Genomic DNA, 134,208 nt, shown 5'->3' on the forward strand with positions numbered 1-134,208 from the left:
TTCAGAAAAGACAGTAAACCATGGTAAAGTAAAACCGGGAACCAGAATGTAGGTCACATATTTTTAAGCTACGCCACGAGACAGTGATAAATTAAGAAGGGGTGTTACAGGCCTACCTAAAAATAGAGACACTGTCTTATAGAATATGTCGGGCACGTGCTAAGAAAAAACAGACAAAAGATAATTCTATCAATTACAAAAAAAGGAATAGTGGCGTAATGAGACGCAAAATTGAGGGGGGCAGACATGGCGTAGAGGGCAAGCTTTCTGAAAAGCTGCGAGTGAGCAAAGCGAGCAAGATTTCTACATATCATTCATGAAATAATATTTGAATATAATATTAATATACCATATTTCAAACCTCTTTTCCTGTATTTCTTTTTCTCCTTTTGTCTTCTTGGTAATGAAAATTTGTGATGTCCATTACCCCGCACCCCCCCCCCCCATCTGTACGCCGGTGAAATGGAGTATGACAGAAAATCGTTTGTTTGTTTGTTAGGTCATCCTTATTGTCATTATGACTGGATATTTACCCGAAGTATAATGATTTTGATTGATTATAGATTTAGAATGAAATAACTATTTCCACGGCATCATCCGCGATATGAAATATAATCATTTCAGTGTTTTGACTGATGTATTATACACATGCATGAGAACAAAGACTCACACCTTTGATGTAGAGTGCATATACAAACGTATTATGAATCCATGCACTGTCCAGCTATACTATTAACATAACTAAATTGACCTTCGAAAATTGAAAATTATATACAATCATAACAATGATAACAATAGTAGCTAAAACGTGAATTGATATACATTTTCATAAAAGCCATTTTAACAAAGTAGTAAATTGGACATGCAGTAGTATTAACAGTATTATACATTTCATAGGCATACATAATCTGCTTAGAAAATGGGCATAAAGGTGTCTGAGTCTTGGCGAGTTCAGTTAATGCTTTATTATCGTGATATTCATTCATGTTGATATTTTACAGTGCTAAGAGTGACTGATGATAAAACAGTCTACCATAATATACGTATTATTTTTAAACCATGTTCATAGTCGCCTTTTGAGATTTCCTGGCATAGCAACATGTCATGTTAGGTCCTAGATTTAGAACAAAAGGGATCATAATTACATTCATTTTTATAAGTGTTTCTTCATAAAAATGTCTATAAATTTGAACTTTTAAGTAAATCTACCTTAAAAACTGAAGGACAATAGCAACTATTTTTGAAAAGAAAATACAAAATGAAAACGAAAGACACTGATAGTATATTTGTACGCTGAGAATGATTTTGTACATCACGAAATGGGGAACATATTCATTTGCTTCGGAAGTGACCTAGATATTTGACAGAAATGGTAGCACCTCCATAATTGCGTTAAGACACGACTGTCAAGACGCTGTCATTATATAATTATATTGAACGAAACTGAAAATGACTAACGATGAATTATATACGAGTTGTATTTTACAAAGCCAATATAATATATACATTACTTGCAACGTAATCATTATAAAACATGTACGCTTTCTATGTACACTTAAGTCGTGACAATGTAAATCTTTACCGTATTTTTTAAAAAATGTATAATTGTCGAAGTCTTGGCATGGGGGGGGGGCTGAGGCAAATCGTCGGGCAATAATACGCAAAGTGTTTGTTATGACTGGAATTGTGAATACATTGCTGCCATTATTATTTTATCATTAAATGAGAAACTAGCAATCACATACGAAATTTTGAAATCGACACAAAAATTGTGTTTTACAAAACTACATAAATATAATTATAATAAAAAAATCAGTCCTTCTTCGGCAATTCTTATAGAAGTTGCCTTAGAATCTTGCAATTTGGGAAGCAGGTATCCAGAAATCATTGTATGAGGGCCTCTTTCGATAGACAAGAAGCTTTTCGTGTGTGCTTACAACAACGGTTCCCGGTGAGGGCGCTGCAAGTCGTAACCAAGTGCTAACCAGGTTGACCTTCTGGTTCTGGACAATGTTCTCGACGAATTTACCTTCTGGAGTCATCAGGTTGACCGAGAGGACGTCATCACCGCCTTTGTTGATGACCGCTATGTAGAGGTTATCGTCGCTATCGGTCGCGCAGTAGGAGTGTTCGTTAGCGTTACCTCGGATGGAAGCTGTCACTTCTCCTTCCTGGTCGAAGATCTTGACCACCGGGCCATTCTGAGCGCATGGGTCGGATACAACGATGTGACCTGATTTCAGCGTGTGCAACTGCCAAGGGGCGCAACCGGCAGTAGCGACGGCCCGTAACATCTTACCAGTGGAAGAGCTGAAGATCATGACTTTCTGCATAAAAGGATACCCAGCATAGACGTTGTCGTCTTTATCAACGGCAATGGAAGCGAATCCGGAAGCTCCCTGGGTGTCAAAGCGTCTCTTGACCTTGCCATCTTCACCAAGAAGTTGAAGCAAACCGTCAACACCGGAGATGGCGAAACTTCCATCACTCATCGCGGCGACGTCATGGACTTTCACATCTTCAATGACGCGGCGACCGCTGCCGTTGATGCTGACGACATCGATGCCACCGGAGTAGTACCCGATGACCAGTTGTCCATCATTGTAAGCAGTCATGCCATTCATCACACATCGCCTGACAGGGAATTCCACCTGCCGAGCCAGCCGCCAAACCATCTGATTATGGGTAACCTTTCCTATGAATTGCTTCGGGACCTCTCTATCAAAGCGGATTTTGCGTGCGATCTCAAGAACGCGATCCAGTCCAGCACGGTCAAACTTTTTTGACATTGGCTTCTTAACCGTGGTGCCGAATCCTTCATGAAGCAAGAGCATCTCGTGGTCTTTACTCTTCTCTAAGATGATCTCACCGATGTTGTTGACTCTAGAGATCCTAGATTCTGCTTCTTTCACGTTGTATCTGACACCGTCAATCCTCTCGACCAGGGCAGAGCGGACTTGTCTGAGGTCATTCAGCAAGAGTCGACGTCGTTCTTCGATCTGCCGGATGTCTTCGTCGGCAGCCTGGTTGACCTTATCCATGGCTCGTCTAACCTCTGCCAATACTTCCTTCTCCCGCTGATCAATGACATAGATATGGTCGGCAATCTCTATCGATTTACTCTTAATCTCAGACAGCATCTTTCGGAGGTTCTCCCTGAGTTGGATGGCGGCGTTTGTCATATCCATGCAATCGTGAGACGGCTTGGAGTGAGTGGTCAAGATACAGTCACGGCACACCGACTTCTTGCAGGTGTTGCAGTAGAACTTGAGCTGCTCGTCTTCATGGTGTTTGCAGGTTGGTAGGTCATCGGTACCGCTGTCCATACGCTGGATCTTCGTCTTCCCGTTGCGGATCTCTGCGATTGGGGTCACCATGTGTCCTCGCATGGCTATCTTCATCTTGGAGTGCATGTTGACGCATTCCTCACATAGGATATTGGTGCAGTCGTGACAGAAGGACGTCGCAACGGCTTCCTCGTCACCGCACCAGTCGCATATGGCATCTAAGCTCTTCAACCTCTCTTCGTACGCCTCGAACTCCTCGAAGGCATCCACCATGCGGTTCATGATATAGTTGAGGGGTAGCCCTCGGACACCTGCCTCTGGTAGGGTGGTGCAGTGCCTGCAGATTGGACACACCACCGTGTTCTCCTTGCCGTTGGTACCGGCGCATCGTTCGATGCAGAGTTCGCAGAAGGAGTGGAAGCAGGCCAGGAACCTGGCGCTTTCGAACTTCTGCCAGCAGATGCTGCATTCGTGTTCCTTCCGGAGGCGGTCGATAGTTTCTCGACCGGCCATCTTTTGCATGACCTTTGGTATGTCTCTAGAAGTGTCCACAGTCTGTTTTCACGATGCGGAGAATCACTCAGATAGAAAGGACCTGGAGCAAGAATAAAAACAAAATACTTTATTATAATGTTATATTTGTTTATGACTGTATTGGCTACATTCATAGCATGAATCACGATGATATACTGAATTATAGTTATAAATGAAATCTTAAAAAAAAAATGAGTGTTTTTTGCAAGAATTCCATTGCTGCAAATATTATTCCTTCTTCTTTTTAAAGATGGTATTGCCGTAAGCCATTTTAGGGGGAATAGATGAGGAGTTGGCAATGGAAGGAAGGGGAAAATAAGCGCTTTTCATTATGCGGTAGTTTCTAGAGCCATTCTATACATCGCACTTTCAGTCTGTGTTTGAAAACATAATTTTTTATTCATTACTTTTTAAGAAAAATTAATAATGATAGTGATCCGGTTTTAAAGCGTTTCATACAACGAAACGACTTCGGAAGTCCTATACATCGTAACTGTTTTTTTTTTATTATTATACTGGATTAAATCACGCCAAATTTTGAACAAATTTACCGCACTTTAGATTCATGTTAGTAGAGGGACATGCCATGGCGTAATGAGACAAAAAATTAAGGGGTCAGATATGGCGTATCGGACAAAAATTTGGTTCATGACATTTGCTCCAGTAACAATCGCTCTGCTCTAAATTCCACACATTAATCGAATTACCGACTTCAACCCTTGGTGTAACACTACCCCACCCTAAACCTAATCCCAAACCTATATGATAAAACCCTGTTGCAACCATAATCCTACATCGTATAGACTAAATTCATCCCGGAGCCATTTTATTGTAGCATGAGCAAATGACGTGTTACCAAAAATGTCGACATTCTTATTACAAAGATTATGTCTCCTCCTTTTCCCCTATATTCTTGAGTTAACATTATGTTAAGCGCATTGAAGGTCGATTCTAATAATTACTGAAGTTATCTCCCACCCCCGCCCCCTCTTTCTCACACACAAACACACTTTAAGGACAATTTCTTGTCGATGTCATGAAGGGGTGACCGGGGGCGACAGGTCTCCCTACGCCAATTTTTCCTGTTATCTATAATTATCATCTAAAACGTACAAACAATAAAAATGTTTCATGTAGTTTAAGAGAGCAAGAGCCATCAACCACAAAACCCCTCCGCGATAAAAATTAATGAAAATAAATGAAGCCTTCCACAAAATGTTATGTTTTTTAATAGTGACCTTCATTTAAAAACTGTTATAAGATAGTGAAATCCCACAAGCTGATTGAATACGGATGAATTTATGAGTGAAAAAATCCCACCAATAATACCATGAATATGGTTCATGAAACGAACTCTGGGGCCCGTTGCAGAAAGAGTTGCAATCAAACGCAACTCTAAAAATCATGCGCAACTTGATTTTCAACCAATCAACAGCGCGCATTTTTGACTTGCGATTGATTTTTTGACTTGCGTTTAAACGCAACTCTTTCTGCAACGGGCCCCTGGAGAGTGTTGCAAGGTAAAGTGTAATCTTAAAGCACGCTGGAAACTATTAATTATTATCATCCTCCAAAATGTGATAAGTCACCCAAGCATGTGGTGAGGCCCCTACGGTAGTTAATGTGGCAACCACTGATTTCAATATTATGATGCCACATTGCCACTATGCACTTTGGTGACGGTCACGTTCAATGTGAAGCAAATTACCTGTTTCTTGACATTCCCTTGATACGGGTTAAGGAACCCATGCTTGGGTCCGATATTATAGGTCATTTAAAAACGTTTAAAGTTAAAATAGCCATTTATGAGGATAGTTTGCCAGATGATCTCCTTATCTTTCTTTAGATATCGCCACAATTTGTTGTGTTTTGTTTCTTTTGAAAAACAAAGGAAATCTTTTGAACATTCATATCTTAGGTGAAATACCTAATGAATACTATTGCTGTAGCTAACCATGTAATTCCACATATTGACTGTTTTTAATTTATTTAATTAATAATTCATTCATATATTATTTTGAATGAATTATCGAATCACGATAAGGCACCAAATCTTGATCACGATGCCAGCTGTGACATTGTGAATATATTTAATCAGTGCATTGATGAAAAATGTCTTGAGCTCGTATCTGTTGTAATAAATAAATTTTTGAAAATGAATAAAATAATGAAAAATAGATAAACAAATAAATTGATACAAATAAACACTTGAATGAATTAATGAATGTAGGATTGAATGTATTGATGAATTGATTAATTAATTGTAAACAAAATATAGATAGATAGATCGACAGATGCATAGATTAATATAAATAAACATGTAAATAAATAATTTAGTTAATGAAAATAATGAAGTGATAAAATAATAGATAAACATATTAATTAAACATGAATGAATGAATAAATAACAAAAAATGAACATGTCTCTTGCAACTATAGGAAACTATGTTCAAGAACAAATATTTCAAGATTTTTTATCCGACTTTCTGCTGTGTAATTTCAATATTTTTCTGACTTCACTCTCGGTTCAGGTCCCAAAGCATCACCTTAACGAGACCCAAGAGTCTTTCCAAGTTTATATTTAGTTGTTTTCACACATTTATACTTCTTGGAAGGAAGCATCTAAATATAAAGCAATGCAGGTGGGTCCGTTCAAGGGCGAGTTTCGCCCCGTGCGGCAACTGAAACAAATGACTACTTCCTTTAGCATTAAACAATAGCATTAAACTTCCTTTCAGATTCTCGAATACACTACAGTGCGTCCCAGAAAAAAAAACGAAACCGAGATTCAAGCCTTATTTCAAATAACCAGAACTTTGTTATTTCTTGACCATTTTCTGCATTTGAGGTATCAAATTAAAGAGCAGATAATGAACTTTTCAAAAGTGTGGTTTTCTTTTTCAAACCCAGGTACAGCCCGCCAAATGACTTTTTGGTATCCCCTCTTCAAATTGTTTTGCTCACTCATGCGTAAATGGGAAATAAACTAAGTAATTCAAGATGAAAGAGGAAATTCTTGGCTTTACAATGGTAGGTCATTTGTCTATCATGTATATGTATTAAGTTATGATAAATCTCGGTTTCGTTTTTTTGTGGGACGCACTGTATAACTCGTCACAACACATTGTGTAATTATTTGAGGCGTAACAGGGTCTGACTGATAGCTGGGAGGTGATGGGGGTTGACGTGGATCCAGACAACCAAACCCTGAATGATGAGCTTCACACTTCTTCAAAAGTACCTTTAAAAAAAGCAGCATTTACCTTCCAGAATGGGGGGGCTTGTCAGATTTTATTCAAAACTTTTTCTGTTCGTTATTTTCTTTGTGCGACATCATCATTATCATCATCTTCATCGCCAGCATCATTATCATCATCCTCATTTGTCAACATCTTCATCCTCCTCCTCCTCCCCCTCTTCCTCCTCCTCATCATCATCATTATCTTCTTCTTCTTCTGCTTCTTCTTCTCCTTCTTCTTCTTCTTCTTCTTTTTCTTTTTCTTCTTTTTCCTCCTCTATTTCCTCATCTTCTTCTTAACCTTTCGTTTTCCTCCTCTTCCTCTTCTACCAAATTTCTGTACATTTCAATAAATTCGTTTACTATTTCGGTCTGTGATTATTGGAAGGCAACGTTAAAGACCCCCCCTCGTTTTCAGAGCCATGTGCCTTCTATCATTTAACATATATTTTTTAATGTGTATTATTTATAGGTCTATAGCGGACCCCTTTCAAATCATGTAAGACACAATGGTCATTTCGAATTATGTTCTGAGATTTGCCAAATCTCACATTTCCCTAGGACATTAAGATAAGATCAAGTTTGGCTGAACCCTTGGCGGTTATTTTCTCGACAACATTTCTTTAATTTCACCGTACATACCCAGAAAAGTACATTACGTTGATCAGCAATATGAAGAGAGCTTAATCATTTCGCGTCTTCATGCAGATGTCTTGCCAAGAATGTATAATTAGATCAGGAATGATATTTAGGACTTTGGGCATCTTGAACATTGACGAATGACAAAAATAGCTTCTCCGGTAGTCATGTAAGTCATGATAATTGTAATTGGTTGGTATTGGATTATTATTATTAAGTAATAAGGATTTACGTTCAGATGCCAACATATTCAGGATGGTCACCCCTTTGAAATAATATCATAATCTTAATTATGCTTAAAATGTGGTCAATCGAAAATTAAATGAAAACAGAACAAGAACAGAATGAATAATGGAATGAAATAAATGAATTAAAAGATTATAACAATATAAGTACGAATATGAATTGATTTAGATGAACGAATAACGCAGTAAATGAGCATTAAGTAAATAAAGATATAGATGAGATATACAGACAGATATGTCATAAAGATAGATACATACATGAGATAAGCACAGAGACAGGTATTTTCATGGGGGCGATCAATTTTTCTCACTTAAGTCAAGGATAAATGAACACGACATGTACTTCTCTTTATGTGCTATTCTTTTTTTCACCCCTTGAATACATCATGAATTTAAAATCTCGAGATTACCGTTTTTCTCAAAGTTGGTGACTAATCGTCTCCGTTTTGTTTTGTTATTCTTTAGAATATTATATCCGCCTTAAGAATAATGTCTATGGATAAAATAATAACTAGAGTGAATGACTAAACAAAAATATTTGGGACTTTTCAATTGATATCATTATTTAATTGGCCCTAACATCAACCATTTCTCTCTCCATCCCCCCCCCCCTCCTCTCAGTTTCACCTGTTGTTGTTGATTGTTTGTTCTTAACTTGATTTTTTTTATGGTGAGGGGAGCCGTTTCCCATTTTAATGTGTAAATAAAGGAAATTCACCTTGAAAGTTATGTCACGCAATCACGTCTTCGAGAACGATAATAAAACTTGTTGCCAGACACTTATCACTAAACCATCTTAACAAAGGCCTCCAAAACTACTGCATCAAACAAGAATCAGATGGCAGGAGAGTCGTATAAAATCCAAGTCCTTATCAATGTGAAGGTCATCCTTGGCATGCCCTGGAGACCCCCAAAATCTGACCTTGGTCAAGAAAAATGACCCTGACGGATGAAGATGGGCAGTGGTCTGGCAATCGGACAATATTTATTTTAACGAGAGATGTAGGTTTGATTTGGGCGGCTCGAGGGAGTAACAATCTATTGTCAAGACTTCCAGATGATGACACATACTTTAGTAATTTTGAAATGAAGTACCCAATCCCCCGCCCCCTTAAATTCCTTCTCATAAATACTTCTTACATTAGAAAATGAAAAATAAAAATCCGTAATTTATTGTTCGAAATAGACATGAAATGAAATACTCCGAAAATTTTGCTTTGCCCAATTGATCGTGGGCCCGGCAGCCGCTGTGCAGCGCCAGATCGACGAGGCTCTATCCCTTTAATCGTTGAACGCCAAACGGCATATAGCAGCAACTCCCATCTTTTAACGTCTTTAGGTCTGACGCGGCCGGGGTTTGAATCCCCGACCTCCCGGTTGTGAGATGGACGCTCTACCAACCGAGCCAACACACCGATGTTCTCAATTTTAATACTCAATTTCATTTCGCTTATTTCCATTTCCGTCAAATTCGATTGTGTTAGGTATAAACAGTTTTGCATAGGACAAAATAAGTAAACGGGTTGGTATACAATGGAAAGGATTTCAAAATTCATTCATTCATTTTTTCAATTTTTCCAACAAAATTAAGAAGCAATAATTACAATAAATAAAATATAACATCAGAAAATACAAATGATAAATATTCAAGTAAACCAAATATATAGAATATGCACCTGATACAGAGGATAATATATCAAAAATGTTGGAAAAACGGAGTGGTCCACTGAAAAGCAAGGCTTGTAAAGTGTGGACCACTCAAGACGAAAAAAAGTATAACACAAATAACTATATATCTATAATAAAAAGAAAACGGAGCTTGTAAGAGTGCAACTTCCTAAATTCTTTTGTGGACACTCGCTCGCAAGAGCAATAACTATGACTACTTACACTGTTAGAAAATGTATCCTTAAAATAAAAGAAGTTCTTTCAGCAAAGTCTAACACCTATAATTTTACCAGGTTGTGTAATCTTACAGGAAAATTGTATTTGGTGTATGGAATCTTACAAATTTCCTTGAATAAAACACCCTTTTCCCCCTTTTAACAGACCTGTTCTGTTAAATTGCAGAAAAATTCATGTTTGATGAATTGACAAAATGATTCTGTTATTGCTTTCTGCAAAATCTTCTTTTTCTGTAAGCTCATGTTTTTTTTAACAGTGCATGATAAACGATATATAGAATTAAAGAATTGTGATAAAAGATACAAAAATTAATTCTAAATTCATTGTCATGTATATATGATAATTTACAGTCGATATTGATTGCATATCACCCTAATGCGGTGTAAGGTCAAGGTTACAGACAATGTCCGTTGAGATTGAAATAGGCCACTTTCGAACTGATCCGCCCTCCATGCACTCGAACAATTTACAACGATCAATGGTGCTATAACTACAAAACCTATCAAGATCTATACCAGTCACGATGTACTGATCCTAAAATAGTTTCGGGAAATTCATGAGGTAATAGATTACTACCAATTAAAAAAGGTACCCGGTTGAGTTCCGTGACAACTTTCGAGAAGATATGCGAGGGGCGTAGAGAGCAAACGAGAAAATTGATTATTGTATACACTGTAACCAGGCGCGTAGCCAGGGGGCGGTGGGGCGCCCCCCCCCAAAAAAAAGGGGGGAAAAGAAAAGCAAAGGGAGGTGAAGGGAAGATATATAGCTTTGTGGGCTTTTCGTTTTTATCATTTTTTTTCTCAAAAGAGAAACTCTTTCACTCTTGCTCTAAATTTATATATGAATTTTGCTTATGCGCTGCGCGCGGTTAAATGACAATATTGCAGTTCTCCTCTGTATCCCCTCACCCTTTCTCTAATCTAACCCTGTTTTTCCACCTCAGCTATATATACTTGCCAGTTAAAGTTCAAATGTATACATTAGGGCATGGAATTAGACATGTTTTATAGCTCCATGGAATTAGAGTAAGGTAGTCCGAAGTATATGAAGTTATCTTTTTTCAAATTGATCGCGCAACTTCTGGTCGGGTTGACTCCGGGCGGGTAAAATCTTTCTATGAATTTTTGCCGTCACCTCTATATTCATAGGCAACTTCTCCCGCTTTTCAGCTCATTACTAAACAACCATGATTTGGGGGCAAACAGGTACCTAATTAAAACAAAGAGGAAGGTATACAATTCGTGTTGTATTAAATAAAAAAAAGTTAGAATATTTTTTTATCAAATTCTATTTAACTTCATTGCACATTCATCTACTGTGCTGTTTTGCCCCCTCAGTTTGATATTTTGAATGACACTTAAGTTTCGTCATCATTTCAAAATGAAGCACTTCAGGATAATAGTCAAAGAAATCATCCTTTTTTTTATATATATAATTCAAATAAATCACAGAAGTTTCAACTTTTTGCGCTCTATTTTCCTTGTAATGAAGTTCAATAATCTTAGAAAATCAATTGAATTAGAGACGATTGGGTATTAGAGATATCTTCATTTGATGAAACGTCCGCCCTTTGAAATTTCAGAGTTTCATTGCTCAGGGCGGGGAGGAATATCTTCCTAGAGAAGGGCTGTTACAATGAATTAGGTATATAGTAATGCCACTTCTTTATCAGATTCTCAACCTACTTGGCTTTTGAAAAAACTTGTCAATTGCAATATTCCTACTCTGACCTCTATTGTAAACAGCTCATTATCATCGGGTACATTTCCAGATGGTGTTCATCAGGCTATAGTTACACCAATAATCAAGAGAAACAATCTGAATAAAGACGCATTATGTAATTACAGGCCTGTTAGTAATATTTCACATATTGCTAAAGTGATAGAAAAGGTAGTATCAATTCAACTAACAGAACACGTAAATGATAATGGCTTATACGATCCAATGCAGTCAGCATATAGATCCTATTTCAGCACTGAGACAGCCCTTTTGAAATTGCAGAATGACGTTCTGTCATTTTTCGATCAGCATAAGTGTGTTTTCTTAGTCTCATTGGACCTAAGTGCAGCTTTTGACACTGTGGATCATACCATACTACTGAATCGCTTAAAATCTCGATTTCACATATCTGGTCTAGCTCTTAAATGGTTTAAGTCTTACCTGACTGGTTGGTCATCTAGGGTAAGCATAGCCGGGGAGTTGTCTGACCCGTGGGTCACTGAGTTTGGGGTACCCCAAGGGTCAGTTCTCGGGCCGATTCTGTTTAGTTTGTATATCACTCCCATCTCTGACATTATTAATAAACATAACTACTGTTCTTGGAGTATGCATTGATAACATGTTCACACTGTCTGCTCAAGTAAATCAGGTTGTCCGTAATTGTAATTATCATCTCAGCAATTTGTGGAGGATTCGTAGATTTATTGATCTTAAGACATGTCACCATGCTGTGCGAGCACTTATCCTTTCTCGGTTAGATTACTGTAATAGTTTATATACTGTTTTGTCAGCTAGAGATAGAAGAAAACTTGAGGTTATACAGAATCGTGCCGCTCGATTAATTTTTGGCTTTGGATCCCGAACTCATACTACACCCCTACTTAAGGAACTCCACTGGTTACCTCTATTCCAACGCATTCAGTTTAAAGTCTGTTTATATGTATACAAAACTCTAAATCAATTAGCACCTGAATATCTTAATAATACCATCAAATTATACACACCCTCTCGTAATCTTCGTTCAATCACTGACACATGCAGACTTTGCATTCCCTTGTCAAAACTCTCCTCTGCCGAAAAACGGTTTGCTGTAGCAGCTGCCAAGACTTGGAATGCTATCCCTCTTTCAATAAGAAATGTTTCCAGTGTTCTTGGCTTCAAATCATCCCTTAAGACATACCTTTTTCCTCAATAATTAATATTTTCCTTTTTATCTTGAATATTGTATAGTAATCATTGCAAATATTAAATGTTTCCTACTTTTGTACGCGCTATGGTACTTTTTGTTTTTAGCGCCTCTAAATACCCATTATTATTATTATTATTATTATAGTAGGTGTCGAGGGTGGGATACAATCGCAAAAAATGGCGGGAAAATTAGGTGAAGGACAAATAAAACACCTACTAACGGAGACAATCACAACAATCGATGACGTCGAAGACCACCAATATGATGACGATGATAATGTTAGCAGAGTATTGATGATGATGATGATGATAATAATAATAATATAACAATAATAATGATAATAATCACAACAATAATGATAATGATAATAACAATAATAATGAAAATAATAATGATGATAATGATAATGATAATTGAAAAAACAATAATAATAATAGTGATATGATAGTAATCATAATCATAACATTGATTATAATTTTAGAAAAATAACTACACCCATAATATTGACATTGAAAAAATAGTTCTATACGCAGTATATTGCTTGCTATAAAGAACGAGGTTGTGTAATTTTACGAGAATATAAGCACATTGACATCTTAACGATATTCCCCAGAATAAGTCCTCATGCAAAACATGTAATTTTCAAATGTCACAAAGAATAAATTACGCATAGTTCTTTTAATATGAAAATTTGGGCTTCCATTCGTTAGAAAGTCGTAATAAGCCAAGGTTTTTTGCTCAAGGTAGAAAGTCGGAATCTTTGTCTTTTGTTGTGGGTAAGGCGGGAAGTTGGCATTTATTCATTGCCACAAAGATTGACGCCAAGCTCATATTCGTATGTTGTATCACTTTCCGAAAGATATATATGCTGTTATTGCACAAAAAAATGCCTCATCGTTGATCATAGTGCGACGAACGATATCATGAAGGAACTGAAAACTCACCTTTCTGCTTCGTAAATCCGGCGCTATCCAGTAAGTCCAGGAATAATCTCTCCGTGGATGAATTATATCGCACAGGTGCTTAACACAATTAAGTTCCAATTATCGCAATCATAAATACTGCCAGTCAATTCGCAAAAAAAAAGATTGACTCTGATTACTCAATAATATTTTCACGCCCGCTGCTCCCTCACTTGAGCAGACGACATTGCTAATCACGGAGCTCACAGAGTGAGACCGATAGCGTTAATCGATATCAGGCAGCTGTCCGTGTCGCCTGTGCGTCTGCTATAAATGTCTTTGGGGCTTATATTGTGGCTTACGGAAGAGCTGGTACGTCAGGCAAGGGGCCCTGCCTTAGCAATTATATAATCTTTATTTGATAGTTCATCCGACTCTCTGTATTCCTCGAAAGTCCCGCAACGTGTTGCAATGTGGTTCAGTAAAATTGTTAATTCCTCCAGATTACTCCCGGGTCGATCTCATTAATTGGGATATTAATGTCCGGAATTAATGTCAATTGCATCAATTCATATATGCCATAAATTTGGGGAAGCCTAAATAACTAGCTCACAAAGTCTATAGCGTCATGATAAACCATCGGCGGCATGGATAGGGGCTTTGCTAATGTTAAGGAAGTCTTTAAGTGGACCGAGTCCCTTTTTTTTTGGTGGAGTGCCAATTGACCTACCATGTTTACGTCTTTCGGCACATTATTCATAGAAATTTCACAGGCTAAACAAAAATGTTCGATGTAACCATTCATTTCTTTTCTTTAACTTTAATCTCCGAGGCAGTCTTTATTCTCTATTACATAGTTAGAAGAAGATCTGCGGTTTACGTCGTCAGGCTTGTTTCCGTCGCCATGGTAACCTGTTTCATCGCGTGAGATGATGTGCCTGCCCCAACTATCCGCTTTCCTTTCTTACTAATATCCGGCTTGATAATTTTTCTTCATTTTGCTGTCATCTTTGATACCATACCTTCACATTTAGCATGCATTCATGTCTTCGTAATTCCCATATAACTTGATATTGATTTTATTTTACCCGATTGCTATGAAAGCCACGAATGTAAGCTTTAAACGAGGAGACCGACGGCTTAATTTCCTCCCCGAGGGACGACCTGGGCCCCGTTTGATATAGACTTGTTCTAATGACAAAAAATGCATGATTTCTACAACAAGTTTACCAGGAGCGGATCCAGGATTTTCCAAATGGGGGGCACATTCTACTGAGGAAATTTTGACAAGCAAAAAAAAAAAAGCTTTTCACCAAAATTTTAGGTCATTTCGACCCATATTCCCATTAAAAATACATGCTGTGACTTTCAAAGGGGAGGGGCGCTCACTGTCTTGTGTGATATCAGAATTGCATATTTATATTAATTAAAAAATTATTATGGCTCTCAATTGTGGCTCTTCCTGGATCTGCCACTGAAGTCTACTACCAACCAATCATGATTTCAGCAAGCTTAATTTTCGATGGCAAATTTGTTATTATTTTTAGCAATCGTGAAACGTACGTGTCCTTCCGATTTCACTATTCTCATGTCTCTTTGGTTTATCTTCTTTGCATATATTTGTTTTTTACTTGTTACTTTATATCTTGCTTTTATATGTTCATTCATTTGTTCAGTTTTGTTTATTATTGTGAATTTCGGAGAATGAATAAATACAAAATACAATATGAATGAAACAGGCCCCTGGTAATCTGGATGAATGCCTTTAATAAGGGCTGCGCATCGACCCGTCACAATGGATTACGATATGATACGGCACAGTTATACCAACTAAGTTTTAGCCCCTCCCCTTTTCTTCTTTTGCTTTACCCCCACAGTGACTCCCACCTCCCCCCTTCCTCTCTCTCTCGCTCTATCCCTCTCACTCAGTGTTTGTATGTCGCAATATTGCCTGCTCTCTCTCCTGTTCATTTTTGCAATATTCTTTAAAATTGATGACTGATACTATCATGAGCAGAAGCACAGGAAGAAAGAATAATTTGGCCTATTTTAATACGGAAGTGCAACCCCTATAGAGCCGATGTTAATGTTCATGCAATATTTGAATATCATTGAAAATAATGAAAAAATACATTTTTAGGATTATGTTTGATTCAGAAACTTTTAAGCAACCTTCGTTATGTCTAATCCATCACCTAATGTAACCGTCAAGTAGAACTTGATAAAGCTTAAAAGTTTGGACAAAAAAATCTTCTAGAAGAGATTAAATGGATTACTGATTGATTTAACAAATCGCGAATTCACCCTAATATCTTTTCAGCAATAATGATTAAAAATGAACTTTCTTAACTTAATCCGACGTATAGCCCCTACAAGGAGCAATCGCTTCTGTGCCGAATCCCGGGTGCCGAATTGGGCGGGAAATTATTTGGGATGGGCGTGCATCAATGAGACACGCCACCAGCAAAGACACGCCTTTCTTGTTCTTCTTGTGCACCGTGACTCATATAAACAAAAGAGAAGGAACATTCTTGCCAATGCAATCAATGATTAACAAAATATACTCATAGCAAGTTTCACGTTGCGTGTCTAATACTGTTAATGAATACTATTGTGATGTCATAAATGAGAGGAAAACATGTCCTCGTATAACCCCGTATCATTTGGATGCAAATCTACTTGGACGTGACAATGAATGCGGGATGATTGATACCATACTCTGTTTACATGGGAAGGAAAAGGATGATTTCTTCTGCTCTCCATGACGTGCGTATTTATATCAAACTTTAAAATGAAACAATGGGAAATTGAAAAGTCTCGAGAGAAAAGTCGTTAGGCAAATAACAGGGACAGGCAAGAAGGGAAAATGGGTGACTGTACTCGACAACACTCCCATAGGTGGCAAGGCCTTTTTTAGAGCATAATAAATAATTAGAGCCGCCAAAATCGATTGCAACGACAATAATTACGTATCAAAGTTATTCCAATGAAAATGATGAATGGCCATAATCAAACCCTGATAAAGAAGGTTGTTTAACGTAAATTTAAGAGAAAAACGCAGATTTAATTCTGTCTTCTAAATCGTTCCAAAATTACCATGAGAAACATAATCATGATGATGAACGTCTATTTTTGTACCAGGGAGTCCTTACTTCTTCCCCATTCATCCGTTTACTTCTCTTTCTTTTTCTCTCCATGCAATCTCTCTGTTTTACTATTGTTTATCTCCCCCTCTCTTTATCACTGCCCCCCCCCCCCCATTTTCATGTTCTCCTTGGGCTTCTATGGCTTATACGCAAAACAAGAAATTAACACAAAGAGATAGAAAACACACTTGATTCATTTCATTTATTGGTGGTCTGATTTGTATTGGTAAAGGAGTTAATTTACACACGTACAGGATGAGCTGAAGGTAATGAACGGGGCAGGATTACACAAAATAATCATGTGGGGCCGTTTCATAAAGCTGTCCTTATAAAAGCGACTTTAAGAGCGACTGGTGATCCTTTCTTACGCGCTAAACCATCGTCGACTTACCGAAAGAAGGGATCACCAGTCGTTCTTAAAGTCGCTCTTAATTTACGAACAGCTTCATGAATACCACCCGAAATGTAAGTCATAACATGCAGTCTATTTCCATGAAGTAGGAATCGTGAGTAACAGGACACATACCTGGCATGGCCACGATCGAGCATGAGCTTTCTATTTTCGTCACTTGTCAACATTCGTGATGCCCAGACTCCTGAAAACCATTCTTGATTGAATTAGACATTCTTGGCAACGTATTTGAATGAAGCCGGAATGAAGACGCAAAATGATCCCGCTTTCATGCAAGTTGTCTAAAGCATGCACTTCTATGAATATGTCATGTCAAGTGAAAAATTATTACAGATATTTTGTCAAAAAACAACGCCACGAGTTCAGCCGAACTTGAATCTTAATCTTATAGGGAAATGTGGGATTTGGCAAATTTTAGAACATGACTTGAAGTGAGTGACCATTGCCTTTTCTATTGTATGGAGGGGCCTGATTAACAGATAAACAGATCGAGAAAGATGCACCCAGCTCTCAAAATGAGGGGAGGGGGTGTTACCCTCACCCTAATAACAGACAGATCGATGATTAATAGATGAAGACAATGTAGTAGAGCTTGCAAAACATTAAGAAAATAAATTTGGAAGAAGAAGAGGAGGAAGAGGAGAAGGAGGATCAAAAAGAAGCAGAAGGAGAAAAGGGAGAAGGAGGAGGAGGGTGGGAAGTAAAAGAATTTTAGGCCCCCTCTTTTGGTTCAGCCGAATCAGGTTTACATCTCATCACTGTAATATTTTGGACGTGAAGGGCGCTCGACCGTTCGATAATCGTCCAGAATAAGTCGGATATCGCCCACGATCTCTTCGGGTTCGACGGCGGAATCGTAACGCTTAAAGGGAACACCTGTCTTGTCGAGGAGGAACTTGTTGAAGTTCCAGGTGATATCACCGACAACCATTGGAGACCAGTAGAGACTGGATGGATCACCGAGCTCCCTTTTTACCGGTGGGCAAGAATTCTGAAAAGGAAAATGTATAATAGTTTTGAAAATTACGTTTCATGGATATGGTCCAACTCGTCGGTCTGAAAATATACTATTAACAGATGAAGAAAGACACGAAAGAGAATGTAATAAAAGGGTGGTGTTGGGTACACATGACGTTGACGTGGATTTCTTTAAAGAAATAAAGCAGAGATTTCGTTTTTAAACAAAATGTGGGGGGGATTAATGTGTCATATCAGAAGGAATATTGTCTCTTTATCATGTTTACGGCTCTATACATTTCCCTCTTGTGTAATCATAATACATATTTGAAACCGTTTTATATTGATGTGGAAAAGATTTAATCTTTTCAAATGATTTTATTTTTCTCCTTCCTTGTCTTCCTTCTCCCTTCATCTCCTCCATTGTTCGTTAATTTCTGTTTCCATATGGCACCCCCCCCCTCCTGGTAAGGCCAATCCAGGGGAGCGTTTCATGAAAGGACTTGTCGGACGTTTTATCCGACAAGTCCCATTTCATCCGACAGTTACCATATAAACAGAGCCTTTCAGCCAATCAACACGCAGGGAAAGTTGTCAGATGGTGTCAGATCTGACAACTTGTCGGAAGAAAATGTTGATGAAACACTCCCCGGGCCTCAAATTGCAGAGTCGCGAAAAGTTCCCTTTCACATTATTATGTATATATACCTTTAGCTTAGTGAAAAGTGGATGAGCATTGGGTCCGTTCACATCAATCTTCTCCTCGTTGAGATAGAAGTTCGGTTTGTAGTCTCCTCCTGGTCGCACGTACCGGAGGGTGTTGGGGATCTCCTCACCCACACCAGGCTCCTGAAGGCCGAATTGATTGCAAGGGAACCCTAAGATTGCTAGCTCATCGCCGAATCGATCCTTTGAGAAAGAATGGTTACTGTTAGAGACATATTCAGGGTTTCATAAAATGGATGGAGGCTCAGAAAGGGCGCAGTGGTTGATGTTTTTTTTTTTTTTTGGGGGGGAGGGGTGTTTCTTTCTTCTTCCTTTTTTTTTTTGCTGCACCATTTTATGTCAAGCTATACAATGAGAAGATACGATCTCAGTCCAAAACATGCTCAAAATATAAATCATAAAGAAAAAGGAAAGGAGTGCGATTCGATCCAAAATCCTTTTTTTTTCAAAATTCAATTTCTTGATTGAAAATTTTAATTTGACTTCGACGTTATTTTACATATTTCACAAGAAAACAATATAAAAAAATAGGAGCCTGTTGCATTTAAAAAAAGAACCTTTGGGATTTTTTTGCCAGAGTTTTTCAGTGTGTAATGGCATAATTTTGTTTGCCAGAATTGTTTACTTCCAAAGAGTTTTTTTTTATGACAAAAAAATATGCAACAGGTTCTAGAAAAATTTAACATGATATACATAAATCGAACATGGCATCATTCCTCGTAATTTGATAATACAACGATTTGAAATCAAAGACAATATGGTTAGATATTAAGTAAATGTTTAAATAAATTTGAGATTATGATTTATCTATACAAGTATGACGAAATATACATACAGGACAGTGTATAACTTGAATGTCAGATGAATAGAAAAGACGTATACATACAAAGAGAATAGGTAATTAATTAAAAGATGAATAAAAAAAATATTCTAGTAATTCTGATCCTCCAATAGACCAGTTTGTATATAGTTTTATCATGCAATGCGCATGATCAGAAGGTCATTTGTTTAAACTCAAATGGTATAGATTAGCACCAACTTCGCGGTGCCTTGATTATTCATGAATTCTTTTGGATTTTGGTTTTTCCAGTAGGTTCGCTGGTAAGAAACACTGCGTGAAATTGCTGGCATTGATCAGCTTTTCAAATGCCAAGTACATTGTTATATAGTAACATGATAATGCATTCAGAGTAGAAATGCAGCAAATACTGCATGGATGTGCTATTCTAGTCATATCCAATTGCTGCATCATACTAAGGAGGTTCTTACAAATTAGGCATGCTTACATAATAACTTGCTTTGAAATCTGACTATCATAACGAAAGAAAATTATAGGTAATTTCAGTGAACAAACTTTCTTGTGAGGTAACTCCAAACTGGTCCTAGACAAGAAAATAATAGAGGATATAGAAATCAAGCAACAAATCAAATACTAGTATTGAAGATTAAAGCATGGCTTAATATAGACCAGTTCGTAGTTACTTCATGGGCAATTTTGGTCAAATGAACTTTCATTTCTTTCATCATGATAGGCAGATTTCAAAGCAAGATCTTACGTAAGCTTGCCTTACATAGCAGGATGAAGAAATTGAATAGACCAGGTGACTAGAATAGCACACCAATGAACACTTAATGAATGTATTTGTTGCATTCCTACTTTGAATGCATATCTTAGCATGTTGCACAATGTACTTGACAAACTGTAAAATACCAGTCGTTCGTGGAAGCATTGTTGTTTTTTTGTGGATGTAAATGAAAGCGACAATTCAAAAGAATATATGAATAATCAAGACATTAAAGTTGGTGTTTATCTCATTAGATTTTAAAGCACCATGTCACTTTAGTACAAATGACCTTCTTCTGATCATGCGTAGAATCTTTTGATCATGCGCAGAAAGGAACTACGAACTGGCTTAAACATTATTTTAAATCTCAGAGGGAGGGGGGTAGGGGGAGGTGTCGGGTAGACTGGGCTGGGGAGAGGGGAAGGGGGTCGTTACCTGTAGTGTATTGAAGAGTGGATACTGGTGTGTGTAAGTACAGAACGAAGCCGTATTGACTACCAACACGACTTTGCCGCGGTAGTCACCCAGCGATAGACTTTCCGTTATTTCGACCTCGTGCAGGGATTCGACATCGTCGTAGCAAACCGAGTCGATCATCGTCGCTTTCGAAACGTAGGGACAAAGGGCGAGAGCCAAGACGATGAGAATAACTTCCTCATTCAAAGCCATTTTGAAGATTCAATCAACTGGATTTCTATTGCTTTTTGAAAATCCCTCTGTTTCAATCAATTTTCAATAGGAGAAAATTCACATTACCTTGTTTATTCACCAGAAAAATATGTTAGAATGTGAGCTAGCTTCTGTCTTGTTCCGGTATGATTGTAAAATGATAGGGTTTTTTTTATTAGTCAGGGATGGCGCCATAAGGGGCAGGCCCTGTCGCCCTCTTGATGTTTCAAGTGCTGGGGAAACAGAGGGGGAGAAAGGCTAAATAAATTAGAGAAATTGTATAAAACAGTAATCAAGGCCACTTCACTTAATATGACCCTTTTTATTCAATTTATGAAAGGTGACGTCACCTATTTGTTGCCCCCTCCCAACCAAAAAGCCATGGCGCCGCCTTTGCGCTCAGTTGATCATTCATTCTGAACCATATGGTATAACAAGGGGCAGACAGATTGCCCGCATTTTTTTAAAGCAATGCATTTATTGTGCCATTCTTGCATTTGAGACTATTGCTGAATAGACCTATATAAAAAGGCAAAATCACAATTTCTATGAAGGTGTATTCCATTGGCGCAATGAGTAATAAAAAATAGGGGCAAATTTAAAAAAAAAAGTCGAGAGAGCGAAAATGTTGACCTTTTTAAAATGAAAATCTACACAGAAGTTGAAATATTTTAATGATCCCCATTTGCATTTTCCTTATATTTTCTCTTTTATTCCCTTGGTCGTTGCCCCCCCCCCTCCACAGCGGCCCACCCACACATACATACACACACACACACACGCGCGCGCGCCAGTGAAATTGTCTTGTTACGAGATGATGTCAAATGAAAATATGCATGCAGGTTGCCATGTATGACCCTGCCATATACTCCACAGCTCTGAACGATGCCGTCTGAGAACAGAGAGAGGGAGATGTTAACTAACATCTCCCCACATTGCTTTAGAGATGCATCTTTTATTCTGCCCATGGCAAAAATAATCATGACAATAAGTATTCATGGCCATCTGAGGAAAATTGTTTGATAGAGGCAGACGATATCTGCAGATGTAATGTTATGACAGAGTTATGGCCTTCGTAGCAGAGATTGACAGTCGTGGTTTGTAGTTTGTTATTTAATTTTCTGTTCAAATGGTAAAAAGAGACAGAACAAAACTATTGGATATTTTGGTATAAATAGAACCACTATCCTCAACAACAGAACATTTTTGTCGCAAATTTTTATTCACAGGTGTGATGTGTGACTTGAATAGTTTTGGCATGTTGAATTCTTGGGGAAAATTATCTATTAAGCCCCCCCCCCCCTCTAAAAAAAATGGAGGATATAAATAATCCCACCCACAAACAAACACACACACACACCCATCCACTCTGGAACATTATTTTGTAAAAAATATAAATACAAGAGAAAGGGGATAGAGGTGGGGCTATGAGAAGGGAAAAGAGGGGGGGGGGGGGGGGGGGGGGGGGAGAGAACAGAGGGGAGAGACTGAAAGAGAAAATGAAAGAAGGATAAAAAATGGAGATTGAGAGTGCAATAGAGATGGAAAAAATCATACACAAGTGCAATACTCACTAAACGCAATCAAATACTTCAGAATATTTATGTTTTTTGCAAGGATAGAATCTTGAGAATTTTATTAAATGGTTTCATTGTGTTGAATAATTCATTCAATATGATGAATATACATGATGAATATAATACTTCATTTCATACTTTCTGAGATTGTCTCACATCACCATTCATGTAGTCACTTCAATTTGATATATTCAAAATAAGAATGAAAAATGAATTCATTTCACATAGCAGCAAGGTATATAGTTTCAGGGGAGTCTTTCATGAAGAGTAATGTCTCTGATTTTCACTGACTTACATGGCCTCAGCCAATCAGCTTTGAGGATTCACAGTAGCTTATAACATCTGTGGGTGAAAATCACAGACAAAACTCTTGGTGAAACACTCCCCAGGTATTTGGTCTCATGCGATATACAAGATTACATGGGGACAAATTCTACAAAGAATAATATGGATATAAAATAAAATGCTTTCATCTTTCGTTATGCTTCTGTGACAAAACTGAATGAGTAAATTTCTTCTGGTCCCAAAGAAATTTATTTATCTTTACATAACAATGTTTTTGCATCTTATCCGACAGATTACTGAAAGAATCTATATATTTGCTAGAGGATTCGAAGTTTTTAATTCCTTGTACATTTCCTTTTGAATATTTGCGGATTCCTTATTTAAAATAATTCCAAATAGACGTCTAAAGCCTCCTGTTCCATCTTTTGTTTGGAGAATACAGACGGCTCTCCTTCCTACCAAATTTTATTTCGACATATTTGTAATGCTAGCTTGGACATTTTTATCAATTCCTATGTGGATGTGACAAATACAATTGTAATACTGTCTTAATTCATTTCCATGAATAATAACTGTTCTTTGGTGAAATGTTTACATTGACTAGAGAAGAACATCGTAAATCACCATGAATGAACAGATCAGTTTTCTTTTGTACACAAACTACATACAATATCAGCAGGGTCCTTTCACATGCAGTCCGCATCTTCCCAAACCTCAACTGTAGCCATCAAGTGTATTCTCATCTGCACGGCAGGTGAAAATGCATTATACATTGAAATCAATTGTCAGTTGTGCATCTCAGACATTAATATCAATCTTGATCATTTATCTGTCAACAGATTACTCATTTCTATTTAATCTAGATATTGTTATTCACATTCCATTTCAGACGTTAATAGTGTAATCGCATTGTTATAGAAACTAATGAATTCATTTACTTTATAGCGGTGTATTTTCAAGGCAGTGATGAAATAGTTTCTTTTCATTTATTATATTGCTGATAATGGTTAATTGAAGAAATTATGTGTTCTTGCCTGTGATGTAAAATAGACAACGAACTATAAAGGTTTTGCCCCCCCCCCCTTTCAGCTCATCATTATGTGGTAAACTGAATGCAAATAATACCTCATTCTTAAGTGATGTGTACTTGATAATGAACTAAATAGCAAATTTCTTTGTTACTTTTTTGTTTATATCATTTTCACTTGGTTATAACTGAAACAAAAATGTGATGTGTCATCTGTGATGTTAACTAAAGCAATACACTGCCTGTTTTACATTGCATGAAGTAATGATCAAAGTCACTCTAGCACACTATCATTGGGTTAACACCTCTCTCAAAAACCATTTATCATAAATAAAATCTCTATATATCTTATGCAATAAATTAATGCTTTCTCATATCATTATTATTCAATATATCTCAAGATGCGATTCTTTCTCTGTATATAAATATAAAATTATCTCCAAGACAGACATGTGCTTCTTCTTCAATAAAAAAAGGCTGCAAATTCACTTTTTCTTTCTTTGGACTCCGGGAAATTTACTGTAAGGTTGTGATTCTTTTAAAATTTTGTCAGTTTGAATAATTCATTGAGGAAAATATTGCGAAAGTCAGGAAGAGATAGAAAAAAAATCTACTCTTCCATTTCCATCCCGAGAAAGTGCTATGTTTCTGTAATTACTGTTACAAGCATTATATAAATGCTGAATACTGGTCACTTTCTAAACCGCAAATGTCACAATTTTAATCTCCTGTCTTTCATTTTTGTTCACACAAATAGCTGAAGAATTTCATTCTAGCATGACCTGAGTATATCCTTTCTTATCAAGAATTTACATAATGTATTGAATTTGAAAATGGTCAGTGATGAAGATTAAGAGTAAGATAAAACAAATAATCACCAGACAAGCATTGTAGTCTAATTTCACACTTGATTGGCCTCATATTCTCTTGTCTAAAACACATCACAAGAATGGACGCCATTTAACTTTTTCTTGCAAGCTGGTACAAAAATATAAGACTTCATTCGATAAAACATTCTTCCATTATTTGCAAGTCTTGCTGTAGAATATGCTCTTGGCTCATTGGAATGATTTCTTTTTTTATTTATCTTATCAGCTGTAACAAAATTCTCTTGAAAAAATTAACAGACACGCACTGGAATTAGAAGTCAGGGAAAGCCTAATGGGAATAAAAACAAAATGATCTAAAAATATAACGGAGACAAAGACAGAGTAAAAAAAGATGAATAGGCTTAATGTTTATTAAAAAAAGAAGCTTATTGATAAGAAATTTGAACATTAGCATGACAGACTGTAGTTAATATTTTGGGTGGTTACATTATTGCTAGGTAAAAAAGTTCACACTAAAAAAAATACTAAAATCAAATTCACACTCAAATATATAAAATAAAACCCAGACAATTTAGATGGATTTATGATAAGAGCAAGTGTTTTGTGCATTACCTCTAATGACCAAACATTAGGTGGATAACAAGGTAATTGAGGTCTATAATGATGCAGGCTTTGGTATCTTCGTCAACATTTGATATTCCACGTGCACGTTTGAGATTGATGAATAATGAGTCAGAGACTTTTACCAAGGATTCTCTCTGAAATGCCCAAGATACTAAAGCAGTGACAATGATGATATATGCAGTGCAATCTAATACTGATCATAGTTACACTGTTCCCCAAATATTTCTCTTACATATACAGCTCACGACCCAGGTCATTTAAATCGCCTACGATAAAGACCAAACGGTTGAAAATTGCCAGCCTTTGTGAAGTTCATTCTTATTCCTGAGAATAATGCATGGGATACTGAGCAGTATACAAGGTATTTTGAACAGATCACACCCCTTTCCTTTATGGCATGTGCGATTGGTTGATATCTGGGGCTTGTCGTATAAAGAGTTGCGTTTGATCCGATCAATTGCAACTATGGAAAGCCAGCAACGTCAACATCTGAAATACATGTTTGTTCAAAACATTTTATAGAAAAGATGTATGTGCATACGTTCACTGTTTTGTCTTGACAATTCTGTATGCTTGTCTTTGTTTTCAAAGGACGTTGAGCAAGTATCCTGAGGAAAAAATTATGACATTGATGGATTTCCATATACTTGAGATTGATCGGATCAATCAAAACTCTTTGTCAGACGGGGCCCTGTTCTAATTAGGTGTGATTAGTTAAGTGAGAAAAACAACATTTGACATCACTATCTGAAAAAACCCGACTCAACATCAATGCCAAACCAATCCACCCCAGCCGACAAATACAGAGAGATAGATGACGGAAAGGAAATACCAAAAGAGCTACTCATTTTGCCTGTTTTCTCTAGATATCTCTGGGTGATGCCACGTTCACACCGGCAAAGCCGACCCAAGACCGACCAAAGATGTCATGTTATTACCAATGACATACCCTCGGTCGGTTTGGAGTCGGTTACGCAGGTGTGACTGTGACATTGAATCAACCTTCAAAAGGTGGGTTAAAATGAACCAAAACAAAAAAAGGACAAATTTTAAAAACTGATATCAGTCTGTCATGTAAACATTACTTTCTTGCCAATAAAGCCTCAAAGACACTTGGTTTTTCTCCTCCACTCTCTCGCGATCACATCAGGGGGCCGTTCACATCCTGCATTACTTCTTGGCCAGAGACTGGTAGTAATTGGAGAGGATCCCCCAGGCCTTGGGCGCCATGAACCCGTCGGGCGGGGTCTGCCCCTCGCGGGCCAGCCTACGCATGCGGGTGCCCGAGATGAAGTCAAAGTCCTCCTTCTTCTCTGGGTCGAAGAAGTCCATGGCTTTCTTCTTCAGATTGTATGCAGCGACACGGAATGGGATGATTTCTAGTTGGGTGAGACCTGGGGCCATAGTAAGGACCTGGAGCAGTTTGAAAAAAAGAAAAAGACAAAAGGCAAGAAACCAAACTTGTTATTCGAGATATACTGCCTTTTACTGGACATTGTATCATCAAAAATCGGAGCACTGCATCAGAGAAGATGCAATCAATTTGTATGATTTATTATAACTGTATAAAAGTGGAGGCAATCCATGTGCAAAAGGCTACGATCGATTGTAAATATTGAGTGTATTTCTTTACCTTACACCTCCTCCGTTTAATCCAGTTCAAGTCACTTGCATATCTTGCATAACTTAAGAATATCTATATGACCCCCCCCAGATAATGAAGGATTTGTTATCCTAGTATGTGTCTTACTACCTGTCAAGGCCATTTCTTTGTAGCAACACCTATGTGTCAACTCCCACTGTTAATGTCTTAACGTACCACATTAATCTGTATTTGCCTCTCCCCATCCGGGTGTTAAATGGATACAAGCAAGAAAGAAATCCTTGGATACTGTTTGAGTGACACAATGTTAACCTGGCAGAGCTAAGCTGGATTCATATTGGATTGATTGCCAGGACTGTGAGGTGAATATGGCCACCTCCATTCATTTGGGGTCAAAACCGGACTGACCGCCTGACATTATGTCTAATCTTGTGGGTATGTGTACTCTATGTAGATACATGTATCAAATATTTGTTCTTAATCATAAGGCTGATGAATATGTCATAAGGAATATAAATGCCTTGAGAGACAGATGACTGTCAGGCAGTAAAGCAGACAATCACATAAAATAAAAGACTCATAAATACACAGACAGAAATACAGATAGTAAAAGCGACTATAAAGTGAAAGATTGAATGAATGGAGACAAGCGTGACTGCTTAGAAATATCACAAAGGAAAAAGGTATTAAGGGGATCTCAGAAATGTTAGTAGGTTAAACAGAAATATTAATGGGTATGACAGCACGGCCCTTGAAGAGCAAAATAAACAATAAATGGATATCTAAGGGATGGCACATATTTGGGAGATCAACATGTGAAGAAGTAAACATGATTCTTAACAGATTAAGGGTAGATGAAAAGATGTTAGATGAACATGGAAGGATCATGGATGGACAAATGGGTGAATGGAAGGATGGATAGAAGGATGAATGGTGGGATAAACATGTGGCTGAATTAATGAATAGAAGGACAAATATCAAGTCTGGAAAGATAATGATGACCCACTCAAATGAAAAAAAACAGCTTCCAAACAACAGATCAAAGTCATATATCTTTAGTTACGAAGGTGCTACAAATGGCTAATAAGGTTAGAAATGTTAGTTTGAGAAACAACACACACACACAAAATTGTTGATTAGGTTGATTTTTATGGCAAAATATTGTTACTCAACAATTCAGCAGGAATCAAAGACTATTAATACAGGCTAGCAAAAATATCAGAAAACAAAGCGTTGCGCTACTTTCTTCTTTTTCAGGAAATTACTGTTCTGATTTTTAAAGTTATAAACTGGGAGCTCACATCTTTATTGCCCCGAAGGAAGGTGTTCCGTTGCATAAAGGCCCTGTGGACTATGTAGTCTATAAGATCACTCACGCACGTGTGCGGCCCCTGACACGTACAGCCCGACCATCGGCAGGCTGCGGGGGTACCAATTGGGGGCGATGGAGGGGTCTACTTGGTGTCAGGGGGGAGGGGAAGGGGTGGGGTGCAATGTTAGAAACATACCAAGGACAAGGGATTTTGGGTTAATGATGAGAGAGGGAGAAAATAGAGACTGGTAATAGGAAAACAGAGACTGGTAAAGCTATACCAAGGTACCAACAAATATGGAATGCCCCATTACCAAGGTGCTACATAAGTACTTGCCCCAATGCCCGGGGCAAGTAAAAGTTAGAGTCAGGCAAGTGTTTTGAAGTAAAGACCAAAACTAATTGCCCGAATTGGGCAAGGAAAATTCTCACAGTAGAATATAAACCAAATTTAGGGTCGATATGATATTGACCCTAATTTTGGTCATGGCAGGTAGATCAGTTCATGTCAAAAGAGAAAAAAGGTCAATGGTTTATAAGAAAACACAAAACTTTCTTTTTAAGAGTTAAAACTTTTTTTCAAGAATTTTTGGGGCAAGTGAAATAGATTTTGGGGCAAGTACATTCCAACTATTTGAAAATTTACTTGCCAGACCAGGCAAGTGCTTCTAAAAAGTTATGTAGCACCCTGCCCATTAGTAATGAAAAACAATAATAAATAACAATAAACCATGACACATACTCAGATATAAAAACAAGAAACCATGACACCAACGGTACATAATGATAGACTATCAACTCAAACCAAGCCATTCATTGTAATGTTCACAATACTTTTCTTGATCATCATTTCCATTATAATACCTTAACGTGAGCATGCCAAATGAGCATTGATTTTCAAACCATTCATAACTTTACAGACCTTCAACATGTCAATATTCTGTTTTAAACACGATATTGACTGATAGTGACAATTGTTTTTTTGAGGATGTTTAGTTGAAAATTTTCAAAATGACCATTCAAAATATCATCGAGAAATCCCGTCGCCTGTATCTCTCTTTTTCCAGTGTTAGAATGGTCACACATGACCTTGTGTTGGACCAACTAATACACCTTTATTTAGAAAAAGATAGTAGGAATTCAATAGAGCTATATGACAACACTAAACTCTGTCATCACTGCTTGAACCCCCCCCCCCACCAAAAAAAAGGAGAAAGTTAATGTTAGTAAACTTAAAATTTCCTCCCAAGGAATGTTGATAACAAAGTCAAACTATAGTAAAGTTCACAGACTTATCAAAAGCATCTAATTGTTAAACAAAAATGATTTTATCACAAAAACTATATTTATACTTACACGTCGGCCGTGGGAATGATCGTAGAGGTCACCCGACTTGTCTGGGTGGGGCATACCAGCTGGGTCACGACCGACGATGTAGAAATTAGCTCCAGTGGCCATACGAGCCTTGGCATGCCATTGTACCTATGATAAAATCAATGATGAATTCAATGGTTGCATTCTCATAGCAGTGTTTGAATTAATGTAGAAAGTTAACACAGAACAAATTTTATGCCTGTTATCTCACTCACCATGTACAGGTTATTTAAGTCCTGCAGTGCAAATTCAATTATGACTGCTAAAAACAATTGCTTGACAAAAAGTGTAAAGTGATATATTTGATGAATCATGTTTTATGCACGTGTACTTATGTACGAGACATTATTTTGCAATATTCACCTCATTTAGAGATGAATAACCTAGATATTACAGATTTTCTAAATCATCGTCATAATCCTCACCACCATCATCATCATTAAATCATCATCGTCATCATCACCTCTATCCCAAACATCATCATCATCATCATCACCATCATCACCATCATCACCATCATCATCACCATCATCATCACCATCATCACCATCATCATCACCATCATCATCATCATCATCATCACCATCATCACCATCATCATCACCATCATCATCATCATCACCATCATCACCATCATCATCATCATCATCATCACTATCCTACTCCTCTTCATCACTATAGATCTTACCTCTGTTGGTCCTGCGTACATCATAGGTGATGGGAAGATTGCTACCACTGTACTATCAGGGTCCAGAACCCCCTCATCCAGGATGGCGGAATGCTGGCGCATACGAACATCCAGAGGAACATCATCGGCTTTGGTCCATCCACCTAACAATATGAATGATTCAAGGAATGTAATTCACAATAAATTTCAACATCAATGATGAAAACAGAATATCGATATAATCACAGAATCCGAAATTATATTAATGACATTTATTGACAATTTGTTGACAGAAAATTGCATACTTAGAAACAACAGTATTGATTTAAAAATTTTATAATTATTATTATTGATCATTATCTGGCACTAAGGGTCATGTACATGTATGTAATACAGCTCATTTCTCCTTTCCTGAAGGTAATGCAAACTATTCATGAATAAAATCAGTGAGATTTATGGGGTGTTGCAAGAAACTTGCGATCAATTGCAAATCAATTTTTGGTCTCTAAATCAATCATATCTCTTGCAGTTAATTTCAAATTAGTGATTGATTGCTAATTTGCTCCTTGAAACAAGAAGTTTAATCTGATTTGATATAGCTAACGTTGATCTATCAGTTGTAAAATTGCAACAGAATATTTGCAATTGATCGCAGATATTTTCTTGCAACACCCTCTTAGTGACATTAAAAATTGTTAAGCACTGTTTAAGCACTGTTATTTTAAGAATCAAACTCGGTTGTTGGGAAACAATATGTCCTTAACATGGATGTCATCATATCAAAATAGTCTAGAATTGCCCTGTTATATAGACATGAAATATGTTTCCTATGGACAAAAATAAAGCTTTGTTTAGAGAAGAAAATCTTATTTTTTAAGTGAAAAGTGGCATCCATGAACAAGTCATAATTTTACTTACCCAGTGGATGAAGAAGAAGACACGGCTTCTTGTAGCCACGCTCCTTCAGCCTGCGCTTGGTGTCGTTCATCAGCAGGGCGTGGCCGTTGTGGACGGGATTACGCAGCTGGAATGCAAAGACGGCGTCGGAGCCAATCTCCTTGAAGCGGGCCCTGAGCTCATTGGGGGTGAGGCGGTAGCTGTCCAGACCATCGTTCCAACGGATACGTTCCAAGACTTCCAGGTCTCCACCGACCAACCAATCACCACTCTCCATGACCATCTATTTGTTAAAAAAGAAAAAAAAAACAATTCACTGAATGACTCTACCATTTCAAAGATAAAATCCAGTTCTGGTAACGATCTTAAAATGACTTTGTACAGAATCTAATATAATGACCACCCAAGTGTCTGTTTGTATGAATAAAAAATGTGTGCCAAAGGATTCTGGAAGAATGTAATTGCTGAGAAATAAGCAAAATAAGCGCGGATTCGGTCACTTCCGTCGGGTCTTTATTTCAACAATAATAATACACTGTCCCACGTGTGCCTATCTGTGTTGGTGATCTTCAGTGTGAACATTTTTCAGCGTAGATTTCAAGATTTCACAAAGTTCAGTTTATGTAACTTTACCAGATCTAGATCCTCGGTGATATACTGACAAATAAGCCTGGTTTTACAGACTTTCTCATGAAATCAGTGTTAACTGCAACTACTGGCATTTCTCTCTAAAATATGTTCATATCCTATATTTTTTCATACTGAGTCCAACTACTCATTAATCTTTCAACATTATTCAACTCTGAGGTAAAAGATATTGGAATCAGATAAAAGATGAACTCTTTCCTAATATATATATATATATTTTAAGAGAGAGAGAGGCCCTACCTCCAACCCATACACTGCAAAAGTTACAATCATTAAACAACACAGTGCCAAATTCTTGTTAACCACGGATAATATATGTAACTCAAACTACATGCCTTTCATATGTTAAGATTTTATTCCATTACTTAGTATATTTAACAACCCTACATTTTCAGACATATTCTTTTGGAAGAATCACATATTTTTATGAATACAGAGGTTGAAATATGTGATTTATTCACTGTTGCTAGACTATCTTGTAGAATCATCCTCTCAGCATCAAGGAGGAGGACTGGACTTGAAATCACCCATTGCAGAAAGAGTTGCAATCAAACACAACTCTAAAAATCAATCTCAACTTGATTTCCAACCAATCAAAAAATGTGTATTTGGGACTTGGGCTTGATTTTAATGGATTGCTTGAAATTCTTTCTGCATTGGGGGATTTCAAGTCCGGAGTTGGTGATGGAAACACAATTTGGATTGAGTATCCTCGCTCCAAAACCTATTCTGAGTTTACAGTTCACGATAGTAGAGAGTCAAAAGGGGCCTAAGCTTTTGATCCTAGCAGAATCTTCGTCGGAGGCAAAATGACAAACATATAAAGTGGAACAACCATGATATAGACCACAAACATCCAACAGCAACACTAGAAACAAGGAGACAAAAGGGGCATTAGTGAGAAGAGATGACCAATCAGGTTAATGAAGGGGAAAAAGAGTTCACGATTGTAACGGCTCAACACCTAGTGAGTGACTTTCAGGACCATTTATATTCTAAGCTTTGTGCTAAAATGCTCCTGTAAAAACCGACCTAACACCAACATAAAAAGGTGAACACTGAACTTGAAATCACCCAATGAGCCACTGAACTGATTAAAAGCAATACCATGGCCCTGTTTTACAAAGAGTCACGACTGATCTGATCGATCTCAACTGAATGGAAATCCATCAATGTCATAATTTTTTCTACAAGAAATTTGCACGATGTTCTTTGTATCAAAGAGGATGCAAACTGGATTTTCAAGAACACGATAGATCTTTGGATATGAATTGTATCTACAAAAAACATTTAACAACCACATATTTTAAAAGTTAGCGTTGCTGGCTTTTCATCTTTGTGGTTGATCAGAGCCCAGTCTTACAAAGAGCTATGATTGATTGGATCAATCGTATCTCTCTGGAAATCCATCAGTGTCATAATTTTTTCTTCAGGAAATTTGCAAAATGTCCATTGTAAACAAAGAGATCACACCCAAATCAATGAATCTGGATTTTATATGTTGACTTTGCTGGCGATCCATAGTTGAGATGGTCGGATCAATCGTAACTCTTTGTAAGGCGGGGCCCATATCAATCGCAGATATTTGTAAGATGGACCCAGACCTACCTTGATGTAAGGATGATCAGGGTGGGATGTTCCCCACTGACGGCAGCATCTCTCCTCCTTCCTATGCAGATAGAACTCGGGTGTACGTAGAATAGCTATACAGCGACCTTCGTACTTCAGTGTGAACGCCTCCTCCTTCTCCAAGCGCTCCTTGTCCTCGGTGTGAACGGGAAGAACAATCGGGACGGACTGGTTTATAGTGCCACCTTTAGGAGGAAAATCAAATTTAATTTCTTAAAAAGAGTCTGGATTCAATCTAAAGTGCTATGAAAGCACCACTGCATTAGGGCTGTTATCGTTAAGAAAATTCTCTGTCGATATATCGCTAAAAATATCTTACTAATATTGATAACTATCGACAAAAGAACATAATCAATACGCATTTTTCATGCATTATAGCGATCTCACATACTCGCCACTTGAGTCGAGTGCAGTCACAATGTTTGAATTGTCATGATTATAGAGAAGTGGAGGTGGGATCGTGTTTTGTGGCTAGTAAGTATTTGTATTTTGTTGAGATTTTGGAGAAATTTCTGTTGCTGTTCTGTACAGTTTGAGGAAAAATATGTTTTCCGTGTTTCAGTGAATTCCATGAAATCGTGAAAAATCACTGTGCCCCTACATAATAGCGGGTATTATCGACAACATGAGAATGGTTATCGATATAGCTAAGTGGCAGAAAACAAGCGATTATCGACAAGACTAGCGATAAAGACATTATCGATAACAGCCCAACACTGCATTTTTTAGTTCTTGCCAGTTATACTTAACTTGCAGAACTGATCAAATACAGATTGAAAATAACAGCAACTCAACAAAATCATCTTATATTTCTTTTTATATCCTACATAGATTGAATCCTGTATAGTGATTGGTTCAAATAGCATCATGTGACCAAATATATTTCAACTATGATGTTGCGTGACGTCAGACCTCGATATATTTTTCGCTATACCAATATTCTGACGTCATTATTTCAGAAAACTGGATATTTAGCTTAATATTCGGGCACGACGGCCAGCGAGCTCTCTCTCCCTGGCAAGTCCCTAGATGCACTAATCTGCATTCCACTGGCTCAGAGAAAAGTAGGTAATTCAACACAAGCAACCAGACTATGTGAGCTCAGCACATTGATTTTGGTTATAAATTATTAAAAGTAGGATATAAAATTGAATTATTAAAAAGTAGGATATAAAAAATATATCAGGCGTTTCATTCATAGTGGAAAGTATTAATCCTCAGTTAATTGCCAGATCAACCTCGGATAAATAATTCCACTATACTTTCTCAAAGCCTGATATATTTGTTTACTATCTACAAAAGGGGAAAAACAAATAACAAATACATTTCACTGTATTTAGTCCAATTTAATATATTTTTTTCTTATGCATTCTCGGTTATATTTTGAATGGTTTTCTGTGTAGTTGGATTACTTCTGAATATCCTTCAATATCCTCTTCCATAAAAATGCTATATTACAAGCTTTAATCAGGGAAACCATTAGCTACTGAAAACCCTGAGAGATACAATAAGCAACAGAAAACCTACAATTCTAATGGCCTAGCAAATATTTTTCATTGCTGATTCTATCACATGAGCTCCTGAAATCCTGTAGATCCATTGGCCAATGGCAGATTTGTCATTTATTTATAGCATATGCTAATAATGACGAACGAAGTTATATCAAACAGGGTCAAGATACTTACCATCAAGAAGGCAGTTAAAATGCTGACATTGTAAGAACTCCCTCTCTCGCATGAAACCCATCATGGGCGTGGCCCAACCTTCAGCTAACACCTGGGTCCATTGAAGATCAAGCTGTCAGAGTGGGAAGGGGGAAATATGTTGCAAAAGAGGGATCAATCAAGAGTGAACTTATTAATACTTTGGGGATTAATGAAGTCAATAAAACTATCTCTACATTCATTGCTTTAATGGGTCAAACATACTCATGTTCTCTGGTGAATCGGACCTTCTAAACAAGTGTAACCTCATAGGCCCATATTCTGAAGTCGGGTTTAATTTAAACTCTGGTTTTAAATTTTGGTTTAACTATGGAAAGCCAGTTGTAACATAAATCTAAAACAGTAGAGGTTCAATGTATCAGCTCATTTGACTCCCAAAACATTATTAACTGCACGGGAAGGATAAGTATGACAAATGTCTTTGGCATTAAATAATTAGTGATGAGCACACTAAACATGAGTTAAACCATGTTCTAAGTTAAACCCGACTTCAGAATATGGGCCTATGAACTTAGAGCTAATAATGACAATTTAATAGTCACACTAATGTCCAGATCAATTCATATTTCAACCTTTTTTTTATAATTAATTGATTTCTAACTATTACAATCATTATTTTTTTGGAGGGGGGGGGGGCAAGCAGTTAAATGAGATTTTGCAAACTCAGAAATACTCCCTCTTTTACTGCGTTTTCGTAACAATGTCCAGATACATACCCTATTATCTGATTGGACACAATCACACACTACAAAGCTATCCCATTTACATTTTCTAGTCGCACATGTGTGCACTGATATCACTGAGTGGAGCTTTCACCTGGGATCATATAAAATGTGACTGGACTCACCTTGCTGATGTTGAGAGATGGTAGGCTCTCTGCCTCCTTCATGGCTTCCGGCACGGCCTGCTCAGGGACCAGAAGCTCCTTCACGGTCTCCACAGCAGAGTCAGGAAGAATGTTCTGCAATGTGGGAGGATCAAAGAGTTATTATCTACTGATGTAATAATTAAATGACAATAAATGCTCCAATACCCCTTTCATAAACCCAATTATGCGGTTATAGCAGCATAATGTGGTCGTAAAATGGCAGGAGGACAAGAGTTATCCGCATAATTTTGATGCTGCTATTATCCGCATAATAGCAGCATCGGGACAAGATTTTGAGTTTATGAATGCATTTCCAAATAATGCGGATAATTGCCATGGTGCGGTCACAAGCCACCCTTTTCCAACACAACCGCATCTGAGGGGGCGTGTCCAGTTGTCATGACGATTATCCGCCTTTTTCAGGACGGGCGCTCGTAAAAATAATGCGGCTTGTTTTCGGAGTTTGTGAACGCAATTTTTATTGAATTATCCGCATTACTCTTAGGCGGCTAATTGGAGGATAGGTTTATGAAAAGGGTATAAAATAATGTGAGCAGATTCAATCTGATGTTCCGCGCACATTTGGTTGATCATCAAGTGGTTAGCAAGAATAATTAACAGTCATAGGTAGAGCTGCCAACCTGAACATGCAGTACTTCAAAAGCTGAAAATCAGTCTTCTGGTGAGGAAATCAGTATTTTCAAAGAATTCCATAGGATAAACTGAAAATCTAGACTTAGTATTTTGCATGGAAAGATCAGTATTGTTTCGTTTTCAGTAGTACTTACTGAAAATCAGCACTACTTGGCAGCTAGGTAGTTTTTCCATAATAAAATTTGTATCGGATTGTGTAACGTGCAAAGGGCCGTAGACAAATGGACAATTGACCATATAAAGACAGTTTGGACCCACAACCTACCTCCGACCTGAGGAAGCTAACCAGCTGCTGGACCACATCCTTGACGCTGTCCCTGCCAGACATGAGGACCAGGTCTGGGTTCTCGGGCTCCTCATAGGCCTGGTCGATACCGGTGAATCCTGGGGAGGGTGATACAAGGTAATAATAGTGGCTACAGAAGGGCTCAATGGACTAGACCTGTGCTCTGTGACACAGAGGTTTGTAAACAATTGTTGCAATATCAACAGCCAATCAGAAACATTGTTGCATACACATTATGTTTATAAAACTGACGAGGATCCAATCAGTATCGATATTTCACATCTGCCACCTATCGCAACCCTTTGTGTAACAGGGCCCTGTAATGGACCTGAAAACATTTCGAGGGAGGGGGGGGGAAGGGTTGATTACAAAAAAGTGGAAGTGTTTAATTAAGCTGTGCGAAGTACCAGGTAATGATAAGACAATTTCATAAATACCTTGAAATATGGAAAGTTTACTTGCATCACATATAAACTTTCAAATTAATAAAAGGCTCCTGAGAACTGCCAGGTTTTCAACAAAACATCAAAGGCATAACTTCTGGGCATAACTAGTCCTAAAGACATGTAATATTTGACTATTAAAAGTCATCAAGTAATCGTAGATTCTTATCAAACTGCGGAAGCTTGACAAGTGGCATATCCAATCCAACGTACGAGTCTTCATAGTATTTATTTAGAATGAGTATTGTCATTCTGATTTTGTTAAAAAAACATATATTACTGAACGTGGGAACTTTGACATTTGACCTTTGACCTACCCTTGATAAGGCCAGCCCTAGCCTTCTTGTAGAGTCCCTTCACATCACGTTCCTCACAAACCTCCAATGGAGTGTTGACAAAGATCTCATAGAACGGAAGACCGGTCTTCTGGTGGAGTTGTCTTGCAACATCACGATCCTACATGAAAAAAGTGTGTTTTTGATTAGCTCAGTAAAGAGAAATCACTGAATAATATCGACATCTGCGTCATGACCTGTCCCATGTCATGTAGGACCTTCAATTTGAAAAGGTGATTTTTATAGGGCTTATAGATAACATTAGCATCATTCTGAAAATGTGTTGCATAGTGTACACCGATAATTTCAATGCTCTGTATTCGTTTGTATGGAGAAAAGGAGACCCACCCCCTCCTTGTTAAAACTGATACAATGTCTTTACCAAAGTCTTGCTTGAAAGTTACTATTCATGCTACAACAAAGAGGCAAATTTTTTCACCATAGTTTATAAAAACACACAATCCAGATATTTCAATGCCAGAATGTGAGGAAATTCTGGTGGTAGATACAGTACCTCTTGGTCTAAGAAATTAGGGGGATGCAGGACCAGGATATATTTTGACTCCTGGAGGAAGAGGAAAGGTCACTTAAATCCCAGTTTTGACACTTGCCATGACAGCTATATATACCGGTACATGATACTACAGACAGAGATAAGGCAATAGACAATGAACAAGGCATACCTTAGCGTAGGGACTGATGAACGAAGTAAGACAGACGATACCACCATCGGCAAAAAGCCTAGCGACCTCAGCGACACGACGGATGTTCTCTTCACGGTCCTCTGGGGTGAAGCCAAGGTTCTTGTTCAGACCAGTTCTCATGTTGTCTCCGTCCAGACCGTAGGCTGGGATGCCATGGTGACAGAGGTATTCCTCAAGGGCAAAGGACACAGTGGTCTTACCGGCTCCAGACAAACCTGACAAGAGCGATGATGATGTAAACGTTTAAAAATAAATTTGTAGGGATACAGTGAAAAGATATGATGAAACTGAATATATAGTGATAGAAGAATAAGAAATGGCATGAAAAGGACATTCTTAAACAAAATATAAGCAATATGAAGGGATGCAGTAAAAAAAATGAAACAGAATATCAAGCGATGATGCAGGAATAAGGTAATGGTAAAAAAAAGGCAAGAGTATTATTCTTCAACAAATATTCACAACCATATACATGTACAATGAAGATTCTAGGAATTTATTATTTGTACATTTGACATTGACCTTAATCATCTCCAGAATATAATTGCATAAACAATGCCCAATTTGCACAAGGCAATGGAGAAACTTTCTTCCCGTTTAGATTCCACATGAACAATCTGGGACCACAAGTTTGGAAAATGACAGGAAGTAAGCGATGCAACTTCGATAACTTCAACCGCTAAATACCAATTGTGAATAGTCTCAGAACAGTTAAACAACAACTTCCTGGGTTTAGAAAGTGGATTTCCTTCAGTCACAGCATAGGAACAATTCCATGAGCTGTGCTAACTATGAGATAGTAAAGGGGTAGAGAGACATCTGAATTGCATTTTTTTTTCAATGACCTCAACACAATACCCAGTAACAGAAATTTATCCCTTTTTTCTTATTTTGTTCACAAATATAGTTTTGTGTTGATTCATGACCCAGTTGCATAAAATATAATAATATGGTAACTTTGCCATCCAATGGTTACAATGCTCTACAGGAAAATCAAGGTTAAGGTTTCCATAGGCCCGTCTTACAAAGAGTTGATCAGATTGATCAGATAAAAGTACATGTACATGTATACGGAAATCCATGAATGTCATTACTTTATTCCAGAGGAAATTTTCAAAATGTCCTTTATAAACAAATAGAACCACAATTACTTTTCAAGAAAATGATAAATGTACGAATATACATCATATCTAGAAAATATTCTGAACATGCATTTTACATGTAGATGTTGATATTGCCGGTTTTCCATAGTTGTGGTTGATTGGATCAATCGCAAATTTGTGTACAATGGGGCCGAGGATGCCATATTTGCAATGGGGTCATGGGTGGTGTTTCATAAAGCTGTTTTGAAAGTTACAAGTGACTATAGGAATGACTGGAGCATGCCCTGAGGCACTCAGTCAGATAGGGATACATCATTTACATGTAGCAAAAGAAAGGGTCGTTCATTTGTAACGAACAGCTTTACAAACCACGTGCTTGGTATTAGGACATGAATGTCTGGAGACATGTCTTGACCTCAATATTAAGTGCTGTCCTCTTTGGTCTTCGAATATACAAATATCGACATGAAAGCCCTGAACGACATTATTAATGTAAATGAACCCAAATGTAATTTGTTCTGAAATTCCCACAAAGGGAATGCCTAGATTTTGTCGAGGAGGAGCTGAAGCTGAATAGAAAGTTGGGTCACAGAAAGGGCGAAACAAAGGCCTTGACAAGACCCAACCAGACCTTGTCCTTTCAGATGAACAGGAATTGACAGGCTGCTGCTATGGCTGATACTTACCAGTGAACCAGATGGTACATCCACGGAAGCCCCCACGCAGGCCCATGACCTGCCCACGCTTGTCCCTGGACACATGATGGGTTTGTTCCGTTACATTGGTGGCAACTTGCTTCTTGGACTGTACAAAGAACAAAAGATGTTGGGGAAAAAAGCAATTAGGTCTTCAATCTTTAATGGGTAAGATCATCAAGATTTACTACAAAATTTTTTATTTGGCACTTTCCAGCAGTTTTTAGCAGCATGTCTATTTTTGTTGACGGGGGGGGGGGGGAATTATGCACTGATTTGCAAGCCATGACCAAGCACTTTACACATTGTCCCTTGACAAATAAAAGAAAATGTACATACTGCATAAAAGCAAACATGAGCAAGAAGCTTGCAGCCTCGCAAGCAAGAGTACCAAAACACGGGTAAATTTTCCTAGATGTCGACAAAAGAAGATTCTCTCTGAACTTTCGAGTCCTTGAGAGGGCATTCTCTGACAGATTATCACTTGGTTTCCCCCTGTTTAGTAACCTCAGTGACCCCGGGAGAAACAAGGTCCCCATGCAACTGCATAAGATGACAACTGACTCTGACTAATGATCATTTCTTAGTTCAGTGGTTACAATTTGACCTTGAAATCTGAACGTTTTACATAGTATATTTACCCTAGATCAACTTTGAAACTTCACTCCCACCCCCACTCTTGCTTAAATAAAAACTGAGGATCCATTTCTAATACCCCTTTCATAAACCCAATTATGCTGATAATAGCAGCATAATTTGGTTGTAAAATCGGAGGAGGACCAGAGTTATCCGCATTATTTCGATGCTGCAATTATCCGCATAATAGGAGTATCGGGACCAGATCTTGACTCTATGAACGCATTTCCAAAAAATGCGGATAATTGCGATGGTGCGGTCACACAAGGTCACCCTTTTGCAACGCAACCCCATCAGAGGGGGTGTGTGCAGTTGCCATGACAATTATCCGCCTTTTTAAGGTCGGGCGCTCGTTAAAAAATAGTGCGGATTTTTTTCGGAGTTTTTGAACGCAATTTTAACTGAATTATTCGCATTACTCTTAGGCGGATAATTGGGGGATGGGTTTATGAAAGGGGTATGAGTGAGTGTATTAGGATTGGAAAGAATTTATTTCAGGGACAGGGATACATTGATAAGATAGAAAGCTGTTCAGGTCACCTACAGTTCAATATCCTTTACTTTTTTTAAGAGGGTATACCGATATAGGTGTACTGAATACTCATACAGCCAGTTGGGACCTGTTTATATATATGATCATAGCATATCTGTTTTTTTTTTTTCAAATATCTTATAAAGACTTGTTTCTACTCTATATGCCTATATATACACTGTGCATAAACAGCAATCGACTGTGTCAACAATTGTAATGCAATATGCAAATTATGGTACGGTTCACAAATGCCAAAGTTGGAAGAACAACAAACATTGTGATTCTGCAGTTGCTGCACGACACGTACAAACCATGGGCTAATACAGAAAGCTGCTTTACACTGTAGCGGTACTGAACATGCAATAATAAAATTGTGACTGTAATACAAGTTAATATCCTTAATACCTTGCTCAAGTTTCAAGGCAACAATTAAAAAAATTGTTTTCCTCTAGATGAAAGCTCTCAAACTTTTTCTTTAAGTCTGGTGGAATAAACAAATAAATACCATACATTGGTTACTTTTATATTGTTTTATTTATAAAAAAAACTTGACACCTCACAAATCCCAAATTTAATAGAAAAAAAAACATGAACACACAATTATTATACATGGCATGAAAGGGTATGTTCTCCCAAATGATTTGATACCATAGTGGTACATGTATTATTTGCATTGAAGTAAATTTTGATTTGCACCAAAGGCATGACTACAATTAATGAATCCAGATGTAAATCCTACAATTAAATTTATTTCCAAGCCTCTTTGCAATAATTTACTTTATAATTGTTTACTGAACACTTTTAGTATCAATTCTCAAGTTAAATTCGATGAAAGGGGATTTGCAAATATGTTTGCTATTAAACTAATGTAGGATTATTATGACATACAGGATCAATGGCATCTGGATTCATTCATCGCAGTCATGTCTAACTTTGGCACATATTCAAATTTACATCACTGCAAAGAATACATGTACCTACTGATTATCCAAACATGAAGACATACCACATACATATGGTATCAAATCATTTGGGAGAAGATACTCTTTCCATCCAGCCTTACATAATGATGACATTTTCCTTAAATTGGGGATTTGTGAGGTGTTAATTTTTTTCACTCACTCTGTATTATTTGTGTGTTTCTTTTCTGACCATCAAAAGTTCGCAAATCAAATTATCTCTGTCATTGTAATTGGTTTCACACCACCCCCCCCAAAAAAAAAAAGTAAAAAGAAAAATGCTGTTTGAACATGACAATCTTCATGTACAAAGCATTTCTCTGAAAAAGCCATTTGGCATGGATTAAGGGTGTGTTTATGCTTCCATTGCGAGGAAAGAATCAGCGATTTCAAACGTTGATTCAAAACGCCGATCGTAAACGTGGTTCTGGGAGTGCTGTTTATGCTTAACTTTTCAGAGCAAATCATGATCTCCAGCTGGCTTCACATCGTAAAGCGAGGTCAAATTGGGCGCGCCTTTTTTCGAAAGTTTTTTTCCGATTGTTGTTATTACATGGAGATAACATGGAGCAATACGACTGTATTTGCCCGCGGATTTTCATCTCACCGGAAGCATGTACCAAATGACGTCATTTAAACACGTTTACGATCGTGGTTCTGTTTATACTTCCCCAGAAAGCCTGATTCTGGTCAAACGTTTACAAACGCACCTTTTTGTGAGTTTACGATCGGCGTTTAAATGAAAGTAAGCATGTTTGGAAACGCTGATTCTGGCCTGAAAAGTGGAAGCATAACACGGCCTTAGACACATGCTTAAACTTCAAGTACATGTAGAATCAGACTTGCTGGTATATGGACGCTGCAGAAATATCACATGTTACTCTTGACATTCATGAATAAGCACTTTATATAGCACTAAGCAAATACCATTTTAATTTGCTCAAACTATGGACCTATTATAAACATGTAGTACGTGTTATTTGAATTGGAAGCAACGAAGCCGTGTACATCAGCACAAAGGTTAAGCTAACAGATTATCAACATGACTTTGCAGGTTTATCATTTCTTTTATTTTTTTGGTGTTGTCAGAAAAGATAATGCTAAATGTGAAAACTACATGTAAGAAGAAGGGAGAGCACTTATAAGCAGAGAAAATATCATTTGGTATTGGTATTGATGTTATTTTATGTTGATGTCAACTGGTTTTAAAGCTATAATATGCTAGCTCAAATGAGTGCTGGTACAGTAGGAATATTTATCAGCTCTCTCCAGCAAAAAAAGGAGGAAAAAGATTAGAATTAGAGAATATCATATAATGGTACCTGCAAAGAAGAAAAAAGAAATTGAAATGCACAATACAAACATACGCATGGAAATGTGAAAGCTGGCTAGAATGTAACATGATTTGCCTGAAACAGGAATTGAAAAACACCCCTAGACCAGGTCTTGCCGAAACTACTGTAACCGAGGAAATTGATAATTGTTGTTTATCGCAAGATAAAGGAAGTTTTATAGATGTGTGGAAGAGTGATGCCAAATTTGACCTCTTCTCAAAGATAAAAAAAGATAAACTGTGAAAAGGTGTTTAAAATGAGCTCTTTTTCAAAATAACTACTCTACCTTCAGTCTTGTATCAGACACATAAATGCATCTACATTCACTGAACAATATAGAATTCACATTTTTTTTTAATTAAAAAAATCAAAACTAGGTACTCTGGAGCTTCCAAACAAAGTTGAAAAAGAAACTGATTCTGTTTGTTCAGTAGGTCTGTATGTTTACCAACCTGTATCACAATCAAAGAGTTAAAAATAAATCCTCTAACTACTGCAATCAACACTGTTCAAATTCATGAGATTACTCTTTGATAAGAAGTTTGTCTCTAATACTGAAGTCGCGATTATCTGATGTTTGGAGAAAAAATCAGAATGGTACAAGCTTTTGTAGGCCTATAACAAATCTGAGAAAAATATACCTGGAATTGTGCATGATCTGATCCCTTATGGCAACTAGAACTCTCTGAACAGAACTACACCCTACATGAAGGTCATAAAAAAAGCACTGATGTGATTTAAGATTTGGCAAACAACTTTATTAATAATTACTCCTTGAACTTCATAACCAGATATTTGCCCTTACGAGGGTACTTAACTAGATTATACCATGGTAATTGATATTGCCCATTGATGAATATCTTGTTTTAATACTCATTAGGGAGATCAATTGATAATAATTAATTTAATATTTGATCGATAGTATCAGGTCCAACCTAAAAAAGTGCTTCATTTCAAAGTGCATTGTGTGCAGTACAGGATAACAGGTCATGATTATAGCTCTCTATAATTGAATCACGTACATAAAATATTAACCTTTGAATTTGAATTGCCTGTAGATAAGAAGTCGATAATCACTTGAAATTTTGTGATCATACATGTATATATCTGTATATAAGCACAGACTAAGGCAGTAAAACAATCAAACAATTTTTGTTCTCATATTTCGTTTGTTTTGATATGAGGACTTGAATTCTTATTTATGTAAATCAAATATTTCTAAATAATTGGCAAATTTGTATAGTACCATGTACATGTATGCTCACTCCACTTGCATTATTCAATGCACAATTTTCCATTAACATTTTCTTTGTTACTGATATTAAAATATATACATGTATTTCCCCATAAAAGTGGCATACAAGAGTATTTAATCTCCTTTCAGGAACAATTTTGAAAGAAAAAGAAAATCTCTTTCATGAGAAATGATTTTAATAAAGACAAGGAGCTCCCTGTTTACAGGTAGCTCTCACAATATGTCACCAAAGTGCTGATTCAATAATTTAATTAATAACAAGCACCTGATATATATCCTGTTGTGAGTAGCTCAATAATACATTGATTGCCAGCTTGAACTGGGACAAGCTCATATATCCCCAATGTAAATAACCTTGTAAATGTGTAGCATATTTCACTTTCACCACCGGTGTTTAGTTTTACTTTACCCAGTTTTCATCAATGGGTTTGGGATATATACCTTTATTTTCCCCCAAAACAACATTGGTGAATTTAGAAGGTTTGCACCTGGACTTTAGAATTCCTGACCATTTTCTTTATTAAACAAAGTAAAGGTCTAAATATTTTTTTAAAACTTCTGAAAGATGAAATTATCTCTCATTATGAAAATCCTGCCAATAGCACACTGTAGGTCACTATAAATCTATAATTATTATTTCTTGTTTGCTTGTATATTTCCTGTATAATAATAGCCCCTTGTGTTTTTTTTCATTGTATTTCAATGTTGTTAAGCAGGATAGAAGTTTACCATTGATTAAAGAAAATAAAAAAGGGTGTTTGTACAACTGCCACAATAGGCCTACATGTACATTATGATGTACTATAGCTACTTGCAAGCTATTGAAATTAAACATTTCAATAACTTTCTTTTGCGATAATCGATAATCATCAAAAACAACCCCTGAAGGCTGTACTTAATTCACAGAATTGTAATATTGTGACTGACCTACTTTCACATTTTCTTTTTTAGTTTATCAAATCTTAAGTTCCCCACTGAAAATAATCAATTGATGGAAAAATGCCAAAAGCAGTTGAAAGCAATGCTTTATATTGCAACAGAATTTAACCAACTGAAATAATACTGAATGATGAAAGTTGAAATATCACAATTCATTGAGATTTGCACCCCCTCCCCCCATCAAAAAAAGTGGTAAAATATGCACAGGAATATGTGTCTTACGGGTTAGAAGTTTAAGCTAAGGAAATGACTGCTCTTAAAGATATCAACTACTTTGTAGCACATGCTTCCAACATGCATGTAACATAATTTCTAACTTAATGTTCAAATCACACTGTTCTGGTCCCATTTTCATTACACTTTTACCCAATGCCATGGCAAGTTACAAGCATCTGTTTAAGCTATCTAAAAAAAATGTGCTATTCGATTGGTCCATACTATAGCAAATTTATCTCATTTATTTAAAACAATTACTAAAATACATGTTATAAAGCAAGGGCTTGTTCCATGGAGCATTGTCATGAAGAAATCTGTTTTTTTTTTAGATCTTTACTATTACTGTAATACAGTATTATTGCTGTTGTAATCTACTGAAATTCTTCAATCCGATTGGCTGAAAAAGAAGACACTTTGACATTCTTCCCTCAGCCATGCATAGACCCTGCGAGATTTTTATATAATTAAAAATGAAAAAGAAAACATTATGATATATATGAATTATTCACAAGGAAACTTGCAAATAAGGCTGATATGGCCCTTTGGGTTTAACCAAACACTCTAAATGATAATGTAACATATCACACTCCCATCTTCTCAAAGCACATGTGGAGACAACAGCCCGCTCTCTTTTTTTTTGGGGGGGTGTAGGTAGGGGCCTTTACAGTAGCAATAAAAATATGCTGGTAAATGATATTTACTATTAACTGCTTGTAAGAACATGCCATTACATGATACCAAAGCAGGATGCTAGTTGGTTTTATAGCATTATTATTCCACCAGCATCTACCCTCAACATTTTATCTCAATGGTAAAGGATAGTGCCAGCTTGATAAATACAGGTATATGACAGTTCATTAACAAGAAATATATACAGAGACGAATAGTGGCCCCTTCCTCCATTGACAATTATGCTGGTTGATGTCCTGAACGGAATGAATCAACAATGTTTATTACGATGTAGTTGTACGTGTATGATACTAATCCAGTATATTTGTATGTTGAACATGCAGTATTGGAATGTGAAATGACCATGTTTGGCACAAATGTACATTGACACAGAATATTACAGATACAATTGAAATATGATGTGTACAGCTGTTTTTTCAGTTGGCTCTACAGGATGTCACAAGCTATTTTGAACTTGAAGGTTCATTTCACATGATGTACCCTTGTTACAAAGTGTAATGTTGAGAATTAGCACATTCTCTCGGTGTTTTTATTTATCATAAGTAGGGAAATTCAAACACTTTTCACGCAAGGTTGGTGATCGCATATACCTGTATATGAAAGTTATAATAAAGACTGTATCAAGAAATTTTTTGCCCATACATACTTCAGAAATTGTTTTATACTAAATAGACCCCCCCAAAAAAAAAAAAAAAATAAATCATGATTATTTTTTTTTACCTAGGACCTAAACCTTGGGCTTTTCTTCAATCATACTGTTTTAAATCCAGAAAATTTTCATAAGTCATGATATACATGCATCATATATCATATTAATTACAAACAAGAACGAAGAAGTGCTTACTCCAAATATTGAGAATTTAAGGACAATTTTCAGCTATTATTTAGTAATAACCTGATAAAGGGCAAGGGGGGGATATAGAGTATGACAATGGACAGAACTTCACTGAAGCTGATATCTTTAACGTTTCAATGTAAGAAAAAATGTATTAAATTAAATGTGTTAAGAAGAAAAAAAATAAAATGTATGGTTGTTTAACCTTGGGAGAAATAAATGGTTCTCACAAAAAACAATTAAATATAATTATTTTTTCTTTTAGCTTAACTGTTGTTAATTGTACATGCATCTTGAATGAAAAGCAAATATTATTTGAAATGGAAGTTATCCCATCACCATAATCAGAAATGTTAAAGGAAAATTGTAGCCTATAGGTGGAACCTTGCATGCATTGATCTTACACTGGGATATCTTGCAATAATATATTTGCAATCAATTGCAAATTTCGATCGAAATTTATAAAATGATTAATCAATTTTCGCCGCAGTGTAGCAAATTACTTGATGGTCATTGTTGTAAGAAATAGATCAGTAATCAAGTACAAATTTACAATCAATTGCAGGATATATGATTGATTTTTGTGACCCAGAATAGATTTGCAATTCAAAGCATATTTCTCGCACCATTCCATTACCCCTCACTACAATTTTCTCTATATTGTATTGAAAGTACATATATCCACTGATTATAAAGCAAGACTTCTAAAATTGTGCTTCCCAGCAACTTTATATGATTCTTGAAATAGTTTACAAAAACAAGGAAATTTGGCTTTGAAATAAACAAGTTTTCATACTACAAAAAATTAAATTCAAGATGGAATTATTGGTGTTCGGCAATATATAGCATAAAAAGTGAACACAACACTGAATTACAATGACAATGTCATATAATGATCCCTGAATGACTGAGAGACAATGATAAAAGAAGAAAAAAAAACAGTTGTGCATGAATTAATTTAATACTTGTCTAACTCCATACATTGAAGTAATTGCCATTTCATTTTCAATTTTTTTGAGCTTATCTTGATTAGCAGATTATGCACAATGCAATGACCACATTTGGCAGCTTTTACAAATTGGAGTACATGTACAATGAAAAGATGGGTACAGAACTAAGGTGTTATGAATAGTTATTTTTTGAGTGTTTAAATGTACGCTATGATCATTATGATGTATATGTACGCACATAAAGCTGAAAGAACGAAGAGCTATTGAGAACTAGATGGTATAAGACAAAGAAAAGAATCATTTTGATTAGAAACGTGAAATTGAGCGGAAAAAATTACGAAAACATGACGATTATTAATGGAATGAGATGTTAATTTTCACAGAAAGCAGCCCATAACAGCTGAAGAAAACTGACCGCTCTGATGCCGTAGGGGTCCGGATTTTTGGCGTTGTTGTTGTTCAACTTGTTGATGGCTGCCGGATCTGTCATTTCGGAGGAAGTTCCCGGGTCACCTTCCTGGTCAACACAGTAGATAATGAGAAGAAGTTTTTTTGTTTTTAAACTAAAAAATCTCCCAGAGTTTAGAGTGGAACACTTTTGATTCTGGAGACTAGCCCCCACTGTTATGCCTATGGTTAATCAACAGGTAGCAGGCTGCAGGGAGCACTGTGGGTGGGTCCACACGCCAGAGCAGAAATAAAGGTAAAGAAGAACACTGCCTAACAGTTGCTGAGTTTAAATACCCTGATAGTGGGGTACACTAAAGTACCAGCTTAGTTCAAAGGTACATGTACATCAGGGCTGTATAGATTCTGTTCACAATTACAGGTATGGGGACTGCCAGGTAGGTGGCACAGGTTTGCATTCAGGGGTTGGTGACGTGGTAGACTAGCTGGCCCCTCCCACTTCTCAGAGTGTTTGCCTTCGAACTTTACCAGTTCATTCATACAAACCTGTATACCCCATTGATCTGGTATTGATCTATGACTTTAAATAACAATAGGGTCCGGTCTCCCATTTTGGATCTTGCTTGTGTTATAGTTTTTTGCATGTCACAGACAAAGTGATTGATTATTACATGTATACTATGAATGTACACGTAGTGGTTCTTGTATGTAGGTAGTGCAAGACCTGTAATGTACAGGTCTCTACTTGCAGGGAACAATTTGGCTTGATACATGAAATAGCACTTTAATAATAATCATAAACACAGCATTTATTATGTGCAATCTACATGTATCTAGTAAACTATTCTGAGGTGGTTGTAATATGGAGTAATATTGAGAAAAGCTCTCAATCAAGTTCTGTACAGTCCTATGTAAAGACATGCTGCACAGAATAATTACAGGTCTTAAAAAATGTGGAGCGGAATATGATGCTGATACCAGCATAATTGTTCCATGACTTGCATTACACATAGGCCTCAGCATGTACACATTTTACACCCGGTAAAGGTTATTTCATAAAGCTGTTCGTAAGTTAAGAGCGACTTTAAGAACGACTGGTGATCCTTTCTTGTGGTAAATGATGTATTCATTGGCGATGGTTAAGCGCGTATAAGGATCACCAATCGTTCTTAAAGTTGCTCTTAACTTACGAACAGCTTTATGAAACGGCCCCCAGGTAAAAGATAATTAGTTGTAAATTATCTTACCCTTTTTGCTTTAGAAAAGTAACTTGTTCTGTCTCTTTGAAATGCAGATTCCATTCAAATCCATTAATAAGATTGTGAACAGTATTTATGGTCATTTAATTATGACAGTTAAATCAGATCCTCCTTCTGGAATCATAGAAGCTCATTGTCCAAGATATCAGTCATTTATTAACAATTATAGATCTAGTTTTATTCATTATACTTGTGACAGTGTGTCCTGAAATTGGGAATTTCATGTTTGAGAAATGGTTTTAATTTTATGTAGGAGAAAAGTATCAAGGATATTTAATATTTTACTCTAGATCAGATAGATGTTTATATTGGAAACTTTCCATAATCCAAACTGATCAGATTTAATAGATGGCACTTCCTAAATTATATGTTTTAAGACAAAAAATCTCTTTATCAGAAAATTAATTCAAACTTTCAAAAGTGAATCTCTTGCATGTCCATGCTAATAGTAATATATAATCTTTGTAAGGCATTCCAGTAATTATTGTGCTGCTTCATCAATTTGTGTATACATGTACATGTATGTAGACATATACTGCACACAAATGTAAACTTGTCATAAATTTTTGCAAGTTATTTGAAAAAAAACAGCTAGTTTTGAAACTTATGACACCGGAAACCCAAATGGGAACAATGGAATGTGGGTCATATCTATTTGACCCACTGCTCTCTTGTCCATGACCACAAATACATACATGTATCTATCAAATCACTTTAATTTCTTGTTGACTATAAAGGGCTGTCTGCACCATCCTGAGATTTCAAATTAGCACGCCATTTCTGATCCGGCAAATTATCCTGATCTGAACAATCTCGAGATTATTTGCAATGGAGACGCAATTTTCGCGCTACTTCGTAAGATTAATCTTGAGATTACAATCCCAAGTCAACTTGGGATTATTTGCAAAATAGCACGCTATTTTACAAATTATCGTGCTAATTTATACATGTACACATGTAGGTGCAGACGCACTAGAAATTATTCATTCACAGCGTCAGACCATAATGCATTGCTCGAGCAGGAATCGCTCTTCTTGTGATGGTGGAGACAGGGTTTCTTGAATCTCAGGATTAACCAAGAAGAGGGCCATCGGGCTAAAATCTCGAGATCGAGCAAACTCGGGATGGTACAGCACCGCCTTATACATGAAAGTCTCATTTCTAAACCTTTCTATAATTTAACAAATTTCAATTTAATAAGTTGGGGGGGTCTCAATATGTGAACGACCACAATGAACAATCTATCCCCCTAGCCACAGACTCTTGCCAGAAAATAAGTAAGAACACACCTGTTGCCAATTAATTAATAACATATCAGCCTTGCAAATACAAAGTTAATCGTGTAATTGATTTCACTGGAGAATATTGAAGAACAGACTGTCAACAGCTTGAAGTGTTTAATCAAGTCAGGTAGAAACAATTTTGAACTAAAATATACATGCACATGTACAAGATGTATGTTTTAGGCAGAGAAGTGGGGGAACATAATGGCATATACATGTAGGCCTACACAATGTACATTTGGATTTTAAAAAAGTTTTAAAAGACAATTTTTCCCTGTAAATGTATATTAGAAAGCAACATTCTTGTTATTTTTCATATTAAAAGGAAAGGAAAAGAAAATGATTTTAACTTCAAAAAGGTAAAATAGTGTATTAATTTGCAACTCTTGTGAATGTACTTGTGGTGGGTAGTTCCCAGACTCGGCATGCCACAAGGGTAAATTGCCAATTTGTCTACTGCCAACTTGTCCACTCACCACATGGTCTACATGTACATGTACTATCATTTAGTCTAATGCCATTCCATACATCAACACTTCGTCTAACAACCATTTGGTCCACTCATCACTTTGCCTAATCACCATTTCGTCTCATATTCAGTTGGTCTTACTAATATCCATTTCATTTTCATTCATTTTGCACAATTAAATCTAAGTAGTCGGACCATTAGACCAAATTGTTTGGACTAACTGGCTATTGGACCAACTGGTTATTAGACCAAATGGTGAGTGGACGAATTTGCAATTAGACCATACGGATAGTGGACGAACTGATGGTAGACCAAATGATAAAAGACGAGTTGGCAATTGGACGAATTGGAAATAAACCATCACAAGTAACGACCCACCATCAAAAATCATACTTACAGGAAGTCTTAAACCTAACAAATACATGTAGACATCTAGGCCTACCATTTAAAACCATTGGTTAAATTTAATTACCCTTCAGATACAGTTTCAGAGTTCAAGCAAGAACTACATGTAGAAGCATCAGTCTCTTTTGCTTTGACAGATTTCTGTGTATCTTGCTTGATGTAAAACTAGAAAATAGCTTGGGTACACTGTTGGCAACATTGACTGTCGGACAGAAGTCGGACAGAGTATCTTACAACATCTACAAGCACATACCTTCTTGTCACCCGCAAGTCCATTATTAATCATTGTACTCATCTTGTATGAAAATTCAATGCTTCAATATGTTCAGAGACAGAGCTTGTTTCTACTACCCGGTCAACGCATCAACCACCACGTCCTGCTCTGGTGGGCTGTTTCAGAAGAATGAACTTTCCTGGAGTTAAAGCAGTCACACCCCTTTCTGAAGGGATCCCAGACACACAGTATTGTGTGCTTAAATCTATGCCCTTTATGAACAGAGTCAATACAGAAAGTTGTTTTTTATGGACGTGCCTTTGAATGTCCCAATGACCTCCCACTGACCCAGAACTGACAGTGACATGTGGTCAGATTCCGATTGTTGAGGCAGAATCTTGATTGTTGTGAAAAAAGCAACAACAAAGAACATTTCGACTAAATGCCAAGAACATTACAAGTAACATACATGTATTAAATGTACATGTACGTGAAAAAGAAGACAGATCTATATTTTGTATGATCATGCAGAGTGCGCCTCTCATACAGGTTTTTTTTTCCATTTTCGGGGGCTACTTTCACAGCTTACTGCCTCCATGTACATGTAAATCTACAACAATGGATACATTGCAATGAATGGAGATTCTCCATCTCCTCTTTGAGTTTCCAGTGCTCTTTTGAACACTTCGGAGGCAAAATTGCCCTGAGGCCGCGTGCAATTTTTCCCTGCTCTCCTAAGTGGGCAATTCAAGACTGGCATTTATGCTTCAGTCACATTTCCCCTAAGGCCGTGCGGCAAGTCGAAAAAAGGCCATTTAATTCATTTTTAATCAAACCACCTATACATAACTAGTACAAACAAGTGGAATGCCTCTGGCCGTCTCACCTGCATCACGCGGTTCAATATAGCAGCAGTGCTGACTTTGAATACTACTCTAACTCGCACAAGATGTTCAGTGATACATGGTTACTTTTATGTCCACTTTTTATGAACGAGACCAATAAACTTACAGAGATATGATGGTTATTCAAAAAAAAAACCCAACATGGCCAAAGTTCATTGACCATACATGACCTTTGACCTTGATCATGTGACCTGAAACTCGCACAGGATGTTCAGTGATACTTGATTACTCTTATGTACAAGTTTCATGAATCATATCCATAAACTTTCAAAGTTATGATGGGAATTCAACAGATATCCCCAATTCGGCCAAAGTTCATTGACCTTTGACCTTGGTCATGTGACCTGAAACGCGCACAGGATGTTCAGTGATATTTGATTACTCATATGTCCAAGTTTAATGAACTAGACTAATAAACTTTCAAAGTTATGATGGTAATTCAACAGATACCCCCGATTCGGCCAAAGTTCATTGACCCTAAATGACCTTTGACCTTAATCATGAGACCTGAAACTTGCACAAAATATTCAGTGATGCTTGATTACTATTATGTCCAAGTTTCATGAATCATATCCATAAACTTTCAAAGTTATGATGGGAATTCAACAGATATCCCCAATTCGGCCAAAGTTCATTGACCCTAAATGACCTTTGACCTTGGTCATGTGACGTGAAACTCATGCAGGATATTCAGTGATACTTGATTAACCTTATGTCCAAGTTTCATGAACTAGGTCCATATATTTTCCAAGTTATGATGACATTTCAAAAACTTAACCTCAGGTTAAGATTTCGATGTTGATTCCTCCAACATGGTCTAAGTTCATTGACCCTAAATGACCTTTGACCTTGGTCATGTGACATGAAACTTTAATAGGATGTTCAGTAATACTTGATTAACCTTATGGCCAAGTTTCATGAACTAGGTCCATATACTTTCTAAGTTATGATGTCATTTCAAAAACTTAACCTCAGGTTAAGATTTGATGTTGACGCCGCCGCCGCCGCCGCCGTCGCCGCCGCCGTCGGAAAAGCGGCGCCTATAGTCTCACTCTGCTTCGCAGGTGAGACAAAAATGTGAACACAGCTGTTTTTGACTCACCGTACAGCCACCGAATGGGAAATGTGACTGCGTCATTACATGTGCCATGATACTATTCATAGCCATAGGGGAAATGTGACTGCGCCATTACATGTACCATGTCAATATTAATAATAGCCCCCATCCTTCCCATATATTTCCCCTTTTTACAAAGTGGTAAGCTTACATTTTTGTGTGTGCAGACTTTCATTTTGTGCACTCACTGTAAAATGTAAACAAAAGGGTGTGGTCCCTAAACTTGGGTCATACCCCTGTTAAACAATACCTTTTGTTCAGATTTTCACAGGATTGGGAACAATACATTTATAGGAGAACCTACTCGTAGAATGGACTGGAGAGTGGAGAGATACATGCAGGTAAATTGTTGAAGTTTCATGAATGATATTTTATTTTTGGTCTGCTATACACATGTTCAATATCAATTTGGATTAAATTAAGTGTGTACTCTTCTTTCTTCTTCTTCCCCAGATGACGATTATACCTTCTTTCTTTCCTTCTGACCTTAAACATACAATCCTGCATATATTCATATTGAATTACTGAATATCTCTGCATTCATTATTGTTTCTGAAGAACTTATATTTAAAAAGAAAATCAAGTCAAACAGTATAAACAATACATTCAAACTTAAGGTTGTGATTTACTTTAGAAGAGTAAAAGCAAAATTTTAAAGTTTTCAAATTTTTATTTCAATACAGAATCAGTAAAAACTAAACCTTATTTGGCATAAAAAAAACAAAAAATTGTTTGTTTGGTATCCATGGTAATGTGTGGATTCTAAATGAAAAGAAACTATAAACAAGTATGTAAATAACTTGACAGAACAGGTGACAGGCCAAGAGTTGGTCTGGGTCTGTTTTCACCCCAATTTGATTTGGATGCACCCCTAATAACCTCATAGGTATTCAAGTTCAAAGAGGTTTCTAGGTGGAAGATCACTCCACTTCTCACTCATAAGGTGGTTTCAAACCGCCTCGATCACAAGAATCCCCGTTAAATTACGAGAACTTTTTCAGGCTAAAGAATACCCGTTAATTATTCCTGCATTCACACCGCCCCGAAACACATCGTTCGGGAAAAGTTTCCGAAGTTACATGTACGAGCATGCGCAGTATAATCGGATAAGCAGGCAAGGCGCGAGATTCAAAATCACTAGCCCAGCAGCCACCCACGCCGCCGCGCACAACGACACGCTGGGCTAAAAGTTCCCGTAATTTGCTTTCACATTGCCAAAATACCCGCGACCTTGGAAAAATCCCCACGAAAGTTCTTGTAATTTCGCCAAGTACCTACTATTTAGCGGGTATTTTCTTTCGGGGAAATTACGCGTAGTTTGCTTTCACATTACCAAAATACCTGGTATTTTCTGATCGGGGTAAATTTCCCGATCAGAGAATACCTGGAACTGGCGAACTTCGAGGCGGTCTGAAACCACCTATAGTCTATTATAACAGACCCCACAGGACATTTTGAACAAAATAATGAGCACACACACACACACATTCCATCGACAGCATGCAATATCTACTCGTTTGTCAGGAATCGGCTGGCTCAATGTGACAAAATTGAAAACAAACTAACAACCAAAATTTTGAAATTTCCAGCCAATTGATTATGGCCTTAAAGGACAAGTCCCCCCCAACAAAAAGTTGATTTGAATAAAAAGAAAAAAATGCAACAAGCATAACACTGAAAATTTTATCAAAATCGAAGAAAGTTATGACATTTCAAAGTTTCGCTTCATTTCACAAAATAGTTATATGCACATCCGGGTCGGTATGCAAATGAGGGAACTGATGACATCACTCATTCACTATATCTTTTGTCTTTTATTATATGAAATATTCTAATTTTCTCCTCTTTGTCCTAAATGTATGAAACAAATTTCGTTTCTCCCCCAACATGTGAAATTACAATTGCTTTAATATCTTATGGTTCAGTCAAGTTGGTCCTTACTGTCAAATTCTGTAAAAAATGAATATTGTATCATTCAAACAAAAAAAACAAAAGAATTAGTGAGTGAGGGACATCATCGATTCTCTCATTTGCATACATGTATGACTAAATTGTGCATATAACTATTCTGTGAAAAATAAGCGAAACTTATAAAGATGTCACAACTTTCTTACTTTACATCCGATTTTGATGAAATTTTCAGCATTGTGCTTGTCTGGTTTTTCTCTATGATTGATTTAAATCAACATTTTTCTTGAACTTACATGTATTTATAATGCTCATACAAGTGGCATACATCAGTGACTCACACGATCTGTATTATATGTGTATTGTAGACATGAAGGAGTACCCTTTTCTTCTTCAAAAAAATGGAAAATGGAACTTTTAATAATAATTTGATATTTTCATAAATATAGCAATATTTAGTAGATATCCATCTTCTTACAAATGTTTTAAGTTTTCAAAATGGCCATGTTGTCACTTGTTCTGGCATGTAACTTTTTATCAAGACTAGACATTGACTGCCAAGCTGTAAAATGAGACTCTCCATGAAACGTCCCCTTTGTCACCTTCATAATCAAATCAAATAAGTGATACAATTACAACTTGATGAAAATACAATGCTATACATGTATCTTAGACTTTTCGACAAAGTTGCTTTAGATTTACATGTACATCTTCACCATATAGAAATAATGTTATTCTCAGAGCAACATTCCAAATAAACACATTTTACTGTTACAATATAAAATCATTTTGAATAAATCAGGTCTATTTGTTCAATTTACAATACGTACTCTATGAAGGGTAAACCTACAGTGTAAGAACAATCAAACTACTGGCATCACTCCCTGAAATATCTCGATACCATTATCGCTTGAAAATGAATTGTGGACTTTGTATTTTAGAACAAATATAATTAAGACAAAATAAACCAATTAAGCTCCATAAAAATTGTTTTGTAAAATAGTCAAACATGTTTGAATAGTGTAAAGAGATGATCTTAGCTCCTGTGATCTTCAGCCTAGAAAAAAAAAGGATTTTGACCAGGTCTCACCCTGTCCTATACAATTTCTCAAGTTTAAGAAGGTGCAAAGGGCAATGCACTGCACCCCTGAAGTGCAAATTTGAAACCCCTCACGCCCCTGGATGTGTAAAATGACACCCACACTACTATCCCAGTATAAAACATCTTGATAGAATGTGAAATGCAAATATTTTTCATCTGTACTAGTACGTAAATTCAGGAGTTTGATCTTTGCTCATGAATGCACCCAATGGGTAGTTTCAGACTGATTCAGAACATCTTTTTTAGAAGCTGATGCCAAAATTGCCAATCGATAGTGTTAAAGTGTATTGACTATTGGGCTTCTACAAACATCAGGAATGATTGTGTCATTTATATTTCAAACTTGTAAAACATCAGGATGGGGTACAATTTTCAAATATTTAGCAAAATATGTACATTTATGAATTATAATCAACAGGAATTTTCAATTATTCAATTCATTTATTAAGTGAATTACAGTACAGATAGAATTTTAAAATGACACAATTGATATCCTTACTCTCTAGTCTACATGGTGTTCTTATAATCTTCATAGAATTGATATACATGTATGAAGAAAAAAGAAAATACAAATATGGTATAACCAAGAAGTGAAAATCATGAAGAAAAGAGGAATAAAAGGGGAGAAAAAAGGGAATAGAAAGTAAGAGAGAAAGGTCTGGGTTGTGTGACTTGACATTACCCCATAATGCACATACTGTCGGAGAAAAAAAGACATCACCTTCAGATTCTCTTCCCCCCCCCCCCCTTAAATTAACCTAAGCTTGCAAGGCAAAGAAGAGGGGCAAGAAATAAAAATACTATTATTTAGCGCAAACAAGGCATGGTTCAAGGTACGGTACCGTACAAACAGAGGAACTTCATGCTTTATTCATTTTATTGTGAAATGATACAACATACAGTGTAAGTACAATCAGGAGTACAATTCAGCAATTCAGTTTTCTGACACAACACATTTTCAAATTTAGAAGCCAATTTGAAAAAATAATAGTAATTGACAAGTTCCTGCCTCCCCATTTTTTTTTTCAGAAAGAGAGAGAGAGAGATACAGAGGGAGAGGGGGGATCTAGAGTACACAATATTCACTATTACAAGTCTGTCAACAGACAAGGGATTATTGTAGGAGCATGCCCTCTGGTGATAATAACATGAAAGTACAGAATTAGCAGGCTAGCACACTGATCTCTATAAAAAATCTGGATACGTCATTGGCTCGCCGCGCTGACGCAACCGGGCGTCCATGCCCCCACTCCCATCCACCACTCGATGAACGCTATCTTCCATAGGTTTGTGTACTATTTTTCTCGTATTATTAGTGACAAATATGCTTCAAAATGCCATCATGTGTTGCTGTGAACTGTACAAATCGTCAAGCAAAAGGTTGTGGACGAACATTTCACCTGTAAGTATGATTGTTGTAGACGTGATAATGTGAAAAACTGTAAAGTTAGAGTCACTGCTTCGTGTACATAGTGGTGATGGCGTTATGTCAATGTGTGTACCCACATATAGTCTTTTATGTTCGTTCAGACGGGTGCTATCTGAGCCATTTCATTTTTCAGGTGTTGGAAGTAACTACAGTCAGTAAAGACGTGACAGCGTCGACAAACAGGCAGATCGAGTCCGATGTTTGGATGTGCAATTTTGCAATTTTGATGTATTCTACCACCAAAATTTTGGGGGGAATTTACTTTTTTGTGTAGTGTTTAGGAAACTAAAAAGTCATTGAAAATTACAAGTAAATTGTCATACAATGTAATTCTGCTCTTGATTGGCCAATATTTGATAACATGAAATTATGAATTAATGAGTTTACCATACTAGTCTAATCTTTCCCCATAGGACAGTTATTATAATATTACCATTACAATGCTTGATAAAAGATATAAATTTCGGGATAGCTGTTTATGTCTTTGATACATACATATACTTCATACACTTACCACTTGCAAACTGAGATAGTATGCTTTAAGTACATATCTATGTCAAAAGTTTTGGTTTTAGCTTACGTCTAATTGCATGTTGCAATAATATACTATAGTTTATTAATAATGATAATACCATATGAATATGACAATTGTTTTCATGTTTCTTAAAAGCATGTATGGACATGACAATTCAAAAAATATATTCTCAGACATAGAACTGTCATTTGTAATAGTTTTTTAAAAAATTATTTATAAGTGTTTTACTTTTTCCTCCAGTGCAGAAAAACTGCCAGAAAGCCACCGAGGCAGAGAAACTTCACCCAGAAGACATCAGAAGCCACAGAAGGAGTCCCAACAGGCAATCCAGAGACGCCAAGCCCAAAGTCATCGCATATATACAAAGACCATAGCTACTCTACACTGCAAAGCCCCCGAACAGTAAAGCGAAGATTAGACATTGCATATGACCATGTGAGTAATCTAAATAAGAAAGTAAAGACACTGCAACAGAAGTCACGCCGACTGAGTAAAAAAGTCACCGATCTGCAGGAAGTCGTAAACACGCTAAGGAATGAGAACCAAGTTTCAGCCAATGCAGCAGATGTGCTCTCTAAAACTTTTTCTGATGTCCCAGCAGATGTGATGAAAAGAATGGTGGCAAACAAGTCAAGCGGGAAACTGAGTAGAAAAACCTATCCTCCGGCACTGAGAGCATTTGCACTAACTTAGCACTTTTATAGTGCAAAAGCATACAGATACGTAAGGAAATCCTTTGATTTTGCCCTTCCTCATCCATCTGTGATCAAGCGATGGTACATGGGAGTGAACGGAGAGCCAGGATTCACGAAGGAATCATTCTCTGCATTGAAGATCAAGGCAGACCAAGCCAAAGAGAAGGGAAACGAAGTTGTTTGTGCTCTCATGTTGGATGAGATGGCGATAAAAAAACATGTTGAGTGGAGTGGCACCAGGTTTCACGGATATGTAGACATTGGTGTTGGAATTCAGGATGACACTACTCCACCGGCTCAAGATGCACTTGTGTTTTAACTCAATTTCGTTTATGATTTAGTATGTTCATGAAATATATTGGAAGAAAATAATGACATTTCAAGAAACAGCTTGATGAGAATCACATTTGACTGAGGAATAAAGAATGAAAAAACAATTTTACTGTTTGTGTTTCAAGTGTTAAGGAAGAAAGTAAAATAATTTATAAGTGTGGCATGTAAATGATGGAAGAAAATATTTATAGAGTAGTGAAAGTAAGAGCATGAGTGTAAGAGATGAGAAGAAATGTAGGTGATGAAAAGGGAAGAAACCAGAATCTTAGTGTGAATATGTTGCATATATGAATGAAGTTTACTTTACTGTAAAGCCACTAGTTAACATTGTGGTAGATTGATTTAAAAAAAAAATCTAAAACTGAGCTGTCTGACCTGTCTATGTTCAGATGGATGAAAAAACAAACAAAAATGCAAAAATAATGAAAATAACACATTCATTATCAAGATATCTATGAAAATAGCATTTATTCTCGTTCCGAGGATAACTCCAGCACAGTAGTCTATATGGGGGTGATATTATTATAGGTTTTCACTTCTTTGAAACATTAAATGATAACTGAAGCATAATTTTTTTCACAGATTTATTTTTACATCCCATCAGATATTCTGAAAGCATTTAGGACCATGCAGCTCAGATTTTTAAAAACCAAACATAATGTTAGACAATGCCTTTAATCCAGCATTCATACTTGACACATATTAAAAAAAATAAAGGAAAATTATGAAAAAAATATACTTGTACAAATGTACAATCATGTTAAAGACGACAATGAAGACTACATATTTCAGCTGAAACAAAATGAAATTACATTAAATAAAATCAAAGGCATATAGGGGGAGGGTGTTTTAAAGTTTTTAAGAGAAAAGGAGCGTATTTTAAATGCTCAGCGTAGTTTTTTGTATACATTAGCAAGGGCCATTTCCCAAAATCAGCCAAAACATAAGTTACAACTACCCCTCACCTCCGGTCATCAGCGATAAACCATGTGTTTGGTTTGATTAGTATTTTTCGTATTTAAAATCAGATAAAATACATGCGGTATCATAAAAATATACAAAGTAAATACGGCTTGTAGCCCATTATCAGCAGTAAAGATGATCGATCGAGATTGAGAGAAAGAAAAAAAACATCTAAATACACAAAATCTGCCTAAAGGTACAGTAGACACAAAGGTGAGGTGATAAGCATTAATTATTATGCACAAATAATGGGATTGTATTGCGTTTTATATTGGGAGAAGGGTTATGGTTTGTACATGTCTAACTAGGTTTGTTTTGAAGGTAGGAAAAAGATGTAAATATATGTCTAGATGTGTAAAGGGTTCAAAAAAGTTAAACAAGTAATTAGAAGGGTAATTTGATGGCAAGTGCATGATTACTTTGGGAAATTACACGCAAGCCAACGGCACGCTATGCGGAGCTTCCCGACGCGTTCTCAAACCATGGGAGTGGTATGGCGCCCGCTTGCTCCGTACGGCGGCGTCAATCGTTCGTACGGCGCGTATGGGCCTATGGTATATCCAGATTTTTTATAGAGATCAGTGGGCTAGCAGGAATTATTGCTTGTTCTCTCTCTGATAAATGAGGGATCTACATGTACATGTACAAATATCAGATGAGCTTGGAAAAGGTGATGAATATCTGAGCTTTTATGTGAGACAAAGTTTTGTGAATAAAGATCAACTAAGACGTATTAAAGGTTTGCTTTAATCTACAGGTACATGTACATGCAGACCTGCATATTAACTTGGTACTCCAGGCTGAAAATGATATAAAATGAGATAAAACATTGACAAATTTATTAAAATCGGACAATACATGTAAACTGTAAAGATTATAAAAAGATAGGATGTTCAAGGTTAATTGCATTCTTTGACAGTTCTACATGTATGCATGTCTTCATGAGTATGCAATGTGTAAGCTGCTGTCTATGCCCACTTATTTTTTTACATTTTATTATATGAAAATGTTCATTCAAATTTTTGCCACCAAGGTTTTGTCTCCCATGAGAGAGATTATCTCCACTATCAGAGACCTTTGTAAAGAATTTGGTTATCCAATTTCAGAGACAGTTTCCAGTTTGGGAGACCCATTCCTTTGTTTACATTTGCTGCAAAAGGATTACCTTGGTGGCAAATAAAAATGTGATAAAGCAGTCTCCTCATGAAAAATTACCCCTAATCAATCGCTGGATATGCGTGCTGTCGCCAAGCGGAAGACAAAGAAATCAAGATGGCGACGTAAACACGGCCGTAAGCTCTTCCCATCTTTTCAAAACAAATCTCTTGTTTTTTTAATGAATTCTTCTTTAAAAATGAAATCAATATCGCAGAAATGTTGGAAATGAAGTTGGACCCCATGTACATATTTTAGGGCTAGATCTTTTTGAGGGAAAGTAGAATTCTCAGGGGCGAAACTTTCGCGAAAGTTTCTGGTTTTGTACCCGTTCGTGGGGGAATATAGGTAGGGCTTCCAGGCATTAGTGGGAGGTGACCATACGTACAGTATATGACTTTCACTCCCCAAAATGCCCCAGGCTAAGTGGGGAGTGACCATACGTACTGAGTATGGTCTATGACTTTCACTCCCCAAAACACCCCAGGCTAGCTCTACCGACTGAGCTATCGCGCCTCCCCGAATAACATTACCAATTTGTTCTTATCTCGAAAGTTTTGGTATTTGCATATTCATTTATGAGATTTTTCTTAACTGTATTAGAGCCAGTAAGCCATCTGAAATTGAGCTAGCAATAGCTAGACCAAAAGCTTCGGTCTCTGTTTTGTTGGTTGTTCAGCTGAACTCCGTTGGCTTCACTCACCAAATACAGAGACTGAAGTTCTAGCGCGATCTGTACAGGGGACTCAATGGCCATATGTTTATGTACTTAAGATCGTAACGGGGAAGTGAATTTGCGCGACAGCTGAGGTAAGTCACTGTTTTTGTTCCTTTCAACTTCATTTTTCTCTGTTTTTTGGCAATTAATGCCAAGAGAGAATATAAATTTGCATTTTGGTCGAACTAATTTTCAAAATTTATATTCCTTAAAGACAAAAATTGAAGAGCCCCGACGGGGGGATTTTGCATTGCAAGTCCCCTAATGGTGGCTGCACGATAGCGAGCCGTCTGTGTATGAGGAGAAATTTAAAAAAAAAATGTTAAAAAACTCCTCGAAACAGACGGCTGCCAGCTGTCTAGCATTAGCAAGCCGGCCCGCGTCCCTCGCCCACGTCACTGCACTGCTCGCTGCATCAAGCCGATCGTCACTGCACTCACTCACTCAGACAGTCGCTCGGGCCTCGGCTACGCACATAAAAACAGATACCTTAAATCAAATAATGGATGGTAAAAAGTAATCGCCTTACCGTAGATGCCACGTCTGATAACTTAAGTTTCTTATGCTCAGGACTAAAACTCATGGTTGTTTATTTTTCACCAAAAAAAACTTGAAATGAAATGAGCGTTATCTGCCGTGATGGGATGGGACATTAACTTTCGGAAATCGATGAAAGTGTTCATTATCAATGAACGTAGAGGGCGTCGACACAAGCTTCCGAAATCGGGGTACGGTACCATACCGGCAAGCATTTTGCTCATTCTGTTTCGACTACAGATCGGTTCAAAGGCCGGGTCCAAACCAAAGGAACAAATAATAATAATAAAGTCTTATTTACCCAGGGTAGCCACTTCAGTTAAGAAACTGGTCTACCAGCGGGCCCTGCATGACATTATTGTTATTATTACCCTTCTCCAATCTAAATGCTGAGCGCCTAGCAAGAAGGCAGAAGGTCCCATTTTATAAGTCTTTGGTATGACTCGGCCGAGGATCGAACCCAAGACCTCCCGTTCATGAGGCGGACGCTCTACCACTGAGCCACTATGTATGCTCCACACGGTCAGTTTCTATTAGTTGCATGTGGCAAGAAGTTACATGCGGTAAGATATAAAATCAATCACTCGAAGTCGTATACACAAAAGCTATCTTCCAGTGAATATCAAGCCGATTCTTTTAGGAATTTACAGAAGATGCTAAAACCACATTTTCTGGTAGACAAGAACTGGGGAGTGTTTCATTAACATTTTCATCCGACAAGTTGTCAGATCTGACATCTTTCTCTGATGTTGATTGGCTGAGAGGTACTGTTACTATGGTATAGCTGTCGGATAAAACATCCGACAAGTCCTTTGCATGAAACGCCCCCAGTATAACTCGATTAAAAAAAAGAACCTCGAATGATAGGGCCTAAGAATTATTTATCAAATATAATTTATTAGGATTCTTGTCGACAAGAATCCATTTTTTTAAGTGATTTTCGCTGATGGAAAATGTCATTTTAGTGTGAGCCTTACTGACATTGAAACATGACATCAACAACAACGTTGCACTTTAAAAGCTTCATTTTCTACGGAGCCGTTAAAATGTCATCGACTTGACGACTTGGCGAGATATTTTATCTTTCCATGTCAACATAATTACCTTATTATGTCGATCAAGTCGACTTATAAAAAAGTTATATGTCAACATTGCGAGATATTAATCTTGCCAAGTCGATTTATAAGATATTATATGTCGACATGGCAAGATATGAAGTGTCCAAGGCCCAGCGAGAGTCCATATATCTCGCCAAGTTGACAGACTTGGCGAGATAACGTATCTTGCCATGTCGACATAATAAGGTTATTATGTCGACATGGCAAGATGAAGTATCTCGTCAAGCCGTCAAGTCGATGGCTCTTTAAAGGCTTCGTATAGAAAAGGGTCAATTTAAGCACTATCTAAAGTATCGTATGTAATCGTACTTAAAACCCCTTTTCCACTAGGGCCAGGACAGCGTCAGGACAAGGCGCGGAATGTAATAATTACAATCCGCGACCCTTCCGCAACCTGTCCGGACATTCCTAGGAGTGTCCGCACGCTGTCCTAAACCCTTCCTGGTGTTCGGGAAATCAAAATTTGTCCGCATCCAAATTTTGGTCGAGACCAAAATTTGGACGCGGATAATGAATTCCTGACACCTTCGGGACCCTGTCCTGACGATGTCCTGATGATGTCCTGCCCTTCCTAAACCCTTCCGCGTCTTCCGGAAACCATCCGCAATCAGGTCAGCTTCAAGAAGGAAAGAAGAAGCCATGCGGATTTTATCAGGAACATGCGGATTGGAATAGGAAGGCAAGCGGACAGTTTCAGGAACGTGCGGACAGGAATAAGAAGGCAAGCGGACTGTTTCAGGAACGTTCGGACTGGAATAGGAAGGCAAGCGGAGTGATTCAGGAATGTGTGGATCCAATGCTAATACGTATGGAACGAGTACACAATTAGCAAAAACCATTTGCAAAAGCACCAGATGGGGCAACGGGATAATACAAGACAAGAAAATTACAAAAAATAAAGAAATACGGGTCAAGGGGCCTAATTAGTATACAATAAACAAACCTGAGAACCTAGTATTTCAAGCAGTGTTTTAAACATAATACGCGAGCGCAAAGCACGAGTTGATTTTTTTTTTTGGGGGGGTTACAGACTTGAAGAAGGAATATTTCAAGCATTTTCTACTGATCTGAAAAGTGGACTTTTAAAATATTTCTTGCAATAGTGAAACTGGCAATGATGTGAGCAGATTATTTTATTCTGTACTGAACATAAAAAGATGTTTCATGCAACGTTTGATTATGAACTAGATTATTTTAATGTACTCGACTGAAAAAAGGACCTTATAGGCAGCGCTTGACTTTACAAATAGGACAAATATCATAACAAAATTAATAATACAGGTGTAGATTCCAAACTGAAATTCAAGTGTATATTCCTATTACATTTTAAGCACTTTGTTCGATCATGAATGAGGTGTCATTAATAAGAAATAATAATAAATGGTAGCAAGTTTATAAATATCGCTTTTATCAGAACGGCTCAAAAACGATTTACAGCAGGGGCAAAACGATTTACCCAGGATTCATTTCAATCCCGCATGAAAAGTGCACAATTTCCACACACTGGGAAGCATTCCTTGCATTTATCCCGGTCTAAAAATTGCGCTGGCAAATTCAAGCATACAATAACTTTCGCTTCCAACCGGGTACCCATTTAGCACCTGGGTGGAGAGTGGCAAGGTATGCAATACGTCTTGCCAAAGGACGGTTTAGACCGCGGTGAGAATCGAACACACGACTCTCCGTTTACAAGGCGGGAGTCAGAACCACTACACCACGACTCTTTACAAAAAATAGGCCTTCCTGAAAAAAGTCGTGCACAGAGCATGTTTCTCATTAACATAAAATATGAGCGCGAAGCGCGAACTCACTTCTTTCAAACATCAAGGACGAAAAAGAAAAGACCTAAGTATTTTTCGTAAAAAATGAACAGCGTGCACAATCTTCTTATGATTAAACTATTGAAAGTATGAAGCGTGAAATGGACCATTATTTTCTACAAATTGAACTAGCTGAAACGCAGATATTCTCCCCGTCTGCAGGTCTGTCAATTTCTTCACTCTTCTTCCTTTTCCCCCCTCTTCTTTGGTTACTCCATTTTTCCTATTTTACGCAGTCAATAGGGCGTAGCGTTCGCATTCGGCCTCCTGGAATTGCCCATTTACATTTTCTTACTTAGTCTATTTCAATTGGTACAAGAGGAGGCAAAGGCGATTAGACACTGGATTCACATTTTCGTCTATAAATTAAAACTGATATTTCTAATCTTACACTTTCATAATCTCGACCAATTATTTTCTGTTCATTATCGCGATTTTTTTTCCTCGATTCTATTTCACCTTATTTCATTCATCTCCTTCGTTTATTCCTATTTCTTTTGTGCTGTTTGTATATCTATTTAATACTGGGAGGGGTAAGCCAGCAGCAGGGAGAGGAGGGCCGCATCAGCACGGCACCCCCTTTTTCTTTTCCGACATATCATTTTTTTTAAGTTTCCCTTTCCATTTCACTTATTTTTCTTCTGTTTGTATTTTTTTAAAGGGGGAGCAAGACCACCTCACCCCTTGATCCGCATGTGCCTGTCGAATGCAATTTGCATCCTAACTTCCTGTTTTCTTCCTCTGTTGTAATATATGATTATGTATTAAATTGTAAAAAAATTATAAGAAAGTAATGTTATAAAGAGAGCCCCGACTTTGCTATGAACATATGCAGTCTTTTTAAAGTTACCTTAGTTGAAAAAAATCAAGATCCGAGATAATTTATTGTTATGTATAAAAATGCACAAAATCTGCTTTCAAAAAGTGAATACTACATTACACCGCTAACACACTTTCCTTTATCCTCCACATTTCAATCAAATAATGCGAGCGCGAAGCGCGAGCTGAACATTTTTTACATTTCTACCTAAATACTGGGCATTCTAAGCACCTTTTAAAAGCATGAACAGGAAAGGAGTATGACTATACACTTGATGTGAGCGCGAAGCGCGAGCCGAAACGAAATTCGACATATCACGTTTTGTAAATCAGAAAAAGGATGGATAATTGGATAGATGGATAATATTCCTACATTAATAATAATATTTGGTAATCTGATCTGAAACTGGCACAAGATTCGTATCTAAATAAACATGCGTGCGTGTGTTTAGATCCGGACCTAGAATCAGGAACTTCCAATTACATTCTTTATTATAATATCAATAATAAGAGCGCGATGATCGAGCTAAATATATTTGATTTTCAGATCTAAAAAAAAAAGAATTTAAGCGCAGTTACGAATTGGATATTGATCTCGCTTAATAAATGATGCGAGTGCGAAGCTCAAGTTTATATTTTTATCATTACATATATTTTGAGTAGCAACCGGGACATTTTAAGGTCATTTTTTTGTCTTCAAATGACTATGATGACTATCTTCCTAAGCGAGATATGAAACTTGTCGATATTCCATTCTGAAAAAAAATCGGACAATGATTATTAGGAAATCATGAAAATATTGTTACATGACTTATTAATCAAATGAGGGCTCGAAATTGATATTAAGGTCAGATAACTGGACATTTTGTAATCATGAATAGGATACATGGGTTGATATATTTTTAACAAAAATAATGCGAGCGCAAACTGTGAGCCGAAAATTTTAATAAACTATCATAAAAGAGGAATTTAAAATAATTTGTTACAATTGATACAAGTATACATAACTCCCCAATCAAAATGCAAGCGAGCAGCTTTAGCTGATACTATTCACAATCAGACCATCCTAAAAAGGGATATTTAAAAAAAATATGGAATACACGAAGAGAATAGTTTTTTGACAAATCAAATAATGCTAGCGCGCAGCGCGAGCGGAAAATGTTCATATTTAGACCATAAAATATAGTCATCTTATAGAAAACTATAAAATCTATTTGTAAATCAAACAAATTGAAAACTTAATTTCCGAGAAATGTTTTGTATATTTACTTCAAAACTTGATCTTTTAAGCTCAATATAACTCTATTGAGCAAGTTATACATCTCATAGATTAGGCAATGCGGGCACAAAGCGTGAGCGAAAATTTAACATAGTGACATGAAATCCCCCCCCCCCATCTTATATAATTCACTCGTCTTTCTCCTCTTGTTTTTCCTCTTCGTTTTCTTTTCTCTTTTCCCTTCTGGTTCTTTTCCCTCTCTTTCCATTTTTTTATTTTTTTTCTCGTTCCAAATATTGGGGAGGGGGGCATTTGATATCAAATGCCCCCCTTCCAAAAAGTGAGGGGACGCGTCGCCCCTGTCCCCCTGGGATGTCCACCAATGTATGCAATTTGATTTGAAATAAAAGAAAATCCTATATAGTCTTTGTAGTCGAAGAAAACCAAAATAACACCCCTAAATTCATAAAAAAAATATATGGATGATAATTTTCATGGAGTATTCGCAAGTTGTCCGATTGTCCTAGTCCTTGAATTTACCACTCGTGACGTTGTCCTAAATGTCTCCGGTTCTGTCCTAATACGATCTGCATGCTGTCCGCACCGAACGCCGACAAATTTATTTAGATAATCTTGTCCTAGGACAGTCCCAGGAGTGACCTACGACAATACACAGACAGTCCTGGTTGTGTCTTAGGACAAGATCATTTGCATAATCTTTTACGGAATTTGGTTGCGGACAGCATGCCGAAATGACAAAAGTAGCTTCCGCAACCCTTCTTGGTCTTGTATGCGAGCGCGAAGTGCGAGCCGGCGGAATTGTAAGGACATTTTGTCAAGGGTGTCATCTATGGGAAGAAGTTGCAAAGGAAACAATATACATACACCCTCAAATAAACAATGAAATAAAACACCCCCCCTTTACATACAGGCAGACAGACATTTCGACAATAATATTATAAGATAAGTGCCACTATATGAGAAGGAACAATACGCCCTCCTCCCTCTTTCTCGTACTTTATTCAAATGTGTTTTTTTTTGTTCACATGAATTTAGCGTTCAATGCCATCCCCTTCAAATGACGACATAGATCCTTCCAAAAGATCTTTATATACGTTAATTATTCAATAGGGGAGAAGCTGAAACAGCCCACCCCCCCCCCCCCCCCCGTTTCCACTGCCCCTATGCCAGCTCGAAAACCCCCAAAATATATCCTGTGGTGTTAACCGGTTTACATAGAGGACCACACCAGTTATTTTACACCGGTGTTAAATTGGTGGTGTTAGTTTTACACCAATAGGTGTTATTACAACACCTTTTGTTGTAACATTTACACTCTTTGGTGCTATGTTTAATCTATAGGGTGTAATTTTAACACCTCAGGGTGTGGTCCTCTATGAACACCAACTGGTGTCAGTTTTAACAGTGTTGAAAAGGATCACAACGGTGCAGAAAATCCCAAAATGGAGTATGAACCCATCCCTATACTAAGAACACCATCAATGAGCCATTTATGATGTTCATGAAGAGCACCATGTGCGTCGGTATTCTGCGCTTGATAGATTGTGCTATGATTATCATCATCAGGTCGAAAATCCCACCTGCTACACGTCTATATAGATATAGGCCAACTATTCATTGTCTCCTGGTTTCAACGATAGTATGACATAAGTCAGTTATTTCCAGTGGCGTAACTACGGGGGGGGGGCATGGGGGGCACGTGCCCCCCCCCCCTCGGCTAGCCCCCCCCCCCAAAAAAAAAAAAAAAAAAAAAAAAAACGGGGGAAATGGGAAAAAGAGGGGAAAGGGAAAGAAACGTTGTGGGAAAAGAAGAAATTATTGTTCATTATAATGTTATATCATAATTATGTTACATATTACTTTAAAAAAATCATAACTTTATGAATCATAATTTGTTCAGAGCATATATGTCGTCATTGTTCCTGGCGCTCGCATTGTCTGTTTAACGAGATATATAATCCCGTTGTACTAAAACCTCCCGTTTTCAAGTCAATATACACCAAATGTATTTCCTCGCACTTCGAATTATTATTTTTTATGTAGCTACATATGCATCTATCTCATGACTACTTAAAGCAGTTGCCCTGTTTTAAGGTATTAATATAAAACACTTCCTGTCCGTGCTTACGTTCGCAGTAGTGGATTGCTGATATATGTCTGCTCTTCATGAATTCCTAAAATCAGTCTTTAGAATGTATAGCATTTTCTGATCTGAATATTAAAAAAAATCAGCTTGCGCTTCACGCTTGCATTATTTGGTTTGCGAAATACACATAGTCTTCGTGAATTCCTACAAAAAGCCCTTAGAATTCCCCTCTTCAGTTCTGAATTATTTTTTGAATACTTGCAAGATTTTCTACAAAATCCGGTTTTTATAATAAAGATTGTTATGTGGTAGGTGACTTTAATATAGACATATCTAAATCTAATCACAATAGATCACATGAATTTTTGGATATCATGCTTACATCATCCTTTTTACCATTGATAACAAAACCCACTCGGGTTACTAACCAATCTGCAACCCTTTTTGATAATATTTTTAGTATATGTCTCTCCTTTACCCGAGTCTAGAATATCTCTGACCATTTCCCGATATTTTCAAGAACTCCCTTTAGGTTAGCAAAAAAAAGATACCCAGCAACATAAATTCCGACGACTAACACCAAATAATTTACAGAGCTTGAAAGATGGTCTTGAAGACGCGGATTGGTCTGAGGTGTTCAGTTCTCAAGATACAAATGCAGCATATAATATATTTATGAAAACTTTTACTTCACACTTAGATAGACATGTACCATTGGTCAGTAAATGTAATAATTATAAAAAGAGTCCAAGACTTCCTTGGATATCGAAATCAATACTACGATCAATAAATCGCAAAAATAACTTGTACTATGCTGATAAAATCAATCGCTCAGAAAAGTCACATCGTAAATATACTACATATAAAAATACCCTCACTAAACTATTGCGGAGTGAAAAACGAAAATATTTCACAAATCAATTAATTCGTTTCAAACACGACATCAATAAAACATGGAAAACAATAAACACTGCCATAAATAAACAAAGCACAAAAGAACGCATACAAACAAATAAAGCACAATAATGTTGAAATACACGATTCTTTTGTATAGCTGATATATTCAATCAATACTTCACACAAATTGGAAAAAGCCTTGCAGATAACATACCTTTAACACGAAAGAAATATACGGATTTCATTCACCAACCAAATCCAAATTCTTTATTTTTAGTACCTGTACATAGAAATGAAATAATAGATATAGTGAACAACTTAAAAAACAAAAAAAAGCTGTGGTCACGATGGTATTGACAATATTTTATTAAAAAATGTTATAGAATACATTGTTGACCCATTAGTAAACATATTCAACCTTTCTTTAAGTAATGGCGTAGTGCCTGACAGTATGAAAATATCAAAGATAATACCAGTGCACAAAAAAGGAGAAAAGATTAATGTATGACCAATAGCCTTATTACCTACTTTGTCTAAAGTTATGGAAAGGGTGATCTACACAAGATTATTAAATTTTTTGAATAAATATAATATAATTTCCGATTTTCAATTTGGATTTCGCCAAAAACATAGTACATCTCATGCCACTCTCTCATTTACTGACAAAATCACAAAAGCTATTGACAACTTTGAACATACAATAGGTGTTTTTCTGGACCTCTCCAAGGCCTTTGACACTATAAATCATGAGATACTGCTCTACAAACTTGAAAATTATAGAGTTCGTGGGAAGGCCTTGGAGTGGTTCAGAAACTACCTCGTAAATCGCAAACAATTCGTAAGCATAAATGAACAAAATTCTTCTCTACAAAATGTTAACTGGGGTGTTCCCCAAGGCAGCCTCCTGGGCCCTCTTTTATTTATAATCTATATAAACGACATCCAGAACTCCTCTGGAATATTATCTTATGTCCTTTTTGCAGATGATTCAAATGTACTCTACTCTCATCCTAACCCCGATATTTTAATTAATGTACTGAACACTGAACTGGATAAATTGGTACAATGGATTAGGGCTATCAAATTGTCAATTAATGTTCAAAAACGAAATGCATGCTTTTTAGCAATTCTTTAGAACAATTGCCATTTAATATCAAATTAGACAATGTAGACATTGAAGTTGTTACTACAACAAAAATTTAGGCCTCATAATAGACAACAAATTATCTTGGAAATCGCATATTGATTCTATATGTCGTATACAATTTTACGCGATATTGGTGTTATCAACAAAGTTAAGTTTTTTCTTCCAACTTCCTACCTAAAAATGCTTTATTCAACATTAATTTTACCATATCTAAATTATGGAGCAATTGTTTAGGGAAACACACACTCAACCTACCTACATAGAATATTGCTTTTACAAAAGAAGGCATTGCGTGCTATTTTCAACTTGTCCTGGAGATCTCACACAGATGAGTTGTTTTTAAACAATAACATTCTAAAAATAAAAACACTGTACCAATATAATTTAGGTCAATTCATGTATCAGTTAAGCAATAATATGTTACTGTCTGTGACGAAGTAGTCCTCACAGTTAAATTATATTCTTTCTAAATGATAGGTGTGTACCTAAGATTAAAGTAGGCATGTGAAAGTTCTAATAATTTATACAGTTACCCATTTCACATGCCAGGATTTACATTCATATGGCTTCAAGTCTTAAGGCCATGGCTCAAAATAGACCAGGGTCTTTTCTACTACAGCAGGAGTCTTTGTCCTTGATACAATGGTCAAGGGAGGGATAAACAATCATTACCCCTGTCTGGAAAAACACAGTTTATGTAAGAAAGTACTAAACTGCGATTGGTCAGGAAGAGTTTCTCTTTACAAAACTTTAGTTCATTTCCAGACACTTATGTAAGATAGCCCTATAGTATCATTGGCCAAAAGTGGTTATTCTTTGTAACTCATTGCATCCATCTCCAGACAAGCAACAACTTAACTTATGTAAGGAACTCCTATGATGTGATTGGTCCAAAGAAGTTTCGTTATGTATTTCTTTAAAGACGCCTCCCAATGCTTATGTAAGGTGGTCCTGTTAGATGATTGGTTCCAAGTAGTTTCTTTATGTATCCCTTTATATCCACCCCAAGATAAGGAATAATATAACTTATATAAGTCAGTCCTGGGCCTTGATTGGCTAGAATAGTTTATGTAATTTCGAACAAGGAGAAACATAGGGTAGAGAATTCTCTATGTATTACTTTATATATTTTTATGTAACAGTGGGTTATTTTTATGTAACGGTACGTTATAAATAGTGGAAGGAAAGTGACTTTTAGTCAGAAGATAGTATAGCTACGAAAGAGAGGGAGACATATGTCTCATAGCTGGTATTTTATTGCGCTTGTGTTGAAATATATACACATGTGTGTTGAAGATTCACCTTGAAGTCTTGAACCTGTAATAAAATCAACTTCTTCCCGCAAGCTTTTAGTCACGGGTAACCCTTACTTGTTTCTTTGAACTTTTCTTTTCAAGAAAATGAATTATCAGCAAGTCAAAAGCAAAGTGTCATATCTTTAATTTGTAAACCAAATAAAGACAAACGTCTACTAGAGAGTTACAGACCTATATCGTTGATAAATGTGGACGCAAAAATATGTTCAAAAGCATTAGCCAATAGGATAATCGATGTTTTAGATGAAATAATTGACAAAGACCAATTTGCATTCCTCCGCGGAAGAGCAATAGGGGAAGCTATCCGAAACGTACATGACGTATATCATTTTCTTAGGGCGGAACAGAAAGCAGGATTCATTGCTTCAGTAGATTTTAAGAAAGCGTTTGACTCGCTAGACCACGACTATTTATTTGAATGTTTAGATTCGTTTGGTTTCGGCGCATCGTTTATTAAGTGGGTTAAAACCCTTTATAAAAATTTAGAAGGTTGTGTTCTGAATAATGGTAAATCTACTGGATACTTTCAAATTACGAGAGGGGTAAGACAGGGGGATCCCCTCTCCCCTTATTTATTTATAATATCTCTAGAAACACTTGCTATACGTATTAGAAATTCAATTGATATACGAGGTATATCAGTTGGTACCAGTGAATTAAAACTGTCTTTATACGCAGACGATTTTTGCTCATTTTGTTCAGATGTAAATTCTCTTAACTCATTATTTGATATTATGCAACAGTTTGAGAAGTGTTCAAGTTTAACAATTAATTTAAATAAGACAGAAATTTTAAAGGTTGGTAATGTGTCGAATGCAGTTTTCAGACATAATTTCAATTTTGTAGATACTATAAATGTGCTTGGTACTTTTGTGGGTACTGGATCAGATACTGCGCAAATTAAAAAAGCAGAAGAAATACTATCATCAATACAAGTTACTTTAAACATGTGGAAAATGAGAAGCCTAACTTTATTCGGTAAAATTCAAATAATTAAATCATTTGGAATATCCAAATTCATTTATTTATTTTCATCCACTCTTTTACCCGATTGGTTTCTTAAAAAGTTAGAGAGAGTGTTTTTCAGTTTTATTTGGAATGGACCCGACAAAATTAAAAGAAACGTCATGATCCAGGATCTATCAAACGGAGGAATTAAGATGGTAGATGTGTATTCGGCTGTTAAAGCCCAGCAGTTATTTTGGATAGAGAGAATTAAACATGCGGATAAACAAGGATGGTTTCAAATTCTTCAATATTACCTTAAAAAGAACGGGGGATTGTTTGTATTCAACTGTAACTATGGTCTTAAAATGTTGAACTTTGATATTCCTCAGTTTTATAAAAATATTTTACAATGTTGGGATTCTCTTAATGTGAGAAACAGAGAAGATAATACGAAGTTCCAGATCATCTGGAACAATAAACAACTGAAAGTTACTCGAGATATAATCTTCTTTCGAAAATTGTTTTTAAAAAGAATTGTGTTTTTTAGTGACATCCTTACTGAAGGATGTACTTTAAGACGATTGGATGAAATGAAAAGGTTATTTGATTTAAATGCCAACGATTACTTTCGATTACAAGGAGTGTATTCTGCTCTTTTAAAGACAAAATTTTCTAAAATATCATATACGGACTCATTTAAGAATGCTGCTATATCAAATATTATCCTTCCTGTTGAGTTGGTACAGCTAAACAAAATAAAAAGTAAACATTTTTATGATCTGTTAGTAGCAGAAAAATATGAGCGTCCTGTAAGTACGTTTAGACTTCAAAACAGATATCATGTTTCAGATAAAGAATTGGTTTTAGCTCGTTCATCTATTCTATTGAACACTATTGATGTAAAATACAGAGAATTTCAGTTCAAAGTATTGAACGATATTTTAAACTTGAACTATAAGTTGTATAAAATGAAAGTCATTTCTTCACCTTTATGTTCTTTCTGTAATGCAGAAATTGAAACGATCGAACATTTATTTTGGAATTGCCCATTTACACAGTTATTTTGGAATCAGCTAGGAAAAGAACTCACTATGTTTGATTTTTCATTATTAACCGAAAAAAGTGTAATACTCGGTATTTTGTCAATAAAATGTCTTCTTTTTAATCATGTTTTAGTTATTGCAAAGAAATCAATTTATCTAAGTAGATGTAAATCATGTAAACCAACAGTTTCTGATTGTGTTGATTTGTTAACTCGATCGTATAAAATGGAAAAGAATATAGCAATTCGAAATAACAAAAGGAGTGTCCACGAACGCAGGTGGCGAGACATGGTACAGTGGTTATCCACTTATGTTATGTAACTGTTATGTAATTTCTTACAATGTATCATTCGTATTTGTTCAACTGTATTGAATGAATGTACCTTGAAGTGACCAATAAAACATCATTTAAATACAAAAAAAAAAAGTCACGGGTATTTCTTTGCGTTGAGGCGAGAATATACTTCAGCTTGGTTTCGTGACACCACCAATATTTAATTCTTCATTTAACAAAAACAAAACCCTTCACAAATATTCCACACGTCAATCCGACGAATCAATTTTTACTTTTGAAGGCCCTAGACCCTGGGGAACTATTATAGTAACATCAAAGAATCTCCAAGCCTTAATTCTATCAAATATAAGTTCAAAAAAATTCTTCAAGATAACCATTGAATTTAACTCTTCATCACTCAAACTCTTGTATTTTTTTAATCAAACATGTTTATCATGTCACGTACACTTTTACATCTCTTTCGTTTCCCTGTTGATCGGCGAGGTCCGTCTGTGAGTGATGGGGCTGGATTCTGGAGACCTTTAATCTCTCTTTTTCTTATTTCCTTTCTATTTTTCTTTCCCATTTTCCCTTTTGATTCAACTGGTCATGCTCAAGTTGTTATTTTATTTTTTTATATGCTAAACAACTGCAAGAATATTTATTAGGAGGCTGCACTCTACAAGCTCCGCTTTTTAGCAGCCTCCTCCATTTCCAACCTGATTTGTAATAATCTTGAATATAATTTTCTTTACAGGAATATTTGAAATATGTTTTGTTATTTATATATGTCAACATGTACAGAAGAAACTGTAATTGTTGAAAATGGAAATAAACGAATGAATGAATTAAGTAATTTCCAGCTCGCGCTTCGAGCTCGCAATATTTGATTAGTGAGATGTATATGATAATCATGATTACATTGACTTCAAAAAGTGCTTCAAGTATTTAGATGTAATTCTTGGAACATCAGCATGCACTGGCATTAGATGACTATGATGAGATATTATGTGTACTCTTGATGGATTCCGTTTAAAAAATAGTCCTTAAAATATCCCTGTTTGGGGTCCAAAAAAAAATCAGCTCGCGCTTCGCGCTCGCATCATTTAGATAGTGAAATACGCATGGTCTTTGTGAATTCCAACAAACAAGCCTTAGAATGATCCTCTTAAGGTCTGAATTTCCTAAATTTTCAGCTCGCGCTTCGCGCTCGCAATACTTGATTAGTGAGATGCGTATGATAATCATGATTACAATGACTACAAAAAGTACTTTATGTGTTTAGATGTAATTCTAACAAAATCAGCATACGCTTGGCACTCGCATTAGATGACTATGGTCATGATGGTGAGAGATGGATTCCTAAAATATAGTCCTTAAAATATCCCTGTTTGGGGTTAATATATACAAAAATTTCAGCTCGCGCTTCGCGCTCTCATTGTTTGTTAGCAGGACATGTACGTATCATAATTACAAAAAATTGCATATATGTCCTTTTTAGTTCTGAATATTAATAAAATTTCTGCGCTCGCATTATGTGATCAGTGAGATACATATCCATTTAATGACACTGTCCTTGAAATGTCACTATTACTTAGGTCAGTATACCTGGCAATTGAGCGCGCTTCGCGCGCTCACTAAGTGACTCAAAATTTTTGATGGTGCCCCCCCAAAATGCTGTGACCCACGGTACGCCACTGGTTATTTCAATATCTGTATATGTCACTCTTGCCCCATAACACACAATTAGAGACACCGAAAGAGTTAGACAGTTCTAAAAGTTTTACATGGTTCTATATGGGTCCATTAATCGTTTACGTCACAGATCTCCTATACACTGCAAAAACTCCGGTGTTGATTTAACACCAGCCCGGAATCTACATATGTCCACACCAGAGAAGTGTTTAATAACACGAGTTTCGTTTTGATCTAACACCAGAAAGATGTTTATACAACCCCAATTAGTATAAAAACAGCATCGGTTTGATTCCCAAATGGTGTTGTTTCAATACTTCTCTGGTGTGGACATATATAGATTCTGGGCTGGTGTTAAATCAACACCGGAGTTATTACAGTGTACTAACACACTAAGTCCAAAATTTATCATTCTACAACTTGACTATGTAGTGACCCAATAAAAAGAAGATCAAAGGAGAATTTCATCAATATTTTTGTCCGGCGATCAGATCTGACAACTTCCCTTGAATTTGATTGGCTGTGAAGCACTGTTATGGAAACTGTCGGATAAAACAGAACGGATGAAACTTTCATGAAAAAGCTGCCTCGCATGATTTTAGTAAATGGTCAATTTGTCCTGCTTTCAAAATGAAAAGTGTACGCAAACAATAATTTAGTGGGGATGTAACCCCTCCCATTTACTGAAGCACCTGATATATATTGAAGATAACCATCTTAAATTTCATTTGGAATGTTATTAAACAATTAAAAATGACTTGTATGATCTTAGATTTAGACATAACCGCAATATAAGTTATTTGTATGCGCTTTGTGTCATATTTGATCAAGAACACAGTGGCATAACATACCTGTCGTGTCGAATCCATTTTGATTAATAACCCTAGGCACATTATATACACATGGCGCATATATATATTTTTTTAACGAGAGCACCTTTAAAAACTAAAAAACAACACAATGCCCTAAGAGACAGCGATGTGAAATGGAACTAGCTTTCGTTGTGGTCTACATTCGAGGTAAGTTCATATCCACTTCGATTTTCATTCCGTGTATAGATTGACCTCCGGGCATGCTTAGACCGTAACTACCATTATCCGATAAAGAGCATCTCATCCCCATGGCAACAACACCACTCAAACTGATGTGTCGCCTGAGGGGAGGAAGTCGAGATATCCGAATTTTATGAATAACAGTACCGAGGTGATACTGGAACGGATGATTTCTTTCAGAACATATTTCATGTCAAGACAAAAATCAGTACTCTTCCGGAAAAAAGGGGGGAAAAGCGGAAAAATGAAATGTGAAGTTGATATAGATTTTCAAGGAATAAAGTGCATTGAAATGCGGTTTGCTTTACGTCACGAGGATAATATACATAGGCCTATATACCTTTTATAAGAGACCCAATACGAACAGAATATTGACCTGTATACTGGGCAATAGAATGGATTAACCAATATGAGAATGCGAGTCACACTGTAAAAACACTGTTTAAAATTCTGAGCACGTTGTTTAAGTCCCTCACTCTAACAACTGCTGTTTAAACAAATGTTTATACTTTTTTAAACAACAGTACTGTTTACATTTTTTTAAACAAGTTGTTTAAAAAGTTTAAACAATTAAAAACAAGTTTAAACAACCTCTTGTTAGAGTGACAGGCTTAAACAACGTGCTATTTTTTGTTTACTGTGCACGATTCGTACGATAAAGATGATGTTAAAATCAGAATAAGGACGGCAATGCTGACGATGATGGTGAAGACTTCATTTCATTATAAGGTAATTTCTTCATTTTCATATTTTCGAATTAAGTATAATTATACACGAATTATATCTAATTGGATGCGAATAGTTTATAATTTATCATATTCTGGAGCAGTATTCTGAAAAGCCTGAATGAGATTTTTTTCTAAATCTCATCAGAAGACATCAGAGAGGGAGAGAGAGAGAGAGAGTGTGAGAGATAGAAAGAGAGGGAGAGAGAGGGGGGGGGGAGAACTATCAAATCGGTACGAATGTAATGAGCAGTAAATAGTTTTCTTCAGTTTTGGCGTCACCTGTGCCTGGGAGGCGAAAAGCGAACTGAATCACTATGACCCGCAGGTCTCTCCTCCCGATATAACTGATTGGGGGGAATGCAGGTGGACCACTACACAGGGGTTTCCCCCTACTCTTATACGAATAGTGCAGTGGGTTCTTAACGTGCAAAGGTGGTGACTCTCCTCTACACGGGGCCTCCATTTTACGTCCTATCCGAGGGACGGAGTGTTTTCCATTGTAACATAGCCTGCATCTATGAAACATGGGAGAGACGTTTACACACAACGCACTGGCTTCAGTCATCCGCCCGGGGTGGACTCGAACCCACGATCTTTGGTTCGACGGGCAGACGCGTTACCGGCTGAGCCAACACCGCTCATTCATTGCTAAGTTAATCATCGTCATCAATAACATATTCTACTTGAAAGACATTGGAAGTTAATCATGATTGAAGGGATTCTCCGGGCTGAAAATATTTAGATCTAAATAAATGGAGTAAAATTTACAGAGCAAAATGCAGAAAATTTCATCAAAATCGGATAACAAATAGCGAAGTTATGGAACTTTTAAGTTTAGCAATATTTTGTGAAAATAGTTATATGCACGTCATTATGAATATTCATTATGTGGGCTGATGATGTCACATCCTCACTTTCCTTTTTCTTATGTTAAAATATGAAATCATAAATGTTTAATTTTTCATACATGTGTAAATAATGTGTTTCCTTTATAATGAAATAAGTTGCAGCAATGAATATATAATGCACTAAATCAGTTGTCAATTCAAATTTTTAAGTTCTTGGTAGAAAAAAATTGAATAAATTTACTTTCATATAATAAAATACAAAAGAACAAGTGGGAATATGACATCATCAATTTGCTCATCGAATATTCATGATGACATGCCGAGAACTGTTTCACCGGAATAATGCAAATCTTTAAAATGCCATAACTTTGTTATTCCTTGTCCGATTTTGATCAAATTTTCAGTGTTTTGTTTGTCTGATTTTTCTATATCTGCTTAAATCATATTATTTTCAGCCCGGAGCATCACTTTAAGTCAGTTGTTGGATTCCCAAAACAAGACTGTCCCCCTTTGAATGACATTGGTATAGCCTGGAAAGGAATCCCGAATAAATAAGGATGAAAGAAAACGCGATCTAAGTACGGTACGTTCTTAGAATGCAAAAACACTTCATTGTTAAAAGGTGCAGACTGTCTTCTTTATTTGGGGGGGGGGTAATATTCCCCATGGGGGCTGCGTGGAAATAAACACGCTCCTTCATTTTGAATTTTTAATTCATCAATGACGTCGGGTCTCCTTTTGTATCAAAATTTTGGCTTAAGGTGTTAAAAACAATGACTTCCATCAGGTGATATAGCCACGAAGGCGTATTGATGATGCAACAGGGTATCCATCCCTAGTGACATTCTGAAGGTGTTTCCAGCTTTAGATGTCTTGAAATAACCGCGGTTCCTGACAAATTAAAGACGTGTCAAGGGCTATCCCCAGGGTGGAACGTAAACGAGATGGGTAGTCAACTCGTCGGGGTAGGCCAGCTAAAATTCAATTTACTGCGGAGTAACGTGTCCATGCATGATCACAAGGTGAAGCGATGAAATGAAGAAGAGGTAATGCATTTAATTGACCCTGGGATACTCTAGAAGCTTTCAAAAAGGGGAGTGAAGCCTGTTTTGAAGTTTATTCCAGTGCCCCCCCTTCATCTCCCCCCTCTCTCTTTCTTTCTTTCTTTCTTTCTCTTTCCCCCTCTCTCTCTCTCTCCCTGCCTCTCCTGTTTTCTGTAACTCCTTGATATTCAGTGTTTCCTAAGTTTGTTTAAGAAATCACCTTTTTCCATTTCAAACATCTATAGCCTACCTCCTCCACACCCTCAAAAACATATACACACAGTCACAATGACCGTCTAGCCATTTTTATTTCCTTTTTTCAGATCCTTCTTCTTCCATCGAAAACTAATCTGATCCCCAGTCTTTTCTTCCTAACAAAATCAAACATACAATGAATGAATAACATATAACTGAATACTAAGAACAGATGAATGAAGAAAGAAAAGAAGTATGATTAAAAAAATATATCTTAAAAAAAATTAACGCAATCTCCGAAAGAAGTCATCCTTGTAAGGCAGCTCCCTTCATGTCCATATTTCATTGTAGCCTTACAAATCATTAAAAAGCAATTAATCTTGGAGGGTACTTGACCTTAAAGGTCAACCAGCGTCTTCCGGTTTATCCTTCATTTGCATGGATGCAACTATTGACCATGGACCCTAGACCTATCTTGACGAATCCCAGGTGCCTTCTTGATGGTGGGTAAGCCGAGAGGAGATAATGCTCAACCCTGGGAATGGTCTTCAAAGCGGCAAGCAGGAATAAACGTTGTTTGTCTAATGCTTTCATTCGGGTGAGGGTCACACTATTTTGTCTTCTTTTACGTCAGAAAAAACTACAATCACACAAATCTACACACAATAGACGTATAGACAGTCATTATAAAGAATATGTTTATAGTATCCATTTAGCAGCTTGAAGTCACAAGTTCAAGCTTTTCACAGGACGATTTGAAAAAAAAAATGAAAAAGGGAAGGTAAAAAGAGTCCCAAAGAGGGTGGTCTGGGTCATGTGACTCTACAATGCCCATAGTGATGACGTCACAATGAGGACGTTGTCTTGCCCCACCCACCCCGGCCCCTCGGTCAATCAAACTGCATTGATGCCGCCCATGTCCATAGAGACTTCTTATTGATTCCACGAGTGGTTTAGTCACAAATATTTTCATGCACTTATCAACTATTATCACTATTCTCTTTAAAGGCATTTTTTAAAATGTTTAATCTCGGCTGTTAAGGTCCCGTTTGCCGCTATGTCTCTTATACGTTGTAAAAATGAAGACCTGTATCCCAAATTATGATTTGGTACTTAAAAAGTGACAAATAAAGTTACAGGAATCACCATCTCAATTACATTATCTCCTTGGGAGATTTTTCAGACATAATATACTCAACAAAAAAGTAGGCCCCCCTTAATCAAAATGCTGTAACTTTTCAAAGGAATATTATTTTGAGATATAAAATTTCGCAGGTGATTTTCTACACTCCTAAGCAACCTCTCTGAAAGAAATGAACTTGATTGGTTAATAAAGGAAACCAAAACCCAAGAAGAGAAGCAATCATATTGGAAAGAGTAACATGAGAGGAACAATTTAACACAAGTTTCATCATAATTGGTTATGAAATAAGCAAGTTATGGCCGTTTACAGAGTATTTTTGTACTTACTACGGGGATCCTCAAATTGGCAAACATGCTTCAAAATGGTTGATTTTGTCGACAACTCTCCATTTGTTTTGTACACAAATTTTCAGATTTCCCCTTTATTATACTTATTTCACAGTATCTCATCCCTCCTGACCTTGACATATGTAGTGTGAATTATATTTTTCCATGACATTTGCTGTGCTCAGAACGAGACAAGATGAAATTTGAAAGATAATTAGAAAAATCTGAAAATTTGTGTACAAAACAAATGGAGAGTTGTCCACAAAATCAGCCATTTTGAAGCACGTTTGCCAATTTGAGGATCCCCATAGAAAGTATACAACAAGAGTTTTCAAACTTCCATAACTCGCTTATTCTATATAACCGATTTTGATAAAACAAGTTTTAGATTTCTTCTCTCATTTTATTCTTTCTGATAAGATAAATTTATCCTTACAATTTGGTTTCCTTAAAGGCATGCATAAGTTATCAAAAAAATCCCCATTTTTGTGGTTGAGTAAGAACTGAGCTGGGCGAAATTTGTTTCTGGTGACTTTTATAGTGCTCATGGTGTTTTATCATCCATTAACCACTCCACACAAAATTTTGATGACGTACATGTACATGCTTGAGTGCGCCATATTTTTGGTGACGTATCGTCACAGGGGTTTATGGGTTTATGGTATAGCGCCCTCTCTAACATGTTATTTCTCGTACCCACTCCATACTTTCACATCTACTGCTGATTGTACATAAGGTCAACTGATCCTGAGAAATTGTTAGTAAAGAATACATTTTTCTTATTCTCAACTTTTTGAGTGTGCTCGCACAACCATGAAAATGCAAAAAATGGAGATAGTGTGTATGGTAATAAAATGATGGATGATAAAAACAACAATTAAATAAAAATTTCACTCGATATGGAATTTGCCCCCATTTTCATTTCATAGCCCCTCAAAACAAGTCTGATGCGTGCTCATTCATCAATAAATTTACAAATCGATGACTTTTAGGCTCAGAATTCCGCCCCTACACATTACTTCCGATAATGCTATAGACAGTAAGTGTTTTTATCAAAGGTTCCACCATATTGAATATGGGTTTACAAACACAAGCACCAACATTGTACACAATGTCTTTGAGAGAGGTGATAGGGGAAGTTCACCCTGAAGAAAAGTCTGCTGTGAAAATAGAAGAAAAATAATAGCAAAATATTGGTGCAGGTTTGAGGAAAATCCATTGAAGAGAGTTATTCTACAATAAACTGTTTGAAGGGTCCCTCAGGGTGATTGGTGGTGATTTTTTACCTGATTGCTAAGAAAGCATGAATGCTTGTAAGCAAGCAACCAGAGGAACGACGGCTTAAGGTCCTCTCCGAAGGACCTGGTACTGAGGATTAATGCCTTACCAAAGGGCACTAGCGCACCAAGTGGGAATCGAACCCGGGTCACCGGAATACGAATCCCCCGCTCTACCGACTGAGCTATCGCGCCTCCAGGGTGAACTTCCCCTTTAACAAAAATGAATCAAGGCTCTGTTTTATGGACGATTTTTGTTACTTCTGCCTACATTTTTATTTTCCATGAAACTTAGCACACGACTTCAGAGTGATACTATGTAAAAGGCGCACACACCCTAGTCTTGTTTGTTGTGTATCTATCGACACAGTTGGTATTGTTTGGCTCTGGGTCAGTCAAATAGAATCAATTCAAGATGAAATAAAAACTCCGTAACGAAAGAAATTTCACAAATTTCGCCCATATACAGTATAAATAAAACATTCAGCATTTTCTGTTGAAGCCCTATATACACGAAAGAAAGTCTCTCGACGGGCAACATACTGTCCACACAACAATTGGTTAAAACTTTATCCAATTCTGGGTAGTTTTAAACAAATAATGTGTGCCTTGGGTGAAAACTACACGGTGTTTGTTGAAAACTAATTATTGTGTGGACAGTATTTTGCCCGATATTTTAATACTAGTGTACGGTTGTTTGATTCACCTTGTACTTTGTTTTACTGCCACAACCGAAGCTGTATCTTCATAAGGAATTAAAGAAGTAAATATACATTCATTGTCTTTTGCAAAGAAAATAGAAGACAAAACATAATTACAGACAAAAATAACATACAAGGTATGAAGCCACATTCCAATTCCCTTGATTATGATCTAAATAATACTAAGGTTCACAGACGTGACAAACATCTGTCTTATGAAACAGCAAAAATATCATCATATTTTTCACATTTTTTATGTATTTATGTATATGACATGTCTCCATTGTAACGAAATAAGTTGCAGAAAATATTATCTTACAAGTTAAATCATTAGTCAAGCTTTTGTTCTTGGAGAAAAATAAAGATAATAAATGATATTCATATTGCGCATTACACAAAAGTTTCAGAGCCCTGTTATAAAAATTAAAGAAAAAGAAAATTACATGAGAATGAATACTAATACATAATGATTAAAATTGTTACTTTACAAGAAAAAAATTTGAATGAATATGAAATCACACAATAAAATACACACACAAAAATGAATGGGACCATTGGCTTGCTCATTGTACATAAAGACGTGCATACACTGTTAAAACAAACCGTGATTTTAAAGAAAAAAAGAGGAAATTTTGCAGAATACAATAACAGAATCATTCTGTAAATTCATAAAACAAGAATTTTTCTGCAATTTAACAGAACATGGGGCCGTTGCAGAAAGAGTTGCGTTTAAACACAAGTCAAACAATCAAACGCAAGTCCCAAATGCGCGCTGTTGATTGGTTGAAAATCAACTTGCGCGTGGTTTTTAGAGTTGCGATTGATTGCAACTCTTTCTGCAACAGGCCCCAGGTCTGTTTGAAAAGGGGGAAAAGGATGTTTTATTCAAGGAAATTTGTGAGATTCCATACACCAAATACCAATTTCCTGCAAGATTACGTAATCTGGTAAGATTACGTAATCTGGTAAGATTACAGGAGCGTTTCATGAAAGGATTTTATCCGACAAGTCCTGTTTTATCCGACAATTACCATAGCAACAGTACCTCTCAGCCAATCAGGATCGGGGAAAGTTGTTGGATCAGGGCCCGTTGCAGAAAGAGTTGCAATCAATCGCAACTCTAAAAATCATGCGCAACTTGATTTTCAACCAATCAACAGCGCGCATTTGGGACTTGCGATTGATTTTTTGACTTGCGTTTAAACGAAACTCTTTCTGCAACGGACCCCTGAAAACTTGTTGGACATAAATATTGATGAAACGCTCCCCTGTTCTCGAGACTCTGCTGCAGGAGCATCTTGTATTCTAAGGATAAATTTTTCTAACAGAGAAGAAGCGTTTAACGGAAATAATGTAAACATATTTGTTGTACCTTGTCATATTTTGATGAAAATTGCAATATTTTGTTTGCCCAATTTTACTTTCTTTTTTTGGAAGTTTGCACTCAGCAACGTACGGGGAATTCAAGAAAGAATAACATGTTTTGTTAATTCAAATCAATTTCAATTTATTTCATTTTCAACAGAACAAAGTAAAGTGGTCGAAAAATTACAATAACCTTATACAGACAATATAAATTGAGGCATGTACAATATATGATATTTTTCAATTAAACATAACAGAATATTATGTATAAGCAAAATATCTTAAACATTATAAATTAAGGTTCTGAAAAAATGGAGAGATCCACTAAAAAGCAGTGTTTATATTGAGTATTGTCTAATGCCACTCTTGACAAAGAACAACAGAAAATATTTATTGAAAACTTATTAATCAAAATATCAGTCTATATAGTCCTTGATTCTAAACGAACGACATATTTCCGATCTTTCGTCAGCTTTGAAACTTAATACAAACAGAGGGGTGTTTCACAGAGATTTAAGTATGACTTAGGTCGCACTTAAATGTCGACGCGTACATTATGAAACGCGCAATCTTAATGATCAATACGCAGTAGTGCGCGTCCTCTTGGCATGATCTGACCAATGCTGTCAAGCCTTTCATACCGTGCGCAACTCGACATTTAAGTGCGACTCTAATACCGTGTTTACACATGACTCGGCTCGAGTGTTGAATCCTCAAGCAGGGTCGAACGCTGCGAAGAGGGCATGCTGTGATCGCGTTTATACGTACATATAAAAAGGCGAGTTCAACACGGCTCGCGGATCTCGAACGGAAGAAGAATTATGACGTCGCAAATTAAAGGCGGGAAATTCACCGCCAGAATCGAATCTTGTCCGTGCGAACAACAACAATGCCAAAAGTGAAAGCGCGCGCAGTGACCTAGGTCAAGAGGGTTCGACACGGCTTTCTGTTTACACACGAAAAAATTGCCGAGTCTGACTCGGCTCGCGGGTTGAAACCTACGATTTTGGCGGATCAAAAAAGCCGTGTTCGACACGGCTCGCGGATCACAGTGATCGCGTTTACACAGCATAAAATTGCCGTGTTCGACACGGCTCGCGTGTCGAACCCCCGAGCCGTGTCCCTGTGTAAACACGGTATAAGTCGTACAGATTTAAGTATGACTTAAGTCGCACTTAAATGTCGACGCGTACATGATATGCAACGCGCAATCTTATTGATCAATACGCAGTAGTGCGCGTCCTCTTGGCATGATCTGACCAATACTGTCATGCCTTTCATACTACGCGCAACTAGACATTTAAGTGCGACTCTAAGTCATACTTAAATCTTTGTGAAACACCCCCTGCTGTTCCACCTCACCAATTTTCGTCCATCACCTCCCAGCTATTCTTTGTCATTTCATCGACATTTTTTTATATACATTTTCTATGTTCTTGGATTCTCCGTACTTTACTGAATGAAAACTCCCTGTATACTGCAGTTCCGGATTGCAGTACACATGAGTGACCAAGGAATTTCCCCTAAACGAGTTTTTCTCTGTGTGCAAAATAATCCTCTAAACAGGGTTTTCGCGGGCTTTATTTACACACATTTTGGGCCCTAAACAAGTTGTCGCCAAAATATGACCTCGGGGAAAAAGTTTCGGAAAAAACATACCCTTAATACGTTTGACCCCACGATTGACAATTAACCAATCTTTCAAAACTACCCTTTTTCTTGAAAACCGGTGTTTTTGATACCCTTAACGAGTCCACGCAAGGACCGCGTCCAAAACAGAAAAACACCCCTTTAAGTTCGTTTTTTTTTGGTCACGCGTGTGTACAGCAATATATTTGACTGCCCCCGGGCTGCTTTCAGCCTGGACATGATGGATTATCCCTTTAAGACAGCGACTGGGAGTCGAATAATGTTTGCTGGTTAACCCAACTCATTTAAAGATCGATGTAGGAATGTCAACTTTACCATAAAGATATATATAGGTCATCAATTTACAGGAAAGAGCAACGCTTAGTTTCAACATATTGAACGCTCGACATGTTGTGACGTTATATAAACTTTGATCCATGGTATAGGGTTTTCGAATTTCTTTTTTTTTCTTCAAACCAATTTGATCTTTCCCTTCATGCATGAATATAGTTTACTACCCATCGGCACTGGCGTAAGAGCCCCCCCCCCCCTAAAAAAAAGATTTTTTTTTTTCTGAATATTATGTCAAAATCTGTCACAAACTTGGATTTTTTTAAAATAAAAATGTCGAAATTTTTGCTCGCTCGCTTTGCTAGCAACATTTTATTAATCTTACGCGATACGCCATATCGAGCCCCCTCAAAATCTTGGCTCATTACGCCACTGCCAGTTGGTATCTTTCATGTCAAAAAAGATAATCTATACAAATTAGGATTCATTTAATCCTACTAGCCCACAAGAAGACAAGAGCGTAATCGAATTATTACAGAACCTTTGGAGTAATCGAGAAAATAAAACTTCGATAGGCTATAATGAATAAATTTCTGTTCTCCCTTTTCTTTAATTTCCCGACATTACAGCTGGAACACGATATCGTTCAAGGAATACAAATTCCCCGAATTCTCCAATATCACACTGATTCCGTTTCAACTTTTAAGGAGCTCTCCTTCAGTTACGCGTCATAATTTATTACGGAGTCTCCTTTCTAGTTATAACCTAACTGTAATCGGATTAAAACAAAGATTACAGTATTCCCCAGTCAATTTATGTTATCGTGTCTGTGACACAGTTTCAGCGCAGAGGTAAGGGCAAACATATCAGCGGTTTGAACAACCTTCGCAGTGATGTAATGCATTTGTAATAGGGCCTTTGGGTATAGTAATGCCCTTTCACACCAACGAAAACGACTCCAAACCGACTGATGACATGCCATTGATAATAACGTAATAACTATGACCGATCTGGTTGTTGGTGGTGTAACTGGATATAGGGGTACTGTTGTTTTAAAAGATGTGAATGAATCCGCCGCTTACCACCTGTCACAGATAAAACTCAATGTAAGCTATATTTATCTGCGGCAAAGAACCGTCTTCTTCTTAAAGTATTACCGGTCGTCATCACCATTTATAAGTAGTTATGAAGATATCAATGATATTGATACTACTACTACCACTACTTCTACTACTACTACTACTACTACTACTACTGCTACTACTACTACTTCCATTACTACTATTACTATAGTACTACTACAAGTACTACTACTACTACTACCACTACTACTACTACTACTACTTCAATTACTACTACTACGTATATATACTACTATATCACAACTATACTACTTCTAATACTTATACTTTGTTTTCTTATAACATACGTGTACATGTAAACTGTTGCGGGGCAACATACTGTCCACTGTGTTGTGTATGTTGGTAAAAGAAATGTATATTCTGGGCAATTATTATCCAATTGAGTAAATTTATTACCCAATTATTAGTTTTTATCAACCAATTTGGGTAGAATTTAATGATACTTGTGTGGACAGTATGTTGGACAGGGTTGGTTAATAGTTGGGCATTTAGCCCAACTATTTTAAGAGTGTAAGGTTACCCAGTTAAAACGGTACATCATTTCCCCATTTATCATTTGGCTTCGATTCAATAGATCTAAAAATAAGAACAACAAAGTTTTATAACATAGCTATCTTTTTCCACAAATTTAGAAAGGCTAAAGGCGATGAAAATAGCCACGTTTTTATTGTAAATAAGCGTCATGTGATATCATCCACGCAGAATAAAAACGTAAACAGGTTGCAGTGGTCGAGGTTTCATTTTCAAAGACTTGCTGAAAAACAAAATCACTCGGCATGCTCAGAGCATCTCGAAAGGCAAATTCTGAATTTAGCGTCTGGTGTTCGTTGAATATATGGATAAAAGTCAACGATGAATGTTCTGAATTACACGGTTTGCTTTCTCTGTACCATGAGTCAGATGCCACGAGAGAATCATTAAAAAAATGAAATTTATGCATTTTATATTACATAACATAATACGGGGCAGCTGCTCGTTTATGACGTCACAAACCCAAAACTAACTTGCTCAATCTTTCAATGGATTTTTCCCAAACCTTTACCAATGTTTTTCATGATTTTTTTCTTCTATTTTTATAACAAACTTTACTTCAGGGTGAACTTTACTTCATCTTTTCCTTTTAGTATACATAATGTGTTAAGTTGCATTATATTTTCGTAATCATTTCAAGTTTTGATGTTTTTAAATCTGTACATTCTGTGTATATATACCTGTAAATTGTACGCAATTCGGCCTTTTGGCTGCAAAGTGCAATAATTTTGAATAAAACCTTTTCAATTTCAATTAAATTCGTCTTTAAAAGCTACTGAAATCCTTTAATCTGATTTGCTGATGGTAATTTTGTCATATAAAGTACGAATTTGTTATCATAAATAGCCTTAATGAAACAGGACTCTGATCAACAAAAGCTATTAATTTAATTACATTTAAGTACATATAATAATCATCCAGGGTACACTAGCTTTTTTTTCCACGGAGGGGTTTTGACCGAGAAATTTGACAAGCAAAAAAAAGGGGGGGGGGGGGTTCACTACTGTAATGTAGTGATTGTATGAATCACTACATATACACAGTCTAGACTTCATAATGTATATGCCCCCTTCTCAGAACCATCCTTTTCAACCCCCTTCTCAGAACCCTTATTCATTAATTTAATCCAAGTCATTAAAACCCTTATTGTTCATAGTCAAACAACCCCCAATCAGAGAACAAAGAACTGCCTTCCCTTTCCCAATAATTAACCCCCCCCCTAGTCCTATATCCAAACCCTTGGATTATAATTTGTGTAGAAGCTTTAATATATATTGAGTGTACACCCAAGGGTTGAGGAGGAGATAAGTTAAGATCATCACAGAGTTAAGATCTACATCGTCGTACGTTGTGATATGCTTTTCAACTCTACATGTAATATTGCTGAAGATTGATGATTAATAAAGTTTCTGGATTGAAATGTACATCGAACGTTCCTGCGTGGTTATAGATGCTCCCAACTAAGATATAAACGATCCCAACACAACATGGTGGAGAACCCGGTTTTCTAATTGAAAAATACTTCAACATGGCTATTTGCTTCGAGAAAAGACTTAGAATAGCTCTTATGGAAAGACAGTTAAGATACCATCTATCCTACACGTGTTAGCACCGTCATGAACCCCTGTTAGAACCTGAGCTACAGTGGATGACAAAAATCGACGACTACAATTACCACACTACAGAAACACACAGACCGGACGACAAAGACGGATGAACAGACGGAAGATACAGACGGACGATACAGACGGAGGAACAGTATGGACAAGAACATCGATGACAACACAGATGACATTGAATCTAACTGGAAACATGACAAGATGCCATCGTCAAGCCACAACGCCGACCAATACGACCAACCCCATGCTACGACAACAACGTAAATCATGAACTATTGAATGAATGACTTGGACTCTTCCCCTGAATATATAATAACACTGGACATTACTTTAATTGTACTATTCATTGAACCAAAATTTAATTATTCTTTGAAGACATATTCTTCATCTCTGATCGGTAAGTGAAACCATTTTCTCCGCATTTTCCTTATTGTTCCACTGGCATATGAGAGAGTGCGAGAGGCTATATTTGATTTAATGTCCATTACATGCGCATAAATGTATTTTCATTGTACACAGTTACATTAATTTGTTATGATAACATCATCTTTATCCTTTGATTTGACATTGGAAATAGCAATATTTGACAAACACTGACTCTAACCAGTCTCATTTAAAATTGACCACGATGAAAAATAAACCACCTTTAAAACTTAAGACGAAGTCATTGACATTGACACTTTCAAATACTGAGCTAGATAAGGATTAACTAAGTTTATGTAACATGTGATATTTCATTATTTCTCAAACAACATTGGATGTGATGTAATCAAGGTTAATGATATTATGAAGCAAGAATGTTTTATATTTCAATCAAAATCATGATGATGTTGTATTTGGTTAACATTAACATGTAAAGCAAAGCATTTTCCAGTGATGAATGATACTGGACTACACATAGGCCTAATGTGTCAAGAAATACAATTTTATTTTGGCTTTTATTATTTTCTTTTAGTATTTCACCGCTTTGTGTATAGCATGAAACTTGTCAAGTTTGAATGTACTTGAAAATGACCATTAAGACATTATCAGAGCAAATTAGGAGTGAAACTCATATAGAAGATTTGGTGCGTAATCCTATGACATAAATATACTTCGGAATTTGAAGTGAAAATAGAAGCACATTTCCCTATGATGAGGACGCCCACCGCTCACAAATTGATCGATTTATATAATATTGTTGCGGAGTGTATAGAAACTACTTTGGTGACATCACTATTTTCTGGAATCTTACAAGTATCAAGGAAGCTTTAGGGAAGAACACAACTGCTCAAGAACAAAGGAAACAAAACACTGAAAAACCATCAGTGAACTTCATCAATGAGAATGATGAGAAACTTCCAGAGTTCAATGCTGAGCAAATTATGTGTACCCAATTATCAGACCAAATCCATGATTCAGATTACTTGCATGCAATAGCGGACAACAATGGTATAGCTGCCCCCAGACCTTTGACAAAGACCAACCTGGAAAAACAGTTTGAAATGCTTGTGAATGACCCCATTGATAAGAACATGACTCTACATAGAGGACGTTTTAAGAATGGACATTTACAATTACTGACCTCATTCGACCAAAGCCTTAATAACACCACCAAACAAGTAAGATTTTGGTGGAATGTCGATTTGTATAGGGGCACGGACGATTTAATTAATGACATATTGACTAATAGACAAATACCAATAACAGGGTCCCAAGCAAGATTTTACAAGTCTTTGTATGCGTAAGCTCTAATCTCTTTATAATAGTTCATACCCTATTGTAATTTTATAGATATATTGTACCTTTGTTATTCCTAGAGAGTTCACTTCCTAGATAATGTTTTTAAGTCACAATGGTTTGAATAAGACCTACAAGCAATTTGTAGTCAAAATCTTGATGACGGTATGTTTGTTGTTGTGTTGAATTGAACACGTGTTAGAATGCAATTTGTTCATGAACAAAGTTATATATCAAAGATCATCATTTTAATGACATAACAAGGTTTAAACATACTCTTGTTAGTGATACTGAACAAGTTTGAATTACTTGTTAAACTTTTTTCATTAAATATGATTGTAAAAAGAGATATTTGACAGGTTAGGTTGTTAGTGACTCAGGTTTCTATGTTGATGCTTCGTATGAAGTATAATATCGCCTATTTGGACATAGACACACTTTCAGTACCTAGAGCGCACCTGTTTTTCTTATATATAATCATGTTGGAATATCACATTTGTATCTTTGGTTTTGTCTATCATCAGAGTATGATGGGAATTTATTGATTAATGGTCGATAGCGGTGTAAAGAGAGACACACTAGTACATTGGTATCTACATAACTTAAACACTAGGACATTGGTATCTACATAACTTAAACCTACAACTGTACCGGATTTGTTTCACTTACATTATAAAAACATTGTTATCCATTGCTGAATTTCCTTGGCTATAGTAATAAGGATATTTTACACTACGTTATTGATACTTGATTGTTATTCTAATTTTTCCTTTTCTCTGCATTTTACTTTGTCTTTTAAGTGCATAAGTCTGCACAATTTGTGATTACTTTTGTTTAGTTTAAGTGCATAAACCAGCACTGGTTTCTGAAAAATGAAATATATGTTGTGAATTTTTGAGGAAGGTTAGCATTATGTCTCAGTTTATCGATAACACAATAATGGAAAGACTTATGCTAATTATTTACTATGAATTTACTGCAAGATGTATATAGGTTTGAAGTATTTGTTTGGGAGAGAGAATGAGCGTAAGAGAACACGGAACAATGGTCAATGTTTCACTTATCGTTTTTTCTTCTATTTTTCTGTATATACTCTACATTGCATTTATTTTTTTTCTATTTCTTTGTATTGACTTTGTAATGTATATAGTTCATTGACCCCAGGGTATCTATTCCTCTGATTTTGCTTACTTTGAAATTTTTTTCCACAAGGAGGGGAGCCTCAATTTTCCAAAGAAAGGGGATGTAATGTAGTGATTGTATGAATCACTACATATACACAGTCTAGACTTCATAATGTATATGCCCCCTTCTCAGAACCATCCTTTTCAACCCCCTTCTCAGAACCCTTATTCATTAATTTAATCCAAGTCATTAAAACCCTTATTGTTCATAGTCAAACAACCCCCAATCAGAGAACAAAGAACTGCCTTCCCCTTCCCAATAATTAAACCCCCTCTAGTCCTATATCCAAACCCTTGGATTATAATTTGTGTAGAAGCTTTAATATATATTGAGTGTACACCCAAGGGTTGAGGAGGAGATAAGTTAAGATCATCACAGAGTTAAGATCTACATCGTCGTACGTTGTGATATGCTTTTCAACTCTACATGTATTGCTGAAGATTGATGATTAATAAAGTTTCTTGATTGAAATGTACATCGAACGTTCCTGCGTGGTTATTGATGCTCCCAACTAAGATATAAACGATCACAACACTACCAACTGAAGGTCATTATGGTACCGAAGTTTTTCTTCTAAGCTCCCGCCTCCCCAGTGGCGTAGCTAGGATTTTTTCCCGGGGGGGGCACTGGGGGGTCCTTGCTTTTTCAGGGGGGCACCGGCCATTTTTCCGGTGTATGTGTCACAAGGGCGGATCCGACTTTCGCCATGAGGGGACGGGGCCCGAAATTATCTTCACCTATATTTTCCCCCTATCAGTCACTTCTTAGTTTTATTAAACAACATAAACATGAAATAATCGCATAAGCCTTAAAAAAAAGGAGAGCGCGAAGCCACTTTTTAAAGTGTTTAAAGACTAAGATTTTCTCATTGTATTTTTGCTTATAAATAAAGAATTTTGCGTAAAATATAATGGTATTAATAAGACTATTTTTTATTTTAACTCCAAAACAAATATCCAAAACTGAAAAAGGCAAAGTAAGAATGTTTAAATTAACTAACCATTTGTACACTTCATTCCAAAATAATTTAACAACTGGACAACAGAAAAACAGGTGCATAAGATCTTGAGTTTCGTGTTTACAAAAATTACAACTAGGTGAACTTTTTACCCCGATGCGAAACGAAAAATAATTGGTTGCTATACGTCTGTGAATAAACTTGAACTGAAATGAACGTATCTTGGTATCCAAGGTCGCCATATATAATATTTTAAAACGGTCTTGCCACTGAATTAGTGTTTTTAAACTTAAATTTAGGTCACTTTCCCATTTATCTAAGTGATTGGTATTTTCCAATTTTAAACATACATTATTTACAAATATAGAATAACAAAATTTTGTTGGTTTCTTTTGTGATAAAAATAACGAAAGTTTCCTGTCTTCATAAGAAAATGCGGGGTTGCGTTGGGTAAACATTTTTGACCAAGTTGACTTTATAGAATCAACAATAGCGTAATAACGCATAAATTGGCTTATATGTAAATTAAAACTTAGCTGCATTTCTTCAAAAGATCGAAAACATCCATTTGTATTAAGACAATCCCCAATCGACTTAATTCCTTTATCAAACCAGTGTTTGAAAAATATCAATTTACCATCTATTTTTACTAAATGAATTATTCCAAATGGGTTGAGATAAAATCTCTTTAAATTTGACCGGGTTGTAATATTTATAGGAAGACCAGGATATCAATACATCGTGCCAAAATTGGCTGACATGGAAAAATGTTACATCATTAGCAAAGAAATTACCGTAAAAAATATATTCACCTCCGTGTGAATTTACTTGATGAAGAAAAAACGGTTTCCACATACCCTTATTCTGATTATCTAATATCCTTTTGACCCAAGAAATTTTGAGCGCATTACAAAAACTTTTTATGTGTGTCATTTTTAAACCACCATTTTCATATTCATTATACATTATATTTCTTTTAATTCGATCTTTCTTTCCGCTCCATAAAAATTCAAAGAATATTTTTTGGAGGTTATCAAAAAAGCTATGGGGTGGATCAGGTAAGTTACTAAATAGATAAACAAATTTTGGAAGTACCAGGGATTTCAGTATAGTAATCTTACCTAAAAGTGTCAAATTGCGAAAATTCCAAATTCTCAAAAGTTTATGGATTTCTTTTAATTCAGTATCAAAATTTAATGAAAAAATACTTGATAAATCACGTATTGGAACTTTTATTCCAAGGTAATCAATAGTTTCATCAACCCATTCTACATTTAACTGTCTACATAATGTGCCTTTGAAATTACCTAACCTTACAATTTTACTCTTGTTAACGTTCATTTTAAGTCCTGAAATATTAGAATACTTTGCTAAAATATCAAAACAATTTAAAAGGTTACATTCATTGGCATCAAGATAAATTAATGTGTCATCAGCATACTGACTTACGCGTATTTCATGTCCATTAAGATGAATTCTACGAATTTTGTTTACTCTGTCTCAACATAAGACCTAATATCTCCGCCCCAATTAAAAAAAGATATGGGCTAAGGGGGCAGCCCTGCCTTACCCCTCTTTGGAGATTAAACACTTTAGATGAAAAACCATTATTTATAATACAACTCTCGATGTTTGTATACATAAGTTTAACAAAAGATCTAAATGTGCAACCAAGACCAAATTTGTTCAAACAAATATCTATAAAATTCCATTCAGCCGTGTCAAAAGCCTTCTCGAAGTCTATTGAGAAAACAATACCATTAGTTTCTATCTTTTTACATAAGTATATTGAGTCTAAGAGTAAACGAATATTCTCACCGATGTATCTATTCTTTAAAAATCCAATTTGGTCCTAATGGATAATAGAGGGTAGAACTTTTTGAAGTCTTGAAGCAATGATTTTAGCCAAAATTTTATAATCGGTATTTAGGAGTGAGATTGGACGCCAATTCTTTAAATAAAGATTATCCTTGTCCTTTTTGGGCATGTTGGGTAAAAGAGTTATTATTCCTCTTTTCATAGATGGGCATAGTTCACCTAACGTATAGCAGGTATTAAATACTTTGCAAATGAGTTCTTTTATATCTTCCCAAAACATCTTATAAAAATTAACAGGTAGACCATCTGTACCTGGTGTTTTGTCACAAGTCATTGACATGATTGCATCGTAACATTCTTTTTCTAAAATACAACCTTCACATAACCCGACTAAATCTTGCCCAATTGTAGGTATATCCAGATTATTGAGTACAGTTTTTATATCGTTAACTTCTATATTATTCGAACCGTATAATGTTTCATAGAAATTCTTTTCTTCTGATAATATATCTTTGGGTTTGGTAATAATCATATCACCTTTCTTCAGCTTCTGTATATGTTTTTTTTAGCAAAATTTCTCTTTTCTAAATTTAAAAAATAACGGGAGTTTTTCTCCCTCCGATATCCACGTGGCTCTAGTGCGAACCATTATTCCCCTTACATGTTCCTCATGCATACGATGTAACTCAGCTTCCTTAGACAATAGCTGTTCCTTTATAAAAGAGTCATCAGGGTTATCCGACAAAGCATCTTGAATGTTTTCCATGTCTTTGAGTATACAGTCATATTTGGTTTTTACCTTTTTTTTATGATTGGAAGATATAACAATACATTTTTTTTATTTCATATTTCAAATATTCCCAAAGCTTATGAGCTTCCATATCTTTGTTTTCTTTCATAACTAAATTTATATTTTTTTCAGATCTGATTTATAAAAAGGATTTAATAATAAAGAAGTATTCATCTTCCAAAAGCCTGGGCCCCGTTTTAAAACCCAACGTTTGACGGACACGCTGATTGCTGAATGGTCACTTCTGTAACCGTAATGTATGTCAGCACAATCTACAAAGGCTTTCAGTGTACTAGATATAAGAAAATAATCAATTCTACTTTGGGCAGACATAGAACGCCATGTAAATTTAAATTTGCAAGGGTTCATATGGCGCCATATATCTATCAAGTCCATGTCTTCTTTTATTAATTCCATAAGAGTAAAACAATGAGGGTGATGTTGGGTATGATTAGGGTAACGATCCATGTTGGGGTCTTGAACAGTATTCATGTCTCCACCTATAATAAAAGGTTCTTCACCAAACTGTTGCATCATGGAATGTAAATTTTCAAACATTGCTATCTCATCTTTGTTCGGGCCATATGTATTAATCAAGGTGAAATTTGAGTTGCCATACGATACATTTAAAAGCAAAGTACGACCAGATTCATCCTGTGTACAGCTTGTACAGTGATACCTGAAGTAGGTTTCAACAAAATGCATACCCCTGCACTATTGGATTTTCCATGAGAGAAGAAAACTTTATATCCCCATTCATTGGACCAAATTTTTTTCACATTCAACCGTGCTATGGGTTTCTTGAAGAAAAAACATTTCGAATTCAGTATTTCTTAGCCAGTCAAACACACATCGACGTTTTAGGTTATCACCAAGGCCTCTTACATTCAAAGAATATAATTTCACTTTAAGAGCTTCACCCATAATGCCTGCTGAATGTCACCGATGAATTAAAAGAGAAGCATATACACAACATAAAACTACTTATACACCAAAATATCATTTTCAGACAATGCAGACTTATGCAAATTGTCTGAAAGGGGCAAATCATACTCACATTTCACCTCAGTGATAATGTGATAAACAAGTTTATTTTACTCGAAAGATATTACTTTCACTATTACAATGAGCGTAGATTTTGGCAGAGTTATGATATTAATAAAAAACGTAAATGATACTTTTGATTTCTTCAATTTCCATTTGCATATGGCTCAAAGCGGCGTCTAAATCTGGGGAGCGTTTCATGAAAGGACTTGTCGGACGTTTTATCCGACAAGTCCCATCTTATCCGACAGTTACTATAGTAACAGTGCCTCTCAGCCAATCAGAATCAAGGAAAGATGTCAGATCTGACATCTTGTCAGACAAAAATGTTGATGAAACGCCCTCCTGTATTGTGACTTTCTAAATCAAAAACCTTCGCTTCTACTCTATCCACTCTTTCACAAAGTTTGTCCATTTTTTCTGACAGTTTATCCAACACCGGCATTTTAAGCCAAATATCCTTCAACATTTCACTTTCATTCGGCATTCTCAGCATAGGCTTACCGTGGGGCGCGGTCGAATTCATACTAGAATCCAAAGTAGTGTATACACAGAATCAAATCGACTTACTTTCAGAGTTTCGGGTGCAGATAAATTAGTCAAACGGCGTCGTGCTGGAAGTCCACATTGAAAGCTACCAAAATATCAAATTATCAGGTCCATGGAGAAAAGTAAATGTATAAAAAAATAACCAAAATCTGGAGCAATAATTTTACTCTCCCATTGCAAATGAAAGTCAAGGGCGCCCTCCGGACAGGTTTTTTTAATTCCGGACGAGGCGGAAATTAAATTTTGCAAGCAACATTTCATGATAAGGTAGTGATCGATAATATCACTACCATATTACAATCTTTCACAATAATTTGAAAATTTGGATGCACATATTTTGTGAAATCAAAACGGAAACAAAAGATGAGTGGTTTGTCTTCTTGCCTGCATATTGCCGACGGCGCGACGGGGCCAGCCGCGGCAGCATCAAATATTAACCTGGGGTTAAGTTTTTGAAAATTCATCATAACTTTAAATGATATATACATAATGTTATATTTCATTAATTCTGGCCACAATGAAGGGTATTGAAGTGTCTCGGATCGTTCGGCATGAAATTCAGGCCAAAGCACTGAGGGCAAAATGACATTTGAGAGTTGAAATCTATCGGACAATGTTGCCAGAATGTCATGGTTACGGCTTTAACACAAAAAAGCTAAGATTTTAAACTGTCAGGATAACTGCAATTTTAAGTCATGAAACCCGACTCGTACATAAACGTGACTCATGTCATAAACATTACAAAAAACAGACGGCCATTATGTGAATATAATGTCAGGTCACTGAATTAAGGTCAGAGGTCAGGTCAATCAACTAAAGATACACTCTAAAATCACTCAGTACAATTTTACCCAATATTAGGTTGAAAAGGAACTTGCAATTATGCCGAGTAGTTTTTTTTTTACCCCATATTCAGAAATTGGGCTAAATGCATGTAAATTTCAACGCAACATTGCGTAAAATTTACGAAATATTGAGTATCTTTTTACCCAACCAACATGCATGTTCTCATTTAACCAATATTGGGTAAACCTTTTTTAGAATGTAAAATGATACTTTGATTAGTAATCCAAGAATATTGATCATACAGCATAAAAATGTTGTAAAAGTGATAATTAACAAAATATTTTTGAGTCGATGACGTCCATCAATCACGATTTATTTTGTATTTCATTATATGAAATATTCTAATTTTCTCCTGATTTTCACTTAAAAAAAAAAACAGTTTTATTCCTCCCTGAACATTGTGGTATTATCACTGTTTTAAAATTTCATGAATCAGTCACGTTGTTCCTTATAATGTCAAATCTGTAAAAATTGAAATATGGTACAAAATGAAAAAAAAAACACAAAATAAATAATGAGTGTTGGATGTAATTGACTCTCTCATTTGAATGTCAATGCAATGAGTTGTGCATAAAACTGTTTTGTAAAAAAAAATACGCGAAACTTAAAAATGCCATAACTTTCTTATTTTACATCCGATTTTGATGAAATTTTAAGCGTTATGCTTGTAATATTTTTATCTACAGATTCAAATCAACATTTTCATGGGGTTGGACCTGACCTTTTAAGAGGGTCATGCATTAGCTATTAAAGTCGTTTTTATGTATATCATTACGATATCACATTCTCCTCATGGAAGTCCTTTTGTTACTTAAGATCTTGTGAATAAAAAAAAATGATAATCTTTCAGGCCGACGGAATCCTATGAATCGCATTCATTAGTCGATTTCTAGTTTATATTCACAAATAGGCGATGATTTCCATTTAACGGTCCTTCACATTAAATTGAAATACAAGGGAAAGAGGCTGTAAGGAAAACAAGATGAAAACATGTTTACTATTAAAAAAACCCGTACTTTTCCTGTTTTGATGATTGCTTCCAAGCCTTACAAACCCGACCCTCCTGTTTTGTCTGTCGTATTAGATTTGAATCGATTTCCGGTTTTTCAAACTTATATAACTATATGTCTTCGTTTTGCGATGCTCCTTTGCTTTCCTGTCATAATTAGCATTGACGTGAAGTTGTGGAAAGAAATTTGAAACTAAAATCGATCTGATTATATATGCATGTGTGAAGTTATACATGTACAACAGCTTTGGCAACTCTTTTATTTAAATATTTTGTGAAAGGAATGGATGAAGAGAACAATGGTAGGCGTAGCTTAAATCAAGGTTCTCCATAGCTATCTACCCTTTGGAAAAATTGGTGATGCCGAAAAATGTCCCTGCCGGGAATCGAACCCGGGCCCCCAGCTTTGAACGCCGGTGCCTTAACCACTAGACCACAGAGACGGGTTAGTGGCTAGGGCCACCCCATCCGATTGACCGTCAGATAGACAGATTTTCGACACCATACCAATTATAATTTCCTTTGTCATGTGAAGGTGGGTTTTGAACAAGGACAAGCCGCCATGCCTCAGCTGAATCAAAGCTATTGCTTTGATACAGTACACGTATGGGAGAAAGTATACAAAATAATGTGTGAAGTTATACATATACAACAGCTTTGGCAACTCTTTTACTTAAATATTATGTGAAAGGAGTGGATGAAGAGAACAATGGTAGGAGTAGCTTAAATCAAGGTTCCTAGAGCTATCTACCCTTTGGAAAAATTGGTGATGCCGAAAAATGTCCCTGCCGGGCCCCCAGCTTTGAACGCCGGTGCCTTAACCACTAGACCACAGAGACGGGTTATTGGCTAGGGCCACCCCGATCCGATTGACCGTCAGATAGACAGATTTTCGACACCATACCAATTATAATTTCCTTTGTCGGGTGAAGGTGGGTTTTGACTATATATCATTATGAAAGATTTCTGCCTAAATTAGACAGAAAATCGTGTACAACTCTTGAACGCACACACAGGTCACGGAGTGACCCTGAGTGCAAACAGCTGACTGTGTTACAACTTAGGGGTGATACATTTTCACAATAGGGGTGATCAAACTCACTGGAGGGACTTTAATTCACTTATAACAAAGAAATGTGTACTACAGTACTCCTGTTGAATGCTCTGATGAAAATTATTTGAGTTTCACATTCATTTGAACGGGAGGACAAGATTATTGTATATATCGAGTGCATTATGCATAAATCATACTACCATTGCGACCCCTGCCTGGCCGATGGTTCAGGCATGACGATCCTGAGTGACGTCACCGATAGAGACCTCAAATGCCAGGAGAGCCTATTCAACAACTAACTTCATGTCAAAAACACGTATTGAAGATAACATCCAATGGGGAAATGGCTTTCATTTTCATGAAATATACATTCCATTCTTCAATAAATCTTTAACCCCGTCGTTAACTGCCCATTCATTCTCGAGCAATGGGGGAATGAATACAGAGTGTCTCAAAGTTTGTGTGAAAAAAGGTGCATTTTCCATAGAACTTCTGCCAAAAAGCAATGCGTAAGGGAAAGATTAGCCCCAAAACACGAATAGATGAGTTAATCAAATGGGATAAATCATGAAAATCAGTGAAATATAGTGTCTCCTGTACTCATTACTGAATACCCCGACTTGATACGATTAATTTTTCCCCCTCTCCATCAACTTTTAAGAAAAAGGGTGCATATTTTCATAAAAATATCATGTGTTATATCGACGGACGCCCGTGCGTACGAGCAGGAGGAAGTCAAATGTCTCGTATTTTTCATAATGTATATATATATATATATATATATATATATATGTACACACACTGACATATATATTTATATATATACAGATATATATATATATAAATAAATATACAGCGCGTCCCAAAAAAAACTATACACTTTTGAAATGGCCGCCAAATAACAAATCTAGCACTTTGGGTAAAAAGACTCACATATATGGAAAGCCAATGAAGTCAACTTTCAAATGACACCAAAAAGTTGGAAAACTATTCATGCTTGAGCGAGCACTGCCCACTGAAACAAAGGGTATGAAAATTAGGGTGGGCTGGAATTAGCCTTCCAATTTTTGTCAGTTGTTCAATGTTGAGAGGCAAATCCTTTCGAACTTGCAAAGTTAAGGGTGTTGTGATAAATTAATGATCAACCGTGACCAGTTTTGGATGCTTAAGCAAATTTCATTTATCGAATTGAACTTTAATGCATGAATGAACACAAATTACACTTTTGGGGCAGCATTTCAACTTTATCATTTGGATCTCTTTTGGAGCAGCATTTCAACTTTATCATGGGGATCTCAGCAATGTGTTCATGGGAGTCGGCCAGTCGGGAGAATAGGGGGTGAGATAGGCCTTAAGTGGGAGAAGTAGGTTGATGAAATAAGGGTCAACAGAACATTCAGCCACCTCCCCCTCCTTCTTTCCCGCCCTCCCCTCCGGTTGAGAGACTGATGGCTATTGTCATGTACGCAAAGTCCAGAGCACAATGTTGGTTTAATGATTAATTATGAATTAGGCATCAACTTTTTTCCTATCAATCATTTAATCAACAATTTATTAGTAAATCAACTCATTCAATGTGCAATGTGATCAAACAAACATTCATTTTTTTCCAATACATTATTTCATTAATCATCATAATCATTAAATTTTTTGGTAATCATTCAAACTGACCATCAGCCACTGGTCACTTGGCAGTTAAGTTTTGAAAGGCTTCAATCCAGGAGGTGAGACAGAGAGAGAGAGGGGAGGGGGTGGGGGTTTGGATGTGGCGGTGAAGAGGGGAAGGTACATATGATCATTAATTTGTAAAAGGACAAAAAGAAGAGGAATGCCATTTTTATCCAAGTCTTAGCATATCTCGCCCTCTTGCTTGTAACAGGTACATGTACCATCACATTACTCTGACTCTCACGAACACACTTCTGATGTCCACAAGATGAATATGCTACACTAAAATTACAATTCCTGTTCACTCATGCATTACATTTCAATTTAGTAATTCATGAAATATGCCTATTAAAATCAAACTTATCTTACTCATGAATAGCATAACACCCTTAGCTTTGTAAGTTCCAAAGGACTAACCTCTCAAAAAAATGTATGGCTAATTCCTGCCCAGCCTAGCCAAGGTTAGTCTCTCAGGAGTAGAGAAGTGGGGGAGGGGGTAGAGATGGAGGGAGGGTTGCAAATGTTCTGTTGACCCTTATCCCATCAACTTACTTCACCTATCTAAGTCATATTATCCCCTCTTCTCCTGACTGTCATGAACACATTGTTGAGATCCACATGATCCATATGATAAAGCTGCACTAAAATTGCAATTCATGATCACTCATGCATTAAATTTCAAGTTAATAACCTATGAAATTTGCACAAAGAACAAACTGATCACATCTGATCTTTAATTCACCAAATAACCTTCAACTTTGCAAGTACCAAATAAAAAATCTAAAAGAAATTGGAAGGCTAATTCCAGCCCACCCTAATTTGCATACCCTTTGTTTCAGTGGGCAGTGCTCGCTCAAGCATGAATAATTTCCCAACTTTTTAGTGCCATTTGAAAGTTGACTTTATTGGCTTTCCATATCTATAAGTCTTTTCCCAAAAAGTGCTTCATTTCTTATTTGGCAGCCATTTCAAAAGTGTATAGTTTTTTTTGGGACGCACTGTATATATATATATATATTATCATGATTATGTTATTATAATTAGGCCATTATCATTTGTACAAAACAAACTGTAATTGTTGAAAATGGAAATAAACAAAATGAAATGAAATCAAAAGACATTTCATTAACAGCCTTTCATTCTCACTTACATATTCTCAGTCCTTAATGGTAAATCCATTCACTTCATTTCAATTTGTAATGAATAGTAAAATTATTTACCTCAGACTGAAAATATTGGCAAGAGCCTGGACTTCCGAAGTGATTTATAACTTCCCAAATCTTTCGCTCGATTACATAGCACACAAGCAGTGGCGGATCCAGGGGGGGGGGGGGGAGACGGCACATCCGGCCCGTGCCCCCCTCCCCCCCCCCCCCCTTGAGAGTCAAAGTCAACATTAGTAATGGGAATATGTCGTTCGTACACAAGTGAGGACCTTATTTTTTCATTTTTTTGCTTGTCAAATATTCTTGGGGAAAATGTGATTTAACCCCGTTTGGAAAATCCTGGATCCGGCCCTTCACTTAACAAATACTCAGTCGTGGCTCACATTTTGCTTTCTAATTTTGACTTGTTTGGATGGTCAAAAAACGGAAATATACAAACAATTCTACGAAATTCTTTTAATGATCGGATGTAATTCTTAAAGGTCAGTATTGCATAAGAACACAACAATACACAGTTGAGCTCAGGGTATGTATTTCTTAAGCTTTATAAGACATGTAAGACGGTCAAACTGTGTGTGAGAAATCTAGACCGAGAAATAATTCTGTTCTAGTAAAAATATGCACAGAAAATATGCAAATATGACTGATTTGATTTGACGGTGCAGGTTTATTTTATAACGTATAATGGTAGGTTATAAATCTCTAATGGACCTAAAAAATCAAGGAAAGTATACGTACATATGAAAATAAATGCAATTATCATGGCCCCTCCCTCTCTAAATTTTTTCTTATTAGATTGATTTTTGTTAGGTCTCATCCACAAAGCACCATCAAGATAAAAATGTGTAACACTTTGACAGTGACAAATGACTAATTGAATATAAACAAGTGAATTGCACCATTACAGAAAACCTGTTATAAATCACTGAAAGACAACATGTTTTATGCGATGAGTTATTCTTATTCCGAATTTTAGTTTAACATGTCCTTTGCTTTTGATATGACGAACTTTTTTAAGGCACTTGAGAACTGCATCTATTCGAATAATATCTTCATCATCATATACTGGAATATCACTTTCAACATTTGCTAGAGTCTTTATTTTTTGAGTGAGTTAAGGAGCGTTTCACGAAGGGACTTGCTTTATGCGACTATACACATACAGTGCGTATCAAAAAAAACGGGACAGATTTGAAAAGTCTATACAATTTTTGTTTCAAATTATGATCTCTATATTTTGTGTCAATATATGCTCTGGAGTCTTATCCTTCAAATGCCATTAAAATAATTTAGTTTCGTTCATGCTTGAGCGAACACGGAATGTTTTTGTTTGGGGTAAACAAGGAGGCTTGTGCCAAAATGGCATAAGATGATAAATATGATGGTCGGACTTCTTGCAAATCAGCAAACTTCCTCTTAATCTTTTCATTATCTTTGTCATAATTTTCGAATTATGCGGTCAAACTTCATTTCCAAATCTACTTATTTGCTTGAATAGTCCTGTTGTTCCTTTTTGACATGTTCTCTTTAAGCTTTGAAAAATTTTAGTCCTTAGGCAAGAACATTTTTGAAAAAGTCAAAGTATGGGAGAGCGTGGTTTTTTTTTCAAATCCTTTCATTGTGTGCTACAAAGGTTATGGTGCTTTTGAACAGCTGTGGCATACTGAGGGGTGGGGGCTCCGGGTGCTCCCCCCCAAAAAAAAAACAATTATGACCAAGGAATAAAGTGGAAAGGAAAATAACAGAAAACATAGAAAGTGAAGTATGATATAATTTTCTGAATATTATGTCAAAATCACAAAATTTGATATTTTAATAAAAAAGTAGAAATGTTAGCTTGCTCGCTTTACAACTTGCTCCTTCAAAATTGACTAAATACACCATTGCCATTGAAAGACATGAATCCTTTCCTATTTGTCCTGTCAAGCACATAATTAAACATGATCAAGGATTCAATAACCCTTGAAAATATGATTCATGTCTTTTATAGGTATCAAAACATCATTTGTTTCACATAATCATTATTAAAGGTATCATAACATAATTTGTTTCACATAATAAAGCGATTTGAATAATTACAAATTCTCCCAATTAATAATGCAAATCTTCTTACTTGGGTTGACAAAAAGTCTATTCTTTTCTTACTTATGAAGGAAAATTCAAAGGTAAAAGAAGTTTAAATGAAAAACAATATAATCCAGTTAAATGAATAACTTTGTAAATGAAATCTGACAGCATAATTCGAAAATTATGGCAAAGATAATGAAAAGATTAAGAAGAAGTCTGCTGATTAGCCAAAAGTCTAATTATCAAATTTCTCATTTCTGCAATTTTGGCGCAAGCCTCTTTTTGAACCCCCGACAAAAATGTCCCGTGTTCGCTCAAGCATCAACAAAATTTATTTTCTTGAATGGCATTTTAAAGATAAGATCCTAGAGCATCTTTTAACATCAAAATATAGATATAATAATTTGAAACAAATTTTTTATAGACTTTTCAAAACTGTCCCGTTTTTTTTGATACGCACTGTAGTATTAGTGCTTCTCAGCCAATCAAAATCAAGGAAAGTTGTTAGATCTGACAACTTGTCTGAAAAAGTTGTTGATGAAACGCTTCTTTTATCGGTTAGCGGTTTTTATTTGACCTGATTGCTAAGAAAGCATAACCAGATGACCGATGGCTTAAGGCCCTTTCCAAGGTACTTGGTAGTGAGGATAAATGTCTTACCAAATTAAGGGCAGTAGCGAACCGATTTGGTTTCGAAAGCGGGTCGCTGCGATGACGAGACCACCGCTCTTCGAAGTGAACTTTGGCGCCTCTGGCAACAGCCCAGGCAACCATTTTCCAATGATCTTCTTCAATTATGGGTCATTAGAATTGGGTGTTTACATTCCATCCCATAACCTTCGGACTTACAGTAATTAAAACACATTTAATTTCAATAAGTTTTTGGTACATTGTCGCTTTCATTCAACAACTTAATTTTCCTGGAATCAGCCACCGTCGTCACCCAGAAAGCGTTGTCTGGCTGACAGGGACCATCCTTGTTATGTCTACAATCAGTTTTATGAGGACCTCAAGAGTATATAATGAGAACAAAAGTTGTTGGGGCAATAATACAACTCATTATTTCCCTGTCTGCGCGGATGAATAGATATATCAAACAGGGATAATAACGATTTCTTGGTAGTCCGTCTATCTGTCGAGAGATGACTGGATTTATTGCATTATCGAGTGATATGATGTTTATAACTGTGTGATTATTATACCTTTTTTTAGTCATGGCATAATATTAATTTATTCCAATTCATATTTGGTCTAATTACGTAAGGATCTTAATTAGCTACACACTGATTTAGTAGACTAATAACCTTAACTTTATATTAGATAGAATGATACTTTCCTTATTATAGGCATGAGACAAACTGACACATTGCTTTGATGGGTATCATCCAAACTAGACATTAAATTCAATAGACGATATGCAATGATACATAGATCGAAAATTATTACAGGAAAAAGCAGTAATGGTGTGAGACCAAGTATAGGATCTGTATAGCCTCAAAATGAATGGACAAAATTGTGAATTGTCGAAGTGAAAATTAGACCAAAAGCTTTGGATTGTAAGAAGACAAATAATAATGGCATTTTATTAATCGAAACGTCAAACAAGCATTTACAAATTACATTATTTTCAGAATACAATATAAATGATAACTACGAAGATATAGATGAGGTAAGGAGAAAATGATTCTGAATTAATTGTAGAAAAGTTTATACAATCATAGGAGGCTTATAAAACAAATTAAAATACATACAGTAGTAAACTGCAAAATTCCGGTGTTGATTTAACACCATGCAGTCCGGATTTGTCCAGACTCAACACCATGCAGAGAAGTGTTAAACAACACCAGTTTGGTTTTGGTCTATAACACCAGGGGCCCGTTGCATAAAACTTTTCACCTGAGAAAACTTTAGTTGTTTTTACCGGAGTTTTTGCCCTGTGTTAAAGTCAATGGCAGATATCAGACTAACCTTAGTTTTCAGTTTTTACCAGAGTTTTCTCTGGTAAAAAGTTTTATGCAACAGGCCCCAGGTGGGTGTTTGTAAACCACCAATAAGTATTAAAACAGCATCGGTTTGATTCCAATCTGGTGGTATTTTAATACTTTCGTGGTGTGGACATAATAAACTCTGGGATGGTGGTAAATCAACACCCGAGTTTTTTCAGTGTAATATATGCAGTGCGTCCCTCAAAAAGGAAACCCGTTTGCATAGGTACATTTCACAATCATATGGAAGCTTAAAAGTGCCACCGAGATGTTGAGATAATTATCTCGGGAAGTCGACATCTTGATAGCAAAGGATAAGATGACGAGATCCCAGATCTCATCATGTCGACATCTTTAAGAAGAGATGATGAGATGACAAGATCCCAGATCTCATCATGTTGACATCTTTTAGAAGATATGTTGAGATGACAAGATCCCGGATCTCATCATGTCAACATCTTTTAGAAGAGATGATGAGATGACAAGATCTCGGATCTCATCATGTTGACATCTTTTAGAAGAGATGTTGAGATGACAAGATCCCAGGATCTCGTCATGTCGTCATCTTTTAGTAGAGATGATGAGATGACAAGATCTCGGATCTCGTCATGTCGACATTTTTTAGAAGAAATGGTCGGATGACAAGATCTTCGATCCATGATCATGTCATCTAATCATCTCTTCTACAAGATGTCGACATGACGAGATCCGAGATCTTGTCATCTCATCATCTCTACTAAAAGATGACGACATGACGAGATCCAAGATCTTGTCATCTCATCATCTCTTCTAAAAGATGTTGACATGATGAGTTCCGGGATCTTGTCATCTCATCATCTCTTCTAAAAGATGTTGACATGATGAGATCCGGGATCTTGTCATCTCATCATCTCTTCTAAAAGATGTTGACATGATGAGATCCGGGATCTTGTCATCTCATCATCTCTTCTCCAAGATGTTGACATGATGAGATCCGGGATCTTGTCATCTCATCATCTCTTCTACAAGATGTCAACATGATGAGATCCGGGATCTTGTCATCTCATCATCTCTTCTACAAGATGTCAACATGATGAGATCCGGGATCTTGTCATCTCATCATCTCTTCTACAAGATGTCAACATGATGAGATAATTATCTCAACATCTCGGTGGCACTTTTAAGCTTCCATACAATCATTAAATATATTTTTACCATAGAATTGATACTTAGGGTGAGAGTGGAATCTCAACTTTTATTCGAAACCAACAGCTTAGCAAATCGTTCACGCATATACAGTGCGTATCAAAAAAAAAATTACACTTTGAAAAAGCCCTGGGAAATAAAAGATATACAAAATGAGGGTATTTTTACACATCATAATCTTAGGTTTGGGTCTCATCTATCCAATGAAAATAAAAGTTTTGACAGAATGTTACACTTGAGTGAACACTGTCCATTTTTTGTAAAGCTCGCAGAAATCTGTTTGCGCAGAAATGCTCGTTTTCACGCTGTGTCAAGGGGGAAGGGCGAAATCAAATTCACCCTGCGAAACATTTCTCGTACATTTCCCTTGCACTTTTTGTCAATTCAAAGAAAACAGATACATTCAAGCATTTTGGAACAATTTTGCCACCTAAATTGAAATTTCAACACTTAGTAAGCACAATCTTTACCCTTTCTGTGCCAGCTAGATCTTAGGACAAACCTAAATCTGAACAAAGGTTTATTTCAGACATCTCCAGCAATTTTTCACTAAGTTTTTATCATTTAAAGTGGGTTTACATTTCATTTTTTATTTAATACTTGTTTCTCCACACCTTGTCCAAGCTTAACAATGATTAACAAAATGAAAATCAAGCCTAAGCCATTTCATGTAAATCACAGCTCAGTGTAAAGCAAATATCGTCACGATGGTATGTAGGGGAGTGGGGTGGGGTGCAATACACTCTTTCAAGTATTTTGGGCAAGGAAACAAGTTAAATAGGTGAAAGATATCTTCAAATCAATTTTACTCTAGCTAAATTCAACGTGTTCTTCATGATTAAGGTCTACTTTTATTCTCACAACTATTTCGAAGTGCGCAAATAATTTTTCACTAACTTTTCAAAAGCAAGTGGTGCTCACTCAAGCGGAAATATTTTTTGACAGTTATATCGTCATTTGCTTAAATGGATCTGTACAAATGTTAAAATTTGAAAAAAAATATCTTCAGGATATAACAAATATATAATTTCACGTGATTTTTTCTAAATGTAAACTTTTTTTGATACGCGCTGTATAGCAGATTTCAAACAATACATGTATATAATTATAGTGAGGCATATCACAAATGATTTCCGCAGAAACTCATGTGTGAATATGTATATCTGCATTTATTCTCATATTTCAGTGAGAGAAGCTTTAAAAAAGGAATACAACGGAATATAAAAGAAATGCTCATGAGTCAATCTTCGAATATGCACCGGTCGTCGTATCATGAACCAAACTTGTCCAATTTTTCTCGGTAACCTCGTTTGGACATTAAAATTTCAAAATCATTTTGCTCATTAATGAGTGAAGTGTTCGTCTGATTTTATGTATTGAAGAAGAAGAATTGAATTACGTTAAAGGATACACACAAAGAAAATTCACGAAAGTGATGATTATAGACAAATTATATATGAATGGAAAGGTCTTGTCTTTTTATACACAAATATGTCACTAAAAAGTCTTACAGATGTTGTGGAAATGCAAGAAATGACATTAATAGAGACCCTTCTCAGCCCCCCAGTCAGCCCCCCAGCCGCCCCCAGGCAGACATTCACGCGATCGAAAACAGTCGAGAATAATGACGTCACATGATCGACTACACACTATCTCTCTGTGCATAATACACTGATACACCTTCCTGGTCTCTATTTTTCTTCGAATTTACCGTTTTCTTCACGTGTTGTGATATCCGATTTCGACATCTTCAGACTATAAGAGAACCAGAACTGTGTTACTTTGTCCATTTTTATTGAATTATGAACTGGAAAGACCGATTTTGTCCACTCGACAGTCTTCGTTGTGTTGCTCTGAATCTGATTCCAAGCTGTACGGTCCCATTCACTTGCTGCCGATGCAGGTTACGCTGTTTGATCCAGTCAAAAGTCAAGGTAAGCATGTTTGGAAACTGTAGTCTGTACTTGTTCTGACGATGCATTCAGGTCAGATGACAGATACAGATCTGATATAATTTTAGAATCATGCATTTTGGCATGACTACTATTAAAATTAAAAAGTCTTTATTTTAGAAATAATGTTTTTGCACAATTCCAGCAGATTTTTCTTCACAAAGACTTCAGTCAGATTTCTAAATAAACTGGTCAGGACTCAGGCGATTAAATTATTTAGGAGCACTGGCATGGACCATGGCTGAAAATATGCTGTTTCAGAGGAATGTTTGGCATTATCGTAGTTTTTGTCACCAGTCCATTCACTGCCGTTTATTTCGTCAACGGCGGTGATCCACTCCCATTGACTTTGTACACAACGAGCGCACAAACACCAAATTTCACGATAAGGCCGAATGTTTTCACGATAAGGCCAAATGTTTAAGTTTTTATTATACACAGGTCTAGTACCCAATGCGTTTATGCTCAGGAGGGCCCTGTATCGTATACATCCAGATACACAGAATTATATCACCATAATGCCGATGTCATGAAGCAAGACAAATTTTCAGCAGTGGTTACCCTGATCATGCTGATTCCTGGCCAAAACTAGAGTCTGGTGTTTCTTTCTGATTAGAGTGCTTCTACATATGAATGCGTAGTGCCTTCAACATAAAACAATGAAGATAAATGCACTCTTTGTAATGACACAGAGTACCGTACCTCAAGTGATTCACTACCGCTAAGTGGTAAGTAGAGTGGGGCCTACACAAACATCACTTGAGCGTTGAGGTAGAGCACCAGTGTTCTGAGTGGAATTTTTCAGGTGTCTAAACCTACTATTATTTGTTGTTGACCGGGAATTACATGCCACCGCACGTCGTCAATCATCAAGATAATGAAATTCATACTTTGATTTGATTATTTAAATTATTTCTTTATTTTTTCTCTCTTCTACACACAGATCTGCACACTTGCTGACTCTGGTGACTTCTGGTCTCTGCTCGCTACTTCAATCTGGGAGATTCCATCATGTCTTCTTACTGATTTGGATATAGCCATTTTTTTTCACTCTTTCCAGGAGCTACGATGCAAGTTTTGGACTGATAATGATGCAACAGAAAATTTATCTTTATCGATCTTGGAAACGATTTTGAGCACAGTTTTGGAGAGAACTAAAAAAATTGACTTGGACAGGAATACAGCTTGTCGAAAATAAGAACACACAACTTAAAACGAAAAAAACAATTTTAATGTTATTAGGGCATTTTGCAAGAAATTTTCTAATCAATCACACGTCCCAAATCAAGGGTAAGTCCTTTGATTAAAGACAAACATGTACATGTAGTTGAACTGCTATTGCAACTCAACCTTATTACGCTTGAATTTGAATTTAAGACTTACGCTTGATTTGCAATGGAACATAAGTTTCTTGCAGTGCCCCATATTTGTGTTTTGTTATCAGATATCTAACGTGCTGATTTTTCTCGAAAGGTATAATATATTTGTCCTTTTAAACGGTATTTGAATATGGGTACGCCTTTTATTTGTTTTCCACAATATTTATTGCATGTACATGTATGAACAGAAGTGAAATATTTATTGTGAAGCACTGAATGTTGTGTGCTGTTGTGTGATGGTTCATCATTTTGTTTTGTTCTAAGACTGTAAGCCTGGTGGGTGTGAGGAAGTGGCCTGGATGAAAGAAAAGTGAACATGTGCCCAATTACAGATTTGCATATTTTAAGACAATTTTGTTTCTGGATAAATATTGCTATGCATTCCCTACATTAAGAGTAAAGGAGAAGTCCACACAATCAAAAATTCATTTGAATTTAAAGAAAAATAAGATATTGCAGGAAATTTCATAAAAACTTTGATTCAAATTAATATCATTACTACTCTAACATTGAGAAATTTTGCCTAATTTATAAAACGATGATATGCTCATCTGTGTCGATGTGCAAATTACACTAACCGTTATGTCACACGCACTAAGTTCTTTTGTATTTTGTTGTTTGATATATTTACATGACATGTAGATTTGATATTTAATTTTCCATTTATTTTCTGAAAAATTTTCAGAGGGATTTTAATTCCTCCAAATAACATTTAGAGTTACAGTTCCGTAAATGTAACCTATTGTGTTCGGATGAAGAAATTCCTATACTCAAATCTGCAAAGAATTAAAAAACAAAATGCCACAAAAAAATTAGAAACGAATGTGATGTGACAACACTAATTTGCATATCATTGTTTTGTGACTGTTTTGAGTAAAAACAGCAAGGGAAATTACTCTATTCAAATAATTTTTAGTTGATGTGGACTTGACTTTTAACTCATCCTGTACCCCTCCCATCCCAAATAAGAGTAGAATCTAATCAAGAACTTGAAAATCAAAAGCAGCAATTAAATAAGATTTGATAAATACAGGTCTGAATGGGATTTCACAAGAAAAAAAAGCTGGGTAGGGACGAGAAGGAATAAAAAAAAAACCAAGGTAATCCGAGTTTTGAACCAGGGTCCTCGCACACGACAAAACGATGGCCAACACGTTTGGCCACAGACCACTCCCTACATAGTAGTGTGCTTTTAAGATATATCAAACAAAGTCCGCTCGCCGCTGTGGGCTAATCATGTTTTGGCAATTCAACTGCAATTTCAATCATTTCGCGATGGATATTGCCATGTTATTTTGTGGTTCCTGACTTTGTTACGTAATGAAATTTCATAATTTTTTTTCAGTCGTGACGAAGAATGTCTATGCTTTATATTGATTATAATATCAATTTGTCGCAAGTGTGATTTCTAAGTGAAAATATGCTTTGTTTATTCAAATATATTTCTTGAAAAAAAAATCATTTTTTCTAAGCTAAATATCGGTTACCAAAATACGTTAAATGTGCGCTTTATTTCACTGTTCAGTAAATTCAAACTTTTATCTATATAACAAGACCAATCTTGTGAGGAATAAACAATTCTAAGAGCAAAAAAACGCTGATTGGAAAGATCGTCTTCAATGGGCTGCTGTCAGCTCAGCTGCTCACGCTCATTGTGTGACGTCACTCAGCTGGAGCTCGCAAGAGGACCGATGGAAGGCAGAAATATGGCATGAAAATAAATCATTTTTGAGAGCTGATTTCTGCAAACTCTAATGACTATTTTGAAAAGTGAAGTTATATATCTGATTAGTAATACTTCCCCTTTACAATGATGACCACAAAAAGGCATTATAAAATACTTTGGATTCTTCGAGTGTCTCCTTTAATGAATTTCCTTTTACGTAAAAAGACTTCCAGATTTCAAACAATACATGTATATAATTATAGTGAGGCATATCACAAATGATTTCCGCAGAAACTCATGTGTAAAACTGCTTATCTGCATCTATTCTCATATTTCAGCGAGAGAAGCTTTAAAAAAAAGAATATAAAAGAAATGCTCATGAGTCAGTCTTCGAATATGCACGGTCGTCATATCATGAATCAATCTTGTCCAATTTTTCTCGGTATAACCTCGTTTGGAAATTAAAAATTCAAACTCATTTTGCTTATTAATGAGTGAAGTGTTCGTCTGATATATGTATTGAAGAAGAATAATTGAATTACGTTAATGAATTTCCTTTTACGTAAAAAGACTTCCAGATTTCTTTTTTCTGGGACGCACTGCACAAATGTCAAACTAATGAGGATGCACTTTTTAGAAGAAAAAATAACAGAAAGAGGAAAATGGAACGAAGGAAAAGGAGGGGGGGGGGTCAGAAGAAAGGGTTGGAAAGAGTGGGAGAAGACAGGTGAAGCACAGAATAGAAACCAAATGATAGTCAAAGGTTTCGGAAGATATTCGGGATATAGAGGAGACAAAATTAATGCGAATAGATAGCATATTATTTTCACAGCTGGTAATGCAATACAATGTAGACATGCAGCTACTGGATGGATCAACTGGATCATCAGGTGAAGTGAAGTTCCTATATGCGTGATGTGGAATTGGTAAAGATATATCAGGGGATCAACTGAGTATACTAACTAATTTGAGAAAAGATCAAAAGGGTGAGTATTATAGCCATTTGTCAATTGGCCGATATAGACAAATTTGGTGTAGTCAAGAAAAATGGCAATGCTCTTGCGGCGATTCTCCCATTCCTATTATTCTTCAGATAGTGGATTGACACGAACATTATTCATTCCAGGGCTCCGTAACACAAAGAATAGCGATGAATTGCAAGTATGAAAGAACCACACTGATTGGTCCCTGGTCAGTATTTTAAACTTAATGCGCGTGTAACATGTGTTCTTAATAATGTTTCCACTACCAGATTCTTGGGTGTCCTTATTGACAACAAATTATCTTGGAAGCCTCATATTGATAGTATATGTAAAACAATTTCCAGAAACATTGGAATTATTAATAAACTAAAAAATTTTCTCCCTTCTCGAACTTTATTAACATTATACTACACCCTTATTCTACCATATATTAATTACGGAATAATTGCCTGGGGATGTGCAATACAAACACAACTAAATAGAATACTACTTCTCCAGAAAAAATCTCTAAGAATAATTTTTCAAACACACTTTAGATCACATACTGATACCTTATTTTTTGAAAACAACATTCTCAAAGTAAGTGACATATATCTCTTTGAACTTAGCCAATTTATGTTCAAATTAAGCAAGGAGGATCTCCCCACTATTTTCTCAAATATGTTCCAAAAAATGCATCAGTACACTGCTACCCAACACGGCAACGACAATATTATCACCTTCCTTTAACAAGAACTTTATTTGTAAAGAATTCATTTGTCTTCTCCGGGCCTGCCTACTGGAACTCTCTGCCTCAAGATTTTAAAGAATCCCCTAATATACATATTTTTAAACGCAAACTGAAAAAAATGTTAATTTTGCAATACTCGTTGCAAGCAGGTCATGCTGAATAACTGTTTTTTTTTTCTTTCTTTATATTCTCGGCGTTAATGCATATGTGTATTGTATGCTTTCATATTATATACATATACATGTATAATTTGTTATTGCTTTTTTCTTTTTAAAATCGTAATTAGCCAAAGTACCTGCTCCTGCTGCCCGCTTTCTTTCTACGTCATGTGCACTGCACTTCTCTATCCCTCCCCTCTTCTTCCCCTAACCCCCCCCCCCTTCCACCTTCATGCTGTTTGTATTTATTTGTAAACAAAAGCTCTACATATCATTACGACTCAGTGTTTTTTGTGTGTAATGAAACTAAGTTTATTTAGGGTCTTGCCTTTTGTACAAGCTTGGCTTTTTTCGGCAAGACCCTCCGTTTTACTTTCAAATACAAATGTCATATTAGGTTTTTTTATGTGTTAAATCATGTTCCTTAAGTCTAAGATTATGTTATATATATATCTATTATGTTTTGCAGTATTTTCGACCTTATCATGTTATATTTATCATTCTTATGTTGTGAAACGGAAATCAATAAAATCAAATCAAATCAACATTGATATTGATTGGTCAGTTCATTTAGCGATTGATCACTAATCTTGGAGTTACAGAGCCCAGGTCTGGGGAAATCATTGACCTCAAATGAAGGCGCCCTTATATATAGGCACAATCAAAATTGCAGGATAGAATTATACAAAAACGTTATTACCCCCCCCCCCTCCTCCCTCTCCCTGACGAGATATCACTACTCTTGTACATCAATCATTCCTGTGCATCGGTTTCACCTCTTGTTCCACTGGCCAATTGCCAGGCATGTAGTCGAGGCCGGCCGGCCTTCAGGCCACATTTTTCCGGCCTCAGCTTCGGCACGAGTAACACGTACAGAGTGGGAGAATGTTTTCTATAGCGGGTTCTTGACACTGCTACGTCTCTCACTGAACAATCAAATCTTAATTCTACACTAATAAGCCTAGAATGTCCCCACTATCTTTAGGCTGTGGGTGGGGGGGGGGGGTTCACTCTCTACATGACCCGCTACACACCCGCCATCGGAAAAAAAACTTTGAAAGGGGTCCTGCTTCTGGGACCCAGGCGTCGTCTTTTTTTTTTAATGACCGTTTGCAGCTCCTTTCATCGGTAATGCAAACGTAAGGTCGTTTTGTTTTCTCCCTTGCCACCTCATTTTGAGGGGTGTTAATTTGGTTATGCAGATTACGCCATTTAAGGTGCAATTTTACATTTCTCAATTAAGAAAATTGTTTATGAATTATTAACAGTTTTAGATGAGAAAGGACATTTTGCATGGCATTAAGTTAATAATTTTCACTGTTTACAACACTTAAACTCTAAAAAAAAATGGGTAAAAATGCTCCCTGAGGGCAATTATGTGTCCAACCAACATATTGGGCATTTCATTTGGGCATTTTTATTTATCCAGTGTGATGAATATATGCCCATTCTAAAGTAGTTGCTGCTGATTTTTTAACCTTACAGGACAATGTGCTTTCCGCACTGGGTAAAATACTGCCAGAAGAATATAGGGTGCAGTATAGATCACTTTTCCTGAAATACATAAAAAATAAAGAGTGTGTCGCACTAAGCTAGGTTCTATAATAACAACAACTCTTGAAAGTAATCTTACAAGTGTGGCGTAGTGACCATATAATCTAATGAATAATGAATGTGAATAGTAACACCGTTAATTTTGGGGGGTCTTTGCCAAAATTAATTGAGATACACTTTAACAAAAATATGTCTAATGTGCATTCGATCAATAGGGTATATCCCCTTGCTAACATACCAGGACAGGTGAAGACAGTCTCAAATATCAAAGCAATTATCGTTCAATAACCATGCACACCTCACGTAAACATGTTACATTTTTCAATCACCCAAATTATGGGAAATTGTGACTTGTGATACTCGCGATACCATAACTCACATTGATGATGATGTGACGCCGTAGACGCCACAATGCTGGTAAAATGGCGAGTTGTATCAGCTTTCATATCCTCCTTTTACACTCCACAACCCCATGATGATGATGTGACGCCGGAGACGCCACAACGCATCAATGCTGGCAAAATGGCGGAATGAAAATGACAGCGATAGTCCTGCATGAAACCATGGAAAGTTGGAAACATAAACATTCTTTAAAATATCAAGCACTCCCCCCCCCCCCCTAATATTATGTTCATGGGTGATTCTCTTCGGGGATTTTTCTTTTTAGTATAGCCCATCATGTATGACTCCCATTTCATGACCACACATGTTGGTTCGATTGATTAGTGTGTCTCTCTTCTATAGGCATGATAGGGACACTCATCAATGACCCCAATGGTCACCTTAACCAAGTGTCTCCCGAGGTCAATGTTAATCCATTAACGGAACATCGTGGCTTCCTTAATGACGCTTATCCCAAAGGACACATATCCATGTGTCCACCAAGTTCACCCTTAATCCATTGTTAAAACATGGCTTCCAGATAATGACCATTATCTTGACCAATTTTCCTCAAGGTCAACCTTAAACCGTTATATAACTTCCGCCGGATGTTATTTCTTATGTATTTCAAGAAAAGTGATCTATACTGCATCCTATATTCTTCTACTGCCCCTGGTCGGACACATAATTATCCTCGTGCTGGTTTAACTTTTACCAAATACTTATTACAGTGAAGGCGATTTTCATTTTTGCTATTATTTATCATGATTATTATCATTATCATCATCATCATCTTCATTATAATCAGTATTATTATTAATGACTGTTGTCATGTGGTAAGCCATTATGGGTAACAAATCCCCGGTCTTCAGCTCTGTTTAAAAAATGAGCATGTGACAAAAGCGAGAAGGCAAGGAAAATCAATTACATGTATAGTTTTGTAACAGTATAGGTCCCGAGAGTAAATAGGACAGTCTGCTGTGCAAACCCTTCCCTTAACCCTAAAAAGACTGGGCTATTTTGGAGGCTAGAAAAACTGGGGGGGGGGCCTTTTGGCCCCCCTAAGATCTCGGCCGTTGGTCGTCCGATCGCAACCAAATTTGGCACACACATCCTTTGTCATGTCCTCTAAAAGAAAACATAGTCAAAATACTGATATTCATTGTATTTTTTAATATATGCGTAATTAATTATGCGAATATGCAAATTTTTATCAAAAAATTGAATTTTTCATACTTTGGTACCTATTGCGGTCCATAAATTCCCGTTTCAAGGTTTTCAGCTGTAAGAAGAGGTTGTTCATCATGGAATTGTATTATTTCGCAATAATGTGGAATTGGTAAAGATATATCAGGGGATCAACTGAGTATACTAACTAATTTGAGAAAAGATCAAAAGTGTATTATAGCCATTTGTCAATTGGCCGATATAGACAAATTTGGTGTAGTCAAGAAAAATGGCGATTCTCTTGCGGCGATTCTCCCATTCCTATTATTCTTCAGATAGTGGATTGACACGAACATTATTCATTCCAGGGCTCCGTAACACAAAGAATAGTGATGAATTGCAAATATGAAAAAACCACACTGATTGGTCCCTGGTCAGTATTTTAAACTTAATGCGCGTGTAACATTGATATTGATTGGTCAGTTCACTTAGCGATTGATCACTAATCTTTGAGTTACGGAGCCCAGGTCTGGGGAAATCATTGACCTCAAATGAAGGCGCCCTTATATATAGGCACAATCAAAATTGCAGGATAGAATTATACAAAAACGTTATTACCCCCTCCCTCTCCCTCACGAGATATCACTATTCTTGTACATCAATCATTCCTGTGCATCGGTTTCACCTCTTGTTCCACTGGCCAATTGCCAGGCATGTAGTCGAGGCCGGCCGGCCTTCAGGCCACATTTTGCCGGCCTCAGCTTCGGCACGAGTAACACGTACAGAGTGGGAGAATGTTTTCTATAGCGGGTTCGTGACACCGCTACGTCTCTCACTGAACAATCAAATCTTAATTCTACACTAATAAGCCTAGAATGTCCCCACTATCTTTAGGCTGTGGGTGGGGGGGTTCACTCTCTACATGACCCGCTACACACCCGCCATCGGAAAAAAAAACTTTGAAAGGGGTCCTGCTTCTGGGACCCAGGCGTCGTCAACGTCTTTTTTTTTAATGACCGTTTGCAGCTCCTTTCATCGGTAATGCAAACATAAGGTCGTTTTGTTTTCTCCCTTGCCACGTCATTTTGAGGGTTGTTAATTTGGTTATGCAGATTACGCCATTTAAGGTGCAATTTTACATTTCTCAATTAAGAAAATTGTTTATGAATTATTAACAGTTTTAGATAAGAAAGGACATTTTGTATGGCATTAAATTAATAATTTTCACTGTTTACAACACTTAAACACTAAAAAAAAAATGGGTAAAAATGCTCCCTGAGGGCAATTATGTGTCCAACCAACATATTGGGCATTTCATTTGGGCATTTTTATTTATCCGGTGTGATGAATATATGCCCATTCTAAAGTAGTTGCTGCTGATTTTTTAACCTTACAGGACAATGTGCTTTCCGCACTGGGTAAAATACTGCCAGAAGAATATAGGGTGCAGTATAGATCACTTTTCTTGAAATGCACAAAAAATAATGTGTCGCACTAAGCTAGGTTCTATAATAACAACAACTCTTGAAAATAATCTTACAAGAGTGGCGTAGTGACCATATAATCTAATTTTACTTATTTTTGTGTGCAAATATTCTTCATCGACCATTAATAATTGTATTAAATAATCTTTATTTTGTTAACTATCACAACTGCAGTATTTTTCAAACTCGAATTCGGGGTCATGACGGTATCAAATCTAAAAGATGCTTTCTATGCTCAGCTTACAAAGATTTTGATTTAAAATGGCAATATATTCTATTTTATAATGGTGGATAATATGCGTGATTTCCCATTTTATCATCTGAATAATGATGATTTCTTATTACTAAATCATCCAAGTCAGGATAAAAGCAATATTATCTCAAATCATCATACTCCATTTGATAGATTTTCTACTGATATTCTTACAAATAATTTTGATGAACTTCAAGTTGAATTCGATATTCATGATAAAGCATACAATCTTTCCTCTTCTCCATATTATACAGAAAATTCATTCAAAGACTATGCTAAACTGATTGGAGAAGATGATGTTTTTATTTTGCATTTGAATATAAGAAGCGCTAACCAAAACTTCGAGAAATTACGATTATTATTAGAAAATACACAGTTTGCCAATCCCCCAATCATTGCTCTTACTGAAACTTGGTTCACGGAAACACCGAATTCCTTATGCACCATCCCAAATTATGATATTGTTATAAACAATAGGAAAAATAAAATTGGAGGTGGACTAGCATTATATATTCCGTCTTCATTTGATTATGCAATTAGACATGAATTTGAATATATGAATGATATCATCGAATCCTTATTTGTAGAAGTAAAACTTCAAAAAGATAAGAAAACTCTAATAGGTGTCATCTACAGACCTCCTCAAACTTCTTGTATAGAAGATTTTTTACTTGCTACTAATGAACTTTTGCAAAACGGAGAATTGATAAATAACAATTGTATCATCACTGGTGATTTCAATATTAATCTCTTGACCAGTAATCACTCTGTAACAAACGATTTCCTTGAATTAATGTTAACTTCTACTTTTTTGCCGATTATTTCTAGACCAACCCGTATTACTGATCATTCTGCTACGCTTATAGATAATATATTCTGTAACTCTCATCCTCTTCCGAAAGCTGGCATTGTAACGAAAGACATTTCTGATCATTTTCTTATTTTTACCCATATCCAAACAATGCAATCACTCGCAAAAATGGAAAAGAAATATAGGATCTGTCGCAACTTTAGTGACAAAAATATTGAACGCCTCCAAGAAAATTTAAGCTCTATTGATTGGTCTGACGTTTATAACTCGTAAGAGAATGTCGATGAGTCATTTGACATATTTTTGAAATGTTTCAATGATTGCTTAGATTCTTGTGTTCCTTTAAAGAAATATCGAAATTACGACTATAAACGTGTTCCAAAGCTACCATGGGTTTCATAATTGATATTAAGGTCTATCAATCGGAAAAATAATCTGTATGTTTCTTATATATCAAATCCAAATGATGTTTCACGGAATAGATACACGTCTTATAAAAATACCTTAACAACTACTCTCCGAATAGCAAAAAAGAGGTTTTATTCAGAAAAATTACAATCATATAAAAACGACCTTAAAAATACATGGGAAACAATAAATGGGGCTCTAAACAAAATTAACAAATCTAGTGCTGTTAATAAATTATGTGTAGATGGAAATATGGTTGAAGATACTCATTCTATAGCAAATGAATTTAATTCATATTTCTCTCAAATTGGACCAAAGTTAGCTGGAAATATTATCCCTGTAGAAATTTCGTTTAAGGACTTTTTGGACAAACAAAATGATAATTCAATATTTCTTACTCCAGTTCATAGAGAAGAATTACTTGAGATTGTATTTAATTTGAAAGCAGGAAAGACACCCGGATATGATGGCATTACAAATAGAGTAGTGAAAAACATTATACATTCTCTTGCTGATCCCCTGCTTCATATATTTAATTTATCATTGCAGCTTGGCCAGGTCCCAATTGGGACCTGGCCAAGCTGCAATGATAAATTAAATATTAAACTTTAGCTATTTAAAATATTAAACTTTAGCTATTTTCATCTTCTTTAAAGAAGATGAAAATAGCTAAAGTTATACCCATTTTCAAGAAGGGAGACCAATTAATTACTAGTAATTATCGCCCAATATCTTTGTTAACTTCGTTCTCAAAAATTCTTGAAAGGATCATTTATAAAAGGACAGTTGCTTTCCTTAAGAAATATAGTATTATATGTGATAATCAATTCGGTTTTAGAGAAAAACATAATACAACTCATGCTATATTGACATTAATAAATAAAATATCTACTTCTTTTGATAATTCTGATCATACTGTAGGATTATTCCTTGACTTCTCAAAAGCGTTTGACACAATAGATCATGAAATACTGTTATGTAAGCTATCAAATTACGGTATCAGAGGGACAGCTTTACAATGGTTTAGGAGTTATCTTACTGATAGAATTCAGTTTGTTACAGTAAATGAATCAGAATCTCCAACAAGGCCAGTTTCCTGTGGAATTCCACAAGGTAGTATTCTTGGCCCTTTGTTATTTATACTTTATGTTAATGATATGAAAAATTCATCTCATGTTCTCTCATTTATTCTCTTTGCTGATGATTCCAATATTTTCTATACACATCATGATCCACATGTACTTGTGAGCACTATGAATACAGAATTTAAAAAAGTAACAAACTGGATTAAAGCCAACAAATTGTCACTGAATCTGCAAAAAACTAATTATATGCTTTTTAGTCATTCATTGAAACATCTACCGCATCAAATACTTTTAGATAGTACTGAAATCAAAGAAGTGCAAACAACAAAATTTTTAGGTCTTACTATTGATAACAAGCTTACGTGGAATGCTCATATCAACAATACTTGCAAAAGTGTGTCAAGAAATATTGGAGTCATCAATAAGCTTAAATACGTTCTTCCAGCACAGGCGCTATCCATGTTGTATTGTGCATTAATTCTACCATATCTTAATTATGGAATTCTGGCATGGGGTAATGCCTCTCAAACGAGACTAAATAAAGTCTTGCTACTTCAGAAAAAAGTACTGAGAATAATATGCAATATGTCCTTTAGAGCTCATACGGATGAATTGTTTCGTCAGAAACGTATCCTTAAAATCAATGACCTGTACCGCTTGCAACTATTCCAATTCATGTATCAGCTAGATAGAAATAGTGTACCTAATGTCCTACAAAAGAAATTTATGAGAAACAATAGTTTACATTCATATAATACGAGACAATCAAATGACTATCACTTACCTAAAAGTAAAACAGTATTTTCTAGCAAAACTATATTTTTCGCAGGACCAAAACTCTGGAATTCTCTGGACAGAGAAATGAAAGAGACAGCTAATCTTATACGATTTAAATTACTCATCAAAAAATTTCCTACTGAATTCTTATTGATTCAATCAAATATTTGTGAACTTCATACTTATCCACGGTAGTATTGATTATTTTTGAAGTCAATATTTAATTTTGTATATAGTGTAAATACATTTGTGTTACAGTGTTTATATCTATATAATTTTATAGAATTTTGCTGATTATTTTACTCTATTTGTGTTTTGATAGGGGGTCTACATTTTACAAGCTCTGCTTTTTAGTAGGCCCCTCCACTTTTTTTTCATTTCATTGCTACGTTTCAATCCTGCATATGTTATGCATTTTTTCATTGTAAACATGATTACGAAATGTACTTTCATGATTGTGGAATATGAACATATCAATAAATAAAAATAAATAAATAAATAAATAATGAATAATGTATGTGAATAGTAACACCGTTAATTTTGGGGGGTCTTTGCCAAAATTAATTAAGATACACTTTAACAAAAATATGTCTAATGTGCATTCGATCAATAGGGTATATCCCCTTGCTAACATACCAGGACAGGTGAAGACAGTCTCAAATATCAAAGCAATTATCGTTCAATAACCATGCACACCTCACGTAAACATGTTACATTTTTCAATCACCCAAATTATGGGAAATTGTGACTTGTGATACTCGCGATACCATAACTCACATTGATGATGATGTGACGCCGTAGACGCCACAATGCTGGTAAAATGGCGAGTTGTATCAGCTTTCATATCCTCCTTTTACACTCCACAACCCCATGATGATGATGTGACGCCGGAGACGCCACAACGCATCAATGCTGGCAAAATGGCGCAATGAAAATGACAGCGATAGTCCTGCATGAAACCATGGAAAGTTGGAAACATAAACATTCTTTAAAATATCAAGCACCCCCCCTAATATTATGTTCATGGGTGATTCTCTTCGGGGATTTTTCTTTTTAGTATAGCCCATCATGTATCACTCCCATTTCATGACCACACATGTTGGTTCGATTGATTAGTGTGTCTCTCTTCTATAGGCATGATAGGGACACTCATCAATGACCCCAATGGTCACCTTAACCAAGTGTCTCCCGAGGTCAACGTTAATCCATTAACGGAACATCGTGGCTTCCTTAATGACGCTTATCCCAAAGGACACATATCCATGTGTCCACCAAGTTCACCCTTAATCCATTGTTAAAACATGGCTTCCAGATAATGACCATTATCTTGACCAATTTCCTCAAGGTCAACCTTAAACCGTTATATAACTTCCGCCGGATGTTATTTCTTATGTATTTCAAGAAAAGTGATCTATACTGCATCCTATATTCTTCTACTGCCCCTGGTCGGACACATAATTATCCTCGTGCTGGTTTAACTTTTACCAAATACTTATTACAGTGAAGGCGATTTTCATTTTTGCTATTATTTATCATGATTATTATCATTATCATCATCATCATCTTCATTATAATCAGTATTATTATTAATGACTGTTGTCATGTGGTAAGCCATTATGGGTAACAAATCCCCGGTCTTCAGCTCTGTTTAAAAAATGAGCATGTGACAAAAGCGAGAAGGCAAGGAAAATCAATTACATGTATAGTTTTGTAACAGTATAGGTCCCGAGAGTAAATAGGACAGTCTGCTGTGCAAACCCTTCCCTTAACCCTAAAAAGACTGGGCTATTTTGGAGGCTAGAAAAACTGGGGGGGGGGCCTTTTGGCCCCCCCCCCCTAAGATCTCGGCCGTTGGTCGTCCGATCGCAACCAAATTTGGCACACACATCCTTTGTCATGTCCTCTAAAAGAAAACATAGTCAAAATACTGATATTCATTGTATTTTTTAATATATGCGTAATTAATTATGCGAATATGCAAATTTTTATCAAAAAATTGAATTTTTCATACTTTGGTACCTATTGCGGTCCATAAATTCCCGTTTCAAGGTTTTCAGCTGTAAGAAGAGGTTGTTCATCATGGAATTGTATTATTTCGCAATAATGTGGAATTGGTAAAGATATATCAGGGGATCAACTGAGTATACTAACTAATTTGAGAAAAGATCAAAAGTGTATTATAGCCATTTGTCAATTGGCCGATATAGACAAATTTGGTGTAGTCAAGAAAAATGGCAATTCTCTTGCGGCGATTCTCCCATTCCTATTATTCTTCAGATAGTGGATTGACACGAACATTATTCATTCCAGGGCTCCGTAACACAAAGAATAGTGATGAATTGCAAATATGAAAAAACCACACTGATTGGTCCCTGGTCAGTATTTTAAACTTAATGCGCGTGTAACATTGATATTGATTGGTCAGTTCACTTAGCGATTGATCACTAATCTTTGAGTTACGGAGCCCAGGTCTGGGGAAATCATTGACCTCAAATGAAGGCGCCCTTATATATAGGCACAATCAAAATTGCAGGATAGAATTATACAAAAACGTTATTACCCCCCCCCCCCCTCCCTCTCCCTCACGAGATATCACTATTCTTGTACATCAATCATTCCTGTGCATCGGTTTCACCTCTTGTTCCACTGGCCAATTGCCAGGCATGTAGTCGAGGCCGGCCGGCCTTCAGGCCACATTTTGCCGGCCTCAGCTTCGGCACGAGTAACACGTACAGAGTGGGAGAATGTTTTCTATAGCGGGTTCGTGACACCGCTACGTCTCTCACTGAACAATCAAATCTTAATTCTACACTAATAAGCCTAGAATGTCCCCACTATCTTTAGGCTGTGGGTGGGGGGTTCACTCTCTACATGACCCGCTACACACCCGCCATCGGAAAAAAAAACTTTGAAAGGGGTCCTGCTTCTGGGACCCAGGCGTCGTCAACGTCTTTTTTTTTAATGACCGTTTGCAGCTCCTTTCATCGGTAATGCAAACATAAGGTCGTTTTGTTTTCTCCCTTGCCACGTCATTTTGAGGGTTGTTAATTTGGTTATGCAGATTACGCCATTTAAGGTGCAATTTTACATTTCTCAATTAAGAAAATTGTTTATGAATTATTAACAGTTTTAGATAAGAAAGGACATTTTGTATGGCATTAAATTAATAATTTTCACTGTTTACAACACTTAAACACTAAAAAAAAAATGGGTAAAAATGCTCCCTGAGGGCAATTATGTGTCCAACCAACATATTGGGCATTTCATTTGGGCATTTTTATTTATCCGGTGTGATGAATATATGCCCATTCTAAAGTAGTTGCTGCTGATTTTTTAACCTTACAGGACAATGTGCTTTCCGCACTGGGTAAAATACTGCCAGAAGAATATAGGGTGCAGTATAGATCACTTTTCTTGAAATGCACAAAAAATAAAGTGTGTCGCACTAAGCTAGGTTCTATAATAACAACAACTCTTGAAAATAATCTTACAAGAGTGGCGTAGTGACCATATAATCTAATTTTACTTATTTTTGTGTGCAAATATTCTTCATCGACCATTAATAATTGTATTAAATAATCTTTATTTTGTTAACTATCACAACTGCAGTATTTTTCAAACTCGAATTCGGGGTCATGACGGTATCAAATCTAAAAGATGCTTTCTATGCTCAGCTTACAAAGATTTTGATTTAAAATGGCAATATATTCTATTTCATAATGGTGGATAATATGCGTGATTTCCCATTTTATCATCTGAATAATGATGATTTCTTATTACTAAATCATCCAAGTCAGGATAAAAGCAATATTATCTCAAATCATCATACTCCATTTGATAGATTTTCTACTGATATTCTTACAAATAATTTTGATGAACTTCAAGTTGAATTCGATATTCATGATAAAGCATACAATCTTTCCTCTTCTCCATATTATACAGAAAATTCATTCAAAGACTATGCTAAACTGATTGGAGAAGATGATGTTTTTATTTTGCATTTGAATATAAGAAGCGCTAACCAAAACTTCGAGAAATTACGATTATTATTAGAAAATACACAGTTTGCCAATCCCCCAATCATTGCTCTTACTGAAACTTGGTTCACGGAAACACCGAATTCCTTATGCACCATCCCAAATTATGATATTGTTATAAACAATAGGAAAAATAAAATTGGAGGTGGACTAGCATTATATATTCCGTCTTCATTTGATTATGCAATTAGACATGAATTTGAATATATGAATGATATCATCGAATCCTTATTTGTAGAAGTAAAACTTCAAAAAGATAAGAAAACTCTAATAGGTGTCATCTACAGACCTCCTCAAACTTCTTGTATAGAAGATTTTTTACTTGCTACTAATGAACTTTTGCAAAACGGAGAATTGATAAATAACAATTGTATCATCACTGGTGATTTCAATATTAATCTCTTGACCAGTAATCACTCTGTAACAAACGATTTCCTTGAATTAATGTTAACTTCTACTTTTTTGCCGATTATTTCTAGACCAACCCGTATTACTGATCATTCTGCTACGCTTATAGATAATATATTCTGTAACTCTCATCCTCTTCCGAAAGCTGGCATTGTAACGACAGACATTTCTGATCATTTTCTTATTTTTACCCATATCCAAACAATGCAATCACTCGCAAAAATGGAAAAGAAATATAGGATCTGTCGCAACTTTAGTGACAAAAATATTGAACGCCTCCAAGAAAATTTAAGCTCTATTGATTGGTCTAACGTTTATAACTCGTAAGAGAATGTCGATGAGTCATTTGACATATTTTTGAAATGTTTCAATGATTGCTTAGATTCTTGTGTTCCTTTAAAGAAATATCGAAATTACGACTATAAACGTGTTCCAAAGCTACCATGGGTTTCATAATTGATATTAAGGTCTATCAATCGGAAAAATAATCTGTATGTTTCTTATATATCAAATCCAAATGATGTTTCACGGAATAGATACACGTCTTATAAAAATACCTTAACAACTACTCTCCGAATAGCAAAAAAGAGGTTTTATTCAGAAAAATTACAATCATATAAAAACGACCTTAAAAATACATGGAAAACAATAAATGGGGCTCTAAACAAAATTAACAAATCTAGTGCTGTTAATAAATTATGTGTAGATGGAAATATGGTTGAAGATACTCATTCTATAGCAAATGAATTTAATTCATATTTCTCTCAAATTGGACCAAAGTTAGCTGGAAATATTATCCCTGTAGAAATTTCGTTTAAGGACTTTTTGGACAAACAAAATGATAATTCAATATTTCTTACTCCAGTTCATAGAGAAGAATTACTTGAGATTGTATTTAATTTGAAAGCAGGAAAGACACCCGGATATGATGGCATTACAAATAGAGTAGTGAAAAACATTATACATTCTCTTGCTGATCCCCTGCTTCATATATTTAATTTATCATTGCAGCTTGGCCAGGTCCCAATTGGGACCTGGCCAAGCTGCAATGATAAATTAAATATTAAACTTTAGCTATTTAAAATATTAAACTTTAGCTATTTTCATCTTCTTTAAAGAAGATGAAAATAGCTAAAGTTATACCCATTTTCAAGAAGGGAGACCAATTAATTACTAGTAATTATCGCCCAATATCTTTGTTAACTTCGTTCTCAAAAATTCTTGAAAGGATCATTTATAAAAGGACAGTTGCTTTCCTTAAGAAATATAGTATTATATGTGATAATCAATTCGGTTTTAGAGAAAAACATAATACAACTCATGCTATATTGACATTAATAAATAAAATATCTACTTCTTTTGATAATTCTGATCATACTGTAGGATTATTCCTTGACTTCTCAAAAGCGTTTGACACAATAGATCATGAAATACTGTTATGTAAGCTATCAAATTACGGTATCAGAGGGACAGCTTTACAATGGTTTAGGAGTTATCTTACTGATAGAATTCAGTTTGTTACAGTAAATGAATCAGAATCTCCAACAAGGCCAGTTTCCTGTGGAATTCCACAAGGTAGTATTCTTGGCCCTTTGTTATTTATACTTTATGTTAATGATATGAAAAATTCATCTCATGTTCTCTCATTTATTCTCTTTGCTGATGATTCCAATATTTTCTATACACATCATGATCCACATGTACTTGTGAGCACTATGAATACAGAATTTAAAAAAGTAACAAACTGGATTAAGGCCAACAAATTGTCACTGAATCTGCAAAAAACTAATTATATGCTTTTTAGTCATTCATTGAAACATCTACCGCATCAAATATTTTTAGATAGTACTGAAATCAAAGAAGTGCAAACAACAAAATTGTTAGGTCTTACTATTGATAACAAGCTTACGTGGAATGCTCATATCAACAATACTTGCAAAAGTGTGTCAAGAAATATTGGAGTCATCAATAAGCTTAAATACGTTCTTCCAGCACAGGCGCTATCCATGTTGTATTGTGCATTAATTCTACCATATCTTAATTATGGAATTCTGGCATGGGGTAATGCCTCTCAAACGAGACTAAATAAAGTCTTGCTACTTCAGAAAAAAGTACTGAGAATAATATGCAATATGTCCTTTAGAGCTCATACGGATGAATTGTTTCGTCAGAAACGTATCCTTAAAATCAATGACCTGTACCGCTTGCAACTATTCCAATTCATGTATCAGCTAGATAGAAATAGTGTACCTAATGTCCTACAAAAGAAATTTATGAGAAACAATAGTTTACATTCATATAATACGAGACAATCAAATGACTATCACTTACCTAAAAGTAAAACAGTATTTTCTAGCAAAACTATATTTTTCGCAGGACCAAAACTCTGGAATTCTCTGGACAGAGAAATGAAAGAGACAGCTAATCTTATACGATTTAAATTACTCATCAAAAAATTTCCTACTGAATTCTTATTGATTCAATCAAATATTTGTGAACTTCATACTTATCCACGGTAGTATTGATTATTTTTGAAGTCAATATTTAATTTTGTATATAGTGTAAATACATTTGTGTTACAGTGTTTATATCTATATAATTTTATAGAATTTTGCTGATTATTTTACTCTATTTGTGTTTTGATAGGGGGTCTACATTTTACAAGCTCTGCTTTTTAGTAGGCCCCTCCACTTTTTTTTTCATTTCATTGCTACGTTTCAATCCTGCATATGTTATGCATTTTTTCATTGTAAACATGATTACGAAATGTACTTTCATGATTGTGGAATATGAACATATCAATAAATAAAAATAAATAAATAAATAAATAATGAATAATGTATGTGAATAGTAACACCGTTAATTTTGGGGGGTCTTTGCCAAAATTAATTAAGATACACTTTAACAAAAATATGTCTAATGTGCATTCGATCAATAGGGTATATCCCCTTGCTAACATACCAGGACAGGTGAAGACAGTCTCAAATATCAAAGCAATTATCGTTCAATAACCATGCACACCTCACGTAAACATGTTACATTTTTCAATCACCCAAATTATGGGAAATTGTGACTTGTGATACTCGCGATACCATAACTCACATTGATGATGATGTGACGCCGTAGACGCCACAATGCTGGTAAAATGGCGAGTTGTATCAGCTTTCATATCCTCCTTTTACACTCCACAACCCCATGATGATGATGTGACGCCGGAGACGCCACAACGCATCAATGCTGGCAAAATGGCGCAATGAAAATGACAGCGATAGTCCTGCATGAAACCATGGAAAGTTGGAAACATAAACATTCTTTAAAATATCAAGCACCCTAATATTATGTCCATGGGTGATTCTCTTCGGGGATTTTTCTTTTTAGTATAGCCCATCATGTATCACTCTCAGTTCATGACCACACATGTTGGTTCGATTGATTA

At 36.2% G+C, this 134,208-nt stretch overlaps 4 protein-coding genes across 9 annotated transcripts; 1 reads left to right on the forward strand and 3 right to left on the reverse strand.

Annotated features, from left to right (window-relative positions):
* Positions 1 to 473: 473 nt before the first annotated feature.
* LOC121432105 (tripartite motif-containing protein 45-like) lies at positions 474 to 13,932 on the reverse strand. Its single transcript, XM_041629960.1, has 2 exons — positions 13,704 to 13,932; positions 474 to 3,882 (listed from the first exon to the last, which is right to left on the reverse strand). The coding sequence occupies exon 2, from the start codon at positions 3,807 to 3,809 to the stop codon at positions 1,848 to 1,850; it is 1,962 nt and encodes a 653-aa protein (XP_041485894.1). The 5' UTR covers positions 3,810 to 3,882; positions 13,704 to 13,932; the 3' UTR covers positions 474 to 1,847.
* A 3,262-nt stretch (positions 13,933 to 17,194) lies between these two features.
* On the reverse strand, positions 17,195 to 21,413 carry LOC121431568 (glutathione peroxidase 1-like). Its single transcript, XM_041629107.1, has 3 exons — positions 20,903 to 21,413; positions 18,885 to 19,085; positions 17,195 to 18,210 (listed from the first exon to the last, which is right to left on the reverse strand). The coding sequence occupies exons 1-3, from the start codon at positions 21,134 to 21,136 to the stop codon at positions 17,965 to 17,967; spliced, it is 681 nt and encodes a 226-aa protein (XP_041485041.1). The 5' UTR covers positions 21,137 to 21,413; the 3' UTR covers positions 17,195 to 17,964.
* Positions 21,414 to 23,255: 1,842 nt separating this feature from the next.
* LOC100134946 (PAPS synthetase-like) lies at positions 23,256 to 64,344 on the reverse strand. 4 transcript variants are annotated; one of them, XM_041629385.1, is made up of 13 exons: positions 64,195 to 64,344; positions 49,183 to 49,284; positions 40,413 to 40,530; positions 38,603 to 38,838; positions 37,902 to 38,040; positions 37,121 to 37,239; positions 36,181 to 36,294; positions 35,295 to 35,406; positions 33,589 to 33,794; positions 31,354 to 31,615; positions 30,457 to 30,599; positions 29,751 to 29,876; positions 23,256 to 26,892 (listed from the first exon to the last, which is right to left on the reverse strand). In XM_041629385.1, the coding sequence occupies exons 1-13, from the start codon at positions 64,246 to 64,248 to the stop codon at positions 26,650 to 26,652; spliced, it is 1,974 nt and encodes a 657-aa protein (XP_041485319.1). In that variant the 5' UTR covers positions 64,249 to 64,344; the 3' UTR covers positions 23,256 to 26,649. The 4 variants fall into 4 exon arrangements, with proteins under 4 accessions (XP_041485319.1, XP_041485321.1, XP_041485322.1 ...); XM_041629387.1 differs by lacking the exon at positions 64,195 to 64,344 and adding an exon at positions 52,845 to 52,988; XM_041629388.1 differs by lacking the exon at positions 49,183 to 49,284 and having other exon boundaries at positions 64,195 to 64,343.
* Positions 59,020 to 60,933, forward strand: LOC121431725. Of its 3 annotated transcripts, none has more exons than XM_041629391.1 (2): positions 59,020 to 59,239; positions 60,047 to 60,933. In XM_041629391.1, exons 1-2 carry the CDS (start codon positions 59,172 to 59,174, stop codon positions 60,492 to 60,494), a joined length of 516 nt encoding a protein of 171 aa, XP_041485325.1. In that variant the 5' UTR covers positions 59,020 to 59,171; the 3' UTR covers positions 60,495 to 60,933. The 3 variants fall into 3 exon arrangements, with proteins under 3 accessions (XP_041485325.1, XP_041485326.1, XP_041485324.1); XM_041629392.1 differs by having other exon boundaries at positions 59,021 to 59,123; XM_041629390.1 differs by having other exon boundaries at positions 59,023 to 59,239; positions 60,042 to 60,933.
* Positions 64,345 to 134,208: the final 69,864 nt, after the last annotated feature.

This window comes from Lytechinus variegatus, chromosome 18, assembly GCF_018143015.1.
Source record: "Lytechinus variegatus isolate NC3 chromosome 18, Lvar_3.0, whole genome shotgun sequence".
In the NCBI taxonomy this organism is placed as follows: Eukaryota; Metazoa; Echinodermata; class Echinoidea; order Temnopleuroida; family Toxopneustidae; genus Lytechinus; species Lytechinus variegatus.

Excerpts from the sequence above, each read along its gene's own strand:
- LOC100134946 (XM_041629385.1), bottom strand. The coding sequence starts at position 64,248 with ATGAGTTTTAGTCCTGAGCATAAGAAACTTAAGTTATCAGACGTGGCA. Across the intron at positions 35,407-36,180 it reads CATCTCTCAACATCAGCAAG|CTTGATCTTCAATGGACCCA; the intron begins GTGAGTCCAGTC and ends CCACTCTGACAG. Across the intron at positions 33,795-35,294 it reads TTTTAACTGCCTTCTTGATG|GTGGCACTATAAACCAGTCC; the intron begins GTAAGTATCTTG and ends TTCCTCCTAAAG.
- LOC121431725 (XM_041629390.1), top strand. The coding sequence starts at position 59,162 with ATGCTTCAAAATGCCATCATGTGTTGCTGTGAACTGTACAAATCGTCA. Across the intron at positions 59,240-60,041 it reads TGTGGACGAACATTTCACCT|TGCAGAAAAACTGCCAGAAA; the intron begins GTAAGTATGATT and ends TTTTTCCTCCAG.
- LOC121432105 (XM_041629960.1), bottom strand. The coding sequence starts at position 3,809 with ATGCAAAAGATGGCCGGTCGAGAAACTATCGACCGCCTCCGGAAGGAA.
- LOC121431568 (XM_041629107.1), bottom strand. The coding sequence starts at position 21,136 with ATGGCTTTGAATGAGGAAGTTATTCTCATCGTCTTGGCTCTCGCCCTT. Across the intron at positions 19,086-20,902 it reads CACTCTTCAATACACTACAG|GATCGATTCGGCGATGAGCT; the intron begins GTAACGACCCCC and ends TCTTTCTCAAAG. Across the intron at positions 18,211-18,884 it reads CACTTTTCACTAAGCTAAAG|AATTCTTGCCCACCGGTAAA; the intron begins GTATATATACAT and ends TTTCCTTTTCAG.